Source organism: Hypanus sabinus, unplaced genomic scaffold, assembly GCF_030144855.1.
Source record: "Hypanus sabinus isolate sHypSab1 unplaced genomic scaffold, sHypSab1.hap1 scaffold_870, whole genome shotgun sequence".
Taxonomy (NCBI): domain Eukaryota; kingdom Metazoa; phylum Chordata; class Chondrichthyes; order Myliobatiformes; family Dasyatidae; genus Hypanus; species Hypanus sabinus.
In genome coordinates this window covers 46,066-190,244 of record NW_026781722.1, presented here as the reverse complement: position 1 = coordinate 190,244, position 144,179 = coordinate 46,066, and the positions used below count along the sequence as shown (strand labels likewise).

The 144,179-nt window shown below is 50.4% G+C and overlaps 1 protein-coding gene and 2 long non-coding RNA genes across 4 annotated transcripts; 2 read left to right on the top strand and 1 right to left on the bottom strand.

Annotated features, from left to right (window-relative positions):
• Positions 1-32,423: 32,423 nt before the first annotated feature.
• LOC132390347 (uncharacterized) lies at positions 32,424-68,825 on the bottom strand. Of its 2 annotated transcripts, none has more exons than XR_009510875.1 (4): positions 68,704-68,825; positions 65,153-65,290; positions 62,576-62,713; positions 32,424-35,795 (listed from the first exon to the last, which is right to left on the bottom strand). It is a non-coding gene; the product is annotated as an uncharacterized LOC132390347 (long non-coding RNA). The 2 variants fall into 2 exon arrangements; XR_009510874.1 differs by lacking the exon at positions 32,424-35,795 and adding an exon at positions 35,968-38,783.
• Positions 38,794-70,003, top strand: LOC132390346 (NACHT, LRR and PYD domains-containing protein 3-like). Its single transcript, XM_059962954.1, has 7 exons — positions 38,794-39,632; positions 39,730-39,795; positions 44,150-45,884; positions 67,452-67,538; positions 67,694-67,864; positions 68,020-68,187; positions 68,352-70,003. Exons 1-7 carry the CDS (start codon positions 39,557-39,559, stop codon positions 68,437-68,439), a joined length of 2,391 nt encoding a protein of 796 aa, XP_059818937.1. The 5' UTR covers positions 38,794-39,556; the 3' UTR covers positions 68,440-70,003.
• A 47,368-nt stretch (positions 70,004-117,371) lies between these two features.
• On the top strand, positions 117,372-133,015 carry LOC132390348 (uncharacterized). Its single transcript, XR_009510876.1, has 3 exons — positions 117,372-120,156; positions 125,374-125,502; positions 132,804-133,015. It is a non-coding gene; the product is annotated as an uncharacterized LOC132390348 (long non-coding RNA).
• The last annotated feature ends 11,164 nt before the right edge of the window (positions 133,016-144,179 follow it).

Sequence of the window (144,179 nt, the reverse complement as noted above, 5' to 3'; positions counted from 1 at the left end):
ACCGCCCCTCCCACGTTTCTCCCTCCCGCTCTGTCACGTCCAAAGAAAGGGAATATTAAGTTGCCAGAACTTTCTGCCCCTCCTGCAAGCAACTCTCACTAATCACTGCGTTATTATATTTTAATTCCAGGTGCCTTTAACTCATCTGCCTTTCCTACGACATTTCCGGCATTGGAACATGCGCTGCTATGCACATTTGCCTCACAGACCAAGCCTATGTCTCCGCAGCCACAGTTGAAACGGATAAGACAGGCCAAAGGGGCTCTGGTAAAGCTCTTTACGCCCATTCCCTGCACAGTTGATGGAGCGCTGATGACTTCCAACCAGACGGCCAACCCCAAATGGACGATGGAGATCAGAGATATCGATGGCCTACTCGCCACTTTCGAGCTTGTGAACAATTAAGGGAGAAAGAACATTAGTCGCACATGTTCAAATATTTGATTTATGCTTGAGGTCTCAGCATAATCTGTCTCCACAATCCATTTTTAAATATTTTCTGACAGTCGGATTACCATCCCTTGCACTCTCGTTTAACTCTGTCACTCTGTCCCCTGCAAAGCAGCTCTCCCCAGCAGGATATTTGTCCCCCTCTAGTTCAGTTGCAATCCGTCTCCTAGGTACAGGGCTCACCTTCCCTCGAAGAGACCAAGCCGCTAACACCAGTTTCTTATTCCCGTGTTAAATTGTATATTCTTCGTATTGCATGTCCCTACTGTCATGTGGTAGCAATCCTGAGATCACAACCCTGGACGGCCTGTTCTTCAAAGGTAGTCCCTAACTCTCTGAACCAATGTTGCAGAGCTTCGTCACACTTCATATCTACGTCACCCGTAGCCAAATGTACCACAGCCCGTGACTGTTCACCCTTCAGCTTAAAATTCAGAGGACTCGATCCGGAATACCCCGCAATCTGTCATCTTGGAGTTGAGAAGACATCCGGGATTCTCTCTCTCATTCACAGATCTTCCTTTCAGGGATCATTTACAAAACAGATATCATATCAATGAAGAGGAGGATTAGTAGGCTGGGCATCTAGAAGATACGACAGCGTGGGCATTGCTTAACATTATCGTTTATTCGGGAAATACATTTAATTGCTGAATGCTGTTTTCGATATTAAAGTTAAACATTGTTCATTTCAATATTCTGTTTGCAACCGCTACAATTCCGGTAATCCATTACATTCCATATTTAAGTTTAAAATGAACAAGTATTGAGATGGAGATGGTAAAAATCATTATATGCGGGAAATTTAATAAGTGAGTAGTTGGGAATTCGTCTGGTGCCAGCGAGATGAAAGGCGTCCTTTCCCTCCACTGGCCTGCTGGCCGCTACTGCGATACATGTCGTACCTGCTTGGCAGCCTGATCAAGGTCACGTGAAGCCACGGCAGCGGCTGTTGGACGATTGCATGAGCAGCTGTGTCTCACAAGTCCTTGTTATGTGACTGATGATGCTAGGCAAGCAATCTCTGAAGGTTATTTATCATGGCCGCGTTACCCAAATTTCAAAGACACTGCCCACAATAAAGCAATCATCATCATCACGGATTTCATCACAATGATTGGCGTCAGTGCCAGCAGATGTCACTGACCAAAACCATAAGAAATCAGAGTAGAATTAGACCATTCGGCCCAAGGACTCGGCTCCGCCATTCCACCATTATATCATTTATTGTTCCCTTCACGTCCATTCTCCTGCTTTTACACCGTAACCTTTAACTCGTTAATAATCAGGAAAAAATTTTATTTTTTGTTTCATTTACCGAATGGCATGGCATCAACAGCTGTCTGAGGGATTGAAGTCCAAAGATTCACCACCTCCTGGCTGCAGAATTATCTCCTCGTCTTTCTTCTATAGAAACGTCCTTGTATTCTGAGGCCGTGTAGTCTGTTCCCAAACCCCACAATGTGTGAATTATTCCCCACGCATCCACTCTTTCCTGGTCTTCCAATAGTCTATAATCTCAATTAAATCCATTTGCAATCTCCTGAACTCCCGCGAGTGCGGGCCCAGAGTCATCAAACGCTCCTTGTACGTTAACCCTTTCAATTCGGCATCACTCTTGTGTCAGTCATCTCGGCCATCGCCAATGCGATCGCATCCATTCTCAGATAAATTGCCGACAACAGTCACAGTATTCCGAGTGTTGTCTGACTAAATACTTATGAAGCCTCAGTATTGCATCCTTCCTTTAATATTTTACTTTATACAGAATGAGTGCAAATGTTTCATAGCGCCTGTCTTTATGCCAGTGGGCAGCAGCTTGTGAAATGTTGAACGTGTCTATCTGTGGTCTGGCGCGCACACAGACTGAGCAGTCAGTCTGGGATTTTGACGTAACCAGCAGCCTTACGGGGATTGGCTGTCCGCAGAGTCCTCATATTTGCCGTTGCTGCAGACATTGCCTGGTCACCTGGAGGTGTTCTGTTGACGGGGTCATAGGTCAACCGCTGGTGTCACGTGTGCCCACAGAACCGATAAATGGATAAAAAATCACAAACATTCTGTCGATGGCGAAACATGTTTTGTTTGAGTTTGACGTCCTCTGCTGACACCCTGCTGGATTCACATTACTGCCGATTCCTTTTGCACTCCTATAGCTGCCCGCCCGTTCCCTGTAAACTTACACACTGTGAATTCACTGCGATTGAGGAGTGCTGGCAGAATGATCCGCGCAGCCTTACACACAATTACAGAGATCAAACGATCCTGCTCAACCAACAGCGCGAACTGAAGATCATCGACCGGACTTCAGGTGTGCAAAGGATTCAGCTGTCCAACACGTACAAGGAGACTTGTTATGGCTCCTGTGTGTCGGTAACGGAGGTGGCCCGTGCCTAAAGTTGCAGACTCTGCTGGCACAGTTACATTATTGATCATAGAATGCAAGAGGATAGGAAACTGAAACACCCGGCCACTCAGCCGCCTGAGTTTGCTAAACAATCATTACTAAATCAGGTCTCTGATTCAATGGCAGACTAGGTTTAATCTGACTGTAGGAACAATGAAAGTCTGTTTGCTCATTTTGCATGCGCTGGGGTTGTACGGCATGAAATCAGACCATGCCGTCCATGATGACCGCGGTGCCTTCAAAGCTCGATCTATTTGTCAGCGTTCGGTGCCTAACCTTCCCAAATAATGCATCCCTTGAACTGCTTTTAAATGATGTTATTGTACCTGTTATTGTAAGTGATGGCATTGTAAACGTTATTAACATTTAAGAAAAACTTGGATGTGGATGAGAGGTGTATGGAGGGATATGGGCCACGGGCATGTCTCTGGGACTGGTCAGAAAAATGGTTCGGGACAGCCAGGAAGGGCCAAAAGGCCTGTTTCCGTGCTGTAATGTTCTATGGGTCTGTGGTACTTGGCTACACCCTTTCTGACTGCTCTTTGTCGGCAAATGCCATTTTTAATCGAATTTTACACATCTACGGGAATAAAAGAACACTGAGTGCATTCACCCTGGCAAGACCAGAGAAACTTCCATAAGCTGACACGTCATTCTGCTCAGCTCCAACGAACAATGTTCTTGCTGTCCAGCTTCTCTCAGATCGGATTTCCCTGTGTGCTATTAAAGTATCGATGAATGCCTCCTGTGCTATTCTAGAGTAATACAATTTGCTCTATAACTGGCCGTCTAAAACTGATCAGCTTATTTCAAGTGCAGCCTGACATCCTTCTCACATTTGGTTACCCCTTCCTCTCCACCTACGACCCTCACATCGCCTGGTCATCGGCCTCACTGCCGACACACAAACAAATAACTGAGTGTGTTCCGGAATTCTGCAAGGACCGAACTGTAACGGTTTAACTACATCCCACTTTGATCAGTGATTTGCACTGATGCTACCTTTTCATCATCGCACAGCCCAACTGAAACAACTAAAAACATGTGCATTCATTCACAGCATTCAGCACATTTTCTTCAATAGTTAAGTATCTTAAAAGTATGGTTACATGTACACAGGGTATTTTAACATAAATAATCTCCATTTCATACCTGGCATTAGACTTCAGAGTATCATATAGTTGTAAAGCTGTAAGTGCTGTAGGCTCGGCATTCATATGTTTCCATTATAGACAATAGACAATGGGTGCAGATGTAGAGCATTCGGCCCTTCGAGCCTGCACCGCCATTCTGAGATCATGGCTGATCATCTACTATCAATATCCGGTTCCTGCCTTGTCCCCATATCCCTTGATTCCCCTATCCATAAGATACCTATCTAGCTCCTTCTTGAAAGCATCCAGAGAATAGACCTCCACTACCTTCCGAGGCAGTGCATTCCAGACCCTCACAACTCTCTGGGAGAAGAAGTTTTTCCTTAACTCTGTCCTAAATGACCTACCCCTTATTCTCAAACCATGCCCTCTGGTATTGGACACTCCCAGCATCTGGAACATATTTCCTGCCTCTATCTTGTCCAATCCCTTAATAAACTTAATTATCTGAAACTACTTTTGTCATTGAGGTTCTTTATCCGCGAAGACGCCGTACAACGTCCGGATGTATTTTCATGAGAGTGCCGAAATAAAATAGGGGTAACAGGATTTGCAACAAATATCTCGAATGTCATTTAGAGATACGAAAATAAAACTATGCCCTTGTCTCCAAACATAAACACGTGAAGATAATGAGTGAGCTTTCCTCCTGAGATCAACAGCAAAAGCCGAGGTTCCATGACGTTCTGTCCCACTAATGTTTTCGGTAACTCGTAGGTATGTGGACCTCTGAACTGAATTAGCGATAAAATCACGGCCACAAGGATACGATGAACGGAAGTTGTGTCCAGTACACCCCATCATTGTACCTATGTATAATGACAATAAAGATCATTCAATTCAATTCAATTCATTCAATCCATCTCCTGCTGTGCCTGGTGCTATAAGTATCATTAAATGTTTGCACTTTTGAGGAATTGATTCTGCCGTTTATAATATGTGTATTATCGACAGTTTTACTTGCTAAAAGGGAGTGGATATTATCGAATAAAGACATGAGAAATACGTTCTGCCATTCCGCTGACAATATGGGCACTGATCAGTGGGCATCTTCACTAACGGTGTCACTCTGCTGAAGAATATTTTTATGAAGAGGGAGCTTTTATGGTTTTCTGGTCTTATGGTTTTGCATCTGGCTTGCGCTGCGTCCCTCATGAGGCTGAAAAAAAATCAATGACTTTATCAGTGTAGTGAGTTCTGAATAAGCAGTGATATTCCCCGTGTTAGAGATCGTAGGACGGAATGAGCTGTGAGAGTAACTTTGCAGTATTGAGGAACTCTGAGAAGTAGAGACATTGCCTGGGCCAGGGGTGTCAAACTCATTTTAGGTCCCGGGCCGGATGGAGCAAAATGCTGCTTCATGCGGCCGGATCAGTCGGGCGCGTGTGATAGGACACTGTACACCAGGGGTGTCAAACTCATTTTAGGTCCCGGGCCGGATGGGGCAAAATGCAGCTTCATGCGGCCGGATCAGTCGGGCGCGTGTGATAGGACACTGTACACCAGGGGTGTCAAACTCATTTTAGGTCCCGGGCCGGATGGGGCAAAATGCAGCTTCATGCGGCCGGATCAGTCGGGCGCGTGTGATAGGACGCTGTACACCAGGGGTGTCAAACTCTTTTTAGGTCCCGGGCCGGATGGAGCAAAATGCAGCTTCATGCGGCCGGATCAGTCGGGCGCGTGTGATAGGACGCTGTACACCACGGGTGTCAAACTCTTTTTAGGTCCCGGGCCGGATGGGGCAAAATGCAGCTTCATGCGGCCTGATCAGTCGGGCGTGGGCGAACGCAGCTTTCATTGCCTCCGTTTTTTCAGCCTGTTCTCATGTGTCTCAGTCTCTGCTATAACTACAAAGTGTTTCACTTCACAAATTCAGTTTCTTATGAAGAAGACTGCTGAGCAATCATTACTTTTATGATTGGTATTAACTGACAATCATAGGCTTCATATCGCCGGGCCATTAATTAAAATAACAGATCTATCTAAAATGAACTCGCGGGCCGGATATAATTGTACGCCGGGCCGGATGTGGCCCGCGGGCCGTGAGTTTGACACCTATGGCCTAGGTGGTCCGTAAGATCTCCGAGTAAGCACTGGTAGTGACAGTCTGGTGCCTCGAGGAGTAATGGATGCCCGGGAATGAGGGAAATACCAGTGGGCTCCTCACAGACCAGAAAAGCCTCGTCAATATAATCCTTCTTCATCTACCTTCTACATATCTATCTACTTGTATGTGCACATTGCGATAAACTGAACACCTCTTTCTGTGAAATAGCCGCGGTGCCATCTTCTTTTGAATGTTGACAGAGTTCTCACCAGTAAACAGGTTTATAAAAATGATTGTAAAAATCGTGAAGATTAAAATTCCGCAACAATATGACTGTGTTATATCCTAATAGAATTGGTTTGTTGCTTTATTATTGATGCATTTTCAGTTGTTGCTTGCTGATGTAGATTATTGACCGTCGATGCGACGGTGACGTAAACCTGGGAGGGATAAAGTTCCCAGTGAAACGGCCGTTGTTGCGGAACAGCTGCTGCGCTCCATCGGCCTTAACAGATTCCGTCCAATGGCGGGAAAATGTCGCTAACATTACAGACGTCTGCCGCTGCAGCGGAGAGCCGTGACGCACCATATGCTTTGTTTTGCCCTTCGCTCTCCACGAAGCTTTGCAACAGCGCCTTCTTAGGCTTTGGTTCTCGTAGTTGACCTCATCTGCCCAGTCCGGGAGCTGTTTTCCCATGCTCGGGTAGGCAAATCCCTAACTTATCGGGATTATAGTTTCCCGGTTACCCTCACCTTATTTAGCCCGCCTGTCGAGGTGATGTGCCAGGGTCAGGGTTACTTGGAAACACAAGTTATAGGTGGGTGGCGAGTGGTGACCAAAGGTGGACGAGATGCCCCTGGTGGAGCACGACAAGCTCGCCATCAGAAGTGCCAAACAAATTATTATTTATTACAATTTTTAAATGAAGAGTCTTGGAGGCTTTGTTTTGGCACGAAAGTTAAGCTGCCAAATTTGGGAAATTTTCATATATAGTCATTTTTATGACATGAACAATCAGCACGAAATACGTCATAACTATCAGTTCTTACCTTTGGCGGAGCACAGCGGTTCTCTAAAGAAAGTAAGGCAGTTAAATTGAAGTAAATTTATACAGTACGTTTTCCTGAAAGTGAAAGAGGTACGTTTCCGTGGACCGCTCGTATTTCAATGCTGGTTGTTAGCTGATGATATTCAACATAATAAATAATTATGATATTTAGTTGACAAGTACGAGATCAATATATTGACGCGGACAACGGCAACAATTGCACTCAACACCAATATAGCACCTCAGCGTTTTGTAGAGTATGCAGAGCAACACATTCTTGCAGTAAATTGACAGATCTGCCCGAAGCCCGTGGAAATCTTTCACTGAAGCTCCAGGCGGTATATCCTCAAACGCTTGAAGTTTGGCTCAGTTTCCTGTACTTGCATTTACCTCCGATAGCAATCATGATTATTTTGCAGCTTTCGGTGTTTGATGCTACACACGATTTGCTAGACCTTTAGTTGACTGAACGAGATGATCACCATGAAACCAATAAGTGTTTCTCGATATCTATATCTCACCCTCTGGAGAAATTCCAACCGCAACTTCATCCCTCGTCAGAGCTGAGAATGTCGTTACCGAATACAACACGAGCATCTCGTCCTCCGGAAATTCATCCGTCTCGACCGGGAGCTCAGGAAGTTTCTCATTCCCTACCCAACCCCCCAGTCTCATTCGGCAGGTATCACGTTCCACATCACTGCCGTGTCCACTATCCCTCCCTACTGACATCCTTTCTGGCACTTAACCCTGCAGGCGTTGCAAGTGGCTTACCTGCATCTATACCTTCTCCCTCAACAATCACCTTTCCCGGCAATCTGTCCTTGCAGATCCGGCAGTTAACTAGGAATCTCTTGGAGTGGTGGCCCTCAGACTGGTGACGCCCAATGTACATCCGGTTCAGCATTGCGAAACGCCATCATTTCGCAGACACCCTCTAAAGTCCATGCCTTTTGAATCAGCGAATGTATGTACAAACAATTTACAATACTCCGAGACAAATGGATTTGTGGCCAGTCGATAAGAATGAAGCCCAGTGAATCTCGGGTTAATTGAGAAATTTAATTTCGGTAAAATATCCTGCTTTCTGTCCGCACATGGCATGCCACAAGAATACGATGGAATGTGCACCGCTGACCTTAAAACAAATCCTCAGCAAGTCAGTAGCAGTTTTGATGCTATCCGGAACAGGGAACCTGCTTCATGCTGTTTCATTCGGCGAGTGCAGAGACCGTCCAGGCAGTAGCTCCGGCGTCTGGGGCAACGGTCACAGTGGCAGGGAAACCCCGCAACCTCACAGTTCCCGTGCGAGGTAGAACTTGTTTTGCCGAGATATATATCTCCGACCGTCACTGTCGTTCTCTACCTCATTCCATCCGCTACTTGAAAGACTGCAATCATCGTCACCGGAGGAGTAATTGCATGCAGATAATAATTGATTCCTTGGTAACAACGCAAATATCGCAGAAATGAACTAAGCCACATTAATGATCTGGATGATGGGGTGGTAAATCGGATTAGTAAGTATGCAAATGACACTAAGGTAGGTGGCGTTGTGGATAATGAAGTAGATTTTCAAAGCTTGCGGAGAGATTTAGACCTGTCAGAAGAGCGGGCTGAAAGATGGCAGATGGACTTTAATGCTGATAAGTGTGAGGTGCTACATTCTGGTAGGAATAATCTAAATAGGACATACATGGTAAATGGTAGGACACTGAGGAATTCAGTAGAAAAAAGTGATCTGGGAATAACAGTGCATAGTTCCCTGAAGGTGGAATCTCATGTCAATAGGGTGGTGAAGAAAGTTTGTGGTATGCTGGCCTTTATAAATCAGTACATTGAGTATAGGAGTTGGAATGTAATGTTAAAATTGTACAAGGCATTGGTGAGGCCAAATTTGTAGTGTTGTGTACAGTTCTGGTTACCGAATTTTAGGAAAGATGTCAACAAAATAGAGAGAGTACAGAGGAGATTTACTAGAATGTTACCTGGGTTTCAGCACCTAAGTTAGAGAGAAAGCTTGAACAAGTTAGGTCTTTATTCTTTGGTTTAGGGGGGACTTGATAGAAGTATTTATCAGGGGGATAGATAGAGTTGACGTGGATAGGCAGGTTCGAGTTTGTCATTTTAAAAAAATGGATAGGTGTATGGACAGGATAGGAATGGAGGGTTATGGGCTGAGTGCAGTTCGGTGGGACAAGGTGAGAGTAAGCTTTCGGCATGGACTAGAAGGGCCCAGATGACCTGTTCCCGTGCTGGCATTGTTATATGTTTATATGGTTATATGAATACTGATGTATTAATCAACTAATCGGATGTATTGAATAATGGAGCTGTTGGCAATAAAAATGACGGTATAGGAATTGAAATGATCTGCTGTCGCAACAAAGGACAGATGTTTACGAATTGGGAATAGAATAAAACTATTCTCAAGACGGATGCAGTGAGCCTTGCAAATAGGATTTAAAGTGTAAGAAGGTAAAGCGTGTTATCACGCTGAAATGTTCTCAAACGAGCCGAAGGCCACGCACAGAAACAAGCTCCACAATGGATATCGAATAGTAATTTTAACATTACGTCGATCCCAGTTCCACGAGGGAGACTGGCGTCAGACTTTCTCGAGACAACCAAGGGCTGCACATCGGTCCGAATTCTACGACAGGCAAAGAGGGGTTACTGCAAGAGCAGTAGGAAGTGCGATTGAAATTTGAGTTTGAACGCATACGCAGTTTTGCACAAACTTAGAGTAGTAAGGAAGTGGAAATTGAGAAGAGTGGAGATATTCATGGAGTCATTGATTATCACTAGAGAGAAATAGGGCCTTCTGCCCAACTAGATCCCCACCCTGTCCTGTTTCCGCACTCTCCGTCCTGCTCTCATACATGTGCCTGACAAATTTCACAGAAATGATACAGTTACCAGTTTCGCTGGCAATTTCTTCCACATTTGTTCGACCCACTGAGTTGAATAAGCGTCAGCACATACCCCTTTTGTGTAATTCACCTTTCACCTCAAGCCTATGAACTCTGAGGGGTGTCTCCCAGACCTCACTTTTATCCCTATTCACGGGGTCTCAGGTGTCAATCAGTTTTGAATGGCTTAGCCCATCAAACCAACCCACTCCGGCTGTCCACTGAAGAATTTTAATGAACAGAATAGTACCAAGTAAACAGCCCTCTCCGGAGCCGTGAGTCTTACAGGAGTCATAATATGGTCTCTCTCCCCCGGTGTTATCTCACCCTTGTCTGAAGCAAATGTTCCAGTCCCAGTATGTTTTGTTCCATCTCTTTCTCTCTCATTAACAGCTGGCAACAGTAACGGTTTGTAAGTCTCCCAGGGGAGGGGAACATGGGCAACCTTGCACCATTCTACCTATCACAGCTGTTCATCCTTCGTAACACCCCCATCCTTCTGGGAATTTTCAACAAAGGGGAAAATTAGCGAGTACAGCGTTTTACAGGATTACAGAGTTGAGCAAAAAAATACAGAATGTTTAACTACAAAACAATACAGATATACCTTCAGCTTAGCATCTAGATAAACTGTCAGCGATTATATTGTCACTTCCTTTAATATCTTGTATCATAATAAATTCCTGTAGCATCAGACTCCAATTTAATAACCGCCTATGTTTTCTTTGTTAGCCAACAAATACCAAGGGTTGTGATCTTAGCTTAAGTGTGGTGTATTACAAAATGTGAACTAATACATGTGTGATTATACTGTAGTACATTACAAAAGTTTATGCAAATACTAGCCTCTATTTTACTTCTAAACTTAACATTCAATCTTCCATGTTGTTGTCTTTATTATTTACATGCTTTGTCGAATTCACTCAAAACCAGATCCTGTTATTTAAAGTGGCATTCTGCCAACCTTTGCCTCTTTTCCACTTAACTCTCACGTGGTTAGCTTGCTCACCAGTGTGGAATAGGCTTTCACATACCCCTTTCGTAGGAGTTATTTTATCACCAATGTTTTCCAAACTCAGTCTGAACTCCCACACAATTCTTTATTTTTAAGCAAGTCATTAATTTTATCTTCCGGACCCCGCATTCTATTAGTTTTCAGTTTAACATCTGCAAATAATCCCTCTGTGTCAAAATAACACTTTTGATTCTGTCCCTCCAAATCACGTCCATGAATAACATCAGCGAGTTGTTTACCTTTAATTTCCAAAACAAACTGTAATTGATTCACATGCACCTTGTTAACAAGCCATTGTTCATTCAGCCTGGTTACTGCTTCTAAAACCAATCCAGACTTTAAATTTTCTTTATTCAATTTAGGAACAACACTTTTCCCTTCTCCTTCAATAATATTCGCATTTCCACCTTTCAATTCCTCACTAACTTTTAATATTCCTTTTAACACAAACAACTGAGAATTCTCACTTTCCACTGGTACCAGGGTTAACGCTTTTTTCACTGAAACAAGTCCATCTGCCCCAAAAGGACTGCATTCCTTTTGAACTAAATCAGATACCTCAGACTCTTCCGGAGTTTCAATACTAGGTTCAGTACCCTGTGTATCCACATCCTGAACACATTCAAACGGGACAACTACTTCTTCCATACCAGTCCCTTTTTCAAATTCTAAATACCCCTGATCCTCCCAGTTACTCTCTGGGCAACTCCCATCCGGAGTAAACTCAACTCTGCGGGTTAAAACAACTTCATCTGCTAACCCAGCAGACTCCTTCAAGGTAGCGGCATCCTTTTCATGTGGGAGTGCCCTTATATCATTATCGGGAACACAACTAAAATTTTCACCTTCTTCAAACCGTTCTGTCAAGCCAGACAGATCATCCGTGTCCAACCCTAGACCTTCTGCCTTATCTGTTTCTCATCTTTACTCTGTGTCTCTTTTCATTCTCTCTGGGCTAAGGGTAGGTCTACCTCCTCACCTTTATTCTCTTTCAACTCCTATTCTCCGCTTTACCATTCCCTAACCCCTGTTGGTACAGGGTCGGTAAAAACTTCTCTGCCAAGTCAACACTAGACTCATTTAAACTGTCCACTTTCTCCGCCGCCTCTCTCGACATGCTGCGAGTGATTGCGCATACGGGGTAGATCTTAGAATCTATGGGCGGGAAACAGGCTAAATACTCTGTAAATACAGGTAATCCTGGCATTTACAGACACACCGTAGAATGCGTCAGCGAAGAAAAGGCGCAAATTCTCTGTAACATCTGCGATCCTGCCGTTTACAGAAACTGCATCAGGATGTGATGTCGTCCGTGAGAACGCACTCAGCCAAAGTTCTTTAGAAATTTGCAGCATGTTCGGTGACGAAATAAATCTGCTCAGAATGCTGAACTGCCTCCCTCATAACTGCGTCATCACATTGCCGGGCTCCAATAGGCTCCAATGTTGGCGCTGCTGAAGGTAAAGCTGCTCACTCTTCACTCCTTAGGAACTGGTGTACTCTCTCTCGGTTCCCGGTTCCTGAAGTCCGGAATAAATCCTATTGAGCTTGAGTTAGAGGCTATCGTCGTGACAGTATTCACCCTGTTGACCTATCTCACTCACGTACACATCTTTCACGCTATCTGATGTGTTACTGATGAAGCGACGTCAGAGGCAAATTTCCATACGGTGTTTCAGCTGTGCGTAGACATGCAGTCATGGTGTGCACGGAGAGGGGCAGAGGGCTCAACATACGCGTTAAGGTGCCACGGCGTTGATTCAGATGTCATTACTGAAATGCACTGACGGTAGGATTTCACAAGAACGTCGTGGCTGCAGTTGCAGGTGATGGTACAGCAGCCCGTGATTTGAAACGAATTGATTAGTAGTGATAGTATAATCGTGTTGAACGTCGAACTGTAATCGAGAAACAACAGTCTAACCTATACTTTATTGTTGTCTGTGTGCTCGATAGACTGGAGAGCCTGTATAGCGAAAAACAAACGTCAGCAAATGTAATTGCTCGGGTACAAGTTCTAGCTATTACGAACACTTAGACTACTGGACTTCAGTTTCCCGTCCACGTGCACCCATCATCTCATCGTCGCTGCCTTTCAAAGCACCACTCCTGATGACGTCGTTCATGTGAAACCATGCCTTTTCCTGGTCGTGCATTCCTTTGAAATTTCTCGAATTCACTGAGTAAAGCTCAATTACAGTTAAAATAGATCCTTAAATCAAACGTATGTGGCAAGTTCCTGCTATTAGAATGCGTCAAATAGCCACTATTTGGTGTTGGGAAATGCATGGTCATGCACTTTGGTGGCAGAAATAAATGTGCGGACTATTTTCTAAACGGGGAGAAAATCCACCAATCTGAGATGCAAAGGGACTTAGGATTCCTTGAGCAGTACAGCCTAAAGGTTAACTTGCAGGATGAGCCGGTGGTGAGGAAGGCAAGCGCCGTGTTAGCCCTCTTTTCAAGAGGTCGAGAAGGTAATGATGCTGAGGCCTTATAAGACACACCTTAACACACACGTTTATGAAGTCTCACCTTGCGTATTGTGAACAGAGTTCAGTCTCTCAGCTAAAGAGAGATAGGCTGGCATTGGGATGGATCCAGAGGAGGTTCACAAAGGTGATGGCAGGAATGAGGATTATCATACGAGGAACGTTTGGTGGTTTTGGGTCTGTACTCGCTGGAATTCAGAAGCATGAGGGAAGATACCATAAACCTTTCGAATATTGAAATGCATAGTCAAAGTAGATGTGGAAAAGATGTTTCTTATGGTAGGAGGATCGAGGACCAGAGGGCAGAGTCTCGGTATAGGGGGGCGCACTTTCAAAACAGAGATGTGGAGAAATTCCTTTAGCCAAAGTCTGGTGGATTTTAGGAATTTCTTGTCACGTACAGCTCTGTAGGTCAGGTGATTGAGTGCATGTAAGGAAGAGATTGATAGCTTCTTGATTGGATATGGCATTAAATGTTACGGGAAGAAGGCCGGAAACCGGGGTTAACGCGCAGAGAAAAAAAGGATCAGCCATGGTCGATGAGCCAGATGGCCTAATTCTGCTCCTATGTCTTATGGTCCTATGGTTTTATGTCAGCATCGATAATCCAGCTACTGTGGAGGGAAATAGGCAGCCAAGATGTGGGGCGTAATTTCGTCATTGGGACGAGAGTTAAAGGATCAGTAGAAAGAGGAGGAGCAAGGTCTGGTAGGGGAGAAGCTTTGATGTAGATGGTGGAGCGCCGGGTGTAAGTCGAATCACAGACTTGTGGAGATGTTGTTGAGAGCGACGAAAGGCTGGAATTAATGGGACCTGAATGGCCAGGAATGTAGAACATGGACCTCTGGAAGGAATGTGGGGAGGGTGAAGCAGAACAATGTAGTGAGGGAGGATAGTGGCGGAATGTCATTGTTGCGCAGACGGAGAACAATGGCGTAAGGAACAATGGCATGTGGGGTAGGGTTGCTCCAGTGGTTACTAGATAAGAATGTTGGATCATAGGCAAAAGAGCAGAATTGGGTCATTTAAGTGGAAGTTCAAGACAAGTCACGTTTTATTGCCATTTCTTCCATAACTGCTGCTACAGTACACAGTAAAAAAAAAGAGACAACGTTTTTCAGGACCATGGTGCTAAATGAAACTGTACAAATACTACACTGAACTGGGTAAACACTACACGGTAAACAAACTGCACTGGACTACAGACCTAGGCAGGACTGCATAATGTGTACAAACCAGTACAGGGCATTTCAATAAATAATAATGAAGACAATAGGCGCATTAGAGGGCAGTAATTTGGTGCCAGTCCAGACTCTGGGTATTGAGGAGTCTGATAGCTTGGGGGAAGAAACTGTTACATACTCTGGTCGTGAGAGACTGAATGCTTTCGTGCTATTTCCCGGATGGTAGGATGGAAAAGTGTTTGTATGAGGGGTGCGAGGAGTCCTTCATAATGCTATTTGCTTTGCGGATGCAGCGAGTAGTGTAAATGTCTGCAATGGCGGGAAGAGAGACCCCGATCATATTCTCAGCGGACCTCGCCATCCGCTGCAGTGACTTGCGATCTGAGATCGTGCAATTTCCGAACCAGGCAGTGATGCAGCTGCTCTGGATGATGGCAAAACAATTCATGCAGAATGTGATGAGGATGGGAGAGGAGGTGGTGGGAGACGGACTTTCCTCAGCCTTCGCAGAAAGTAAAGACGACACTTGGCTTCCTTTGCCAAGGAGCTGGTGTAGAGGTACCAGGTGAGATTCCCCGCCATGTGAAGACCAAAACATTTGGTGATATTAAAGATCTCTACGGAGCAGGTGTCGATGTTCAGTGAGAGTGGTCGCTCCGTGCCCTTCTTGAGTCCACAACCATCTCCTTTGTTTTGCTCACTTTCAGAGACAGGTTGTTGGCTCTGCAACAGTCCGTTAGCCTCTGCACCTCCTCTTTGTAAGCTGACTCGCCGTTCTTGCTGATGAGACCCAGCACTGTCGTGTCCTCGACGAACTTGATGATGTGGTTCGAGCTGTGTGTTGTTGCACAGTCGTGGGTCAGCAGAGTGAACAGCAGTGGACGAGGGGCCCCCGTGTTCAGTGTGGTGGTGTTGGAGATGCTGCTTCCAATCCGTACTGACTGAGGTCTCCCTGTTAGGAAATCTGGGATCCAATTGCAGAGGCCCAGTAGGCTCATCTTTCCGATCAGCTTCTGAGGAGTGATTGCGGAACTATGAACAACATTCGAACGTACGTGTCGTTTTTGTCCAGGTGGGTTAGGGCCAGGCGGTGGGTGGTGGCCATGGATTCGTCTGTTGAACGGCGGGGACAGTACGCGAACTGCAGGGCCCAGTGAAGGGGGCAGCCGGATCTTGATTTGCCTCATGACGATCCTCTCGAAACGCTTTATGATGATGATGAATGTGAGTAGAACGGGACGGTATTCTTTGAGGCAGGACACTGAAGACCTCTTCGGCATGGGGAAGATGGTGGCGGCCTTGATGCATGTTCGAACGGTGGCGCTGATCAGGAGGATGTTGAAGATATCAGTGAGAGCATCTGCTAGCTGGTCTGCACATCGTCTGAGCACTGTACAAGGAATGTTGTCTGGACCAGCAACCTTCCGTGGGTTGACCCTGCACAGGGTTTTCCTCACATCGTCCACGGGGAAACACAGTATCCGGTCATTTCCTTTGGCGAGGGGGTCGATTGTCTCGCCACCACGTCATTTTCCGCTTCAAAACCGGCGTAGAAGTTATTCAGCTCATCTAGAAGGGAGGCATCACCCGCACAGTCAGGTGATGTTGTCCTGTAATTGGTGTCTAAAGAAGTGTTTGCCTAAGGGCCTGTTGTCTGCTGTTGGCTTTCCTTTTATTTTGTTTCTATGGTTCGGTCTTAGCGTTATTGACAATATACTTCTCTGTCTGCCTTTTGGAAATCCGAATTTCCCTATTCACTACGGCTCTCAAGTCTACACATGCCCTACGGTTAACATCATTACTATTTTTTTCAGTATTCCTATAGTTGTCTCTTCATCAGTACTTTTATGTATTTCTTTATTCATCCATTTACTGTTCTATAGATTTGCTATGTGTTCCCGCAGAAAATGAATCTCAGGGTTATACGCGGTGTCATGTTTGTATACTCCAATAATAAATTTTACTTTGAACTTTGTCTATTGCTCATCATGCTTCTGCCGACCTTTGAATGAGCCTGACCTACACCATGGGCATTACCTCTTTCAATCCGTTCCACTGCTCCTGAAATGACTCAACATCAAACTCTTCCTTCCATTGCACCTTCTGACGTCTCAGCCACATCTGCACACACTTGGTGTTTCTGAAATTCAATTTATTTCTATTGCCTTTACGGATATACGCTCATTAAATCTTCTTGACTAATAATATTCTGATCAATTCTTCCTAAAGGCTCAAAAACCTCCGTATTCCACATTCTATCCGGATTCTTACAGAATATCAAATCCAGACGAGACTTATCTCTTGTTGGTGCATTAACCTCCTGGGTCAAAAATCAATCCTTTAAACTCTCAATGAACTCACTTTGCTATAATCCATTAGTCTCTGGATTCGTCCACTCAATATGTGTGAAATTAACATTACCCATAGCTTTAACAACACCCTCTGAACTTGTTTTTGTTTAAATATTCTTGTGAGGAAGCAGGTGACGACGAATTGTCCTCAGTTGGAGACGACGGTGTCATGGAGGTATGAAGGAAAATAAAAATGTTTTGACAAAGATTTGGATGATTATCCAGGAGAGGATGAGAGGAAAGCGATTTCAACGAAGCCAGACCAGACGGGTGTTCGTTTCAGGATTGGACAGAATGTCTCGAGGCAACTAAAGTTATTCGGGACTGATTACAAGAAGCAATCAAGCATTCCATGATGTGCTGATCCGTCTTGAAGAGAATATTTCCTCCTTAAGAAAAAGATCGCTTCTTTACGAGGGGGGTGGGTGCGTGGAGCGTTGAGACTAAGCATTTGAATTAGCTTTAGAAACCCTGTAAAACACATGAATAAGTGATACAACGTCAGTTAGCTTGTAACGATGTGGGAGTTGAGCGAAATGTGTGCCAATTGAATCACATTATGATTGTAATCGGGAATTCATTATCAGAAGTGAAACCTAACACTGGAGATCACACCAAGTGTCCAAGCAGATAGAAAAGCTTCAGGGCCAACCTATACATTCAGAGAGTAATAATATGGGATTTTGGATCCGAAATAGACGTTAGTGATAGATTAAGTGACGAAGCTCTGTACGGCTATGAAGATGACAGACATCTAACTTCTAAGCATCTCCGATCAGGATAACTCTTACATAAGCCAGTACTGCCAGTTCCTTCCCCATTTGGGACATGAGGAAAGCCACAATGTAAGGAAACTGGGCAGGAATCTGAAACAATGACGTAACATGCGCAGCTTCATTTGTGCTTCAGCGTCTGAGAGATACCGCTCAGGATATTGGGACATTAGTGCCCGTGGATATGCATAGTGATATGTTACCGGTAACTGATGTCTGAAGAGCCGTACACTGTCTACGTACTGCAGAGGGTAGGAATTTGATTGGACTGTGTTTCCATGCGAAGATATTATACGTCCATAACACATTGCATTATTATAAACCCTCAGAGTAACATCCTGAACACTCCACTTTGCAGAAATACAAGGATAGGAGAAGACGTGAAGAATTCAACAATCCAGTAAGTTATGTTTGGGTATTAAGCGAGATTACCGCTAGAAACCCACCTGCATTTACGAATGGTGTTCCAAGGGCTACAATAAATTAGCATTATATCGTAAGAATTTAGTGCTAGGAGTCACAATATTTGGTGAAGAATTTTAGTTTCTGGCAGCATCGAGATTCAATAAATGTGTTGTTAATAGTATTACCTTTCTTTCTCTTTCAAGTGAACTCACAAATGCCCAGTTCTTGTGCAATATTGTACATTGTCAATGCATCCACACTTTAAACTCTCGCAGAACTCGTCATACGTTTAACTGTTGAATAGTTCACAAATAATCTATAATAAAATCATACACCATTTAAGGAATCGTTTCGAGTCTAAAGCAAAATATCCATGGAAGATACGTATCGGCCGCAAGTTAATATTTTTAACATTTTTGAAACGCGACGTCACTGTCATGAAATATACACCGAATCTTAAATACCGTTTGATCCCTTTGTTCTTACTGACATTCATGGACTCTCAGTAAAATGACTGGATTTATCCTGTGAATAGGAAGCTGCAGGCGTGAGATTTGAAAGGACGTATTGCACGAAAGGAATATACCTTCACTCCATCAAGAAAGACAATAAACCCGGTTGGGGGTGAGTGTGGCAATGGTCCCAGTACAGTGTCCGGATCTGTTGCTTCAACGGTGGTAATGGTGATTACTACAGATGATACTATTAACAACATTTATTTAATCTCAATCCTATCCATGTTTAGTGATTAGAGGTGAAAAAGCGTTGAAGATATGTATATTTTTGGTGACGTGGTGACGTCATTTTTTTTAAAGGTTAAAATATTAAGTTGCGGAGGATGCATAACTTCCGGGGATCTTTTACTTTAGAGTCGAAGTGATTCCTTAAATGCTGTATGATTTTATTGTAGATTATTTGTGAACTATTCAACATTTAAACATATGACGTGTTCTGCGAGAGTTTAGTGTGGATACATTGAGAATAAAAATATTACACCAGCACAAGACATTTGTGAGTTCACTTGAAAGAGAAAGAGCGGTGATGCGTTTGTGAACGAGTGGAAGGCAATCATGCCTTTGTGAGATCGGTATTGACAGAATGTTTAAATTAGTTCCCTTTTTCAAAATAGGTTCTCATCGTCTGCAAATGCCTGTTTCTTTGCGTGAAATAAGTGTGCAGGATCCAATGTTCTTTCCACAGGGGCTTTTCTTTCCGAAATTGTATAAATTTTTATTCTATGGAGTCCGCAACGAAACACATTTGGTTTTCCTTTGCTCTTTAGAATATTTAGCAAGGACTTTCATTCTGGTTATTAACTGTTTTTTCTATACACGGCAGTTACCTGCGACGGGTCTGAAGGAAGAAACGCCCATGCTTAGATGTTTTGTATTACCTGCATATTTATATTGTGATTTCTCTTGTTTGTTTGCTTCGGTATTGATTTCAGAGGGAGAAATGGATTTCACACTGACCATGTGAAATCAAGGTTAGAGGGATCCAGATATGAGAGTATCTATTCCGTTTACGATGAACGCACAGTTCAAAGGCATTTGACATTACATTAACACTAGCACTTGTCCAAAACCTATCTCCCGATCTGTTACTGTATCTGTCTGTTGTTTTCGTTTAGATTATAGGAGCTCTGTACAGAATACTCTCAAACGTATGTTTGTTCCCTTCCGAATTCTGAATTCTACTCACAGTCTACAGACATACAAACCTTCCACAGTGTCCTTCATTTCTGCAGCTATGATACTATCATACGCGCTCTGTTTTCAGTGGCACTGCTTTTACACCAATCCACCTGGCAATGTCCATTTTTCAATCTCTGAACCCCAAAAGTCCAGAAACGATTACTCCCCTTGTGATTGTCAAGTCACTATGATAGTTTGAAATTTATTCACCCAATGTAACAATTACGCCTGATCATTGACCATTTTCCCCGTTCCCTGCACGAACTGTATGAATTGTGCAACCTCCGTGGATTTGGCAGGCACATGATTGTTTGAATTTATGACATATTTACCAAACCTACTGATTTTTTAAAAATAAACTTTTTTATTCGAAAACTCCGCTGAATTGCAATTAAACCTAGGCGTTATCTACACAGATGGCCATTTAAACTAAATACATACTTTATTCCATTCTTCAGTTCCTTTCTGAACTTCCTCTGTGTCAGTGTATAGATACATGTATTGGTGCACATACTCAAAATTTGCAGCATGAACCCAAATTGTTGTAGTATATATACCGGGGAACTGAAATATCTGTCCTGGTAAAAGTAATTTTCCACTTTCCATTTCAGGGAATGAGCTACATAGGGTATCCAAAATAATATGAAATTAGCTGATATTGCAAACATTAAAATCATCGATTTTCTGCGGTTTTCCACCTCGGTATCCTTCTGATTATCACTGTTGTTCCGTAGTGCTTTGCGGACTCTATTTGCCATAATGATGTATCTTACTGTTAACCCATTGAACACGAGCATTAATCCGATCGGTAGCAAAGGTGTTAAAATGCTATCCAGGTATTCGATACCTTTCCACACAGGTGAAATATCGTATGCACGTGAGAGGACGCAACGCCACGGCATGTTGTCAATAATGGCATAAGGTTCAACAACAAAGTAAAACGGGACACATCTCCCGCAGCTCACTATAAGGACGGTTACCATAATCACAGTTGCTGTTCTCTCGGTGCAATATCGTTCCCGCAGCTTTTGACAACATATCGCGATGAAGCGATCGAAGGTAAAGCTGACCGTAAACCAAACAGAACAGTCCGTCGCTACAAACCTAAACACAAGTGTCAGGGCGCAGACAGGAGTGATGAGCAGGGATCTGGAATAAACGTAGATGTTGTTGGTCTGTTCCACTGAAATGAAAAAGACAACCACCATCAGATCCGCTGTCGCCATTCCTACCAGGTAACAGGTGATGCATTTGGAGAGTCCGCATTTTCCCCGAGAGAGGATCACAATCGCCGTTAAATTAACTACAGGACATTTGCAGAGAGAAAAAAAAGATCCCTCGTTAGTTGCAACTGTCTCAACGTCCACCATTCTTCCAAAGGTATGCAGGGTATGATTTCTGTAAGTGGGATTGAGAAATTCAACGTGTGCCGCCCCATCGGTGCACTCCGGCTGGAGGTCCGCAATGGACGAGCGACTTCCCGACAGTTCAGAGCGAGGCATCTGAATTCCCGACTCACGGTCGATCGCTCCAGTGTACATCACCGTGGACGTAGGCCTTTTCCATTTTTAGAGGTGGAAAAGCTGAAGGGATTATTTGTATAGAAATTAATGAGCTTAAATGCATAAGTTATAATTTAGTGAGTAATGGAAGAACTGACCTGCGTGTCGATATTTGACTGGGCGGTCAGTTGGAAAAGCTGCCGATCTGGAAAAGCGATCACTGTCGCATCAGAAAGCCGAGCAAAGTCGAATATGAAATTATAGCAATATCGGCACCAAAGTAAGCATAATCATATCAAAAGAGTATGGAAAATGAAATAAAAACAATCAGATGTTTGAATCGTCCCTGAAACACACTTCGGCACACAGTAGCATCTGTGCTGAGTGAAAGTCCGAATAATGCAGCAGATCAAAAGGGAGACGACAGGACCGTACATATAGTGACCAGCTCCAGTACCTTACCTGGGACACCAATCGCTACAAGGGTGGGGTAGAAAATGCGCGCGATGTGGTAAATAGCTGGATATCCCATATTCCGTCAGAAGCAGCGTTCAGGTGTGTTGTACGTTCCATGTGTTCACATGCCCGGTGATTGTTATTACAGAGTTATATACTATTCGGTGTAATTCTACTGAGGCAATTAGTGTGGTTATCACATTAGTCGTATTAGGAACAACCAGCTACACAAACACTGACATTAAAATGTTTTTCTCACTCTGTCACTGTGCCACAAAAGTTGTCTTCCCGAGGGATGTTACAAGTTTTTAACTTCTAAGCACAAAGAAAATGAGGGCGACAAATCTAAATTACAAGACACCTGGCGGCAGCGGCTGAAATGAGACATCTTTTGATCAGCGTTGTTTCTAACACCGGCAATCATCCTGAACAATCAACGTGGACAGTGACCTTCCAACAGATTTATTTCGTCCCATCAGCGGAGCACATCCGCTTTTGACGTGGGTGGCGGGAGATTAGCTCGGCAGCTGAAATGGGGTACACTTTATTGAAGGCGGAGATAGGATCATATTTTCTTTCGCCTGTTCTAGTCGTTTCGAGTCATTTGAATGAAAGTACAGTGGACCGCGCCAATCTTCAAGAGCGACAGGATGGTTTGTCTGGTCGTCAATGGGAGATGTCCACGGGCTTCGGGCCGACCGGACAATCTATTGCTAGAATATGTTGTTCTGCCAACTCTGCAAAATTTTCAAGTGGTCTATCTGTGTTGAATACAATTACTTTCATTGAAGGCATGAATATATTGATCTCGTACCGGTCAAATAAATATCGTAAACACTGATTATGCTAAATATCATCAACTGCAACCAGCATTGAATTACTACCGGCTCAGAGAAATGCACCCCTTCCACTTTCAGGAACACATATACATTAGCTTCATTTTACCTTCCAAAAGCCTTCCGCCCTTTAATAGAGATCCACTGTGCTCTGCCGAAGATTGGAGATGACTGCTCATGTTATAAAAATTACTATTTATTAAACATTCTAAAATTTGCAGGTTAAGCTTCGTGCCAAAGTAAGACGCCAATGCCCTTCATTTAAAAATGTTATGAGAAATATATTTTCTTGGCACCTCTGGCGGTGGGCTTGTTGTGATCCAGCCAGGGGCAGCTCCCCCACCTTTGGTCTTCACCTGCCACACAGCTCTTACCTGTGGTTCCAAATAACTGTTAGCATGCGACTATGGCAAGACCCCAGTACGCCACTTTGACAGGCGGCCTAAACCAGGTGAGAGGAGCGGGGAAGAGAGGGAATGGTGAGAGAGGGCATTCGTCACCCCGACATGGGTCCCATTGGACCAGGATTTCTGAGGTCGAGAGAATTTGAACTGCCCCAGTGCAACGACGTTTTCCACTTTGAATTCCGTCCCGACTTCATCGTCGGGAACGAAGGACAACCAACAACTAAGAATAATTATAAATGAAATAGAAATAAAATAACAAACCAAATCAGTTTGGACAAAACACAGTGCTAACATTGATATGCTGCCGGGATTTTACCTTGCACAATTTGCAGAATCATTGCTGATATGCCTTGTTTTTCAAGTTATGGTTCTGTATATTCCGAATAAGTTGTTAACCGTGCCTATTTCAGAGAAAGACGTTTTCAGTTTATCGCCAAAACGCGCGTATAAATAAATAGATGTAAAGATGGATATATCACACACACACACACACACACACACACACGCACGCACGCACGCACGCGCACACACACACACACACACACACACACACGCACGCACGCACGCACGCACACACACACTCACACACACACACACACACACGCACGCACACACACACACACACACACACACACACACACACACACACACACACACACACACACACAAGTAGATTGCGAAGGATAACGTTTAACCGTTAAAAAGTTTGATTCCCTTTCTCGGATGTGAGGAGAAAACTGGGATATTTCCCTCCTTCCTGGAGATCCATTCCCGCAATGAACAAGGTTGCATCAGGTCTAGGGGCAGAACACAGACCACACAGGTGTTATCAGCGTTTCGTATGAAATGCCACCGACAACATGGATAATGTCTACGCTTCTCCATTTTGCTCCAACCTGCAATGTTATTATCACAGCTCATTCGGTCCCACGAACTTTCACAAAGAGAATGTCACTGTTTATTCCGAACCCATCTATAGGTATACTAAAAATTCCATTGTTTTTTCCAGCTTTATCATGGACACAACGAAAAAAGGAAGGGCCATAAAATCAGGAACCGGCCCTGTAGCTCAGACTGGGAGGAAAAGGAAGGGGAAGGCACCAATAGGGGAAACGATAGTTAGGGGGTCAGATAAGCGATTCCGTGGAGGCAGTCGCGAGACCCAGATGGTAGTTTGCCTCCCTGGGGCCAGGGTCCGTGATGATAATGATAGCATCTAAGATATCCTGGTGTGGGAGGGTGAGGAGCCGGAGGTCGTGGTACGTATATGTACCAATGACATAGCTAGGAAAAGGGAATAGGTCTTGAAAGGAGAATCTAGTGAGTTAAGAAGGGAATTGAAAAGAATAGCTCAAATGCTCAAATGTAGTAATCCCGGGATTACTGCCTGTTCCACGCGACAGTGAGTGTAGGAATGGAATGAGGTGGAGGATAAATGCGTGGCTGAGGGGTTGGAGTAAAGGGCGGGGATTCAAGTTTCCTGATCATTGGGACCTCTTTTGGGGCAGGAGTGACCTGTACAAAAATGACGGGTTGCACTTGTATCCCAGAGGAACAAATCTCCTGGCTGGGAGATTTTCTGAGGCTTCTGGGGAGACTTTAATCTAAAATGTTTCGGTGTGGGAATCAAATTGAAGGGAGAGAGGAAGTTAGTTAACAAACAGAGAAAGCGTGCAGACAGAGTGTGAGGAAGGATAGGCAGGTGATAGAGAAGGGGAGAGCTCAGATTGAAGATGTGGGAAGAAAGAAGAAAAAAAAGGCAGTAAAGTTGTTTGCACCGTTAGTGATAAACAGAGAGTAATAGGTGGAGAATTTCTTAAATGGATTTAGGAACATTTTATAAAGCAGGATGAACTTAGAGCATAGATTCATACCAGAAAGTATGGTGTTGTAGCTATTAGTGAAACATGGTTGCAGGATGGGTGTGATTGGCAAATAATTATTCCTGGATTTCTTTGCTTCAGTTATGATAGAATCTGACGGGCAAGTGCGGGAGGTGCTGCATTGCCTGACAGAGAAAATATTACAGCGGGGCTTTGGTTGGACAGATTAAAGGGCTCGTCTAGGTAGGCTATTTGGGTGGAGTTCAGGAATGGGAAAGGTGTAGTAACACTTATAGGGGTGTATTATAGACCACCTAATGGAGAGCGAGAACTGTAGGAGCAAATATGTAAGGAAATAGCAGATATTTGTTGTAAGCACATGTTTGTGATTTTGGGAGAATTTATTTTTCTACACATAGATTGGGAAGCCCATTCTATAAAAAGGCCGGATGGTTTGGAGTTTGTAAAATGTATGCAGGACAGTTTTTGCAAAAAGTCATAGAAGTACGAACTAGAGAAGTGGCAGTGTTGGGTCTTCTGTAAGGGAATGCAATAGGTCAGGTGACGGAGGTATGTGTTGGGGAGGACTTCGGGTCCAGTCATCATAATGCCATTAGCTTCAATATAATTATGGAGAAGGAAATTTTTGATTCGAGAAAGGCTAACTTTGAGGAGATGCGTACGGACTTAGCAGAACTGAGTGAGACAATTTGTTTTGTGGGAAGGAGTTAATAAAGAGAGATCTACAATGAATATAGGCAGTATGGAGTAAATGAGGTTCTCGAGGAATATAAAGAACGTAAGGAGAACCTCAAGAAAGTAGTTAGAAAATCTAAAAGAATATTTGAGGCTGGTTTGGCAAGTAAGGTGAAAATGAATCAAAAGCATTTCTACAGATATATTAAAAGCAAAAGGATAATGAGGGATAAAATTAGTCCCTTAGAAAATCAGACATCTATGTGTGGAGCCAAAAGAGATGCGCGAGATTTTGAACAATTTCTTTTCTTCCCTCTCTCTGTCCCTCCCTCTTTCTCCTTCCCTCCCTCCCTCTCCTTTCCTCCCTCCGTCCCTCTCTCTCCAACTCCCTCTCCCTCTCTCTTCTCCCTCACTCCCTCTCTATTCCTCCTCTCTCTCTCTCTCTCTCTCTCTCTCTCTCTCTCTCTCTCTCTCTCTCTCTCTCTCTCTCTCAGATCTACACCAAATTTACACCAAAAGAATTCGCGAAAACAGATTGCTAAGTTAAGACTATGGGTCCTGGGTTGTCCTGTGTCCAATTGTGCACTATTTTAACCATTTCTACCGTAAGGGCATTTAACTGTGCATGCTGATTCCCAGTGGTACACTCTTTGTAGGTGTACCCTCTGGTAGGGAGATCTGTACCTGTGATGGACTGGCGGTAACAAAAGGTATTCCACTAACAAGCGTTGTTATTTCCAAACCTGACCATGAGGCGACCAGTCAGGACGGCATGCCAAATTTGCAGAATATTACATAGATAAGCTGTAAACGCTGGTAAACCTCTCTAGGATACTGAAAACAAATTCTGATCCTTAAAGACTCTACATTAAGTATCTCAGTCAATTTTGGGGAAATTATTGTCACACACCACTCTGCTGCTTTTACAATTTCCATAACCTGCATCATTTCTGTTCCTCTTTCTCCTACTGGCATTTCAAAAACGTTTGAACTTTGAGGCACGATGCATGCCAAGGCTCCCCTTTATCCGTTCTCCGTTACATTTTGAAAAAAATGACCGGTGGGAGGGAAGTTATTGTTAGTGCCCATGAATTGCATTTCAGTGCCAGGGTTAAATAGGTCTCAGTGTTTAGCTTCACCACGGTATGCTGGGCGTGCACAGCTCCATGTGCTCCATGTGTAGTAAACACCTTCATTCTTTCAGCATGGTGCCGACTATTGGAAAGAACTCTGTCCTTAGTCTGGGGTCAGCCATTGTGATTGTGTCCTTACAGTACGTGCTTGGTGTTTTAAAGGCCTGTGCCCATGCAACAGAGTGCTGGTGATATTTATACTTGTGCTCACTGCACTATGTTCAGATTTTTATTGGTCTGAGCCCTGGTAGTGATGGTTGTGATATTGCTAAGGTCCTTGTCCGTGTAGTCAATTGCTGACTGCTATTTTATAGCCTCGTATGCAGGCTATGTTTAAACCATAGGTAAACCCTCTTCTTCCTCAATATGCTGAGGGGCAGCAGTTACAGTGCCGGAGCCGTACTGGGTAGCTATTGTGCTCTTCCAGTTTAGCAGGTGGTTGGTGGCCTCAGCGGCCTGAGTATGGTTTGTGTTGGGCCGTGTCTTCACCGTGCAATGTGGAATTATTCATGTCATTCTGCACACAGCAAGTACTGGGTTTGTTGGAATCGGTGTTTCTCTATCTTGGTGCTATGTTAAGTCAACTCATTGGTCTTGGCTGACTGAGTGAGCATTGTATTTTTTTCATTGCAGGGAATATCCAGGGCTCTGAATGTACAAGACAAAGCCGGATGAGAGTCGGTACAGAATACGAATCTCTGACTTCCAGAACTGTTTCGTGGTTGTGCAGATATTGGAAGGTCTAGCAGATGTAAAGGCCTATCTCCTTACGGCACGCTGCCAAAAGCAGTGTGCTTCTACAGAACGGTGCTAGTTCTTGCCAATGTCTGTGCCCTTGCAGACCGGTACCCGCTGTAGTGAACAACTTCATTCTTACAGCATGGTGCCGACTATTGAAAAGAACCCTGTCCTTAGTCTGGGGCCAGCCATTGTGATTGTGTCCTTGCAGTACGTGTTTGGCGTTATAAAGGCCTGTGCCCTTACAACAGAGTGCTGGTGATATTTATACTTTAATCACAGTGCAAATCTGGAATAGCCCTTTTCTGTTTCATCAGTGTTGGGTTTTGATAAATCTATGTCCTTGTACAGGCTTGCCCATTCATTTTCCAGAGCAATGCTCTGGCATCTCAATGTGCTTGGAATACACTGCCACCGATTTTACAGCTGTGTGTTCTTACTGCACAGACAGACCTTGTACAATATTCACACTGTTCCGTTCCCCACCCTCTTCCCACAAACCGGCTGATTAATTTTCCTTCCAGTTACACTTGAACACTCTGATCGGTTGTTCCCACCATTCCTAGCAGGTACATTATTGCCGATGATCAGCACAGTCAGTGTAGAAACACGAATTTAGGCACATGCCCCTTGAGTTCTTTGCTCTCAGAGCATCAAGTCATTGACCAATAAACAGTGAACATAACAGGAACACTGCTCTCAGGTCACTGTGTGTGTGCTGACCCTACTGACAATCTAAACTGCATGTTTGCCTTTTGTGTTCTGTTTCACCGAAAGACCGGATCCCACAAAGGACTAACTACATGAATGATCTGTGACCCAACAGCACCTCCTCCTCAGTATAAACACGTCTGATCAAAATACCACATTCCTGATCTCTCTCAATTCTCACTCTCACTCTACCTATATTCCCCCCTCTCTCTCTCTCTCTCTCTCTCTCTCTCTCTCTCTCTCTCTCTCTCTCTCTCTCTCTCTCTCTCTCTCTCTCTCCCGCAAAGGAAATATATTTTGTAGTCACCTCAAAACACAATACTCAGAGAGAAGGAGTATCTACAGGAAGAGAAAGAGGAGAGAAAGAGGTTGTTGCAAAGGGCGGGTTATGACGGGAACAGGAGTGGTTCATACAGAGGAAAATATACCGAAATGTCAGGCAGCTTTATCATAACCGGGAACCAAAGGTAACTGGCTCGCCTCAGGATTCAGGGGGGAAGGGAAGCGCAAGGGGGATTTCTATGAATAAAACGTAAAGAAGTGGAGAGAGTGGAGAGCAAGTGAGAATGGTTAGAGTGATGAGCTGGCGAGAGAGCCAGTTAGTTGAAGCGTAGAAATTGGGGAGGTCGAAAAGTGGGATACAACTGAAGAGGAGAGGGGGAAAGAGAATGGGATAGATTGGAGAGAATGCGATCGAAGGGAGAGGCGATGGAGGTGTCAAAAGTCCTGGGACGATGATTGCGTTGATGGAGGGAAGAGATGGAGAAAAAAGAATTTGCAATTTTTTTAGAGGATGAGAATGGTGATAGAGGAGAGAGATGGAGAACGAGAGATGATCAGAGAGAGATGGAAAGAAGTGGAAGAGATATGAAAAAAGCGAAAGCGGAATGATAGAGAGTTAGTGGATTGTCTAGATGGAGGGACAGATATATGGATGAAGGTTTGTGAGTAACGAGGAACGGCGGAGTGGTGGGTTGGATGCAGCGAGAGATGGATAAAGTGATGACGGCTGGAGATAGGGAAAGAGTGAAAATAAAATGAATGGAAAGGAGACAGTCTGATCATTTAGCAGAGAAATTGGAAGAAAAAGGAGAGGGGGCTGCAGAAATGAACGGGATGAAGGAGAGAATGTGGGCAGGAAGAGTGAGGACATGGAGATCCGATAGCGGGAGGAACGTAGAGTGGTTGCAGAGGAGAGATGGAGACAGAAATGCATGTAGGGAAGAGAGGTGAAGGAATGGGAACAGAGAAATAGCTGGAGGGCTGAGCGCGTGGAGAAGGGAATGGTTCATCCAAAAGATCATTATGAGGGGAGAGAGATGGGAGGAACGATAAGCTGCAGGAGAGTATAGATGTTAAGATAGGGAGGAACATGAGAGAGTGAGGAGAGCGGGGGAGATGGAGGCGTGCGTTAGAGAGAGAAAGAGAGAGTTGACTAAGGAGAAGTGGATAGAGCGGAGTGATAGAAAGATGATGGTGAGAGATTGGAAAGAATTGGAGTAGTGGTGGATGGGAGGAGTGGAAGGAGAAAGAGAATGTAGGTGTGTTTAAGTGATGAGAACCGGGAGGGAGCTGCTGCGGCGAGAAGGAAGAGATGACGAGATTGAGAGGTAAACAAAGTTTAAAGTGCGAATGAAGTGAGAATATAAAATATTGCACAATACCAAGTTCACTTGAAAGGGAAAGAGAGGCAATTAGTGCGTGAACGAGCGGAAGGCAGTCATGTGTTTGTGTGGTCTGTACTGACGGAATGTTTAAATTAATCCTCCTTTTCACAATAGGATCTCATTGTCTGCAAATGGCTGCTTCCTTGCATGGAATGAATGTGCAGGAACTCATGTGCATTACAGAAGCTGAATCTCTTTCCGAAATTGTATAAAGTCTTAGTGTTATGGGGTCCGCAGACGCACACATCCATTTTCCATTTGTTCTTTCGTAAGGACTTTCAGTCTGGCAATTAACTGTTCATTCTGAATACGGCAATTACCTGTGGCGGTTCTGAAGGAAGAAACGTCCAAGCTTAGGCTTTTGTTTTGCCTTACCTGCGTATTTAGATTGTGTGATTTGTTGTTAGTTTGTTCGTTTGCTTTGGTATTGATTTCAGAGTGAGACACGGATTCCACACCGGCCATGGGAAATCAAGGTTAGAATGATGGAGATATTAGTGTATCTATTCTGTGAACCCACTGTTCCGAAATTCCGAAATTACGAATTCCGCTCTATCGTTCTTAAATGCTGACCTGCCGAGAGATCTGTTACCTGACCCGTTTCACTTTCTGGAACTAAATCCAGGATGGACTGTTCGCTAGTCCGCCTGTCCTCTTATTGTGCCAGGACTCCTTCCTGGACATTTAAACATTTAACCATAGGAACTGCCACTGAATATTAGTGAACTTTAAATTGCCCGCTACAACATCCGTGTTAATATCGCACCTGTCCAAGATCTATCTCACGATTCGCCACTGTCCCTGTATGTTATTTTCGTTTTGGTGATGGGAGCTCTGTCCAGAATACTCTCAAACGAGTGCTTGCTCCCTTCCTACTTCCGAATTTAACATAAAATCCCTCGACAGTGTCCTCGCTTTCTGCAGCGGTGATACTATCATACTCTCCCTGTTTTTCAAAGACACTCCATTTACGCTATTCAGCAGGCAATGTCCATTTTGAAACATATATATCCGAAATATCCAGAAGCGATTCCTCCCCTTGTGATTGTCAATTCTCTCTGATAGTTCGGAATTGATTCACCACTGTAACAATTACTCCAGCTCATTGACCATTTGCCCAATTTCCTACTTGAACTTTATGAAGTGTGCAATCTTACACGGATGTAAAGATCGCCAGGCACATGATTGTTTGGATTTATTAGATATTTGCCAAATCTACTGATTTTTTGAACTGTTTTATTCGAAAATGCCTCTGATTTGCAGTTAAACCCGGGCTTTATCTGCACAGATGGCCATTTAATGTAAACACATACTTTATTCCATTGTCCAGTTCTTTTCTGAATTTCCTCTGCGTCAGTGTATAGATACATGTATTGGTGCACATACTCAGAATTTGCAACATGAACCCAAATTGTTGTAGAATATACACAGGGGAACTGAAATATCTGTCCAGATAAAAATAGTTCTTCGTTTGCCATTTCACGGAACGAACTACATAGGGCATCCAAAATAATATGAAATTAGCTGATATTGCAAACAACAAAATCATCGATTTTCTGCGTTTTTCCACCTCGGTATCTTTCTGATTGTCACCGTTGTTCCGAAACCCTCTGCGAACTCCATTGGCCGCAATGATATCTCTTACTGTTAACCCATTGAAGACGAGCATTAAGCCGATTGGTAGCAACGGTGTTAAAATGCTATCGAATAATTCGATTCCCTTCCACAGGGGAGAAGTAGCATATTCATGTGTGACGGTGCAACGCCACGGCGTGTTGTCAATGATGACGTAAGGTTCAACGGCAAAGTAAAACGGGACACTTCTACCGCAGCTCACTATAACCACGGTCACCATGACGACTCTTGCGGTCCTCTCGGTGCAGTATCGTTCCCGCAGCTTTCGACAACATATCGCGATGAAGCGATCGAAGGTAAAGCTGACCGTAAACCAAACAGAACAGTCCGTCGCTACAAACCTAAACACAAGTGTCAGGGCGCAGACAGGAGTGATGAGCAGGGATCTGGAATAAACGTAGATGTTGTTGGTCTGTTCCACTAAAGCAAAAACTATAACCACCATCAGATCCGCTGTTGCCATTCCTACCAGGTAACGGGTGATGCATTTGGAGAGTCCGCATTTTCCCCGAGATAGGATCACAATCGCTATTAAATTAACTACAAGAAATTTAGAACAGAGAAAAAAATAAAGAAAAAAATTTAGAGAGAGAGAAAAAAAAAACAGAATTACCGTCAATTACAACTATCTGAATGATCACTATTCTTCCAATGTTTTGCAAGGTTGATTTTTTTTTTTTGGAAGTGAAAAGGAGAAATTCAATGCTTTCTGTTCTCCGGCTGGAGGACCAGTATGAACTGGCTACTTTCCGACAGTTTCAAGGGAGGTATCCGATTTCCTGCCGGAAGCTGTGGATCTATCCAGTAAACATCACCATGAGCAATGCCATTTAAATTATTAGAGTAGAAACAGCTGAAGAGTTTACTGAAATTGTAATCACAAAAGAGCATTAATACATACATTATAATGTAGTGATTATGAAAACAAAAACAGTCCTGCGTGTCGATATTTGACTGGCCCCTCATTTGAAAAAACAGCCAATCAGGAAAAGTGACCACTGTCGTTTCATAAAACCGATCAAGGTCATATATCTAAGTGTGGCAGATACGACGCCAATATAACTGACAAAAGGAAAACAAAAATCACATCGAAAAAGTATGGGAAATAAAAAAGAAAGCATATCAGATGCTTGAATCCTCAATTCTTGAATCACATTTCAGGCGATGGTAGCATTTGTGCTCATTAAAAGTCAAACAATGCAGCGGAACAAAAACAAGTCGACGGCGCTATACAAATAGCGAGCAGCTCCATATATTACCTGGGATACCGATCGCTATAAGTGTAGGGTAGAAAACAGCTGCGATGTAGTAAATCGCTGGATATCGCATATTCAGTCAGAAGCTGAGTTCAGGTTTACAGAAAGTTTCAAATGTTCATATAGACCGGTGATCGATTTTACAGAATTATGTACAATTCAGTGTAATTCCACAGAGACAATTAGTGTGGTTATCGTGTCAGTCGGATTAGGAACAACGAGCTACACAAACAATTACATTAAAATGTTTTTCTCACTCTGTCACTGGGTGATAAAGTCATCTCCCCCCAACGGAAATTACAAGTATTAACTTTTAAACAAAAAAATAATATGAGGCTTGCCAATTTAATTTCCAAGACACCTGGCTCCAGCTGCTGAAATGGGACATTTTTTGATCAGTGGTCTTTCTAACACAGGCAATCAACATGAACAATCACCTTCCAACACATTTATATTGGATAAATGTGAAGTTATCCACTTTGGAAGCAGGAACAAGAGGGCAGAATATTGTCTGAACAGGGGAGAGTTAGGTAAGGGAGAAATGCAAAGAGACCTAGGAGTCCTAGTTCACCAGTCAATGAAGGTGAATGAGCAAGTGCAACAGGCAGTGAAGAGGGCAAATGGAATGTTCGCTTTTGTTACAAGGGGAATTGAGTACAAGAGCAAGGATGTCCTTTTGCATTTGTACAGGGCCCTGGTGAGACCACACCTGGAATATTGTGTACAGTTTTGGTCTCCAGGTTTAAGGAAGGACATTCTGGCAATTGAGGAAGTGCAGCGTAGATTCACTAGGTTGATTCCTGGGATGGCAGTGCTGTCTTACACAGAGAGATTGGAGAGATTGGGCTGGTACACGCTGGAATTGAGGAGATTGAGAGGGGATCGGATTGAAACGTTTAAGATAATTAAAGGATTTGATAGGATTGAGGCAGGAAATATGTTCCAGATGTTGGGAGAGTCCAGTACCAGAGGGCATGGATTGATAATAAGAGGTCAGTTATTTAAAACAGAGCTGAGGAAAAACTTCTTCTCCCAGAGGGTTGTGGAGGTGTGGAATGCACTGCCTCGGAAGACGGTGGAGGCCAATTCTCCGGATGCGTTCAAGAAGGAGCTAGATAGATATCTGATGGATAGGGGAATCAAGGGATATGGGGACAAGGCAGGGACTGGGTATTGATAGTGAATGATCAGCCATGATCTCAGAATGGCGGTGCAGACTCGAGGGGCCGAATGGTCTACTTCTGCACCTATTGTCAACAGATTTATTTTGTCACATCGGCAATCACTTTTCGCATGGAGGGGGAGATTAGCTCCGCAGTTGAAATTGGATACACTTTATTGAAGGAGGGGTGTATAGAATAATGTTTTTTTTTCGCTTCCTCTAGTCATTTCGAGTCATTTGAGTGAAAGTACAGTAGACCGCGCCAAACTTCAAGCGTGAGAGGATAGTTTGTCTGGTCCTCAGTGGGAGATGTCCACGGGCTTCTGGCCGACCGGACAATTTTTGCTGGAATGTGTTGTTCTGCCAGTTCTGCAAAATATTCAGGTGGTGTATCTGCGTCGAATACAATTACTTTCATTGATGGTGTGAATATATTGATCGCGTACTGATGAAATAAATACCATAAATATTCATTATGCAAATTATCATCAACTACAACAAGCATTGAATTACTAACGGCTTCCAATTTCAGGAACAGGGATACAATTACTTTATCTTATCTTCCAAAAGCCTTCCTTCTTTTAATAGGGAATCATTGTGTTCTGCCGAAGATAAGAACTGTTGATTATTTGGTGCTGATTGATCACATTATGAAAATGGTTATTTATTAAAATTTCTCAGATTTGGCACGTTAACTTCGTGCCAAAATAAAACAGCCAATATTCTTCCTTTTAAAAAAAAAGTTATAAGCAAAATTTTGTTTGGCACTTCTGGTCGTGGGCTTGTCGTGACCCACCTAAGGGCAGCTCCCCCACATCTGGTCTCACCCTGCCACCCAGCTTTCACTGGTGGTTCCAAGTATCTGTGTGCATGCAACTTTGGAAACGCGCCGGTGCACAGCTTCGGCAGGCGGGCTAAACCAGGTGAGAGGAGCGGGGATCATTCGAACCTGGTGAGAGAGAGAGAACTCTTTACGCCAACAAGGGAATCTGATCCCGGACGGGACAGAGAAGATCCACTACAAGATATAATAGCTCGGAATGCTGTGTTGCAGCGATTAATGGAGAGCGAAGGGTAAAACAAGGCGCAGGGTGCTATCCGCTGCAGCCAAGATGGTCTCCAATCTCGCCGATTTCCCCTGCCATGGGATCAGGATATGTGTGACGTAGAGAGTGGAACTGTCCCAGTGCAACGGCTTTTCCACTAGGAAATTCTTCATTTCAAATAGCACGCCATCGGCGGAAACGATGGACAGTCAAAACCAATAAACAAAAATTAAATAGGAAATGTGAATAAAACAAACAAATCAAGTAGGACATTCCGCATTGATATTCTTGCAGGATTTTACCTTTCGCGGTTTTCACAATCATTTCAAGTATACATCAGTTTTCTAGATATTATTCTGCACATTCCACAGAAATTGCCACCACGGCTATTTCAAAGAAAGATGTTTTCAGTTTATCGCCAGTGTGTGCACACAAATAGATAGATAGCCGTATTAGTAGACATATATATACATAACTGATTGAAAAGGATTACATTTACGAGACAGATAATTTGACTCCGTTCCTGGGCTGTGAGGAGACAAAGTGGTGTTATTTCCGTCCTTTCAGGTCGACAGGCACATCACTGACAACACTGGTGTTATTTTGCTTACTCTGACATGCCACCGACAACACAGATAATGTCTCCGCTTGTCCAGTTCCATCAATACGGTAATGTTTTTATTACAGCTGATTCAGTCCCACGATCTCTCTCACAGAGAATGTCACTGCTTATTCAGACCATCTCGAAGTATACTGGTAATTTCCTTGCTTGTCCAACCTTATGATGTCCATCCCTAAAACAGGAAGTATAACTATAAAATCATATCAATACCCCTCTTTACAAAAAATACTCTTCGGCCCAATCATACCGTTGGTGACGTTGACCTGTAATCAATGATCACACTGTCGCTGGATATCAGAGCATGTTCTTCGTGTCTTTATTTGTCAATGGCCGTGCTCCTGCAGCATATACAATGCAGACAGATCCGAAAATTACAAACTGCACAATCTAAACCTCAAATGTGAAATCACATAAGGTGTATAGGATGATGAGAGGAATTGATCTTGTGGATAGTCAGATGGCATTTGTCAAGTCTGAAAGGGCACAGATTTGAGGTGCTTAGAAGTAGGTACACGGGAGAGGTCAGGGGTATTTTTTTTAGCAGAGAGTCGTGAGTTCACGGAATGGGCTGCCGTCGAAGGTGGTGGAGGCGGATACGATAGGGTCTTCAAAGGGTCTCCTGAATAAGTACACAGAGCTCAGAAGAATAGAGGGCTATGGGTAACACCAGGGAATTTCTAAAGTAAGGACCCATTCTGCACGCCTTAATTTTTCTATGTTTCTATGTTTTTAGTCAATAGTGCCATTTATAGTGCCATGTGGAGTAGGAGATGGTTATGTAATGTGGACAGAATTTTCGTACAGCTTATAATTCTGAACTTGATATGTAGCGTTTGTACAGCGCAGAGAGATATCGTACGGTCAATGTACCAGAGTGCCGCAGTATCAGTGGACATAAAGACATTTAACCTTGGCTTTTGATGGCACTTTATTTTTCATACGTATCTGGTGCGACCCAGCGTATAAGAATAAATAATCACCCTATGTTTCTATCATCAGATTTGGCCGTGATTATATGTCGAGGAAACGGCACATTTTTATTTTCGTAATTCTAAATGAAATTCGGTGTTATTTATATGCAAGTCCCGTTACACTCTTTTATTTAGTCAGTCTGCACGAAATAAAAATCCGGACAATATTCAGTGGGTTCGCGGATAAAGAACCGCAGTAACGAAAATAGGTGCAGCATTTGTTCATAGTTCCAGATAATGGAAACCACCGGGGAACATGAGAATGGCAAGCTTTCATTTACTTTACACAACCGATAAGATTTCCTCTCATATCTCGTACCAGGGATAAGATAGTGAGTATAACTATTAAAATACCTTGTACACATGTAAACATATGTTACATAAACTTAGCCTTTAAAAATGTGCTGTTTCCAGCGAATAAATGTGTATGATTTTGTTGTTTCAAGCAAGTTGTGTATAACAACAGGAGAGAATTATTGGACATCACCAGTCAGATTGATGACAGTCATTGCGAGATACAGTTAACCCATTATGAATCGACACTTGCAGAATAACGAGACACGCTCAGTTGTATGCCTGTACACCATGAAATTGAGATAGCTTTTTAAAGACTGAAATAATTTGTAAAAATTGCTCGGATGAGATAGAACATTGCAAAAAACAGAATAAAGTGGTCTCTGCAGGATGAGCTGTAGCCTGAAACACAACCGGATGAGTATGCACACGCTCCGGAAGGTGAGAGATGAAAACAGGTGGAGGAGATACACTTCTTCTTCAACACTCTGCCGTTTCCTCCTGACATTTCCCAGCTTCGGACACATATTTTCATTTGTAAGACTAAAAGAAGTCCTGACAGAGCAGACACTGAATTACTTTCACATTCATTATTATGACCTATCGATTCTAATTTAAATCTGGACTCATCTGCGTGTCAGTGGAATCAGAACCGGGAGTTGCATAAACATGTGCCATTTGTATTCAGTGGCTAGAGGCAATGGTCCTGATCTGGCAATTGAATAGTATTGTCACTGAATGACTTACTGTGCAATGATGGGTAGAGTGTTATATTGTACAACCGAACTTTACCGTGGTTTCCCATCATGACGAACACTTTTATTGTTTTTTTTTTCTTTTTTGTTTTCAGAACAATTACTGCACATACACTGGCAATCTCTTTGCTGACCATGATGATGGTGACATTGGCTAGCCTGGCCCACCACTGACCAGACCAAATACAAGATGGAAAATACCCGAGATGTAGTCAATCACTGGAAATACCGTATTTTGTCAGAAGCAGAGTTTGATTTTACCGAAGTTGTAAATGTACATATGGACTGGTGCCAGGTTTTACAGATTTATATGCAATTCAGAATAATTCCCCTGAGACAATTAGTGTGATTATTACATCACTCACATTAGGAGCAAGCAGTTACACAAACGCTTACATTGAAGTGTTTTCTCGCTCTGTCACCATGCAAGAAAGTCGTTTCGCCAAGGCACGAAACAAGTTACCAACTTAAAAACAAATGATAATATGGACATTGCCAATTTAAGTTCCAAGATATCTGGCGTCAGCTGCTGAAATGGGACGTTTTCTGATCAGTGGTGTTTCCAACATAGACAATAATGCTGAACAACTTTAAACAGATTTTTTCACATGCGGCGGAGCACATTCACTTCTGACATTGAGGGCGGGACATTAGCTTAGCTGGTGTAATAGAGTACGCTTCATTGAAGTGGAAGATGGGATCTTTCTCTCGTTCCAGTCATTTCGAGTCTTTTGAATGACGGAACACGCTGTACGTATGTTCTTCTGATCATTTAAACGAGATCGAGAGCATTATTCCAGGGACATTTCATAATAAACATTTACGCGCCCGCACGACTTTAGCTGCGGTTTGTGGACGGAGTGATGAACGTTCGTTTCTGGATGTGCAGAGCGTGGATGGTTGATTCTTTAACTCTGACAAGTGAACTGCAGTGATTTGTGTTAGGTCTGTTGTTATTTATCATCTATGTTAATGACATAAATGTCGATGTAGAAAGCTGAATCAGAAAACAGTTCGGACGAGGTTGACGTCGTTGCTGCAGCCCGGTACTCTATCCAAGCTTGTAGCTTGACGTTGTCTGGCAGGAAAATGTGTTGAGACATGGCCGATGGGATTTAATACAGGCAACTGTGAGGTGGTCTGTTTTGTGAGGAAAGATACAAACAGTTAAGTAGCACATATTGAATAGTTGCACTTTCGTGTTCAGTATTTAAAAATGAACTGTGAATACAGACCGTTAACTCCAGGAAAGCGGCTTCTATTGAGCACTAATTACATTGACCTTCACAATCAGTTCACTGAGTACAGGAGTTGGTCTGCTATATTGAAGCTGTGCAACACTTTGGTGAGGCCGTAGGTAGGATATCGTGTGCTGTTCTGGTCAGCTACCCGCAGTTTTAAAATGTCCATAAGCTTCAAAGTGTGCAGCGATAATTTGAAATGAAGAGTTCGAGGACTGTGGACAATAGTTAGAGGGGCAAGTTGAACAGGTCAACACGTGCTGCTATTGGAGCTCCCGTCTTGCCATTCCCCCAACACCACTCTGCAATCCCGTCTCGCTCAGATCCCATTGAGTGCAGGTCGGCACGGACTGTGTTACTGTGCTGTAATCGTCATATTGTTCTATGACATAATTGCAAGGTCTGCATATCTGTACTGTTGAACAGGCATTCAGTCTAAAATTAATTTTGCATCTTATCAGGACCGTCGGTCAAATTCACCTCAGCTCATTAATCCAGCATGAATATTAAACTGTGAGATTCGCCATGTCTGTCCATCTACTCCACAATAAATAAATTAATTGTTTGCTTTTATAGAAAGTCACTGAACTGACGGAGAAGGGAAACCGGACAGAGAGTTCCAGACTCTTCCTCAGTTTGGTGAATGGCAAAGGCTCCCGGGCCCGACGGGCAATGTGGGAATCCTTTGTGATGTGGAGGACTGAGTTACCGAAGCTGGGCAGGATACTGAGGGAGATACAGGAGCTCGGTATGTTAAAACCACACACTGAACACAAAGGCACATTGAACTAAATAGTTGTAATTATTTTAGTTCGGTTTTCATGAATTATTTCTTTTTATTTAAGGTCCTGACCCAGAGGACTACATGAACATCGCACAAGGGTTGTCTGAGTTACCCACTGAACTGACAGGTGAGTGATGAAATGCTCCGTTCAAACCACATCTCAAATGTTATACTGTGACTTGTCAGAATCTGGGAACGAAAATCCACCAACAATCATTTGCCGATCTCTGGTTTCAGGTTACAATTCAGATCATCTCTCGTTGTAGCCTGAACATTGTAAAATGTATTTTTCCAGCTGTTCCAGCTGTTACTGTATTAATCCAGCCCTTGTGTCTCTGAACCCTCCACTCCAGGTCCCAACGCTCTGGGAATCCCCACTCACCCCAGACATGCTCCTGACACACAGTATGACCCAGTCCAGGTGACCTTTCAGATTCCGAAGCACCTTCTCCTTCGTAATAGCAGCTACACTCAGTCCAAGTTTCTCAAACCTCTACTTGCCTCACATGCCACCGAATCCAAGCAACATCCTGGTGAACCTGTTCTACAACCTCTCCAATCATCCCCAATCAGAAATGAACACAATACTCTAGATGCTCCCTAAAACCATCAGACTTAGGCAGATAATTAAGCCATCCAGCTCAGTGAATTTGCACCGCAATTCCTCTCAACCCCATTATCCTGCCTTCTGTAAATGTTGACGCTCTTCGGAATCAGCAACATATACATAGACCTGCATTTTAGTATACCCATTGACTTGTCTTCCTCTGCCAACTATGACAATAATTTCACAGATTGACCACCCGTCAGCGAAAGCAATTTCTCGCAATATGGTTCCCCGCCAGCCAGGGCAATTCACCACAGTTCCCAGGCATGTTAACCTTGTGTATGAGCCTCCACTGTGGGAACCTTGTCAACGATTCTGCCAATATCCAATATGGTTCCCCGTCAGCCAGGACAATTCATCACAGTTCCCAGGCATGTTAACATTGTGTATGAGCCTCCCATGTGGGGACCTTGTCAAAGATTCTACCAATATCCAATATGGTTCCCCGCCAGCCAGGGCAATTCACCACAGTTCCCAGGCATGTTAACCTTGTGTATGAGCCTCCCCTGTGGGGACCTTGTCAAAGATTCTGCCAATATCCAATATGGTTCCCCGCCAGCCAGGGCAATTCATCACAGTTCCCAGGCATGTTAACCTTGTGTATGAGCCTCCCCTGTGGGGACCTTGTCAAAGATTCTACCAATATCCAATATGGTTCCCCGCCAGCCAGGGCAATTCATCACAGTTCCCAGGCATGTTAACATTGTGTATGAGCCTCCCCTGTGGGAACCTTGTCAAAGATTCTACCAATATCCAATATGGTTCCCCGCCAGCCAGGACAATTCACCACAGTTCCCAGGCATGTTAACCTTGTGTATGAGCCTCCCCTGTGGGAACCTTGTCAAAGATTCTACCAATATCCAATATGGTTCCACGCCAGCCAGGGCAATTCATCACAGTTCCCAGGCATGTTAACCTTGTGTATGAGCCTCCCCTGTGGGGACCTTGTCAAAGATTCTGCCAATATCCAATATGGTTCCCCGCCAGCCAGGACAATTCATCACAGTTCCCAGGCATGTTAACCTTGTGTATGAGCCTCCCCTGTGGGGACCTTGTCAAAGATTCTGCCAATATCCAATATGGTTCCCCGCCAGCCAGGACAATTCACCACAGTTCCCAGGCATGTTAACCTTGTGTATGAGCCTCCCCTGTGGGAACCTTGTCAAAGATTCTGCCAATATCCAATATGGTTCCACGCCAGCCAGGACAATTCATCACAGTTCCCAGGCATGTTAACATTGTGTATGAGCCTCCCCTGTGGGAACCTTGTCAAAGATTCTGCCAATATCCAATATGGTTCCCCGCCAGCCAGGGCAATTCATCACAGTTCCCAGGCATGTTAACATTGTGTATGAGCCTCCCCTGTGGGAACCTTGTCAAAGATTCTGCCAATATCCAATATGGTTCCCTGCCAGCCAGGGCAATTCATCACAGTTCCCAGGCATGTTAACATTGTGTATCAGCCTCCCCTGTGGGAACCTTGTCAAAGATTCTGCCAATATCCAATATGGTTCCCCGCCAGCCAGGGCAATTCATCACAGTTCCCAGGCATGTTAACCTTGTGTATGAGCCTCCCCTGTGGGAACCTTGTCAAAGATTCTGCCAATATCCAAGTAGATAACATCCATCTGTGACTTCATCCATCACCTTTGTCACCTCCTGGAGGAACTCAATTAAGTTAGCCAGACACAAGCCCCACCCAAAGCCTTGCTGATGAACCCTCAAACATTCTCCCTTTCATACCCCCATGTGGCAGAAAATATAAAAAGCTGAAGGTATGTCCCACCAGCCTCAAGGACAGCTTTAATTCTGCATTTATGACTGTTGATTGGTCACCTACTATGTTATTACTGGCTCCTAAAAATAAGAACATTTTATATATAAAATTGTAACATTATGTATCTCATAAACGATAACCACTTATTTAGATAACCATAATACATACAGAAAAGCAGAAAGAATACCTGTAGCTTATGAATGAATTTAAGGAACAACTGATAATCAATTATGTAATTCTATGTCAAACACTGGGGAAAGAAGACATCTTTCAATGTTATACTGTATCAAAAAACATTTGATTCTCTCCCTTGGTTGGTTAACAGAAGTTCCAAGTTCCATAAGAACAGTAGTGTGTGTGTGTGTGTGTGTGTGTGTGTGTGTGTGTGTGTGTGTGTGTGTGTGTGTGTGTGTGTGTGTGTGTGTGTGTGTGTGTGAGAGAGAGGGGGAGAGGGGGAGGGAGGGGGAGAGAGAGAAGAGAGAGAGGAAAACGGGCAGCTGGGATGCAGGTGTCTGGCTCAGCCACTATGCCCGGTGGAAGCTTTTCTTCCGACAGGAGAAGGGGTAAAGGCGGGTTACTGGTTCCTTACAACTGGTCCCTTTGGGCAGATGGGTCTGGTCGGCCGAGATTGGCAGCTCACCCAGCAACAGGAAAGCTCTGACCTCAAACATCCACTGCTCTGTAACTGTACCCCTCATGGGGAAGAGTTTGGGAGTAAACCCAGTGGATCTAGAGCCCCTGAGGCAGTCTTAAATGGTGTTCAACGCAGACTGGCATCTCCTGAAACACCTCTGGTGCCAAGCTGTGTCAGTCTCTGCCGTTCCTTTGTGTACATCAGATGCAGGGAGAGAGGGAGCTTGCAACATCGGCAGAAGCTTCCTCTCCAGATCGGAGTGTCCCGGCTTGCAGGGACAGGACATCCTCGGTCGACTCTGACAGACGGAGGCCTCATTAGACAGAGCCCCACACCCCCACAGCAAGACTGATGAGTAGCAGTTGTCAAGACTTCACCACCCTCTCCCTCAGACACGATGTACACCACTGAGACAGACGGAGGCCTCATTAGACAGAGCCCCACACCCCCACAGTAAGGCTGATGAGTAGCAGTTGTCAAGACTTCACCACCCTCTCCCACAGACACGACGTACATCACTGAGACAGACGGAGGCCTCATTAGACAGAGCCCCACACCCCCACAGCAAGACTGATGAGTAGCAGTTGTCAAGACCTCACCACCCTCTCCCACAGACACGACGTACACCACTGAGACAGATGGAGGCCTCATTAGACAGAGCCCCACACCCCCACAGCAAGACTGATGAGAAGCAGTTGTCAAGACTTCACCAGCCTCTCCCACAGACACGACGTACACCACTGAGACAGACGGAGGCCTCATTAGACAGAGCCCCACACCCCCACAGCAAGACTGATGAGTAGCAGTTGTCAAGACTTCACCACCCTCTCCCACAGACACGACGTACATCACTGAGACAGACGCTTGTGGTTTCTTCCATTAACAGAGATTCCATCTTCCCACCAATCCTCCATCACTGTGACTGCAAACTAGCCAGTTTCTTTCTTGCCATTCCGAAGGGTTATCGACCCACAAGTTCACTGCGATTGTCCCCCAGGCACTGCCAGACTTGAGCATTTCCGGCATATTCTGCTCTTGTTTTGATGCAAGAGCAGTGGACACCCGTGACACCCCAGTGTGTAGCTTTGCCAAAATGCACGTTGTCCTGCTCTCCATATTTCCACACCAGATCAACATTAACATCATCTGTAATGACGCAACAATGCTTTAAACAGAGTGAAACTTTGTAACGGGAGTGCAGTCAGGATTGCAATAGGATATCAGGGGAATGTTCACCTTCATCAGTAATTAGTGTCAGAATATGAGGATTAGATATTTTTCTGAGACAATCATCGCTGTCAGTTCCTATGTCTGTGGACAGAATTTTATTTTCTGTCCTAATATCCATGGAAGCATTGAATCAATTCATGTAATCTCAAACACAGAATATTGGACTGCAGTTATAAAGTTCTTTGTCAGTTGAGCTAGTTAACATTTTGACCATGTTATCTGTTCCCATGAAGATGTTCAACAGAAACACAAGGAGACTCTGCGGGCACAAACTGAAACACTGAGAGTGAACACGATCCTGATGAGGGAGAAGGTGAAGGTTTTCCAGCTGGTTGATCGATACACAAAGCTCACGGTCATTTCTACTCTTCGAGATCGGAGACTGGTGGAACACGAGCTGCTGGCAAGAGGCAGAGCCCACGAGGATTATAGAGAGAAACATCTCCGTGGATCGTTAGAAAAAATAGAGACTGCTCAGTTATTCCACAGCAGTTTTTCCCGGAGAAAATCCAAATCTGGCAGTTCTGCAGCAGTAGCCGGAGTGCCAGGAATCGGGAAAACAACAATGGTACAGAAGATTGTTTATGACTGGGCCGCGGGGAATATATTCCAACAATTCCAGTTTGTCTTCAGTTTCAAATTCCGGGATTTAAACTCAATTAACTGCAGAATAAACCTGAGGGAACTGATTCTGGATCAGTATCCTTACTTTGGGAATATCCTGAGAGAGGTCTGGAAGAACCCAGAGGCATTGCTGTTTATATTCGATGGTTTGGATGAATTCAAGCACACAATTGATTTTGCGGACAGTCGGAGATACACAGAACCCAAGCACCAGTGCCCAGATCCCGAGTGGTGGTGTGAAGTGTCGGACATTGTGTACAGTTTAATCCAGGGCAAGCTGCTCCCAGGGTGTTCAGTGCTGGTGACCACCCGCCCCACTGCGTTACATTTATTGGAAAAGGCGGAGATCGGTGTCCGGGCTGAAATCCTGGGATTTGTTGGTGAGGAACGGAAGGAATATTTCATCAAGCATTTTGAAGATCAGACGGTGGCAGCAGCTCTTTTCAAACACGTGCAGGAGAACGAGATCCTGTACACCATGAGCTACAACCCCTCCTACTGCTGGATCCTCGCTCTGACACTGGGCCCCTTCTTCACACAAAGAGTCAGGGACCCGCAGAGAGTTCCCAAGACCATCACCCAACTGTACTCCTACTATATTTACAATATCCTAAAAAATCACGGTCGTGAGATTGAGAGAGCCCATGATGTGTTTCTCAGGGTGGGTCAGATGGCCTACAGAGGAGTGTCCGAGAAGAAGATTGTGTTTGCAGACGGAGATTTGATCAAGTTCAATCTGCAGCCTTCCCAGTTCCTGTCCGGGTTCCTGATGGAGCTTTTGGAGAGAGAGGATTCTGCCCACAGCGTGGTGTACACATTCCCACACCTCACCATCCAAGAGTTTGTAGCTGCAGTCGCACAATTCCTGACAGTACATCCTGAGGATATCCTGAAATTCCTCACTGAAACCCACAAGACACAAGATGGGCGATTTGAGGTATTTCTCCGTTTTGTTGCTGGTCTCTCCAACCCAATGACAGCTCGGGGCCTGGAGGAGTTTCTGGGTCCATTTCCTCATCAAACAACCTGCCGGGTGATTGACTGGGTGAAGGAGGAGGTTAAACGCCAGAGTGGAAACACGGATGACACTGGGAGAAGGAGACTCCTGAACACATTGCACTACCTGTTTGAGTCTCAGAATCGTGGACTGGCTCAGGCCGCACTGGGATCTCTGAAAACACTTTCATTCCATGGAATGACACTGACCCCGGTTGACTGCGCGGTCCTGTCTCATGCAATCGGACTCTGTGATACTATAAAAGAACTCGACCTGGAGAACTGCCACATTCAGTGTGAAGGAATCCAGCGGCTGGGACCCGGGCTGAACAAGTGCCAGGAGTTGAGGTAACTTGGTTTATCTCTCACTCAGAACTCTAAAACTGTTCCATTGTGCTGTTTCCAAGTAAATGGATTTGGGTAAAAGTGCAGTAAATCAGATTGAGATGTATTGTGACAAATGCCACCCCCTTCATCCTGTGCGATCACTCTTCCCCATCCCGATTATTCCTGTTGGATTTCTCTTAGCCATTACCCTTCCTCTAGTCAGATTTCTCTTCCACACACCCGTTCCTGCTGTGGGATCTCTCTTCCCTATCCACTTCCTCCTGTTGGATCTCTCTTCCCTATCTCCTGCCTCCTGTCGGATCACTTTCCCCATTCCCATTCTCCTGTAGGATCTCTCATCCCCATCACTCTTCTTCATGAGGGATCTCTCTTCCCCATCCCCTTCCTCCTCTTGGATCTCGATAAACCATCCCCTTCCTCCTGTGGGATCTCTTCCCCATCCCCCTTCCTCGTGTGGGATCTCTCTTTCCAATCCCTATCCTCCTATGGGATATCTCTTCCCGATCCCTTTCCTCCTGTGGAATCTCTCATCCCCATCCCCTTCCCCCTTTCGGATCACTTTCCCCATCACCCTTCCTCCTATAGGATCTCTCTTCCCCATTCCCCTTCCTCCTGTGTGATCTCACTTCCGGATCCCTTTCCTCCTGTGGTATCTCTCTTCCCCATCCCGTTCCTCCTGACGGATAACTTTGCTCATCCCCCTTACTGTGGGATCTCTCTTCCCCATTCCCATCCGCCTGTGGGATTTCTCATCCCCATCACTCTTCTTCATGAGGGATCTCTCTTCCCCATCCCCTTTCTCCTCTTGGATCTCGATAACCCATCCCCTTCCTCCTGTGAGATCTCTCTTCCTCATTCCCATCCGTCTGTGGGATTTCCCATCCCCATCACTCTTCATGAGGGATCTCTCTTCCCCATCCCCTTTCTCCTCTTGGATCTCAATAACCCATCCCCTTCCTCCTGTGGGATATCTCTTCCCCATCCCCCTTTCTCCTGTGGGATCTCCTTTACCCATCCCCCTTCCTCCCATTGGATCTCCCTTCACCATCCGCCTTCCTCCTGTGGGGTCACTCCTTCCCATCCCCTTTCTCCCGTAGGATCTCTCTTTTCTATCCCCCTTCGATGTGTGGGAACTCTGTTCCCCATCCCACTTCCTCCTGTGGGAACTGTCTTCCCAATCCCCCTTCCTTCTGTGGGATTTCTCTTCCCCAGCCCCTTCCTCCTGTGGGATCTTCCATCCCCATCCGCCTTCCTCCTGTGGGAACTCTCCTTCCCATTCCCATTCCACCCGTAGGATCACTCTTTCCTATCCCCCTTCCTTGAGTGTGATCTCTCTTCCCCAAACCCTCAACACCTATGGGAGCTCTTCCCCATCCTCCTTCCTGCTGTGAGATATGTCTTCCCAGTCCCCCTTCCTCCTGTGGGATCACTTTTACAGATCCCCTTTCCTCCTGCAGGGTGTCTCTTTCCTATCCCCCTTCCACCTGTGGGATCTCTCTTCCCCATCCCCTTCATCCTGTGGGATATCTCTTCCCCATCCCTCTTCCTCCTGTTGGATCTCACTTCACCATTTACCTTCCTCCTGAGGGATCTCTTTTCGCGATCTCCATCCTCCTGTGGGATCTCTCTTCCCCATCCCCTTCATCCTGTGGGATATCTCTTCCCCATCCCCCTTCTTCCTGTGGGATATTTCTTCCCCATCCCCTACATCCTGTGGGATATCTCTTCCCCATCCCCCTTCTTCCTGTGGGATATCTCTTCCCCATCCACCTTCTTCCTGTGGGATATCTCTTCCCCATCCTCCTTCCTCGTGTAGAATCTCCTTTACCCATCCCCCTTCCTCCCAAGCGATTATTTTCCCTATACCCCTCCTCCTATAGGAAAACTCTTCCCCATCCCTCTTCCTCCTGTTGGATCTCACTTCACCATTCACCTTCCTCCTGAGGGATCTCTTTTCGCGATCTCCATCCTCCTGTGGGATATCTCTTCCCCTTTCTCCTTCTGCCTGTGGGATCTTTCATCCCCATCTCTTTCGTCCTGCGGAAGCTCTCTTTCCCATCCCCCTACCTCCAGTGGGATCTCACTGTCCCATTCTCCTTCCTCTTGTGGGATCTCTCTTCCCCATTACACTTCCTTCTGTGGGAATTCTCTTCCGGATCCCCTTCCTCCTGTGGTACCTCTCTTGCCCATCCCCCTACCTCCTGTTGGATCTCTCTTCCTGATTCTGCTTCCTACTGTGGGATCCATATTCCCCATCCACTTCCTCCTGCCGGAAATTTCTTCCCCCTCCCCCGTCCTCCTGTGCGATCTCTCTTCCACATCCCCCATCCTCCTGCGGGATCTCTGTTCCCCATCCCCCTTCCTCCTGTTGTATCTCCCTTCACCATACGCCTCCCTCCTGTGGGATCTCTCCTTCCCATTCCCTTTCTCCCATAGGATCTCTCTTTTCTATCCCCCTTCGACGTGTGGGAACTCTGTTCCCCATCCCTCTTCCTCCTGTGGGAACTGTCTTCCCCATCCCCCTTCCTTCTGTGGGATTTCTCTTCCCCAGTCCCTTCCACCTGTGGGATCTCGCATCCCGATCCGCCTTCCTCCTGTGGGATCTCTCCTTCCCATTCCCATTCCACCCGTAGGATCACTTTTTCCTATCCCCCTTCCTCGAGTGTGATCGCTCTTTCCCAAACCCCCAACACCTATGGGAGCTCTTCCCAATCCTCCTTCCAGCTGAGAGATACGTCTTCCCAGTCCCCCTTCCTCCTATGGGATCACTTTTCCAAATCCCCTTTCCTCCTGCAGGGTGTCTCTTTCCTATCCCCCTTCTTCCTGTGGGATCTCTCTTCCCCATCCCCTTCATCCTGTGGGATATCTCTTCCCCATCCTCCTTCCTCGTGTCGGATCTCCTTTACCCATCCCCCTTCCTCCCAAGCGATCATTTTCCCTACCCGCTTCCTCCTATAGGATCTCTCTTCCCCATTGCTCTTCCTCCAGTTGGATCTCACTTCACAATCCCGCTTCCTCCTGTGGGATCTCTCTTCCCCATCCCCCTTCCTCCTGAGGGATCTCTTTTCGCGATCTCCTTCCTCCTGTGGGATATCTCTTCCCCTTTCTCCTTCTGCCTGTGGGATCTCTCATCCCCATCTCTTTCGTCCTGTGGAATCTCTCTTTCCCATCCCCCAACCGCCAGTGGAATCTCATTTTCCCATTCTCCTTCCTCTTGTGGGATCTCTCTTCCCCATCTCACTTCCTTCTGTGGGAATTCTCTTCCGGATCCCCTTCCTCCTGTGGTACCTCTCTTTCTCATCCCCCTACCTCCTGTTGGATCTCTCTTCCTGAATCTGCTACCTACTGTGGGATCCATATTCCCCATCCACTTCCTCCTGCCGGAAATTTCTTCCCCATCCCCCGTCCTCCTGTGCGATCTCTCTTCCACATCCCCCATCCTCCTGCGGGATCTCTGTTCCCCATCCCCTTCCTCCTATGGGATAGCTCTTCCTTATCCCTTTACTCCTGTGGTATCTTTCTTCCGCATCCCCTTCCTCCGGTCGGATCACTTTCCCCATCACCCTTCCTCCTGTGTGACGTCTCTTCCCGATCCCTTTCCTCCTGTGGTATCTCTCTTCCCTATCCCCTTCCTCCTGTCGGATCATTTTCCTCATCCCCCTTACTGTGGGATCTCTCTTCCCCATTCCCATCCGCCTGTGGGATCTCTCATCCCCATCACTCTTCTTCATGAGGGATCTCTCTTCCCCATCCCTTTTCTCCTCTTGGATCTCAATAACCCATCCCCTTCCTCCTGTAGGATCTCTATTCTCATTCCCCTTCATCCTGTGGGATCTCTCTTCCCTGTCCCCCTTTCTCCTGCGGGATCTCTCTTCCCCATCCCCCTTCCTCCTGTTGGATCTCTCTTCCCCATTCCCCTTCCTCCTGTAGTATCTCTCTTCCCCATCCCCTTCCTCCTGTCAGATCTCTTTCCTCAGCCCACTTACTGTGGGATCTCTCTTCCCCATCCCCCTTCCTCCTGTGGGATCTCTCTTCCCCATCCCCCTTCCTCCTGTGTGATCTCTCTTCCGGATCCCTTTCACCTGTGCTATCTCTCTTCCCCATCCCCTTCCTCCTGTCGGATCTCTTTCCTCATCCCACTTACTGTGTGATCTCTCTTCCGGATCCCTTTCCTCCTGTGGTATCTCTCTTCCCCATCCCCTTCCTCCTGTAGGATCTCTTTCCTCATCCCCCTTACTGTGGGATCTCTCATCCCCATCACTCTTCTTCATGAGGGATCTCTCTTCCCCACCCCCTTTCTCCTCTTGGATCTCGATAACCCATCAACTTCCTCCTGTGGGATCTCTCTTCCCCATTCCCCTTCCTCGTGTGGGATCTCATTTCCCCATCCCCCATTCTCCTGTGGGATCTCTCTTCCCCAGCCCTCTTCCTCCTGTTGGATCTCCCTTCACCATCCGCCTTCCTCCTGTGGGGTCACTCCTTCCCATCCCCTTGTTCCCGTTGGATCTCTCTTCCTATCCCCCTTCAACCTGTGGGAACTCTGTTCCCCATCCCCCTTCCTCCTATAGGATCTCTCTTCCCCATCACTCTTCCTCCTGTTGTATCTCTCCTTCCCATTCCCATTCCTCCCGTAGGATCACTCTTTCCTAACCCCCTTCCTCGAGTGTGATCTCTCTTCCCCAAACCCCCAACACGTATGGGAGCTCTTCCCCATCCTCCTTCCTGCTGTGAGATAGGTCTTCCCAGTCCCCCTTGCTCCTATGAGATCACTTTTCCAAATCCCCTTTCCTCCTGCAGGATCTCTCTTTCCTATCCCCCTTCTTCCTGTGGGAACTCGGTTCCCCATCCCACTTCCTCCTGTGGGATCTCTCTTCCCCATAACCCCAAGCGCTGTGGCATCTCTTTTCCCCATCCCCCTTCCTCCTGTGGGATCTCTCTTCCCCATCCCCCTTCCTCCTGTGGGATACCTCTTCCCCATCCCCCTTTTTCCTGTGGGATATCTCTTCCCCATCCGCCTTCCTCCTATAGGATCTCTCTTCCCCATCCCTCTTCCTCCTGTTGCATCTCACTTCACCATCTGCCTTCCTCCTGTGGGATCTCACTTCCCCATTCACCTTCCTCCTGAGGGATCTCTTTTCGCAATCTCCTTCGACCTGTGGGATATCTCATCCCCTTTCTCCTTCTGCCTGTGGGATCTCTCATCCCCATCTCTTTCGTCCTGTGGAATCTCTCTTTCCCATCCCCCTACCTCCAGTGGCATCTCTCTTTCCCATTCTCCTTCCTCTTGTGGGATCTCTCATCCGCATCTCACTTCCTTCTGTGGGAATTCTCTTCCGGATCCCCTTCCTCCTGTGGTACCTCTCTTGCCCATCCCCCTACCTCCTGTTGGATCTCTCTTCCTGATTCTGCTTCCTACTGTGGGATCCATATTCCCCATCCACTTCCTCCTGCCGGAAATTTCTTCCCCAACCCACTTCCTCCTGTCGGATCACTTTCCACATCACCCGTTCTCCTATAGGATCTCTCTTTCCCATCCCCCTTCCTCCTGTGTGATATACCTTCCCGATCCCTTTCCTCCTGTGGTATCTCTCTACCCCATCCCCTTTCTCCTCTTGGATCTCATTCACCCATCCCCTTCCTCCTGTGGGATCTCCCTTTCCCATCCCCCATCCTCCTGTGGGATCTCTCATCCCCATCACTCTTCTTCATGAGGGATCGCCCCATCCCATTTCTCCTATTGGATCTCGATAACCCATCCCCTTCCTGCTGTGGGATCTCTCTTCCCCATCCCCCTTCCTCGTGTGGGATCTCCTTTACCCATCCCCCGTCCTCCTGTGGGATCTCTCTTCCCATTCCCCTTCCTCCTGTGGGATCTCTCTTCCCAATCTCCTGCCTCCTGTCGGATCACTTTCCCCATTCCCATTCTCCTGTGGGATCTCTCTTCCCCATCCCCTTCATCCTGTGGGATATCTCTTCCCCATCCTCCTTCCTCGTGTCGGATCTCCTTTACCCATCCCCCTTCCTCCCAAGCGATCATTTTCCCTACCCCCTTCCTCCTATAGGATCTCTCTTCCCCATTGCTCTTCCTCCAGTTGGATCTCACTTCACAATCCCGCTTCCTCCTGTGGGATCTCACTGCCCCATTCACCTTCCTCCTGAGGGATCTCTTTTCGCGATCTCCTTCCTCCTGTGGGATATCTCTTCCCCTTTCTCCTTCTGCCTGTGGGATCTCTCATCCCCATCTCTTTCGTCCTGTGGAATCTCTCTTTCCCATCCCCCAACCGCCAGTGGAATCTCATTTTCCCATTCTCCTTCCTCTTGTGGGATCTCTCTTCCCCATCTCACTTTCTTCTGTGGGAATTCTCTTCCGGATCCCCTTCCTCCTGTGGTACCTCTCTTTCTCATCCCCCTACCTCCTGTTGGATCTCTCTTCCTGAATCTGCTACCTACTGTGGGATCCATATTCCCCATCCACTTCCTCCTGCCGGAAATTTCTTCCCCATCCCCCGTCCTCCTGTGCGATCTCTCTTCCACATCCCCCATCCTCCTGCGGGATCTCTGTTCCCCATCCCCTTCCTCCTATGGGATAGCTCTTCCTTATCCCTTTACTCCTGTGGTATCTTTCTTCCGCATCCCCTTCCTCCGGTCGGATCACTTTCCCCATCACCCTTCCTCCTGTGTGACGTCTCTTCCCGATCCCTTTCCTCCTGTGGTATCCCTCTTCCCTATCCCCTTCCTCCTGTCGGATCATTTTCCTCATCCCCCTTACTGTGGGATCTCTCTTCCCCATTCACATCCGCCTGTGGGATCTCTCATCCCCATCACTCTTCTTCATGAGGGATCTCTCTTCCCCATCACTCTTCTTCATGAGGGATCTCTCTTCCCCATCACTCTTCTTCATGAGGGATCTCTCTTCCCCATCCCTTTTCTCCTCTTGGATCTCGATAACCCATCCCCTTCCTCCTGTGGGATCTCTATTCTCATTCCCCTTCATCCTGTGGGATCTCTCTTCCCCATCCCCCTTCTTCCTGTTGGATCTCTCTTCCCCATTCCCCTTCCTACTGAAGGATCTCTCTTCCCCATCCCCCTTCCTCCTGTGTGATCTCTCTTCCGGATCCCTTTCCTCCTGTGGGATCTCTCTTCCCCATCCCCCTTCCTCCTGTGTGATCTCTCTTCCGGATCCCTTTCACCTGTGGTATCTCTCTTCCCCATCCCCTTCCTCCTGTCGGATCTCTTTCCTCATCCCACTTACTGTGTGATCTCTCTTCCGGATCCCTTTCCTCCTGTGGTATCTCTCTTCCCCATCCCCTTCCTCCTGTAGGATCTCTTTCCTCATCCCCCTTACTGTGGGATCTCTCATCCCCATCACTCTTCTTCATGAGGGATCTCTCTTCCCCACCCCCTTTCTCCTCTTGGATCTCGATAACCCATCAACTTCCTCCTGTGGGATCTCTCTTCCCATTCCCCTTCCTCGTGTGGGATCTCATTTCCCCATCCCCCTTTCTCCTGTGGGATCTCTCTTCCCCATCTCTTTCGTCCTGTGGGATATCTCCTCCCCATCCCCCTTCTTCCTGTGGGATATCTCTTCCCCATCCTCCTTCCTCGTGTAGAATCTCCTTTACCCATCCCCCTTCCTCCCAAGTGATTATTTTCCCTATACCCCTCCTCCTATAGGAAAACTCTTCCCCATCCCTCTTCCTCCTGTTGGATCTCACTTCACCATTCACCTTCCTCCTGAGGGATCTCTTTTCGCGATCTCCATCCTCCTGTGGGATATCTCTTCCCCTTTCTCCTTCTGCCTGTGGGATCTCTCATCCCCATCTCTTTCGTCCTGCGGAAGCTCTCTTGCCCATCCCCCTACCTCCAGTGGGATCTCTTTTTCCCATTCTCCTTCCTCTTGTGGGATCTCTCTTCCCCATTTCACTTCCTTTTGTGGGAATTCTCTTCCGGATCCCCTTCCTCCTGTGGTACCTCTCTTACCCATCCCCCTACCTCCTGTTGGATCTCTCTTCCTGATTCTGCTTCCTACTGTGGGATCCATATTCCCCATCCACTTCCTCCTGCCGGAAATTTCTTCCCCATCCCCCGTCCTCCTGTGCGATCTCTCTTCCACATCCCCCATCCTCCTGCGGGAACTCTGTTCCCCATCCCCCTTCCTCCTTTGGGATATCTCTTCCCTATCCCTTTACTCCTGTGGTATCTTTCTTCCGCATCCCCTTCCTCCGGTCGGATCTCTTCCCCATCACCGTTCCTCCTATAGGATCTCTCTTTCCCATCCCCCTTTCTTCCTGTGGTATCTCTCTTCCCGATCCCCTCCCTCCTGTCGGATCATTTTCCTCATCCCCCTTACTGTGGGATCTCTCTTCCCCATTCCCATCCGCCTGTGGGATCTCTCATCCCCATCACTCTTCTTCATGAGGGATCTCTTCCCCATCCCCTTTCTCCTCTTGCATCTCGATAACCCATCCCCTTCCTCCTGTGGGATTTCGCCTCCCCATCCCCCTTCCTCCTGTGGGATCTCTCTTCCCCATCCCCCTTCCTCCTGTGGGATCTCTCTTCCCCATCCCCCTACCTCCTGTGGGATATCTCTTCCACATCCCCTTTCTTCCTGTGGGATCTCTCTTCACCATCCCCCTTCCTCCTGTGTGATCTCACTTCCGGATCCCTTTCCTCCTGTGGTATCTCTCTTCCCCATCCCGTTCCTCCTGACGGATAACTTTGCTCATCCCCCTTACTGTGGGATCTCTCTTACCCATTCCCATCCGCCTGTGGGATTTCTCATCCCCATCACTCTTCTTCATGAGGGATCTCTCTTCCCCATCCCCTTTCTCCTCTTGGATCTCGATAACCCATCCCCTTCCTCCTGTGGGATATCTCTTCCCCATCCCCCTTCCTCCTGTGGGATCTCCTTTACCCATTCCCGTTCCTCCCATTGGATCTCCCTTCACCATCCGCCTTCCTCCTGTGGGGTCACTCCTTCCCATCCCCTTTCTCCCGTAGGATCTCTCTTTTCTATCCCCCTTCGATGTGTGGGAACTCTGTTCCCCATCCCACTTCCTCCTGTGGGAACTGTCTTCCCAATCCCTCTTCCTTCTGTGGGATTTCTCTTCCCCAGCCCCTTCCTCCTGTGGGATCTTCCATCCCCATCCGCCTTCCTCCTGTGGGAACTCTCCTTCCTATTCCCATTCCTCCCGTAGGATCACTCTTTCCTATCCCCCTTCCTCGAGTGTGATCTCTATTCCCCAAACCCTCAACACCTATGGGAGCTCTTCCCCATCCTCCTTCCTGCTGTGAGATATGTCTTCCCAGTCCCCCTTCCTCCTGTGGGATCACTTTTACAAATCCACTTTCCTCCTGCAGGATGTCTCTTTCCTATCCCCCTTCCACCTGTGGGATATCTCTTCCACATCCCCCTTCTTCCTGTGGGATATCTCTTCCCCATCCCCCTTCTTCCTGTGGGATCTCTCTTCCCCATCCACCTTCGTCCTGTGGGATCTCTCTTCCCCATCCTCCTTCCTCGTGTTGAATCTCCTTTACCCATCCCCCTTCCTCCCAAGCGATTATTTTCCCTATAACCCTCCTCCTATAGGAAAACTCTTCCCCATCCCTCTTCCTCCTGTTGGATCTCACTTCACCATTTACCTTCCTCCTGAGGGATCTCTTTTCGTGATCTCCATCCTCCTGTGGGATCTCTCTTCCCCATCCCCTTCATCCTGTGGGATATCTCTTCCCCATCCCCCTTCTTCCTGTGGGATATTTCTTCCCCATCCCCTTCATCCTGTGGGATATCTCTTCCCCATCCCCCTTCTTCCTGTGGGATATTTCTTCCCCATCCCCTTCATCCTGTGGGATATCTCTTCCCCATCCCCCTTCTTCCTGTGGGATATCTCTTCCCCATCCACCTTCTTCCTGTGGGATATCTCTTCCCCATCCTCCTTCCTCGTGTAGAATCTCCTTTACCCATCCCCCTTCCTCCCAAGCGATTATTTTCCCTATACCCCTCCTCCTATAGGAAAACTCTTCCCCATCCCTCTTCCTCCTGTTGGATCTCACTTCACCATTCACCTTCCTCCTGAGGGATCTCTTTTCGCGATCTCCATCCTCCTGTGGGATCTCTCATCCCCATCTCTTTCGTCCTGCGGAAGCTCTCTTTCCCATCCCCCTACCTCCAGTGGGATCTCTTTTTCCCATTCTCCTTCCTCTTGTGGGATCTCTCTTCCCCATTTCACTTCCTTTTGTGGGAATTCTCTTCCGGATCCCCTTCCTCCTGTGGTACCACTCTTACCCATCCCCCTACCTCCTGTTGGATCTCTCTTCCTGATTCTGCTTCCTACTGTGGGATCCATATTCCCCATCCACTTCCTCCTGCCGGAAATTTCTTCCCCATCCCCCGTCCTCCTGTGCGATCTCTCTTCCACATCCCCCATCCTCCTGCGGGATCTCTGTTCCCCATCCCCCTTCCTCCTTTGGGATATCTCTTCCCTATCCCTTTACTCCTGTGGTATCTTTCTTCCGCATCCCCTTCCTCCGGTCGGATCACTTCCCCCATCACCCTTCCTCCTATAGGATCTCTCTTTCCCATCCCCCTTCCTCCTGTGTGATCTCTCTTCCCGATCCCTTTCCACCTGTGGTATCTCTCTTCCCTATCCCCTCCCTCCTGTCGGATCATTTTCCTCATCCCCCTTACTGTGGGATCTCTCTTCCCCATTCCCATCCGCCTGTGGGATCTCTCATCCCCATCACTCTTCTTCATGAGGGATCTCCTCCCCATCCCCTTTCTCCTCTTGCATCTCGATAACCCATCCCCTTCCTCCTGTGGGATTTCGCCTCCCCATCCCCCTTCCTCCTGTGGGATCTCTCTTCCCCATCCCCCTTCCTCCTGTGGGATATCTCTTCCACATCCCCTTTCTTCCTGTGGGATCTCTCTTCCCCATCCCCCTTTTTCTGGTGGGATATCTCTTCCCCATCCCTCTTCTTCCTGTGGGATATCTCTTCCCCATCCCCCTTCCTCGTGTCGGATCTCCTTTACCCATCCCCCTTCCTCCCAAGCGATCATTCTCCCTATCCCCCTTCCTCCTATAGGATCTCTCTTCCCCATCCCACTTCCTCCTGTTGTATCTCCCTTCACCATACGCCTCCCTCCTGTGGGATCTCTCCTTCCCATTCCCTTTCTCCCGTAGAATCTCTCTTTTCTATTCCCCTTCGACGTGTGGGAACTCTGTTCCCCATCCCTCTTCCTCCTGTGGGAACTGTCTTCCCCATCCCCCTTCCTTCTGTGGGATTTCTCTTCCCCAGTCCCTTCCACCTGTGGGATCTCGCATCCCGGTCCCCCTTCCTCCTATGGGATCACTTTTCCAAATCCCCTTTCCTCCTGCAGGGTGTCTCTTTCCTATCCCCCTTCCACCTGTGGGATCTCTCTTCCCCATCCCCTTCATCCTGTGGGATATCTCTTCCCCATCCTCCTTCCTCGTGTCGGATCTCCTTTACCCATCCCCCTTCCTCCCAAGCGATCATTTTCCCTACCCGCTTCCTCCTATAGGATCTCTCTTCCCCATTGCTCTTCCTCCAGTTGGATCTCACTTCACAATCCCGCTTCCTCCTGTGGGATCTCACTTCCCCATTCACCTTCCTCCTGAGGGATCTCTTTTCGCGATCTCCTTCCTCCTGTGGGATATCTCTTCCCCTTTCTCCTTCTGCCTGTGGGATCTCTCATCCCCATCTCTTTCGTCCTGTGGAATCTCTCTTTCCCATCCCCCAACCGCCAGTGGAATCTCATTTTCCCATTCTCCTTCCTCTTGTGGGATCTCTCTTCCCCATCTCACTTCCTTCTGTGGGAATTCTCTTCCGGATCCCCTTCCTCCAGTGGTACCTCTCTTTCTCATCCCCCTACCTCCTGTTGGATCTCTCTTCCTGAATCTGCTACCTACTGTGGGATCCATATTCCCCATCCACTTCCTCCTGCCGGAAATTTCTTCCCCATCCCCCGTCCTCCTGTGCGATCTCTCTTCCACATCCCCCATCCTCCTGCGGGATCTCTGTTCCCCATCCCCTTCCTCCTATGGGATAGCTCTTCCTTATCCCTTTACTCCTGTGGTATCTTTCTTCCGCATCCCTTCCTCCGGTCGGATCACTTTCCCCATCACCCTTCCTCCTGTGTGACCTCTCTTCCCGATCCCTTTCCTCCTGTGGTATCTCTCTTCCCTATCCCCTTCCTCCTGTCGGATCATTTTCCTCATCCCCCTTACTGTGGGATCTCTCTTCCCCATTCCCATCCGCCTGTGGGATCTCTCATCCCCATCACTCTTCTTCATGAGGGATCTCTCTTCCCCATCCCTTTTCTCCTCTTGGATCTCGATAACCCATCCCCTTCCTCCTGTGGGATCTCTATTCTCATTCCCCTTCATCCTGTGGGATCTCTCTTCCCTGTCCCCCTTTCTCCTGCGGGATCTCTCTTCCCCATCCCCCTTCCTCCTGTTGGATCTCTCTTCCCCATTCCCCTTCCTACTGAAGGATCTCTCTTCCCCATCCCCCTTCCTCCTGTGTGATCTCTCTTCCAGATCCCTTTCCTCCTGTAGTATCTCTCTTCCCCATCCCCTTCCTCCTGTCAGATCTCTTTCCTCATCCCACTTACTGTGGGATCTCTCATCCCCATCACTCTTCTTCATGAGGGATCTCTTCCCCATCCCCTTTCTCCTCTTGGATCTCGATAACCCATCAACTTCCTCCTGTGGGATCTCTCTTCCCCATTCCCCTTCCTCGTGTGGGATCTCATTTATCCACCCCCCTTCCTCCTGTGGGATCTCTCATCCCCATCCCCCTTCCTCATTTAGGAATTCTTTTCCCCATCCCCCTTTCTCCTGTGGGATCTCTCTTCCCCATCCCTCTTCCTCCTGTTGGATCTCCCTTCACCATCCGCCTTCCTCCTGTGGGGTCACTCCTTCCCATCCCCTTGTTCCCGTTGGATCTCTCTTTCTATCCCCCTTCAACCTGTGGGAACTCTGTTCCCCATCCCCCTTCCTCCTATAGGATCTCTCTTCCCCATCACTCTTCCTCCTGTTGTATCTCTCCTTCCCATTCCCATTCCTCCCGTAGGATCACTCTTTCCTAACCCCCTTCCTCGAGTGTGATCTCTCTTCCCCAAACCCCCAACACGTATGGGAGCTCTTCCCCATCCTCCTTCCTGCTGTGAGATAGGTCTTCCCAGTCCCCCTTGCTCCTATGAGATCACTTTTCCAAATCCCCTTTCCTCCTGCAGGATCTCTCTTTTCTATCCCCCTTCTTCCTGTGGAACTCGGTTCCCCATCCCACTTCCTCCTGTGGGATCTCTCTTCCCCATAACCCCAAGCGCAGTGGCATCTCTTTTCCCCATCCCCCTTCCTCCTGTGGGATCTCTCTTTCGTCCATCCACCTATGGGATCTCTCTTCCTGATTCAGCTTCCTACTCCAGGATCTCTCTTCTATATGCAAATCGTGCTCTAGAACCTCTCTTCCCCATCCCACTTCCTCCTGTGGGATCTCTCTACCCCATTCACCTTCCTCGTGTGGGATCTCTCTTCCCTATCCCCCTTCCACCTATGTGATCTCTCTACCCCATTCACCTTCCTCGTGTGGGATCTCTCTTCCCTATCCCCATTCCTCCTGTGGGATCTCTTTTCCCCAGCCCCTTTACTTCTGTGGGATCTCTCTTCCACATTGTCCTACCTCCTGTGGGATACCTCTTGCCTATCTCTTTTGTCCTGTGGGATACCTCTTGCCCATCTCTTTTGTCCTGTGGGATCTCTTCCCCATCCCCTTCCTCCTGTGGAATCCTATTTCCCCATTCTCTTCCTCCTGTGCCATCTCTCTTCCCCATCCCCTTCCTCCTGTGGGATCCCACGTCCCCATTCTTTTCCCCCTGTGGGATCTCTCTTCCCCATCCCCCTTCACCATGAGGTATCTCCCTTGCCCAGCCACGTTCCTCATTTGGGATCTCTCTTCCCTTTTCTCCTTCCTCCTGTGGGATCTCCCTTCCCCATCCGCCTTCCTCCTGTGGGATCTCTCCTTCCCATTCCCCTTCCTCCCGTAGGATCTCTCTTTCCTATCCCCATTCCTCATGTGGGATCTCTCTTCCCCATACCCCCAACTGCGGTGGGATCTAATTTCCCCATCCCACTTATTCCTGCGGGATCTCATTTCCTCATCCCCTCCTTCCTGCGGGATGTTTCTTCCACATACCCCTTCCTGCTGTGGGATCTCACTTCCCCATCCCCCTGTGGGATCTCTCTTCTCCCGCCCCTTTCTTCCTGTGGGTTCTCTCTTTCCCATTCTCCTTCTGTAGGATCTCTCTTTCCCATCCCCCTACCTCCGGTGGGATCTCTCTTCCCCATCTCCCTTCCTTCTGTGGGAATTCTCTTCCGGATCCCCTTCCTCCTGTGGTATCTCTCTTTCCCATCGCCCTAACTCCTGTTGGATCTCTCTTCCTGATTCTGCTTCCTACTGTGGGATCAATCATCCCCCCATTTCCTCCAGCCGGAAATTTCTTCCCCATCCCACTTACTCCTGAGGGATCTCTCTTCCTGTGGGATTTCTCTTCTCCAGCACCCTTCCTCCTGTGGGACAATAGATGCACAAGTAGACCATTCGGCCCTTCGAGCCTGCACCGTCATTTTGAGATCATGGCTGAGCATCTACTATCAATAACCGGTTCCTGCCTTGTCCCCGTATTCCTTGATTCCCCTATCCATAAGATACCTATCTAGCTCCTTCTTGAAAGCATCCAGAGAATTGGCCTCCACTACCATCCGAGGCAGTGCATTCCAGACCCCCACGACTCTCTGGGATAAGTTTTTCCTTAACTCTGTCCTAAATGACCTACCCCTTATTCTCAAACCATGCCCTCTGATACTGGACTCTCCCAACATCAGGAACATATTTCCTCCCTCTCTCTTGTCCAATCCATTAATAATCTTATATGTTTCAATGAGATCCCCTCTCAATCTCCTTAATTCCAGTGTGTACAAGCGCAGTCTCTCTAAACTCTCTGCGTAAGACAGTCCAGACATCCCAGGAATTAACCTCATGAATCTACGCTGCACTTCCTCTACAGCCAGGATGTCCTTCCTTAACCCTGGAGACCAAAACTGTACACTATACTCCAGGTGTGGTCTCACCAGGGCTCTGGACAAATGCAAGAGGATTTCCCTGCTCTTGCACTCAATTCCCTTTGTAATAAAGGCCAACATTCCATTAGCCTTCTTCACTGCCTGCTGTACTTGCCCATTCACCTTCAGTGATTGATGAACAAGGACTCCTAGATCTCTTTGTATTTCTCCCTTACCTAACTCTACACCGTTCAGATAATAATCTGCCTTCGTTCTTACTGTCAAAGTTGATAACCTCACACTTATTCAAATTAAACGTCATCTGCCAAGTATCTGCCCAATCACCCAGCCTATCCAAGTCACCCTGAATTCTCCTAACATCCTCATCACATGTCACACTGCCACCCAGCTTACTATCATCAGCAAAGTTGCTGATGTTATTCTCAATGCCTTCATCTAAATCGTTGATGTAAATTGTAAACAGCTGTGGTCCCAATACTGAGACCTGTGGCACCCCGCAAGTCACCACCTGCCATTCCGAGAAACACCCATTCACCACTACCCTTTGCTTTCTATCTGCCAACTAGTTTTCTATCCATGTCAATGTCTTCCCCCCGATGCCCTGAGCTTTGATTTTACCCACCAATCTCCTATGTGGGACCTTATCAAATGCCTTCTGAAAATCGAGGTACACTACATCCACTGGATCTCAGCCATCTAACTTCCTGGTTACATCCTCGAAAAACTCTCAACAGATTAGACAAGCATGATTTACCCTTGGTAAATCCATGCTGGCTCGGCCCAATCCTATCACTGCTATCTAGGTATGCCACTATTTTATCCTTAATAATCAACACTAGCATCTTCCCCACCACCGATGTCAGGCTGACAGGTTGATAGTTCTCTGTTTTCTCCCTCCCTTCTTTCTTAAAAAGTGGGATAACATTAGCCATTCTCCAATCCTCAGGAACTGATCCTGAATCTAAGGAACATTGGAAAATGATTACCAATCCATCCACAGTTTCCAGGGCCACCTCCTCTAGTCCCCTAGGATGCAGACCATCTGGACCTGGGGATTTGTCAGCCTTCAGTCCCATTAGTCTACTCATCACCGTTTCCTTCCTAATGTCAATCTGTTTCATTTCCCCTGTTACCCTATGTCCTTGGCCCAACCATACATCTGGGAGATTGCTTGTGTCTTCCTTAGTGAAAACAGATCTAAAGTACTCATTAAATTCTTCTGCCATTTCTCTGTTTCCCATAACAATTTCACCCAATTCATTATTCAAAGGCCCAAAATTGTTCTTAACTATCTTCTTTCTCTTCACATACCTAAAAAAGCTTTTGCTATCTTCCTTTATATTCCTGGCCAGCTTGTGTTCGTACCTCATTTTTTCTCCCCATATTGCCTTGTTAGTTAAGTTCTGTTGTTCCTTAAAAACTTTCCAATCATCTGTCCTCCCACTCACAGCTCTGTCATACTTCCTTTTTTTTAATGCTATGCAGTCACTGACTTCCTTTGTCAACCACTGTGGCCCCTTTCCCCCTTTGAATCCTTCCTTCTCTGGGGATGAACTGATTTTGCACCTTGTGCATTATTCCTGAGAATACCTGCCATTGCTGTTCCACTGTCTTTTCTGCTGGGCTATCCATCCAGTCAACTTTGGCCAGCTCCTCCCTCATGGCTCCATAGTTTCCCCTGTTCAACGGCAACACTGACACCTCCGAGCTGCCCTTCTCCTTCTCAAACTGCAGATAAAAACAGATCATGTTATGGTCTCTACCTCCCAATGGCTCCTTTACTTCAAGATCATTTATCAAATCCTGTTCAATACACAAGACTAAATCCAGAATAGCCTTGTCCCTGGTCGGCTCTCTTACAAGCTGTTCCAAGAATGCATCCCATAGGCACTCTACAAACTCCCTATCTTGGGGTCCAGCACCAACCTGTTTCTCCCAGTTCACCTGCATGTTGAATTTCCCCATCCCCCTTCTTCCTGTGGGATCTCCTTTTCCCCATCCATTTCCTCCTCTGGGATCTCTCTTCCCAATCCCCTTCCTCCTGTGGGATCGCTCTTCCCCTTTCTCCTTCTTAATGTGAGATCTCTCTTCCCCATTGCCTTCCTCCTATGGGACCTCTTCCCCATCCCCCTTCCTCCTGTGAGATCTCCCTTCCCCATCCCCCTTCCTCCAGTGGTATCTCCCTTCCCCATCCGCCTTCCTCCTGTGGGATCTCTCCTTCCCATTCCACTTCCTCCCGTACGATCTCTCTTTCATATCCCCTCCCTTCTGAGGGTTGTTTCTTCTGCATCCCCCTTCCTGCTGTGGGATCAGTCTCCTCAGTTCCCCCCTCCTCTTTTGGGATCTCTTTTCCCCATCCGCTTTCCGCCTGTCGGATCTCTCTTCCCGGTTCTCCTGTCAGATCTCTCTTCCGCATCCCCTTCCTCCTGTTGGATCTCACTTCCCCATTCCCCTGTCTTCAGAGGGATCTCTCTTCCCCATCCCGTTTCTCCTGTTGGATCTCTCTTCCCCATCCCCCTCCTCCTGTTGGGTCTCTCTTCTCCATCCCCTTCCTCCTGTTGGATCTCCCTTCCCCATCCCCCTCCTCCTGTGGGATCTCTCTTCCCCATTCCCCTGTCTTCAGTGGGATCTCTCTTTCCCATTCTCCTTCCTCTTGTGGGATCTCTCTTCCCCAGCTCCCTTCCTTCTGTGGGATATGTCTTCCAGATCCCTTTCCTCCTGTGATATCTGTCTATCACATCGCCCTGCCTCCTGTTGGATCTCTCTTCCTGATTCTGCTTCCTACTGTGGGATCACTCTTCCCCATCCACTTCCTCCAGCCGGAAATGTCTTCCCAATCCCACTTACTCCTGTGGGATCTCACTTCCCCATCACTTTTCCACGTGTGGGTCAACAGACAATAGGTGCAGAAGTAGACCATTCGGCCCTTCGAGCCTGCACCGCCATTTTGAGATCACGGAAGAGCATCTACTATCAATACCCGGTTCCTGCCTTGTCCCCGTATTCCTTGATTCCCCTATCCATAAGATACCTATCTAGCTCCTTCTTGAAAGCATCCAGAGAATTGGCCTCCAGTGCCTTCCGAGGCAGTGCATTCCAGACCCCCACAACTCTCTGGGAGAAGTTTTTCCTTAACTCTGTCCTAAATGACCTACCCCTTATTCTCAAACCATGCCCTCTGGTACTGGACTCTCCCAACATCAGGAACATATTTCCTGCCTCTATCTTGTCCATCCCTTAATAATCTTATATATTTCAATCAGATCCCCTCTTAATCTTCTTAATTCCAGTGTGTACAAGCGCAGTCTCTCTAAACTCTCTGCGTAAGACAGTCCAGACATCCCGGGAATTAACCTCGTGAATCTACGCTGCACTTCCTCTACAGCCAGGATGTCCTTCCTTAACCCTGGAGACCAAAACTGTACACAATACTCCAGCCTTCTTCACTGCCTGCTGCACTTGCTCATTCACCTTCAGTGACTGATGAACAAGGACTCCTAGATCTCTTTGTATTTCTCCAATACCCAACTCTACACCGTTCAGATAATAATCTGCCTTCCTGTTCTTACTCCCAAAGTGGATAACCTCACACTTATTCACATTAAACGTCATCTGCCAAGTATCTGCCCACTCACCCAGCCTATCCAAGTCACCCTGAATTCTCCTAACATCCTCATCACATGTCACACTGCCACCCAGCTTAGTATCATCAGCAAATTTGCTGATGTTATTCTCAATGCCTTCATCTAAATCGTTGATGTAATTTGTAAACAGCTGTGGTCCCAATACCGAGCCCTGTGGCACCTCACTAGTCACAACCTGCCATTCCGAGAAACACCCATTCACTGTTACCCTTTGCTTTCTATCTGCCAACCAGTTTTCTATCCATGTCAATGTCTTCCCCCCGATGCCCTGAGCTTTGATATGACCCACCAATCACCTATGTGGGTCCTTATCAAATCACTTCTGAAAAGTTCTGTTGTTCCTTAAAAACTTCCCAATCATCTGTCCTCCCACTCACCTTAGCTCTGTCATACTTCCTTTTTTTTAATGCTATGCAGTCTCAGACTTCCTTTGTCAACCACTGTGGCCCCTTTCCCCCGTTTGAATCCTTCCTTCTCTGGGGACGAACTGATTTTGCACCTTGTGCATTATTCCCAAGAATACCTGCCATTGCTGTTCCACGGTCTTTTCTGCTGGGATATCCGTCCAGTCAACTTTGGCCAGCTCCTCCCTCATGGCTCCATAGTTTCCCCTGTTCAACGGCAACACTGACACCTCCGAGCTGCCCTTATCCTTCTCAAACTGCAGATAAAAACAGATCATGTTATGGTCACTACCTCCTAATGGCTCCTTTACTTCAAGATCATTTATCAAATCCTGTTCATTACACAAGACTAAATCCAGAATAGCCTTGACCCTGGTCGGCTCTTGTACAAGCTGTTCCAAGAATGCATCCGGTAGGCACTCTACAAACTCCCTATCCTGGGGTCCAGCACCAAACTGTTTCTCCCAGTTCACCTACATGTTGAAATTCCACATCCCCCTTCTTCCTGTGGGATCTCTCTTCCCCAGCCCCCATCTTCCTGAGGGATCTCACTTCCCCATACCCCTTCCTCCTGTGGGATCTCTTTTTCCCATCCCCTTTCTCCTGTTGGATCTCTCTTCTTCATCCCCTTCCTTTGTGGGATTTCTCTTCCACATTCCCCTTCCTCCTGTGGGATCTCTTTTCCCCATTCTCATCCCTCCTGTGAGATCTCCCTTCCCCATCCGCCTTCCTCATGTGGGATCTCTCCTTCCCATTCCTCCCGCAGGATCTCTCTTTCCTTTTCCCCTCCCTCCTGTGGGATGTTTCTTCCTCATCCTCCTTCCAACTGTGGGATGTTCCCAATTCTCCTTCCTTCTGTCGGATCTCTCATCCCCATCCCCCTCCACCTGTGGGATCTCTCTCCCCCATCCCCCAGTGAGATCTCTCTTCCCCATCCCCTTCCTCCTGAGGGATCTCTCTACCGCATCCTCCTCTTGTGGTATCTCCCTTTCCCATCCCCTACCTCCCGTGGTATCTCCCTTTCCCATCCCCTACCTCCCGTGGTATCTCTCTTTCCCATCCCCTACCTCCCGTGGTATCTCCCTTTCCCATCCCCCTACCTCCCGTGGTATCTCCCTTTCCCATCCCCCTACCTCCCGTGGTATCTCCCTTTCCCATCCCCCTACCTCCCGTGGTATCTCCCTTTCCCATCCCCCTACCTCCCGTGGTATCTCCCTTTCCCATCCCCTACCTCCCGTGGTATCTCCCTTTCCCATCCCCCTACCTCCCGTGGTATCTCCCTTTCCCATCCCCCTACCTCCCGTGGTATCTCCCTTTCCCATCCCCCTACCTCCCGTGGTATCTCCCTTTCCCATCCCCTACCTCCCGTGGTATCTCCCTTTCCCATCCCCCTACCTCCCGTGGTATCTCTCTTTCCCATCCCCCTACCTCCTGTTGGATTTGTCTTCCTGGTTCTGCTTCCTATTGTGGGATCTCTCTTCCTCATCCAATTCCTCCTTCTGGAAATTTCTTCCCCATCCCTCTTCCCCCCGTGGAATCTCTCTTCCCCATCCCCTTTCCTCCTGTGGGATCTCTCTTTCCCATCCCCTTCCTCCTATGGGATCTCTCTTCCCCATTCTCTTCCTCCCGTGGAATCTCTTCCCCATCCCCTTCCTCCTGTGTGATCTCTGTTCCCGATCCCTTTCCTCCTGCGGTATCTCTCTTCCCCATCCCCCTTACTGTGGGATCTCTCTTCCCCATTCTCCTGTGGGATCTCTCATCCCCATCACTCTTCTTCCTGTGGGATCTCTTTTCCCCAACCCCTTCCTCCTCTGGGATCTCAATAATGCATCCCCTTCCTACTGTGTGATCTCTCTTTCCCATCGCCTTCCTCCTGCGGGACCTCTGCACCATCCCCCTTCCTCCTGTGGGATCTCTCTTCCCCATCCCCCTTCCTCCTGTGGGATCTCTCTTCCCCATCCACCTTCTTCCTGTGGGATCTCTCTTCCCCATCCCCCTTCCTCCTGTGGGATTTCTCTTCCCCATCCTTTTCCTCTTGTGTCTTTCCATCCATTCCCTCAGATGGGGCATCTTCCTCCATCTCCCATCGACATTTCCCGATTCACAAAGCTTCCTCACTGTGGGGCTATATCACCTTCATCCCTGCCCCTTCTGACACTCTGTGGTCAGTAACCCTTCTCTAGCCAACGGAGAACGAGACAGAATATGTGGAGTTCACAGGGTCACAGCAACAGACTAAATGACTGACATTGGGTGAATACCCTGGAACTGGGCAGTGAGGGACATTGACAGTGATGGGAACTCCGATCAGTGATTTACGGAAGGGTTCAATGTTTCCTGAAATATCCGTGTGAGAGAAATTCCCTCCGACACACGGTTTGTATCACTTTGTTCACCAATTTCTCTGTTTGTGTTTAGACTCGGGGGGAATGATCTGGGAAATTCAGGAGTGAAACTGGTGTCTGCGGCTCTGAGGAACCCGGAGTGTAAAATACAGAGACTGTGGTAAGTACCAGACTGTGGGAGATTGTGTTTACAGTCACTGGGTGTCTGACACTGAACATTAATGTGATCAGTAATTGTGTTACTGATAAACACTGGGGATTTGTACCGTCTCCTGTCTCTCTGTGTCCTTCACCCTCACTCTCTCTCATCTCCAGGCTGAACCAAGTCGGTCTCACAGATTCTGGGGCCGAGGATCTCGTCTCCGCTCTCAGTACAAACCCATCACTGACGGAGCTGGAGCTGAGTGATAATAAACTGGGAGATTCAGGAGTGAAACTGGTGTCTGCGGCTCTGAGGAACCCGGAGTGTAAAATACAGAAACTGTGGTAAGTACCAGACTGTGGGAGATTGTGTTTACAGTCACTGGGTGTCTGACACTGAACATTAATGTGATCAGTAATAGTGTTACTGATAAACACTGGGGATTTGTGCCGTCTCCTGTCTCTCTGTGTCCTTCACCCTCACTCTCTCTCATCTCCAGGCTGAGGGGTGTCGGTCTCACAGATTCTGGTGCCGAGGATCTCGTCTCCACTCTCAGTACAAACCCATCACTGACGGAGCTGAACCTGGGATACAACTCTCTGACAGACCGATCTGTCCCCGCTCTCCGCCGCCTCATACTGACCCTCCGGAGTCTGGAGTGGATCGGGTGAGTGTTTGTGTTAATGTTCAATGTGATAAAATGTCAGCGGATCCGCGGGTTTTCTGGTGATATTTGTCTGTGAGTGTTGTTGAAACATTAACCCCGGTCCCCTGTTACTGACACTGTTGTGTGATCTGTTTATTCCATCTTCATTCTCCCATCTGTTTCAGGCTGGGGTTGAATCGGTTCAGTGAGACCGGGGAGAAGGAACTGAGATCTCTGCAGGGAGTCAGACCCGGACTGAGAGTGTGGACCTGAATGTGTGAACATCCCCGCCCGCGGAATGGAGCCGATTCCCCCCTCCCCTTTAACTACCCCTCCCCTTTAACTACCCCTCCCCCACCCCTTTAACTACCCCTCCCCCTCCCCTTTAACTACCCCTCCCCCACCCCTTTAACTACCCCTCCCCCTCCCCTTTAACACTCCGCCCTCCCCTTTAACTACCCCTCCCCCTCCCCTTTAACTACCCCTCACCCTCTCCTTTAACTCCCCCTCCCCCTCCCCTTTAACTCCCGCCCTTACCTTTAATGGCCGCGCGCCGGGGCTGATTCCCAACGGTTTTAACGGAACTGGCTCCGGTCTCGAGCTCGGTGATCTCGGAAGCGCTCCCGCCGTGACGTATTTCCGCCCGCTGTCCGGCGGCGCCACTTCCGCCGGATGTGCGGGTCCGAGACTCTCCCGCGTGCCACCCCGGGGAATTCCCCGGACGGGAGGAGCCCGGGGGGCCGGGGCTCAGTCTGGGACACCGGTGTCCCGGGAGAGAATCCTTTTGCCCCCTCTGCTGAGGACGGGGCATTCGGCTGTCCGGCCGATAGAATGGTGTTAAATTGACAAATACCTCGGCAATGACCCTGGATCCGCAGCGATCCCGGACACGGCCCCGGAGTGTGATTGGATGCAGAGTGACGGTGAGGAACGGGACTGATTAATCTACCGGTCACCCGTTGTCGCCGGTCAGTTAACTGTGAGTGACTGTGAGCGAGGACGGGGCATTCGGCTGTCTGGCCGATATAATGGTGTTAAATTGACAAATCCCTCGGTAATGACCCTGGATCCGCAGCGATCCCGGACACGGCCCCGGAGTGTGATTGGATGCAGAGTGACGGGGAGGAACGGGACTGATTAATCTACCGGTCACCCGTTGTCGCCGGTCAGTTAATTCTGTGTGACTGTGAGCGAGGACGGTGCATTCGGCTGTCCGGCCGATATAATGGTGTTAAATTGACAAATACCTCGGCAATGACCTTGGATCCGCAGCGATCCCGGACACGGCCCCGGAGTGTGATTGGATGCAGAGTGACGGGGAGGAACGGGACTGATTAATCTACCGGTCACCGGTTGTCGCCGGTCAGTTAATTCTGTGTGACTGTGAGCGAGGACGGGGCATTCGGCTGTCCGGCCGATATAATGGTGTTAAATTGACAAATACCTCGGCAATGGCCTTGGATCCGCAGCGATCCCGGACACGGCCCCGGAGTGTGATTGGATGCAGAGTGACGGGGAGGAACGGGACTGATTAATCTACCGGTCACCCGTTGTCGCCGGTCAGTTAATTCTGTGTGACTGTGAGTGAGTCGGGAACAGTGTGGCACCCACTTTCTGCGCAGGCGCGCCGGCTCACAAATACCCAGGGAGTAAATGCCAGCACCAGGAAGTTTGAATAAACTAGTCTGGAACAGATTTACCGACTGAGTGTCGTTGTCTCTAACTCTGTATGTAGTACATCGCTACAGCAGCTTATTTACTCTCGCAAGACAGCAGCTCACATACTGTTTAATTTGCATTTATCATGATGAAATCAATAAACCGCTGTAACTTCCTGCCTTGGTGTCTGACTTGAGTTTGTTTGAGGTTTCTGCTGCCCCCCGCACCCTGTGCACTGCAACAGTGGGACGGAGCTCCTCACACTGACACAGTAGTGTCTCAGCTCCAGGCTGAGGGAGGTCAGACTGGCAGAGTCTGGGTGCCCAGGATCTCGTCTAAAATTAACCCCGTTCATGGCTAACTATACCCCTCCTGTACCACGCAGACAGTTATTATCCTCCAGAATATCAGACGTGAGTCACTGAGGTCCCGAATACCAGACGGATGGAGGATGGAATACCGGCGTGAAACACAGAGTGAATCTCCATCCACTCCGTCCCATCACACACTCCCGGGGTCAGACACAGAGGGAATCTCCCTCCACACCGTCCCATCACACACTCCCGGGGTCAGGCACAGAGTGAATCTCCCACCACACCATCCCATCACACTCTCCCGGGTTCAGACACAGAGTGAATCTCCCTCCTCACCGTCCCATCACACACTCCCGGAGTCAGACACAGAGTGAATCTCCCACCACACCGTCCCATCACACACTCCAGGGTTCAGACACAGAGTGAAGCTCCATCCACTTCGTCCCATCACACACTCCCGGGGTCAGACACAGAGTGAATCTCCCTCCACACCGTCCCATCACACACTCCCGGGTTCAGACACAGAGTGAATCTCCCTCCACACCGTCCCATCACACACTCCCGGAGTCAGACACAGAGTGAATCTCCCACCACACCGTCCCATCACACACTCCAGGGTTCAGACACAGAGTGAAGCTCCATCCACTTCGTCCCATCACACACTCCCGGGGTCAGACACAGAGTGAATCTCCCTCCACACCGTCCCATCACACACTCCCGGGGTCAGACACAGTGTGAATCTCCCTCCACACCGTCCCATCACACACTCCCGGGGTCAGACACAGAGTGAATCTCCATCCACACCGTCCCATCACACACTCCCGCGGTCAGACACAGAGTGAAGCTCCATCCACTCCTTCCCATCACACACTCTCGGGGTCAGACACAGAGTGAATCTCCCTCCACACCGTCCCATCACACACTCCCGGGGTCAGACACAGAGTGAATCTCCCTCCACACCGTCCCATCACACACTCCCGGGGTCAGACACAGAGTGAATCTCCCTCCACACCGTCCCATCACACACTCCCGGGGACAGAACAAAGTGAAGCTCCATCCACACCGTCCCATCACACACTCCCGGGGTCAGACACAGAGTGAATCTCACTCCACACCGTCCCATCACACACTCCCGGGGTCAGACACAGAGTGAAGCTCCATCCACACCGTCCCATCACACACTCCCGGGGTCACACACAGAGTGAATCTCCCTCCACACTGTCCCATCACACACTCCCGGGGTCAGACACAGAGTGAATCTCCCTCCACACCGTCCCATCACACACTCCCGGGGTCAGACACAGAGTGAATCTCCCTCCACACCGTCCCATCACACACTCCCGGAGTCAGACACAGAGTGAATCTCCCACCACACCGTCCCATCACACACTCCCGGGTTCAGACACAGAGTGAAGCTCCATCCACTTCGTCCCATCACACACTCCCGGGGTCAGACACAGAGTGAATCTCCCTCCACACCGTCCCATCACACACTCCCGGGGTCAGACACAGAGTGAATCTCCATCCACACCGTCCCATCACACACTCCCGGGGTCAGACACAGAGTGAAGCTCCATCCACTCCGTCCCATCACACACTCTCGGGGTCAGACACGTGAATCTCCCTCCACACCGTCCCATCACACACTCAAGGGGTCAGACACAGAGTGAATCTCCCTCCTCACCGTCCCATCACACACTCCCGGGGTCAGACACAGAGTGAATCTCCCTCCACACCATCCCATCACACACTCCCGGGGACAGAACACAGTAAGCTCCATCCACACCGTCCCATCACACACTCCCGGGGTCAGACACAGAGTGAATCTCCCTCCACATCGTCCCATCACACACTCCCGGGGAAAGAACAGAGTGAATCTCCCTCTGCACCGTCCCATCACACACTCCTGGGGTCAGACATAGAGTGAATCTCCCTCCACACCGTCCCATCACACACTCCCACGGTCAGACACAGAGTGAATCTCCCTCCACACCGTCCCATCACACACTCCAGGGGTCAGACACAGAGTGAATCTCCCTCCGCACCGTACCATCACGCACACCCGGTGTCAGACACAGAGTGTATCTCCCTCCACAGCGTCCCCTCACACACTCCCGGGGTCAGACACAGAGTGAATCTCGCTCCACACCGTCCCATCACACACTCCCGGGACCAGCCACAGAGTGAATCTCCCTGCACACCGTCCCATCACACACTCCCGGGACCAGACACAGAGTGAATCTCCCTCCACACCGTCCCATCACACACTCCTGGGGTCAGACACAGAGGGAATCTCACTCCACACCGTCCCATCACACACTCCCGGGGTCAGACACAGAGTGAATCTCCCTCCACACCGTCCCATCACACACTCCCGGGGTCACACACAGAGTGAATCTCCCTCCACACTGTCCCATCACACACTCCCGGGGTCAGACACAGAGTGAATCTCCCTCCACACGGTCCCATCACACACTCCCGGGGTCAGACACAGAGTGAATCTCCCTCCACACCGTCCCATCACACACTCCCCGGGTCAGACACAGAGTGAATCTCCCTACACACCGTCCCATCACACAGTCCCGGGGTCAGACACAGTGGGAATCTCCCTCCACTCCATCCCACCACACACTCCCGGGGTCAGACACAGAGGGAATCTCCCTCCACACCGTCCCATCACACACTCCCGGGGTCAGACACAGAGGGAATCTCCCTCCACACCGTCCCATCACACAGTCCCGGGGCAGACACAGAAGGAATCTCCCTCCACTCCGTCCCATCACACACTCCCGGGGTCAGACACAGAGGGAATCTCCCTCCACACCGTCCCATCACACACTACCGGGGTCAGACACAGAGTGAATCTCCCTCCACACCGTCCCATCACACACTCCCGGGGTCAGACACAGAGTGAATCTCCCTCCACTCCGTCCCCTCACACACTCCCGGGGTCAGACACAGAGTGAATCTCCCTCCACACCGTCCCATCACACACTCCCGGAGTCAGACACAGAGTGAATCTCCCACCAGACCGTCCCATCACACACTCCCGGGTTCAGACACAGAGTGAAGCTCCATCCACTTCGTCCCATCACACACTCCCGGGGTCAGACACAGAGTGAATCTCCCTCCACACCGTCCCATCACACACTCCCGGGGTCAGAGTGAATCTCCCTCCACACCGTCCCATCACACACTCCCGGGTCAGACACAGAGTGAATCTCCCTCCACACCGTCCCATCACACACTCCCGGGGTCAGACACAGAGTGAATCTCCCTCCACACCGTCCCATCACACAGTCCCGGGGACAGAACAGAGTGAAGCTCCATCCACACCGTCCCATCACACACTCCCGGGGTCAGTCACAGAGTGAATCTCCCTCCACACCGTCGCATCACACACTCCCGGGGACAGAACAGAGTGAATCTCCCTCTGCACCGTCCCATCACACACTCCTGGGGTCAGACACAGAGTGAATCTCCCTCCACACCGTCCCATCACACACACCCGGTGTCAGACACAGAGTGAATCTCCCTCCACACCGTCCCATCACACACACCCGGTGTCAGACACAGACTGAATCTCCCTCCACACCGTCCCATCACACACGCCCGGGGTCAGACACAGTGAGAATCTCCCTCCACACCGTCCCATCACACTCTCGGGGTCAGACACAGAGTGAATCTCCCTCCTCACCGTCCCATCACACCCGGGGTCAGACACAGACTGAATCTCCCTCCACACCGTCCCATCACACACTCCCGGGGTCAGACACAGTGAGAATCTCCCTCCACACCGTCCCATCACACACTCCCGGGGTCAGACACAGAGTGAATCTCCCTCCAGACCATCCCATCACACACTCCCGGGGACAGAACAGAGTGAAGCTCCATCCACACCGTCCCATCACACACTCCCGGGGTCAGACACAGAGTGAATCTCCCTCCACACCGTCCCATCACACACTCCCGGGGTCAGACACAGAGTGAAGCTCCATCCACACCGTCCCATCACACACTCCCGGGGTTACACACAGAGTGGATCTCCCTCCACACTGTCCCATCACACACTCCCGGGGTCAGACACAGAGTGAATCTCCCTCCACACCGTCCCATCACACACTCCCGGGGTCAGACACTGAGTGAATCTCCCACCACACCGTCCCATCACACACTCCCGGGTTCAGACACAGAGTGAAGCTCCATCCACTTCGTCCCATCACACACTCCCGGGGTCAGACACAGAGTGAATCTCCCTCCACAACGTCCCATCACACACTCCCGGGGTCAGACACAGAGTGAATCTCCATCCACACCGTCCCATCACACACTCGCGCGGTCAGACACAGAGTGAAGCTCCATCCACTCCGTCCCATCACACACTCTCGGGGTCAGACACAGAGTGAATCTCCCTCCACACCGTCCCATCACACACTCCCGGGGTCAGACACAGAGTGAATCTCCCTCCACACCGTCCCATCACACACTCCCGGGGTCAGACACAGAGTGAATCTCCCTCCACACCATCCCATCACACACTCCCGGGGACAGAACAGAGTGAAGCTCCATCCACACCGTCCCATCACACACTCCCGGGGTCAGACACAGAGTGAATCTCCCTCCACACCGTCCCATCACACACTCCCGGGTTCAGACACAGAGTGAAGCTCCATCCACTTCGTCCCATCACACACTCCCGGGGTCAGACACAGAGTGAATCTCCCTCCACACCGTCCCATCACACACTCCCGGGGACAGAACAGAGTGAAGCTCCATCCACACCGTCCCATCACACACTCCAGGGGTCAGACACAGAGTGAATCTCCCTCCGCACCGTACCATCACGCACACCCGGTGTCAGACACAGAGTGAATCTCGCTCCACACCGTCCCATCACACACTCCCGGGACCAGACACAGAGTGAATCTCCCTGCACACCGTCCCATCACACACTCCCGGGACCAGACACAGAGTGAATCTCCCTCCACACCGTCCCATCACACACTCCCGGGGTCAGACACAGAGGGAATCTCACTCCACACCGTCCCATCACACACTCCCGGGGTCAGACACAGAGTGAATCTCCCTCCACACCGTCCCATCACACACTCCCGGGGTCAGACACAGAGTGAATCTCCCTCCACACCGTCCCATCACACACTCCCGGGGTCACACACAGAGTGAATCTCCCTCCACACTGTCCCATCACACACTCCCGGGGTCAGACACAGAGTGAATCTCCCTCCACACGGTCCCATCACACACTCCCGGGGTCAGACACAGAGTGAATCTCCCTCCACACCGTCCCATCACACACTCCCCGGGTCAGACACAGAGTGAATCTCCCTCCACACCGTCCCATCACACAGTCCCGGGGTCAGACACAGTGGGAATCTCCCTCCACTCCATCCCACCACACACTCCCGGGGTCAGACACAGAGGGAATCTCCCTCCACACCGTCCCATCACACACTCCCGGGGTCAGACACAGAGGGAATCTCCCTCCACACCGTCCCATCACACAGTCCCGGGGCAGACACAGAAGGAATCTCCCTCCACTCCGTCCCATCACACACTCCCGGGGTCAGACACAGAGGGAATCTCCCTCCACACCGTCCCATCACACACTACCGGGGTCAGACACAGTGTGAATCTCCCTCCACACCGTCCCATCACACACTCCCGGGGTCAGACACAGAGTGAATCTCCCTCCACTCCGTCCCCTCACACACTCCCGGGGTCAGACACAGAGTGAATCTCCCTCCACACCGTCCCATCACACACTCCCGGAGTCAGACACAGAGTGAATCTCCCACCAGACCGTCCCATCACACACTCCCGGGTTCAGACACAGAGTGAAGCTCCATCCACTTCGTCCCATCACACACTCCCGGGGTCAGACACAGAGTGAATCTCCCTCCACACCGTCCCATCACACACTCCCGGGGTCAGAGTGAATCTCCCTCCACACCGTCCCATCACACACTCCCGGGTCAGACACAGAGTGAATCTCCCTCCACACCGTCCCATCACACACTCCCGGGGTCAGACACAGAGTGAATCTCCCTCCACACCGTCCCATCACACAGTCCCGGGGACAGAACAGAGTGAAGCTCCATCCACACCGTCCCATCACACACTCCCGGGGTCAGTCACAGAGTGAATCTCCCTCCACACCGTCGCATCACACACTCCCGGGGACAGAACAGAGTGAATCTCCCTCTGCACCGTCCCATCACACACTCCTGGGGTCAGACACAGAGTGAATCTCCCTCCACACCGTCCCATCACACACACCCGGTGTCAGACACAGAGTGAATCTCCCTCCACACCGTCCCATCACACACTCCCGGGGTCAGACACAGAGTGAATCTCGCTCCACACCGTCCCATCACACACTCCCGGGACCAGACACAGAGTGAATCTCCCTCCTCACCGTCCCATCACACACTCCCGGGGTCAGACACAGACTGAATCTCCCTCCACACCGTCCGATCACACACGCCCGGGGTCAGACACAGTGAGAATCTCCCTCCACACCGTCCCATCACACTCTCGGGGTCAGACACAGAGTGAATCTCCCTCCTCACCGTCCCATCACACACTCCCGGGGTCAGACACAGACTGAATCTCCCTCCACACCGTCCCATCACACACTCCCGGGGTCAGACACAGTGAGAATCTCCCTCCACACCGTCCCATCACACACTCCCGGGGTCAGACACAGAGTGAATCTCCCTCCACACCATCCCATCACACACTCCCGGGGACAGAACAGAGTGAAGCTCCATCCACACCGTCCCATCACACACTCCCGGGGTCAGACACAGAGTGAATCTCCCTCCACACCGTCCCATCACACACTCCCGGGGTCAGACACAGAGTGGATCTCCCTCCACACTGTCCCATCACACACTCCCGGGGTCAGACACACTCCCGGGGTCAGACACAGAGTGAATCTCCCTCCACACCGTCCCATCACACACTCCCGGGGTCAGACACTGAGTGAATCTCCCACCACACCGTCCCATCACACACTCCCGGGTTCAGACACAGAGTGAAGCTCCATCCACTTCGTCCCATCACACACTCCCGGGGTCAGACACAGAGTGAATCTCCCTCCACAACGTCCCATCACACACTCCCGGGGTCAGACACAGAGTGAATCTCCATCCACACCGTCCCATCACACACTCGCGCGGTCAGACACAGAGTGAAGCTCCATCCACACCATCCCATCACACACTCCCGGGGACAGAACAGAGTGAAGCTCCATCCACACCGTCCCATCACACACTCCCGGGGTCAGACACAGAGTGAATCTCCCTCCACACCGTCCCATCACACACTCCCGGGTTCAGACACAGAGTGAAGCTCCATCCACTTCGTCCCATCACACACTCCCGGGGTCAGACACAGAGTGAATCTCCCTCCACACCGTCCCATCACACACTCCCGGGGACAGAACAGAGTGAAGCTCCATCCACACCGTCCCATCACACACTCCAGGGGTCAGACACAGAGTGAATCTCCCTCCGCACCGTACCATCACGCACACCCGGTGTCAGACACAGAGTGAATCTCGCTCCACACCGTCCCATCACACACTCCCGGGACCAGACACAGAGTGAATCTCCCTGCACACCGTCCCATCACACACTCCCGGGACCAGACACAGAGTGAATCTCCCTCCACACCGTCCCATCACACACTCCCGGGGTCAGACACAGAGGGAATCTCACTCCACACCGTCCCATCACACACTCCCGGGGTCAGACACAGAGTGAATCTCCCTCCACACCGTCCCATCACACACTCCCGGGGTCAGACACAGAGTGAATCTCCCTCCACACCGTCCCATCACACACTCCCGGGGTCACACACAGAGTGAATCTCCCTCCACACTGTCCCATCACACACTCCCGGGGTCAGACACAGAGTGAATCTCCCTCCACACGGTCCCATCACACACTCCCGGGGTCAGACACAGAGTGAATCTCCCTCCACACCGTCCCATCACACACACCGCTCCACACCGTCCCATCACACACTCCCGGGACCAGACACAGAGTGAATCTCCCTCCACACCGTCCCATCACACACTCCCGGGACCAGACACAGAGTGAATCTCCCTCCACACCGTCCCATCACAGCCTCCCGGGGTCAGACACAGAGTGATTCTCCCTCTACACCGTCCCATCACACACTCCCGGTGTCAGACACAGAGTGAATCTCCCTCCACACCGTCCCATCACACACTCCCGGGGTCAGACACAGAGTGAATCTCCCTCCACACCGTCCCATCACAGCCTCCCGGGGTCAGACACAGAGTGAAGCTCCATCCACAACGTCCCATCACACACTCCCGGGGTCAGACACAGAGTGAATCTCCCTCCACACCGTCCCATCACACACTCCCGGGGTCAGACACAGAGTGAAGCTCCATCCACTCCGTCCCATCACACACTCTCGGGGTCAGACACAGAGTGAATCTCCCTCCACACCGTCCCATCACACACTCCCGGGGTCAGACACAGAGTGAATCTCCCTCCACACCGTCCCATCACGCACTCCCGGGGTCAGACACAGAGTGATTCTCCCTCCACACCGTCCCATCACACACTCCCGGGGTCAGACACAGAGTGAAGCTCCATCCACACCGTCCCATCACACTCTCGGGGTCAGACACAGAGTGAATCTCTCTCCTCACCGTCCCATCACACACTCCCGGGGTCAGACACAGACTGAATCTCCCTCCACACCGTCCCATCACACACTCCCGGGGTCAGACACAGTGAGAATCTCCCTCCACACCGTCCCATCACACACTCCCGGGGTCAGACACGGAGTGAATCTCCCTCCACACCATCCCATCAGACACTCCCGGGGACAGAACAGAGTGAAGCTCCATCCACACCGTCCCATCACACACTCCCGGGGTCAGACACAGAGTGAATCTCCCTCCACACCGTCCCATCACACACTCCCGGGGTCAGACACAGAGTGAAGGTCCATCCACACCGTCCCATCACACACTCCCGGGGTCACACACAGAGTGAATCTCCCTCCACACCGTCCCATCACACACTCCCGGGGTCAGACACAGAGTGAATCTCCCTCCACACCGTCCCATCACACACTCCCGGGGTCAGACACAGAGTGAATCTCCCTCCACACCGTCCCATCACACACTCCCGGAGTCAGACACAGAGTGAATCTCCCACCACACCTTCCCATCACACACTCCCGGGTTCAGACACAGAGTGAAGCTCCATCCACTTCGTCCCATCACACACTCCCGGGGTCAGACACAGAGTGAATCTCCCTCCACACCGTCCCATCACACACTCCCGGGTTCAGACACAGAGTGAATCTCCATCCACACCGTCCCATCACACACTCGCGCGGTCAGACACAGAGTGAAGCTCCATCCACTCCGTCCCATCACACACTCTCGGGGTCAGACACAGAGTGAATCTCCCTCCACACCGTCCCATCACTCACTCCCGGGGTCAGACACAAGGTGAATCTCCCTCCACAACGTCCCATCACACACTCCCGGGGTCAGACACAGAGTGAATCTCCCTCCACACCATCCCATCACACACTCCCGGGGACAGAACAGAGTGAAGCTCCATCCACACCGTCCCATCACACACTCCCGGGGTCAGACACAGAGTGAATCTCCCTCCACACCGTCCCATCACACACTCCCGGGTTCAGACACAGAGTGAAGCTCCATCCACTTCGTCCCATCACACACTCCCGGGGTCAGACACAGAGTGAATCTCCCTCCACACCGTCCCATCACACACTCCCGGGGACAGAACAGAGTGAAGCTCCATCCACACCGTCCCATCACTCACTCCAGGGGTCAGACACAGAGTGAATCTCCCTCCGCACCGTACCATCAAGCACACCCGGTGTCAGACACAGAGTGAATCTCGCTCCACACCGTCCCATCACACACTCCCGGGGTCAGACACAGAGTGAATCTCCCTCCACACCGTCCCATCACACACTCCCGGGGACAGAACAGAGTGAAGCTCCATCCACACCGTCCCATCACACACTCCAGGGGTCAGACACAGAGTGAATCTCACTCCGCACCGTACCATCACGCACACCCGGTGTCAGACACAGAGTGAATCTCCCTCCACAGCGTCCCCTCACACACTCCCGGGGTCAGACACAGAGTGAATCTCGCTCCACACCTTCCCATCACACACTCCCGGGACCAGACACAGAGTGAATCTCCCTGCACACCGTCCCATCACACACTCCCGGGACCAGACACAGAGTGAATCTCCCTCCACACCGTCCCATCACAAACTCCCGGGGTCAGACACAGAGGGAATCTCACTCCACACCGTCCCATCACACACTCCCGGGGTCAGACACAGAGTGAATCTCCCTCCACAGCGTCCCATCACACACTCCCGGGTCACACACAGAGTGAATCTCCCTCCACACTGTCCCATCACACACTCCCGGGGTCAGACACAGAGTGAATCTCCCTCCACACCGTCCCATCACACACTCCCGGGGTCAGACACAGAGTGAATCTCCCTCCACACCGTCCCATCACACACTCCCGGGGTCACACACAGAGTGAATCTCCCTCCACACTGTCCCATCACACACTCCCGGGGTCAGACACAGAGTGAATCTCCCTCCACACGGTCCCATCACACACTCCCGGGGTCAGACACAGAGTGAATCTCCCTCCACACCGTCCCATCACACACACCGCTCCACACCGTCCCATCACACACTCCCGGGACCAGACACAGAGTGAATCTCCCTCCACACCGTCCCATCACACACTCCCGGGACCAGACACAGAGTGAATCTCCCTCCACACCGTCCCATCACAGCCTCCCGGGGTCAGACACAGAGTGAATCTCCCTCCACACCGTCCCATCACAGCCTCCCGGGGTCAGACACAGAGTGAAGCTCCATCCACAACGTCCCATCACACTCTCGGGGTCAGACACAGAGTGAATCTCCCTCCTCACCGTCCCATCAAACACTCCCGGGGTCAGACACAGAGTGAATCTCCCTCCACACCGTCCCATCACACACTCCCGGGGTCAGACACAGAGTGAATCTCCCTCCACACCGTCCCATCACACACTCCCGGGGTCAGACACAGAGTGAATCTCCCTCCACACCGTCCCATCACACACTCCCGGGGTCAGACACAGAGTGAATCTCCCTCCACACCGTCCCATCACACACTCTCGGGGTCAGACACAGAGTGAAGCTCCATCCACAACGTCCCATCACACACTCTCGGGGTCAGACACAGAGTGAATCTCCCTCCTCACCGTCCCATCACACAGTCCCGGGGTCAGACACAGAGTGAATCTCCCTCCACACCGTCCCATCACACACTCCCGGGGTCAGACACAGAGTGAATCTCCCTCCACACCGTCCCATCACACACTCCCGGGGTCAGACACAGAGTGAATCTCCCTCCACACCGTCCCATCACACACTCCCGGGGTCAGACACAGAGTGAATCTCCCTCCACACCGTCCCATCACACACTCCCGGGGTCAGACACAGAGTGAACCTCCCTCCACACCGTCCCATCACACACTCCCGGGGTCAGACACAGAGTGAATCTCCCTTCACACCGTCCCATCACACACTCCCGGGGTCAGACACAGAGTGAAGCTCCATCCACTCCGTCCCATCACACTCTCGGGGTCAGACACAGAGTGAATCTCTCTCCTCACCGTCCCATCACACACTCCCGGGGTCAGACACAGACTGAATCTCCCTCCACACCGTCCCATCACACACTCCCGGGGTCAGACACAGAGTGAATCTCCCTCCACACCGTCCCATCACACACTCCCGGGGTCAGACACAGAGTGAATCTCCATCCACACCGTCCCATCACACACTCCCGGGGTCAGACACAGTGAGAATCTCCCTCCACACCGTCCCATCACACACTCCCGGGGTCAGACACAGAGTGAATCTCCCTCCACACCATCCCATCAGACACTCCCGGGGACAGAACAGAGTGAAGCTCCATCCACACCGTCCCATCACACACTCCCGGGGTCAGACACAGAGTGAATCTCCCTCCACACCGTCCCATCACACACTCCCGGGGTCAGACACAGAGTGAAGCTCCATCCACACCGTCCCATCACACACTCCCGGGGTCACACACAGAGTGAATCTCCCTCCACACTGTCCCATCACACACTCCCGGGGTCAGACACAGAGTGAATCTCCCTCCAGACCGTCCCATCACACACTCCCGGGGTCAGACACAGAGTGAATCTCCCTCCACACCGTCCCATCACACACTCCCGGAGTCAGACACAGAGTGAATCTCCCACCACACCGTCCCATCACACACTCCCGGGTTCAGACACAGAGTGAAGCTCCATCCACTTCGTCCCATCACACACTCCCGGGGTCAGACACAGAGTGAATCTCCCTCCACACCGTCCCATCACACACTCCCGGGTTCAGACACAGAGTGAATCTCCAACCACACCGTCCCATCACACACTCGCGCGGTCAGACACAGAGTGAAGCTCCATCCACTCCGTCCCATCACACACTCTCGGGGTCAGACACAGAGTGAATCTCCCTCCACACCGTCCCATCACACACTCCCGGGGTCAGACACAGAGTGAATCTCCCTCCACACCGTCCCATCACACACTCCCGGGGTCAGACACAGAGTGAATCTCCCTCCACACCATCCCATCACACACTCCCGGGGACAGAACAGAGTGAAGCTCCATCCACACCGTCCCATCACACACTCCCGGGGTCAGACACAGAGTGAATCTCCCTCCACACCGTCCCATCACACACTCCCGGGTTCAGACACAGAGTGAAGCTCCATCCACTTCGTCCCATCACACACTCCCGGGGTCAGACACAGAGTGAATCTCCCTCCAGACCGTCCCATCACACACTCCCGGGGACAGAACAGAGTGAAGCTCCATCCACACCGTCCCATCACACACTCCAGGGGTCAGACACAGAGTGAATCTCCCTCCGCACCGTACCATCACGCACACCCGGTGTCAGACACAGAGTGAATCTCGCTCCACAGCGTCCCATCACACACTCCCGGGGTCAGACACAGAGTGAATCTCCCTCCACACCGTCCCATCACACACTCCCGGGGACAGAACAGAGTGAAGCTCCATCCACACCGTCCCATCACACACTCCAGGGGTCAGACACAGAGTGAATCTCCCTCCGCACCGTACCATCACGCACACCCGGTGTCAGACACAGAGTGAATCTCCCTCCACAGCGTCCCCTCACACACTCCCGGGGTCAGACACAGAGTGAATCCCCCTCCACACCGTCCCATCACACACTCCCGGGGACAGAACAGAGTGAAGCTCCATCCACACCGTCCCATCACACACTCCAGGGGTCAGACACAGAGTGAATCTCCCTCCGCACCGTACCATCACGCACACCCGGTGTCAGACACAGAGTGAATCTCCCTCCACAGCGTCCCCTCACACACTCCCGGGGTCAGACACAGAGTGAATCTCGCTCCACACCTTCCCATCACACACTCCCGGGACCAGACACAGAGTGAATCTCCCTGCACACCGTCCCATCACACACTCCCGGGACCAGACACAGAGTGAATCTCCCTCCACACCGTCCCATCACACACTCCCGGGGTCAGACACAGAGGGAATCTCACTCCACACCGTCCCATCACACACTCCCGGGGACAGACACAGAGTGAATCTCCCTCCACAGCGTCCCATCACACACTCCCGGGGTCACACACAGAGTGAATCTCCCTCCACACTGTCCCATCACACACTCCCGGGGTCAGACACAGAGTGAATCTCCCTCCACACGGTCCCATCACACACTCCCCGGGTCAGACACAGAGTGAATCTCCCTCCACACCGTCCCATCACACAGTCCCGGGGTCAGACACAGTGGGAATCTCCCTCCACTCCATCACACCACACACTCCCGGGGTCAGACACAGAGGGAATCTCCCTCCACACCCTCCCATCACACACTCCCGGGGTCATACACAGAGGGAATCTCCCTCCACACCGTCCCATCACACAGTCCCGGGGCAGACACAGAAGGAATCTCCCTCCACTCCGTCCCATCACACACTCCCGGGGTCAGACACAGAGGGAATCTCCCTCCACACCGTCCCCTCACACACTCCCGGGGTCAGACACAGAGTGAATCTCCCTCCACACCGTCCCATCACACACTCCCGGGTTCAGACACAGAGTGAAGCTCCATCCACACCATCCCATCACACACTCCCGGGGACAGAACAGAGTGAAGCTCCATCCACACCGTCCCATCACACACTCCCGGGGTCAGACACAGAGTGAATCTCCCTCCACACCGTCCCATCACACACTCCCGGGTTCAGACACAGAGTGAAGCTCCATCCACTTCGTCCCATCACACACTCCCGGGGTCAGACACAGTGTGAATCTCCCTCCACACCGTCCCATCACACACTCCCGGGGACAGAACAGAGTGAAGCTCCATCCACACCGTCCCATCACACACTCCAGGGGTCAGACACAGAGTGAATCTCCCTCCGCACCGTACCATCACGCACACCCGGTGTCAGACACAGAGTGAATCTCCCTCCACAGCGTCCCCTCACACACTCCCGGGGTCAGACACAGAGTGAATCTCGCTCCACACCTTCCCATCACACACTCCCGGGGTCAGACACAGAGTGAATCTCCCTCCACACCGTCCCATCACACACTCCCGGGGTCAGACACAGAGTGAATCTCCCTCCACACCGTCCCATCACACACTCCCGGGGTCAGACACAGAGTGAATCTCCATCCACACCGTCCCATCACACACTCGCGCGGTCAGACACAGAGTGAAGCTCCATCCACTCCGTCCCATCACACACTCTCGGGGTCAGACACAGAGTGAATCTCCCTCCACACCGTCCCATCACACACTCCCGGGGTCAGACACAGAGTGAATCTCCCTCCACACCGTCCCATCACACACTCCCGGGGTCAGACACAGAGTGAATCTCCCTCCACACCATCCCATCACACACTCCCGGGGACAGAACAGAGTGAAGCTCCATCCACACCGTCCCATCACACACTCCCGGGGTCAGACACAGAGTGAATCTCCCTCCACACCGTCCCATCACACACTCCCGGGTTCAGACACAGAGTGAAGCTCCATCCACACCGTCCCATCACACACTCCAGGGGTCAGACACAGAGTGAATCTCCCTCCGCACCGTACCATCACGCACACCCGGTGTCAGACACAGAGTGAATCTCGCTCCACACCGTCCCATCACACATTCCGGGACCAGACACAGAGTGAATCTCCCTGCACACCGTCCCATCACACACTCCCGGGACCAGACACAGAGTGAATCTCCCTCCACACCGTCCCATCACACACTCCCGGGGTCAGACACAGAGGGAATCTCACTCCACACCGTCCCATCACACACTCCCGGGGTCAGACACAGAGTGAATCTCCCTCCACACCGTCCCATCACACACTCCCGGGGTCACACACAGAGTGAATCTCCCTCCACACTGTCCCATCACACACTCCCGGGGTCAGACACAGAGTGAATCTCCCTCCACACGGTCCCATCACACACTCCCGGGGTCAGACACAGAGTGAATCTCCCTCCACACCGTCCCATCACACACACCGCTCCACACCGTCCCATCACACACTCCCGGGACCAGACACAGAGTGAATCTCCCTCCACACCGTCCCATCACACACTCCCGGGACCAGACACAGAGTGAATCTCCCTCCACACCGTCCCATCACAGCCTCCCGGGGTCAGACACAGAGTGATTCTCCCTCTACACCGTCCCATCACACACTCCCGGGGTCAGACACAGAGTAAATCTCCCTCCACACCGTCCCATCACACACTCCCGGGGTCACACACAGAGTGAATCTCCCTCCACACTGTCCCATCACACACTCCCGGGGTCAGACACAGAGTGAATCTCCCTCCACACGGTCCCATCACACACTCCCGGGGTCAGACACAGAGTGAATCTCCCTCCACACTGTCCCATCACACACACCGCTCCACACCGTCCCATCACACACTCCCTGGACCAGACACAGAGTGAATCTCCCTCCACACCGTCCCATCACACACTCCCGGGACCAGACACAGAGTGAATCTCCCTCCACACCGTCCCATCACAGCCTCCCGGGGTCAGACACAGAGTGATTCTCCCTCTACACCGTCCCATCACACACTCCCGGTGTCAGACACAGAGTGAATCTCCCTCCACACCGTCCCATCACACACTCTCGGGGTCAGACACAGAGTGAATCTCCCTCCGTACCGTCCCATCACACACTCCCGAGGGCAGACACAGAGTGAATCTCCCTCCACACCGTCCCATCACACACTCCCGTGGTCAGACACAGAGTGAAGCTCCATCCACTCCGTCCCATCACACACTCTCGGGGTCAGACACAGAGTGAATCTCCCTCCACACCGTCCCATCACACACTCCCGGGGTTAGACACAAGGTGAATCTCCCTCCACAACGTCCCATCACACACTCCCGGGGTCAGACACAGAGTGAAGCTCCATCCACACCGTCCCATCACACACTCCCGGGGTCAGACACAGAGTGAATCTCCCTCCACACCGTCCCATCACACACTCCCGGGTTCAGACACAGAGTGAAGCTCCATCCACTTCGTCCCATCACACACTCCCGGGGTAAGACACAGAGTGAATCTCCCTCCACACCGTCCCATCACACACTCCCGGGGAGAGAACAGAGTGAAGCTCCATCCACACCGTCCCATCACACACTCCAGGGATCAGACACAGAGTGAATCTCCCTCCGCACCGTACCATCAAGCACACCCGGTGTCAGACACAGAGTGAATCTCGCTCCACACCGTCCCATCACACACTCCCGGGGTCAGACACAGAGTGAATCTCCCTCCACACCGTCCCATCACACACTCCCGGGGACATAACAGAGTGAAGCTCCATCCACACCGTCCCATCACACACTCCAGGGGTCAGACACAGAGTGAATCTCACTCCGCACCGTACCATCACGCACACCCGGTGTCAGACACAGAGTGAATCTCCCTCCACAGCGTCCCCTCACACACTCCCGGGGTCAGACACAGAGTGAATCTCGCTCCACACCTTCCCATCACACACTCCCGGGACCAGACACAGAGTGAATCTCCCTGCACACCGTCCCATCACACACTCCCGGGACCAGACACAGAGTGAATCTCCCTCCACACCGTCCCATCACACACTCCCGGGGTCAGACACAGAGGGAATCTCACTCCACACCGTCCCATCACACACTCCCGGGGTCAGACACAGAGTGAATCTCCCTCCACAGCGTCCCATCACACACTCCCGGGGTCACACACAGAGTGAATCTCCCTCCACACTGTCCCATCACACACTCCCGGGGTCAGACACAGAGTGAATCTCCCTCCACACCGTCCCATCACACACTCCCGGGATCAGACACAGAGTGAATCTCCCTCCACACCGTCCCATCACACACTCCCGGGGTCACACACAGAGTGAATCTCCCTCCACACTGTCCCATCACACACTCCCGGGGTCAGACACAGAGTGAATCTCCCTCCACACGGTCCCATCACACACTCCCGGGGTCAGACACAGAGTGAATCTCCCTCCACACCGTCCCATCACACACACCGCTCCACACCGTCCCACCACACACTCCCGGGACCAGACACAGAGTGAATCTCCCTCCACACCGTCCCATCACACACTCCCGGGACCAGACACAGAGTGAATCTCCCTCCACACCGTCCCATCACAGCCTCCCGGGGTCAGACACAGAGTGATTCTCCCTCCACACCGTCCCATCACACACTCCCGGTGTCAGACACAGAGTGAATCTCCCTCCACACCGTCCCATCACACACTCCCGGGGTCAGACACAGAGTGAATCTCCCTCCACACCGTCCCATCACACTCTCGGGGTCAGACACAGAGTGAATCTCCCTCCTCACCGTCCCATCACACACTCCCGGGGTCAGACAAAGAGTGAATCTCCCTCCACACCGTCCCATCACACACTCCCGGGGTCAGACACAGAGTGAAGCTCCATCCACTCCGTCCCATCACACACTCTCGGGGTCAGACACAGAGTGAATCTCCCTCCACACCGTCCCATCACACACTCCCGGGGTCAGACACAGAGTGAATCTCCCTCCACACCGTCCCATCACGCACTCCCGGGGTCAGACACAGAGTGAATCTCCCTCCACACCGTCCCATCACACACTCCCGGAGTCAGACACAGAGTGAATCTCCCACCACACCGTCCCATCACACACTCCCGGGTTCAGACACAGAGTGAAGCTCCATCCACTTCGTCCCATCACACACTCCCGGGGTCAGACACAGAGTGAATCTCCCTCCACACCGTCCCATCACACACTCCCGGGTTCAGACACAGAGTGAATCTCCATCCACACCGTCCCATCACACACTCGCGCGGTCAGACACAGAGTGAAGCTCCATCCACTCCGTCCCATCACACACTCTCGGGGTCAGACACAGAGTGAATCTCCCTCCACACCGTCCCATCACACACTCCCGGGGTCAGACACAGAGTGAATCTCCCTCCACACCGTCCCATCACACACTCCCGGGGTCAGACACAGAGTGAATCTCCCTCCACACCATCCCATCACACACTCCCGGGGACAGAACAGAGTGAAGCTCCATCCACACCGTCCCATCACACACTCCCGGGGTAAGACACAGAGTGAATCTCCCTCCACACTGTCCCATCACACACTCCCGGGTTCAGACACAGAGTGAAGCTCCATCCACTTCGTCCCATCACACACTCCCGGGGTCAGACACAGAGTGAATCTCCCTCCACACCGTCCCATCACACACTCCCGGGGACAGAACAGAGTGAAGCTCCATCCACACCGTCCCATCACACACTCCAGGGGTCAGACACAGAGTGAATCTCCCTCCGCACCGTACCATCACGCACACCCGGTGTCAGACACAGAGTGAATCTCGCTCCACACCGTCCCATCACACACTCCCGGGGTCAGACACAGAGTGAATCTCCCTCCACACCGTCCCATCACACACTCCCGGGGACAGAACAGAGTGAAGCTCCATCCACACCGTCCCATCACACACTCCAGGGGTCAGACACAGAGTGAATCTCCCTCCGCACCGTACCATCACGCACACCCGGTGTCAGACACAGAGTGAATCTCCCTCCAAAGCGTCCCCTCACACACTCCCGGGGTCAGACACAGAGTGAATCTCGCTCCACACCTTCCCATCTCACACTCCCGGGACCAGACACAGAGTGAATCTCCCTGCACACCGTCCCATCACACACTCCCGGGACCAGACACTGAGTGAATCTCCCTCCACACCGTCCCATCACACACTCCCGGGGTCAGACACAGAGGGAATCTCACTCCACACCGTCCCATCACACACTCCCGGGGTCAGACACAGAGTGAATCTCCCTCCACACCGTCCCATCACACACTCCCGGGGACATAACAGAGTGAAGCTCCATCCACACCGTCCCATCACACACTCCAGGGGTCAGACACAGAGTGAATCTCACTCCGCACCGTACCATCACGCACACCCGGTGTCAGACACAGAGTGAATCTCCCTCCACAGCGTCCCCTCACACACTCCCGGGGTCAGACACAGAGTGAATCTCGCTCCACACCTTCCCATCACACACTCCCGGGACCAGACACAGAGTGAATCTCCCTGCACACCGTCCCATCACACACTCCCGGGACCAGACACAGAGTGAATCTCCCTCCACACCGTCCCATCACACACTCCCGGGGTCAGACACAGAGGGAATCTCACTCCACACCGTCCCATCACACACTCCCGGGGTCAGACACCGAGTGAATCTCCCTCCACAGCGTCCCATCACACACTCCCGGGGTCACACACAGTGTGAATCTCCCTCCACACTGTCCCATCACACACTCCCGGGGTCAGACACAGAGTGAATCTCCCTCCACACCGTCCCATCACACACTCCCGGGATCAGACACAGAGTGAATCTCCCTCCACACCGTCCCATCACACACTCCCGGGGTCACACACAGAGTGAATCTCCCTCCACACTGTCCCATCACACACTCCCGGGGTCAGACACAGAGTGAATCTCCCTCCACACGGTCCCATCACACACTCCCGGGGTCAGACACAGAGTGAATCTCCCTCCACACCGTCCCATCACACACACCGCTCCACACCGTCCCACCACACACTCCCGGGACCAGACACAGAGTGAATCTCCCTCCACACCGTCCCATCACACACTCCCGGGACCAGACACAGAGTGAATCTCCCTCCACACCGTCCCATCACAGCCTCCCGGGGTCAGACACAGAGTGATTCTCCCTCCACACCGTCCCATCACACACTCCCGGTGTCAGACACAGAGTGAATCTCCCTCCACACCGTCCCATCACACACTCCCGGGGTCAGACACAGAGTGAATCTCCCTCCACACCGTCCCATCACAGCCTCCCGGGGTCAGACACAGAGTGAAGCTCCATCCACACCGTCCCATCACACTCTCGGGGTCAGACACAGAGTGAATCTCCCTCCTCACCGTCCCATCACACACTCCCGGGGTCAGACAAAGAGTGAATCTCCCTCCACACCGTCCCATCACACACTCCCGGGGTCAGACACAGAGTGAAGCTCCATCCACTCCGTCCCATCACACACTCTCGGGGTCAGACACAGAGTGAATCTCCCTCCACACCGTCCCATCACACACTCCCGGGGTCAGACACAGAGTGAATCTCCCTCCACACCGTCCCATCACGCACTCCCGGGGTCAGACACAGAGTGAATCTCCCTCCACACCGTCCCATCACACACTCCCGGGGTCAGACACAGAGTGAATCTCCCTCCACACCGTCCCATCACACACTCCTGTGGTCAGACACAGAGTGAAGCTCCATCCACACCGTCCCATCACACTCTCGGGGTCAGACACAGAGTGAATCTCTCTCCTCACCGTCCCATCACACACTCCCGGGGTCAGACACAGACTGAATCTCCCTCCACACCGTCCCATCACACACTCCCGGGGTCAGACACAGTGAGAATCTCCCTCCACACCGTCCCATCACACACTCCCGGGGTCAGACACAGAGTGAATCTCCCTCCACACCATCCCATCAGACACTCCCGGGGACAGAACAGAGTGAAGCTCCATCCACACCGTCCCATCACACACTCCCGGGGTCAGACACAGAGTGAATCTCCCTCCACACCATCCCATCACACACTCCCGGGGTCAGACACAGAGTGAAGCTCCATCCACACCGTCCCATCACACACTCCCGGGGTCACACACAGAGTGAATCTCCCTCCACACTGTCCCATCACACACTCCCGGGGTCAGACACAGAGTGAATCTCCCTCCACACCGTCCCATCACACACTCCCGGGGTCAGACACAGAGTGAATCTCCCTCCACACCGTCCCATCACACACTCCCGGAGTCAGACACAGAGTGAATCTCCCACCACACCGTCCCATCACACACTCCCGGGTTCAGACACAGAGTGAAGCTCCATCCACTTCGTCCCATCACACACTCCCGGGGTCAGACACAGAGTGAATCTCCCTCCACACCGTCCCATCACACACTCCCGGGTTCAGACACAGAGTGAATCTCCATCCACACCGTCCCATCACACACTCGCGCGGTCAGACACAGAGTGAAGCTCCATCCACTCCGTCCCATCACACACTCTCGGGGTCAGACACAGAGTGAATCTCCCTCCACACCGTCCCATCACACACTCCCGGGGTCAGACACAGAGTGAATCTCCCTCCACACCGTCCCATCACACACTCCCGGGGTCAGACACAGAGTGAATCTCCCTCCACACCATCCCATCACACACTCCCGGGGACAGAACAGAGTGAAGCTCCATCCACACCGTCCCATCACACACTCCCGGGGTCAGACACAGAGTGAATCTCCCTCCACACCGTCCCATCACACACTCCCGGGTTCAGACACAGAGTGAAGCTCCATCCACTTCGTCCCATCACACACTCCCGGGGTCAGACACAGAGTGAATCTCCCTCCACACCGTCCCATCACACACTCCCGGGGACAGAACAGAGTGAAGCTCCATCCACACCGTCCCATGACACACTCCAGGGGTCAGACACAGAGTGAATCTCCCTCCGCACCGTACCATCACGCACACCCGGTGTCAGACACAGAGTGAATCTCGCTCCACACCGTCCCATCACACACTCCCGGGGTCAGACACAGAGTGAATCTCCCTCCACACCGTCCCATCACACACTCCCGGGGACAGAACAGAGTGAAGCTCCATCCACACCGTCCCATCACACACTCCAGGGGTCAGACACAGAGTGAATCTCCCTCCGCACCGTACCATCACGCACACCCGGTGTCAGACACAGAGTGAATCTCCCTCCACAGCGTCCCCTCACACACTCCCGGGGTCAGACACAGAGTGAATCTCGCTCCACACCTTCCCATCTCACACTCCCGGGACCAGACACAGAGTGAATCTCCCTGCACACCGTCCCATCACACACTCCCGGGACCAGACACTGAGTGAATCTCCCTCCACACCGTCCCATCACACACTCCCGGGGTCAGACACAGAGGGAATCTCACTCCACACCGTCCCATCACACACTCCCGGGGTCAGACACAGAGTGAATCTCCCTCCACAGCGTCCCATCACACACTCCCGGGGTCACACACAGAGTGAATCTCCCTCCACACTGTCCCATCACACACTCCCGGGGTCAGACACTGAGTGAATCTCCCTCCAAACGGTCCCATCACACACTCCCCGGGTCAGACACAGAGTGAATCTCCCTCCACACCGTCCCATCACACAGTCCCGGGGTCTGACACAGTGGGAATCTCCCTCCACTCCATCACACCACACACTCCCGGGGTCAGACACAGAGGGAATCTCCCTCCACACCCTCCCATCACACACTCCCGGGGTCATACACAGAGGGAATCTCCCTACACACCGTCCCATCACACAGTCCCGGGGCAGACACAGAAGGAATCTCCCTCCACTCCGTCCCATCACACACTCCCGGGGTCAGACACAGAGGGAATCTCCCTCCACACCGTCCCCTCACACACTCCCGGGGTCAGACACAGAGTGAATCTCCCTCCACACCGTCCCATCACACACTCCCGGGTTCAGACACAGAGTGAAGCTCCATCCACTCCGTCCCATCACACACTCCCGGGGTCAGACACAGAGTGAATCTCCCTCCACACCGTCCCATCACACACTCCCGGGGTCAGACACAGAGTGAATCTCCCTCCACACCGTCCCATCACACACTCCCGGGGTCAGACACAGAGTGAATCTCCCTCCACACCGTCCCATCACACACTCCCGGGGTCAGACACAGAGTGAATCTCCCTCCACACCATCCCATCACACACTCCCGGGGACAGAACAGAGTGAAGCTCCATCCACACCGTCCCATCACACACTCCCGGGGTCAGACACAGAGTGAATCTCCCTCCACACCGTCCCATCACACACTCCCGGGTTCAGACACAGAGTGAAGCTCCATCCACTTCGTCCCATCACACACTCCCGGGGTCAGACACAGAGTGAATCTCCCTCCACACCGTCCCATCACACACTCCCGGGGACAGAACAGAGTGAAGCTCCATCCACACCGTCCCATGACACACTCCAGGGGTCAGACACAGAGTGAATCTCCCTCCGCACCGTACCATCACGCACACCCGGTGTCAGACACAGAGTGAATCTCGCTCCACACCGTCCCATCACACACTCCCGGGGTCAGACACAGAGTGAATCTCCCTCCACACCGTCCCATCACACACTCCCGGGGACAGAACAGAGTGAAGCTCCATCCACACCGTCCCATCACACACTCCAGGGGTCAGACACAGAGTGAATCTCCCTCCGCACCGTACCATCACGCACACCCGGTGTCAGACACAGAGTGAATCTCCCTCCACAGCGTCCCCTCACACACTCCCGGGGTCAGACACAGAGTGAATCTCGCTCCACACCTTCCCATCTCACACTCCCGGGACCAGACACAGAGTGAATCTCCCTGCACACCGTCCCATCACACACTCCCGGGACCAGACACTGAGTGAATCTCCCTCCACACCGTCCCATCACACACTCCCGGGGTCAGACACAGAGGGAATCTCACTCCACACCGTCCCATCACACACTCCCGGGGTCAGACACAGAGTGAATCTCCCTCCACAGCGTCCCATCACACACTCCCGGGGTCACACACAGAGTGAATCTCCCTCCACACTGTCCCATCACACACTCCCGGGGTCAGACACTGAGTGAATCTCCCTCCAAACGGTCCCATCACACACTCCCCGGGTCAGACACAGAGTGAATCTCCCTCCACACCGTCCCATCACACAGTCCCGGGGTCTGACACAGTGGGAATCTCCCTCCACTCCATCACACCACACACTCCCGGGGTCAGACACAGAGGGAATCTCCCTCCACACCCTCCCATCACACACTCCCGGGGTCATACACAGAGGGAATCTCCCTACACACCGTCCCATCACACAGTCCCGGGGCAGACACAGAAGGAATCTCCCTCCACTCCGTCCCATCACACACTCCCGGGGTCAGACACAGAGGGAATCTCCCTCCACACCGTCCCCTCACACACTCCCGGGGTCAGACACAGAGTGAATCTCCCTCCACACCGTCCCATCACACACTCCCGGGTTCAGACACAGAGTGAAGCTCCATCCACTCCGTCCCATCACACACTCCCGGGGTCAGACACAGAGTGAATCTCCCTCCACACCGTCCCATCACACACTCCCGGGGTCAGACACAGAGTGAATCTCCCTCCACACCGTCCCATCACACACTCCCGGGGTCAGACACAGAGTGAATCTCCCTCCACACCGTCCCATCACACACTCCCGGGGTCAGACACAGAGTGAATCTCCCTCCACACCGTCCCATCACACAGTCCCGGGGACAGAACAGAGTGAAGCTCCATCCACACCGTCCCATCACACACTCCCGGGGTCAGACACAGAGTGAATCTCCCTCCACACCGTCGCATCACACACTCCCGGGGACAGAACAGAGTGAATCTCCCTCTGCACCGTCCCATCACACACTCCTGGGGTCAGACACAGTGTGAATCTCCCTCCACACCGTCCCATCACACACACCCGGTGTCAGACACAGAGTGAATCTCCCTCCACACCGTCCCATCACACACTCCCGGGGTCAGACACAGAGTGAATCTCGCTCCACACCGTCCCATCACACACTCCCGGGACCAGACACAGAGTGAATCTCCCTCCACACCGTCCCATCACACACTCCCGGGACCAGACACAGAGTGAATCTCCCTCCACACCGTCCCATCACAGCCTCCCGGGGTCAGACACAGAGTGATTCTCCCTCCACACCGTCCCATCACACACTCCCGGGGTCAGACACAGAGTGAATCTCCCTCCACACCATCCCATCACACACTCCCGGGGTCAGACACAGAGTGAATCTCCCTCCACACCGTCCCATCACAGCCTCCCGGGGTCAGACACAGAGTGAAGCTCCATCCACACCGTCCCATCACACTCTCGGGGTCAGACACAGAGTGAATCTCCCTCCTCACCGTCCCATCACACACTCCCGGGGTCAGACACAGAGTGAATCTCCCTCCACACCGTCCCATCACGCACTCCCGGGGTCAGACACAGAGTGAATCTCCCTCCACACCGTCCCATCACACACTCCCGGGGACAGAACAGAGTGAATCTCCCTCGGCACCGTCCCATCACACACTCCTGGGGTCAGACACAGAGTGAATCTCCCTCCGCACCGTCCCATCACACACTCCCAGGGTCAGACACAGAGTGAATCTCCCTCCACACCGTCCCATCACACACTCCCGGGGTCAGACACAGAGTGAAGCTCCATCCACACCGTCCCATCACACACTCCCGGAGTCACACACAGAGTGAATCTCCCTCCACACTGTCCCATCACACACTCCCGGGGTCAGACACAGAGTGAATCTCCCTCCACACCGTCCCATCACACACTCCCGGGGTCAGACACAGAGTGAATCTCCCTCCACACCGTCCCATCACACACTCCCGGAGTCAGACACAGAGTGAATCTCCCACCACACCGTCCCATCACACACTCCCGGGTTCAGACACAGAGTGAAGCTCCATCCACTTCGTCCCATCACACACTCCCGGGGTCAGACACAGAGTGAATCTCCCTCCACACCGTCCCATCACACACTCCCAGGGTCAGACACAGAGTGAATCTCCATCCACACCGTCCCATCACACACTCGCACGGTCAGACACAGAGTGAAGCTCCATCCACTCCGTCCCATCACACACTCTCGGGGTCAGACACAAAGTGAATCTCAATCCACACCGTCCCATCACACACTCCCGGGGTCAGACACAGAGTGAATCTCCCTCCACACCGTCCCATCACACACTCCCGGGGTCAGACACAGAGTGAAGCTCCATCCACACCGTCCCATCACACACTCCCGGAGTCACACACAGAGTGAATCTCCCTCCACACTGTCCCATCACACACTCCCGGGGTCAGACACAGAGTGAATCTCCCTCCACACCGTCCCATCACACACTCCCGGGGTCAGACACAGAGTGAATCTCCCTCCACACCGTCCCATCACACACTCCCGGGGTCAGACACAGAGTGAATCTCCCTCCACACCGTCCCATCACGCACTCCCGGGGTCAGACACAGAGTGAATCTCCCTCCACACCGTCCCATCACACACTCCCGGGGACAGAACAGAGTGAAGCTCCATCCACACCGTCCCATCACACGCTCCCGGGGTCAGACACAGAGTGAATCTCCCTCCACACCGTCCCATCACACACTCCCGGGACCAGACACAGAGTGAATCTCCCTGCACACCGTCCCATCACACACACCCGGTGTCAGACACAGAGTGAATCTCCCTCCACACCGTCCCATCACACACTCCCGGGGTCAGACACAGAGTGAATCTCGCTCCACACCGTCCCATCACACACTCCCGGGACCAGACACAGAGTGAATCTCCCTCCACACCGTCCCATCACACACTCCCGGGACCAGACACAGAGTGAATCTCCCTCCACACCGTCCCATCACAGCCTCCCGGGGTCAGACACAGAGTGATTCTCCCTCCACACCGTCCCATCACACACTCCCGGGGTCAGACACAGAGTGAATCTCCCTCCACACCATCCCATCACACACTCCCGGGGTCAGACACAGAGTGAATCTCCCTCCACACCGTCCCATCACAGCCTCCCGGGGTCAGACACAGAGTGAAGCTCCATCCACACCGTCCCATCACACTCTCGGGGTCAGACACAGAGTGAATCTCCCTCCTCACCGTCCCATCACACACTCCCGGGGTCAGACACAGAGTGAATCTCCCTCCACACCGTCCCATCACGCACTCCCGGGGTCAGACACAGAGTGAATCTCCCTCCACACCGTCCCATCACACACTCCCGGGGACAGAACAGAGTGAATCTCCCTCGGCACCGTCCCATCACACACTCCTGGGGTCAGACACAGAGTGAATCTCCCTCCGCACCGTCCCATCACACACTCCCAGGGTCAGACACAGAGTGAATCTCCCTCCACACCGTCCCATCACACACTCCCGGGGTCAGACACAGAGTGAAGCTCCATCCACACCGTCCCATCACACACTCCCGGAGTCACACACAGAGTGAATCTCCCTCCACACTGTCCCATCACACACTCCCGGGGTCAGACACAGAGTGAATCTCCCTCCACACCGTCCCATCACACACTCCCGGGGTCAGACACAGAGTGAATCTCCCTCCACACCGTCCCATCACACACTCCCGGAGTCAGACACAGAGTGAATCTCCCACCACACCGTCCCATCACACACTCCCGGGTTCAGACACAGAGTGAAGCTCCATCCACTTCGTCCCATCACACACTCCCGGGGTCAGACACAGAGTGAATCTCCCTCCACACCGTCCCATCACACACTCCCAGGGTCAGACACAGAGTGAATCTCCATCCACACCGTCCCATCACACACTCGCACGGTCAGACACAGAGTGAAGCTCCATCCACTCCGTCCCATCACACACTCTCGGGGTCAGACACAAAGTGAATCTCAATCCACACCGTCCCATCACACACTCCCGGGGTCAGACACAGAGTGAATCTCCCTCCACACCGTCCCATCACACACTCCCGGGGTCAGACACAGAGTGAAGCTCCATCCACACCGTCCCATCACACACTCCCGGAGTCACACACAGAGTGAATCTCCCTCCACACTGTCCCATCACACACTCCCGGGGTCAGACACAGAGTGAATCTCCCTCCACACCGTCCCATCACACACTCCCGGGGTCAGACACAGAGTGAATCTCCCTCCACACCGTCCCATCACACACTCCCGGGGTCAGACACAGAGTGAATCTCCCTCCACACCGTCCCATCACGCACTCCCGGGGTCAGACACAGAGTGAATCTCCCTCCACACCGTCCCATCACACACTCCCGGGGACAGAACAGAGTGAAGCTCCATCCACACCGTCCCATCACACGCTCCCGGGGTCAGACACAGAGTGAATCTCCCTCCACACCGTCCCATCACACACTCCCGGGACCAGACACAGAGTGAATCTCCCTGCACACCGTCCCATCACACACTCCCGGGACCAGACACTGAGTGAATCTCCCTCCACACCGTCCCATCACACACTCCCGGGGTCAGACACAGAGGGAATCTCACTCCACACCGTCCCATCACACATTCCCGGGACCAGACACAGAGTGAATCTCCCTCCACACCGTCCCATCACACACTCTCGGGGTCAGACACAGAGGGAATCTCACTCCACACCGTCCCATCACACACTCCCGGGGTCAGACACAGAGTGAATCTCCCTCCACAGCGTCCCATCACACACTCCCGGGGTCACACACAGAGTGAATCTCCCTCCACACTGTCCCATCACACACTCCCGGGGTCAGACACAGAGTGAATCTCCCTCCACACGGTCCCATCACACACTCCCCGGGTCAGACACAGAGTGAATCTCCCTCCACACCGTCCCATCACACAGTCCCGGGGTCAGACACAGTGGGAATCTCCCTCCACTCCATCACACCACACACTCCCGGGGTCAGACACAGAGGGAATCTCCCTCCACACCCTCCCATCACACACTCCCGGGGTCATACACAGAGGGAATCTCCCTCCACACCGTCCCATCACACAGTCCCGGGGCAGACACAGAAGGAATCTCCCTCCACTCCGTCCCATCACACACTCCCGGGGTCAGACACAGAGGGAATCTCCCTCCACACCGTCCCCTCACACACTCCCGGGGTCAGACACAGAGTGAATCTCCCTCCACACCGTCCCATCACACACTCCCGGGTTCAGACACAGAGTGAAGCTCCATCCACTTCGTCCCATCACACACTCCCGGGGTCAGACACAGAGTGAATCTCCCTCCACACCGTCCCATCACACACTCCCGGGGTCAGACACAGAGTGAATCTCCCTCCACACCGTCCCATCACACACTCCCGGGGTCAGACACAGAGTGAATCTCCCTCCACACCGTCCCATCACACAGTCCCGGGGACAGAACAGAGTGAAGCTCCATCCACACCGTCCCATCACACACTCCCGGGGTCAGACACAGAGTGAATCTCCCTCCACACCGTCGCATCACACACTCCCGGGGACAGAACAGAGTGAATCTCCCTCTGCACCGTCCCATCACACACTCCTGGGGTCAGACACAGAGTGAATCTCCCTCCACACCGTCCCATCACACACACCCGGTGTCAGACACAGAGTGAATCTCCCTCCACACCGTCCCATCACACACTCCCGGGGTCAGACACAGAGTGAATCTCGCTCCACACCGTCCCATCACACACTCCCGGGACCAGACACAGAGTGAATCTCCCTCCACACCGTCCCATCACACACTCCCGGGACCAGACACAGAGTGAATCTCCCTCCACACCGTCCCATCACAGCCTCCCGGGGTCAGACACAGAGTGATTCTCCCTCCACACCGTCCCATCACACACTCCCGGGGTCAGACACAGAGTGAATCTCCCTCCACACCGTCCCATCACACACTCCCGGGGTCAGACACAGAGTGAATCTCCCTCCACACCGTCCCATCACAGCCTCCCGGGGTCAGACACAGAGTGAAGCTCCATCCACACCGTCCCATCACACTCTCGGGGTCAGACACAGAGTGAATCTCCCTCCTCACCGTCCCATCACACACTCCCGGGGTCAGACACAGAGTGAATCTCCCTCCACACCGTCCCATTACACACTCCCGGGGTCAGACACAGAGTGAAGCTCCATCCACTCCGTCCCATCACACACTCTCGGGGTCAGACACAGAGTGAATCTCCCTCCACACCGTCCCATCACACACTCCCGGGGTCAGACACAGAGTGAATCTCCCTCCACACCGTCCCATCACGCACTCCCGGGGTCAGACACAGAGTGAATCTCCCTCCACACCGTCCCATCACACACTCCCGGGGACAGAACAGAGTGAAGCTCCATCCACACCGTCCCATCACACGCTCCCGGGGTCAGACACAGAGTGAATCTCCCTCCACACCGTCCCATCACACACTCCCGGGGACAGAACAGAGTGCATCTCCCTCTGCACCGTCCCATCACACACTCCTGGGGTCAGACACAGAGTGAATCTCCCTCCGCACCGTCCCATCACACACTCCCAGGATCAGACACAGAGTGAATCTCCCTCCACACCGTCCCATCACACACTCCCGGGGTCAGACACAGAGTGAAGCTCCATCCACACCGTCCCATCACACACTCCCGGGGTCACACACAGAGTGAATCTCCCTCCACACTGTCCCATCACACACTCCCGGGGTCAGACACAGAGTGAATCTCCCTCCACACCGTCCCATCACACACTCCCGGGGTCAGACACAGAGTGAATCTCCCTCCACACCGTCCCATCACACACTCCCGGAGTCAGACACAGAGTGAATCTCCCACCACACCGTCCCATCACACACTCCCGGGTTCAGACACAGAGTGAAGCTCCATCCACTTCGTCCCATCACACACTCCCGGGGTCAGACACAGAGTGAATCTCCCTCCACACTGTCCCATCACACCCTCCCGGGGTCAGACACAGAGTGAATCTCAATCCACACCGTCCCATCACACACTCCCGGGGTCAGACACAGAGTGAATCTCCCTCCACACCGTCCCATCACACACTCCCGGGGTCAGACACAGAGTGAATCTCCCTCCACACCATCCCATCACACACTCCCGGGGACAGAACAGAGTGAAGCTCCATCCACTCCGTCCCATCACACACTCCCGGGGTCAGACACAGAGTGAATCTCCCTCCACACCGTCCCATCACACACTCCCGGGTTCAGACACAGAGTGAAGCTCCATCCACTTCGTCCCATCACACACTCCCGGGGTCAGACACAGAGTGAATCTCCCTGCACACCGTCCCATCACACACTCCCGGGGACAGAACAGAGTGAAGCTCCATCCACACCGTCCCATCACACACTCCAGGGGTCAGACACAGAGTGAATCTCCCTCCGCACCGTACCATCACGCACACCCGGTGTCAGACACAGAGTGAATCTCGCTCCACACCGTCCCATCACACACTCCCGGGGTCAGACACAGAGTGAATCTCCCTCCACACCGTCCCATCACACACTCCCGGGGACAGAACAGAGTGAAGCTCCATCCACACTGTCCCATCACACACTCCCGGGGTCAGACACAGAGTGAATCTCCCTCCACACCGTCGCATCACACACTCCCGGGGACAGAACAGAGTGAATCTCCCTCTGCACCGTCCCATCACACACTCCTGGGGTCAAACACAGAGTGAATCTCCCTCCACACCGTCCCATCACACACACCCGGTGTCAGACACAGAGTGAATCTCCCTCCACACCGTCCCATCACACACTCCCGGGGTCAGACACAGAGTGAATCTCGCTCCACACCGTCCCATCACACATTCCCGGGACCAGACACAGAGTGAATCTCCCTCCACACCGTCCCATCACACACTCCCGGGACCAGACACATAGTGAATCTCCCTCCACACCGTCCCATCACAGCCTCCCGGGGTCAGACACAGAGTGATTCTCCCTCCACACCGTCCCATCACACACTCCCGGGGTCAGACACAGAGTGAATCTCCCTCCACACCGTCCCATCACACACTCCCGGGGTCAGACACAGAGTGCATCTCCCTCCACACCGTCCCATCACAGCCTCCCGGGGTCAGACACAGAGTGAAGCTCGATCCACACCGTCCCATCACACTCTCGGGGTCAGACACAGAGTGAATCTCCCTCCTCACCGTCCCATCACACACTCCCGGAGTCAGACACAGAGTGAATCTCCCACCACACCGTCCCATCACACACTCCCGGGTTCAGACACAGAGTGAAGCTCCATCCACTTCGTCCCATCACACACTCCCGGGGTCAGACACAGAGTGAATCTCCCTCCACACCGTCCCATCACACACTCCCGGGGTCAGACACAGAGTGAATCTCCATCCACACCGTCCCATCACACACTCGCACGGTCAGACACAGAGTGAAGCTCCATCCACTCCGTCCCATCACACACTCTCGGGGTCAGACACAAAGTGAATCTCAATCCACACCGTCCCATCACACACTCCCGGGGTCAGACACAGAGTGAATCTCCCTCCACACCGTCCCATCACACACTCCCGGGGTCAGACACAGAGTGAAGCTCCATCCACACCGTCCCATCACACACTCCCGGAGTCACACACAGAGTGAATCTCCCTCCACACTGTCCCATCACACACTCCCGGGGTCAGACACAGAGTGAATCTCCCTCCACACCGTCCCATCACACACTCCCGGGGTCAGACACAGAGTGAATCTCCCTCCACACCGTCCCATCACACACTCCCGGGGTCAGACACAGAGTGAATCTCCCTCCACACCGTCCCATCACGCACTCCCGGGGTCAGACACAGAGTGAATCTCCCTCCACACCGTCCCATCACACACTCCCGGGGACAGAACAGAGTGAAGCTCCATCCACACCGTCCCATCACACGCTCCCGGGGTCAGACACAGAGTGAATCTCCCTCCACACCGTCCCATCACACACTCCCGGGACCAGACACAGAGTGAATCTCCCTGCACACCGTCCCATCACACACTCCCGGGACCAGACACTGAGTGAATCTCCCTCCACACCGTCCCATCACACACTCCCGGGGTCAGACACAGAGGGAATCTCACTCCACACCGTCCCATCACACATTCCCGGGACCAGACACAGAGTGAATCTCCCTCCACACCGTCCCATCACACACTCTCGGGGTCAGACACAGAGGGAATCTCACTCCACACCGTCCCATCACACACTCCCGGGGTCAGACACAGAGTGAATCTCCCTCCACAGCGTCCCATCACACACTCCCGGGGTCACACACAGAGTGAATCTCCCTCCACACTGTCCCATCACACACTCCCGGGGTCAGACACAGAGTGAATCTCCCTCCACACGGTCCCATCACACACTCCCCGGGTCAGACACAGAGTGAATCTCCCTCCACACCGTCCCATCACACAGTCCCGGGGTCAGACACAGTGGGAATCTCCCTCCACTCCATCACACCACACACTCCCGGGGTCAGACACAGAGGGAATCTCCCTCCACACCCTCCCATCACACACTCCCGGGGTCATACACAGAGGGAATCTCCCTCCACACCGTCCCATCACACAGTCCCGGGGCAGACACAGAAGGAATCTCCCTCCACTCCGTCCCATCACACACTCCCGGGGTCAGACACAGAGGGAATCTCCCTCCACACCGTCCCCTCACACACTCCCGGGGTCAGACACAGAGTGAATCTCCCTCCACACCGTCCCATCACACACTCCCGGGTTCAGACACAGAGTGAAGCTCCATCCACTTCGTCCCATCACACACTCCCGGGGTCAGACACAGAGTGAATCTCCCTCCACACCGTCCCATCACACACTCCCGGGGTCAGACACAGAGTGAATCTCCCTCCACACCGTCCCATCACACACTCCCGGGGTCAGACACAGAGTGAATCTCCCTCCACACCGTCCCATCACACAGTCCCGGGGACAGAACAGAGTGAAGCTCCATCCACACCGTCCCATCACACACTCCCGGGGTCAGACACAGAGTGAATCTCCCTCCACACCGTCGCATCACACACTCCCGGGGACAGAACAGAGTGAATCTCCCTCTGCACCGTCCCATCACACACTCCTGGGGTCAGACACAGAGTGAATCTCCCTCCACACCGTCCCATCACACACACCCGGTGTCAGACACAGAGTGAATCTCCCTCCACACCGTCCCATCACACACTCCCGGGGTCAGACACAGAGTGAATCTCGCTCCACACCGTCCCATCACACACTCCCGGGACCAGACACAGAGTGAATCTCCCTCCACACCGTCCCATCACACACTCCCGGGACCAGACACAGAGTGAATCTCCCTCCACACCGTCCCATCACAGCCTCCCGGGGTCAGACACAGAGTGATTCTCCCTCCACACCGTCCCATCACACACTCCCGGGGTCAGACACAGAGTGAATCTCCCTCCACACCGTCCCATCACACACTCCCGGGGTCAGACACAGAGTGAATCTCCCTCCACACCGTCCCATCACAGCCTCCCGGGGTCAGACACAGAGTGAAGCTCCATCCACACCGTCCCATCACACTCTCGGGGTCAGACACAGAGTGAATCTCCCTCCTCACCGTCCCATCACACACTCCCGGGGTCAGACACAGAGTGAATCTCCCTCCACACCGTCCCATTACACACTCCCGGGGTCAGACACAGAGTGAAGCTCCATCCACTCCGTCCCATCACACACTCTCGGGGTCAGACACAGAGTGAATCTCCCTCCACACCGTCCCATCACACACTCCCGGGGTCAGACACAGAGTGAATCTCCCTCCACACCGTCCCATCACGCACTCCCGGGGTCAGACACAGAGTGAATCTCCCTCCACACCGTCCCATCACACACTCCCGGGGACAGAACAGAGTGAAGCTCCATCCACACCGTCCCATCACACGCTCCCGGGGTCAGACACAGAGTGAATCTCCCTCCACACCGTCCCATCACACACTCCCGGGGACAGAACAGAGTGCATCTCCCTCTGCACCGTCCCATCACACACTCCTGGGGTCAGACACAGAGTGAATCTCCCTCCGCACCGTCCCATCACACACTCCCAGGATCAGACACAGAGTGAATCTCCCTCCACACCGTCCCATCACACACTCCCGGGGTCAGACACAGAGTGAAGCTCCATCCACACCGTCCCATCACACACTCCCGGGGTCACACACAGAGTGAATCTCCCTCCACACTGTCCCATCACACACTCCCGGGGTCAGACACAGAGTGAATCTCCCTCCACACCGTCCCATCACACACTCCCGGGGTCAGACACAGAGTGAATCTCCCTCCACACCGTCCCATCACACACTCCCGGAGTCAGACACAGAGTGAATCTCCCACCACACCGTCCCATCACACACTCCCGGGTTCAGACACAGAGTGAAGCTCCATCCACTTCGTCCCATCACACACTCCCGGGGTCAGACACAGAGTGAATCTCCCTCCACACTGTCCCATCACACCCTCCCGGGGTCAGACACAGAGTGAATCTCAATCCACACCGTCCCATCACACACTCCCGGGGTCAGACACAGAGTGAATCTCCCTCCACACCGTCCCATCACACACTCCCGGGGTCAGACACAGAGTGAATCTCCCTCCACACCATCCCATCACACACTCCCGGGGACAGAACAGAGTGAAGCTCCATCCACTCCGTCCCATCACACACTCCCGGGGTCAGACACAGAGTGAATCTCCCTCCACACCGTCCCATCACACACTCCCGGGTTCAGACACAGAGTGAAGCTCCATCCACTTCGTCCCATCACACACTCCCGGGGTCAGACACAGAGTGAATCTCCCTGCACACCGTCCCATCACACACTCCCGGGGACAGAACAGAGTGAAGCTCCATCCACACCGTCCCATCACACACTCCAGGGGTCAGACACAGAGTGAATCTCCCTCCGCACCGTACCATCACGCACACCCGGTGTCAGACACAGAGTGAATCTCGCTCCACACCGTCCCATCACACACTCCCGGGGTCAGACACAGAGTGAATCTCCCTCCACACCGTCCCATCACACACTCCCGGGGACAGAACAGAGTGAAGCTCCATCCACACTGTCCCATCACACACTCCCGGGGTCAGACACAGAGTGAATCTCCCTCCACACCGTCGCATCACACACTCCCGGGGACAGAACAGAGTGAATCTCCCTCTGCACCGTCCCATCACACACTCCTGGGGTCAGACACAGAGTGAATCTCCCTCCACACCGTCCCATCACACACACCCGGTGTCAGACACAGAGTGAATCTCCCTCCACACCGTCCCATCACACACTCCCGGGGTCAGACACAGAGTGAATCTCGCTCCACACCGTCCCATCACACATTCCCGGGACCAGACACAGAGTGAATCTCCCTCCACACCGTCCCATCACACACTCCCGGGACCAGACACATAGTGAATCTCCCTCCACACCGTCCCATCACAGCCTCCCGGGGTCAGACACAGAGTGATTCTCCCTCCACACCGTCCCATCACACACTCCCGGGGTCAGACACAGAGTGAATCTCCCTCCACACCGTCCCATCACACACTCCCGGGGTCAGACACAGAGTGCATCTCCCTCCACACCGTCCCATCACAGCCTCCCGGGGTCAGACACAGAGTGAAGCTCGATCCACACCGTCCCATCACACTCTCGGGGTCAGACACAGAGTGAATCTCCCTCCTCACCGTCCCATCACACACTCCCGGGGTCAGACACAGAGTGAATCTCTCTCCACACCGTCCCAACACACACTCCCGGGGTCAGACACAGAGTGAAGCTCCATCCACTCCGTCGCATCACACACTCTCGGGGTCAGACACAGAGTGAATCTCCCTCCACACCGTCCCATCACACACTCCCGGGGTCAGACACAGAGTGAATCTCCCTCCACACCGTCCCATCACGCACTCCCGGGGTCAGACACAGAGTGAATCTCCCTCCACACCGTCCCATCACACACTCCCGGGGACAGAACAGAGTGAAGCTCCATCCACACCGTCCCATCACACGCTCCCGGGGTCAGACACAGAGTGAATCTCCCTCCACACCGTCCCATCACACACTCCCGGGGACAGAACAGAGTGAATCTCCCTCTGCACCGTCCCATCACACACTCCTGGGGTCAGACACAGAGTGAATCTCCCTCCGCACCGTCCCATCACACACTCCCAGGGTCAGACACAGAGTGAATCTCCCTCCACACCGTCCCATCACACACTCCCGGGGTCAGACACAGAGTGAAGCTCCATCCACACTGTCCCATCACACACTCCCGGGGTCACACACAGAGTGAATCTCCCTCCACACCGTCCCATCACACACTCCCGGGGTCAGACACAGAGTGAATCTCCCTCCACACCGTCCCATCACGCACTCCCGGGGTCAGACACAGAGTGAATCTCCCTCCACACCGTCCCATCACACACTCCCGGGGACAGAACAGAGTGAAGCTCCATCCACACCGTCCCATCACACGCTCCCGGGGTCAGACACAGAGTGAATCTCCCTCCACACCGTCCCATCACACACTCCCGGGGACAGAACAGAGTGCATCTCCCTCTGCACCGTCCCATCACACACTCCTGGGGTCAGACACAGAGTGAATCTCCCTCCGCACCGTCCCATCACACACTCCCAGGATCAGACACAGAGTGAATCTCCCTCCACACCGTCCCATCACACACTCCCGGGGTCAGACACAGAGTGAAGCTCCATCCACACCGTCCCATCACACACTCCCGGGGTCACACACAGAGTGAATCTCCCTCCACACTGTCCCATCACACACTCCCGGGGTCAGACACAGAGTGAATCTCCCTCCACACCGTCCCATCACACACTCCCGGGGTCAGACACAGAGTGAATCTCCCTCCACACCGTCCCATCACACACTCCCGGAGTCAGACACAGAGTGAATCTCCCACCACACCGTCCCATCACACACTCCCGGGTTCAGACACAGAGTGAAGCTCCATCCACTTCGTCCCATCACACACTCCCGGGGTCAGACACAGAGTGAATCTCCCTCCACACTGTCCCATCACACCCTCCCGGGGTCAGACACAGAGTGAATCTCAATCCACACCGTCCCATCACACACTCCCGGGGTCAGACACAGAGTGAATCTCCCTCCACACCGTCCCATCACACACTCCCGGGGTCAGACACAGAGTGAATCTCCCTCCACACCATCCCATCACACACTCCCGGGGACAGAACAGAGTGAAGCTCCATCCACTCCGTCCCATCACACACTCCCGGGGTCAGACACAGAGTGAATCTCCCTCCACACCGTCCCATCACACACTCCCGGGTTCAGACACAGAGTGAAGCTCCATCCACTTCGTCCCATCACACACTCCCGGGGTCAGACACAGAGTGAATCTCCCTGCACACCGTCCCATCACACACTCCCGGGGACAGAACAGAGTGAAGCTCCATCCACACCGTCCCATCACACACTCCAGGGGTCAGACACAGAGTGAATCTCCCTCCGCACCGTACCATCACGCACACCCGGTGTCAGACACAGAGTGAATCTCGCTCCACACCGTCCCATCACACACTCCCGGGGTCAGACACAGAGTGAATCTCCCTCCACACCGTCCCATCACACACTCCCGGGGACAGAACAGAGTGAAGCTCCATCCACACTGTCCCATCACACACTCCCGGGGTCAGACACAGAGTGAATCTCCCTCCACACCGTCGCATCACACACTCCCGGGGACAGAACAGAGTGAATCTCCCTCTGCACCGTCCCATCACACACTCCTGGGGTCAGACACAGAGTGAATCTCCCTCCACACCGTCCCATCACACACACCCGGTGTCAGACACAGAGTGAATCTCCCTCCACACCGTCCCATCACACACTCCCGGGGTCAGACACAGAGTGAATCTCGCTCCACACCGTCCCATCACACATTCCCGGGACCAGACACAGAGTGAATCTCCCTCCACACCGTCCCATCACACACTCCCGGGACCAGACACATAGTGAATCTCCCTCCACACCGTCCCATCACAGCCTCCCGGGGTCAGACACAGAGTGAATCTCCCTCCACACCGTCCCATCACACACTCCCGGGGACAGAACAGAGTGAAGCTCCATCCACACCGTCCCATCACACGCTCCCGGGGTCAGACACAGAGTGAATTTCCCTCCACACCGTCCCATCACACACTCCCGGGGACAGAACAGAGTGAATCTCCCTCTGCACCGTCCCATCACACACTCCTGGGGTCAGACACAGAGTGAATCTCCCTCCGCACCGTCCCATCACACACTCCCAGGGTCAGACACAGAGTGAATCTCCCTCCACACCGTCCCATCACACACTCCCGGGGTCAGACACAGAGTGAAGCTCCATCCACACCGTCCCATCACACACTCCCGGGGTCACACACAGAGTGAATCTCCCTCCACACTGTCCCATCACACACTCCCGGGGTCAGACACAGAGTGAATCTCCCTCCACACCGTCCCATCACAGACTCCCGGGGTCAGACACAGAGTGAATCTCCCTCCACACCGTCCCATCACACACTCCCGGAGTCAGACACAGATTGAATCTCCCACCACACCGTCCCATCACACACTCCCGGGTTCAGACACAGAGTGAAGCTCCATCCACTTCGTCCCATCACACACTCCCGGGGTCAGACACAGAGTGAATCTCCCTCCACACCGTCCCATCACACACTCCCGGGGTCAGACACAGAGTGAATCTCCATCCACACCGTCCCATCACACACTCGCGCGGTCAGACACAGAGTGAAGCTCCATCCACTCCGTCCCAACACACACTCTCGGGGTCAGACACAGAGTGAATCTCCCTCCACACCGTCCCATCACACACTCCCGGGGTCAGACACAGAGTGAATCTCCCTCCACACCGTCCCATCACACACTCCCGGGGTCAGACACAGAGTGAATCTCCCTCCACACCATCCCATCACACACTCCCGGGGACAGAACAGAGTGAAGCTCCATCCACACCGTCCCATCACACACTCCCGGGGTCAGACACAGAGTGAATCTCCCACCACACCGTCCCATCACACACTCCCGGGTTCGGACACAGAGTGAAGCTCCATCCACTTCGTCCCATCACACACTCCCGGGGTCAGACACAGAGTGAATCTCCCTCCACACCGTCCCATCACACACTCCCGGGGACAGAACAGAGTGAAGCTCCATCCACACCGTCCCATCACACACTCCAGGGGTCAGACACAGAGTGAATCTCCCTCCGCACCGTACCATCACGCACACCCGGTGTCAGACACAGAGTGAATCTCGCTCCACACCATCCCATCACACACTCCCGGGGTCAGACACAGAGTGAATCTCCCTCCACACCATCCCATCACACACTCCCGGGGACAGAACAGAGTGAAGCTCCATCCACACCGTCCCATCACACACTCCCGGGGTCAGACACAGAGTGAATCTCCCACCACACCGTCCCATCACACACTCCCGGGTTCAGACACAGAGTGAAGCTACATCCACTTCGTCCCATCACACACTCCCGGGGTCAGACACAGAGTGAATCTCCCTCCACACCGTCCCATCACACACTCCCGGGGACAGAACAGAGTGAAGCTCCATCCACACCGTCCCATCACACACTCCCGGGGTCAGACACAGAGTGAATCTCCCTCCACACCGTCCCATCACGCACTCCCGGGGTCAGACACAGAGTGAATCTCCCTCCACACCGTCCCATCACACACTCCCGGGGACAGAACAGAGTGAAGCTCCATCCACACCGTCCCATCACACGCTCCCGGGGTCAGACACAGAGTGAATCTCCCTCCACACCGTCCCATCACACACTCCCGGGGACAGAACAGAGTGAATCTCCCTCTGCACCGTCCCATCACACACTCCTGGGGTCAGACACAGAGTGAATCTCCCTCCGCACCGTCCCATCACACACTCCCAGGGTCAGACACAGAGTGAATCTCCCTCCACACCGTCCCATCACACACTCCCGGGGTCAGACACAGAGTGAAGCTCCATCCACACCGTCCCATCACACACTCCCGGGGTCACACACAGAGTGAATCTCCCTCCACACTGTCCCATCACACACTCCCGGGGTCAGACACAGAGTGAATCTCCCTCCACACCGTCCCATCACACACTCCCGGGGTCAGACACAGAGTGAATCTCCCTCCACACCGTCCCATCACACACTCCCGGAGTCAGACACAGATTGAATCTCCCACCACACCGTCCCATCACACACTCCCGGGTTCAGACACAGAGTGAAGCTCCATCCACTTCGTCCCATCACACACTCCCGGGGTCAGACACAGAGTGAATCTCCCTCCACACCGTCCCATCACACACTCCCGGGGTCAGACACAGAGTGAATCTCCATCCACACCGTCCCATCACACACTCGCGCGGTCAGACACAGAGTGAAGCTCCATCCACTCCGTCCCATCACACACTCTCGGGGTCAGACACAGAGTGAATCTCCCTCCACACCGTCCCATCACACACTCCCGGGGTCAGACACAGAGTGAATCTCCCTCCACACCGTCCCATCACACACTCCCGGGGTCAGACACAGAGTGAATCTCCCTCCACACCATCCCATCACACACACCCGGGGACAGAACAGAGTGAAGCTCCATCCACACCGTCCCATCACACACTCCCGGGGTCAGACACAGAGTGAATCTCCCACCACACCGTCCCATCACACACTCCCGGGTTCAGACACAGAGTGAAGCTCCATCCACTTCGTCCCATCACACACTCCCGGGGTCAGACACAGAGTGAATCTCCCTCCACACCGTCCCATCACACACTCCCGGGGACAGAACAGAGTGAAGCTCCATCCACACCGTCCCATCACACACTCCAGGGGTCAGACACAGAGTGAATCTCCCTGCACACCGTACCATCACGCACACCCGGTGTCAGACACAGAGTGAATCTCGCTCCACACCATCCCATCACACACTCCCGGGGTCAGACACAGAGTGAATCTCCCTCCACACCGTCCCATCACACACTCCCGGGGACAGAACAGAGTGAAGCTCCATCCACACCGTCCCATCACACACTCCAGGGGTCAGACACAGAGTGAATCTCCCTCCGCACCGTACCATCACGCACACCCGGTGTCAGACACAGAGTGAATCTCCCTCCACAGCGTCCCCTCACACACTCCCGGGGTCAGACACAGAGTGAATCTCGCTCCACACCTTCCCATCACACACTCCCGGGACCAGACACAGAGTGAATCTCCCTGCACACCGTCCCATCACACACTCCCGGGACCAGACACAGAGTGAATCTCCCTCCACACCGTCCCATCACACACTCCCGGGGTCAGACACAGAGGGAATCTCACTCCACACCGTCCCATCACACACTCCCGGGGTCAGACACAGAGTGAATCTCCCTCTACACCGTCCCATCACACACTCCCGGGGTCACACACAGAGTGAATCTGCCTCCACACTGTCCCATCACACACTCCCGGGGTCAGACACAGAGTGAATCTCCCTCCACACGGTCCCATCACACACTCCCGGGGTCAGACACAGAGTGAATCTCCCTCCACACCGTCCCATCACACACTCCCCGGGTCAGACACAGAGTGAATCTCCCTCCACACCGTCCCATCACACAGTCCCGGGGTCAGACACAGTGGGAATCTCCCTCCACTCCATCCCACCACACACTCCCGGGGTCAGACACAGAGGGAATCTCCCTCCACACCCTCCCATCACACACTCCCGGGGTCAGACACAGAGGGAATCTCCCTCCACACCGTCCCATCACACAGTCCCGGGGCAGACACAGAAGGAATCTCCCTCCACTCCGTCCCATCACACACTCCCGGGGTCAGACACAGAGGGAATATCCCTCCACACCGTCCCCTCACACACTCCCGGGGTCAGACACAGAGTGAATCTCCCTCCACACCGTCCCATCACACACTCCCGTGTTCAGACACAAAGTGAAGCTCCATCCACTTCGTCCCATCACACACTCCCGGGGTCAGACACAGAGTGAATCTCCCTCCACACCGTCCCATCACACACTCCCGGGGTCAGACACAGAGTGAATCTCCCTCCACACCGTCCCATCACACACTCCCGGGGTCAGACACAGAGTGAATCTCCCTCCACACCGTCCCATCACACACTCCCGGGGTCAGACACAGAGTGAATCTCCCTCCACACCGTCCCATCACACAGTCCCGGGGACAGAACAGAGTGAAGCTCCATCCACACCGTCCCATCACACACTCCCGGGGTCAGACACAGAGTGAATCTCCCTCCACACCGTCGCATCACACACTCCCGGGGACAGAACAGAGTGAATCTCCCTCTGCACCGTCCCATCACACACTCTTGGGGTCAGACACAGAGTGAATCTCCCTCCACACCGTCCCATCACACACACCCGGTGTCAGACACAGAGTGAATCTCCCTCCACACCGTCCCATCACACACTCCCGGGGTCAGACACAGAGTGAATCTCGCTCCACACCGTCCCATCACACACTCCCGGGACCAGACACAGAGTGAATCTCCCTCCACACCGTCCCATCACACACTCCCGGGACCAGACACAGAGTGAATCTCCCTCCACACCGTCCCATCACAGCCTCCCGGGGTCAGACACAGAGTGATTCTCCCTCCACACCGTCCCATCACACACTCCCGGGGTCAGACACAGAGTGAATCTCCCTCCTCACCGTCCCATCACACACTCCCGGGACCAGACACAGAGTGAATCTCCCTCCACACCGTCCCATCACACACTCCCGGGACCAGACACAGAGTGAATCTCCCTCCACACCGTCCCATCACAGCCTCCCGGGGTCAGACACAGAGTGATTCTCCCTCCACACCGTCCCATCACACACTCCCGGGGTCAGACACAGAGTGAATCTCCCTCCTCACCGTCCCATCACACACTCCCGGGGACAGAACAGAGTGAAGCTCCATCCACACCGTCCCATCACACGCTCCCGGGGTCAGACACAGAGTGAATCTCCCTCCGCACCGTCCCATCACACACTCCCGGGGACAGAACAGAGTGAATCTCCCTCTGCACCGTCCCATCACACACTCCTGGGTTCAGACATAGAGTGAATCTCCCTCCGCACCGTCCCATCACACACTCCCAGGGTCAGACACAGAGTGAATCTCCCTCCACACCTTCCCATCACACACTCCAGGAGTCAGACACAGAGTGAATCTCCCTCCGCACCGTACCATCACACACACCCGGTGTCAGACACAGAGTGAATCTCCCTCCACACCGTCCCATCACACACTCCCGGGGTCAGACACAGAGTGAATCTCGCTCCACACCGTCCCATCACACACTCCCGGGACCAGACACAGAGTGAATCTCCCTCCACACCGTCCCATCACACACTCCCGGGACCAGACACAGAGTGAATCTCCCTCCACACCGTCCCATCACACACTCCCGGGGTCAGACACAGAGGGAATCTCCCTCCACACCATCCCATCACACACTCCCGGGGTCAGACACAGAGTGAATCTCCCTCCACACCGTCCCATCACACACTCCCGGGGTCAGACACAGAGTGAATCTCCCTCCACACCGTCCCATCACACACTCCCGGGGTCACACACAGAGTGAATCTCCCTCCACACTGTCCCATCACACACTCCCGGGGTCAGACACAGAGTGAATCTCCCTCCACACGGTCCCATCACACACTACCGGGGTCAGACACAGAGTGAATCTCCCTCCACACCGTCCCATCACAGCCTCCCGGGGTCAGACACAGAGTGATTCTCCCTCCACACCGTCCCATCACACACTCCCGGGGTCAGACACAGAGTGAATCTCCCTCCTCACCGTCCCATCACACACTCCCGGGGACAGAACAGAGTGAAGCTCCATCCACACCGTCCCATCACACGCTCCCGGGGTCAGACACAGAGTGAATCTCCCTCCACACCGTCCCATCACACACTCCCGGGGACAGAACAGAGTGAATCTCCCTCTGCACCGTCCCATCACACACTCCTGGGGTCAGACACAGAGTGAATCTCCCTCCACACCGTCCCATCACACACTCCCGGGACCAGACACAGAGTGAATCTCCCTCCACACCGTCCCATCACACACTCCCGGGACCAGACACAGAGTGAATCTCCCTCCACACCGTCCCATCACACACTCCCGTGGTCAGACACAGAGTGAATCTCCCTCCACACGGTCCCATCACACTCTACCGGGGTCAGACACAGAGTGAATCTCCCTCCACACCGTCCCATCACGCACTCCCCGGGTCAGACACAGAGTGAATCTCCCTCCACACCGTCCCATCACACAGTCCCGGGGTCAGACACAGAGGGAATCTCCCTCCACTCCATCCCATCACACACTCCCGGGGTCAGACACAGAGTGAATCTCCCTCCACACCGTCCCATCACACACTCCCGGGGTCAGACACAGAGGGAATCACCCTCCACACCGTCCCCTCACACACTCCTGGGGTCAGACACAGAGGGAATCTCCCTCCACTCCGTCCCATCACACACTCCCGGGGTCAGACACAGAGGGAATCTCCCTCCACACCGTCCCATCACACACTCCCGGGGTCAGACACAGAGTGAATCTCCCTCCACACCGTCCCATCACAGACTCCCGGGGTCAGACACAGAGTGAAGCTCCATCCACTCCGTCCCATCACACACTCCCGGGACCAGACACAGAGTGAATCTCCCTCCACACCGTCCCATCACACACTCCCGGGGTCAGACACAGAGGGAATCTCCCTCCACACCATCCCATCACACACTCCCGGGGTCAGACACAGAGTGAATCTCCCTCCACACCGTCCCATCACACACTCCCGGGGTCAGACACAGAGTGAATCTCCCTCCACACCGTCCCATCACACACTCCCGGGGTCACACACAGAGTGAATCTCCCTCCACACTGTCCCATCACACACTCCCGGGGTCAGACACAGAGTGAATCTCCCTCCACACGGTCCCATCACACACTACCGGGGTCAGACACAGAGTGAATCTCCCTCCACACCGTCCCATCACGCACTCCCCGGGTCAGACACAGAGTGAATCTCCCTCCACACCGTCCCATCACACAGTCCCGGGGTCAGACACAGAGGGAATCTCCCTCCACTCCATCCCATCACACACTCCCGGGGTCAGACACAGAGTGAATCTCCCTCCACACCGTCCCATCACACACTCCCGGGGTCAGACACAGAGGGAATCACCCTCCACACCGTCCCCTCACACACTCCTGGGGTCAGACACAGAGGGAATCTCCCTCCACACCGTCCCATCACTCACTCACGGGGTCAGACACAGAGGGAATCTCCCTCCACACCGTCCCATCACACACTCCCGGGGTCAGACACAGAGGGAATCTTCCTCCACACCGTCCCATCACACACTCCTGGGGTCAGACACAGAGTGAATCTCCCTCCACACCGTCCCATCACACACTCCCGGGGTCAGACACAGAGTGAATCTCCCTTCACACCGCCCCATCACACACTCCCGGGGTCAGACACAGAGTGAATCTCCCTCCACTCCGTTCCATCACACTCTCCCGGAGTCAGACACAGAGTGAATCTCCCTACACACGGTCCCATCACACACTCCCGGGGTCAGACACAGAGTGATTATTCCTCTACACCGTCCCATCACACACTCCCGGGGTCAGACACAGGGGGAATCTCCCTCTACACCGTCCCATCACACACTCCCGGTGTCAGACACAGAGTGAATCACCCTCCACACCGTCCCATCACACACTCCCGGGGTCAGACACAGAGTGAATCACCCTCCACACCGTCCCATCACACACTCCCGGGGTCAGAATGTGACTGACGTCATAATCAGAATAATTGCCTCAGTGGAATTGCTCTCTGTTGCTTATAACTCTGTAAAACCGATCACCGGTCAATATGAGCAGTTGGAGCGTTCCTGACAACTGAACGCTGCTTCTGACAGAATATAGAATAGGCAGCGATTTACTACAACCCGAGCATTTTCTATCCTGCAATTGTAGCGATCGGTGTCCCTGGTTAGATACTGGAGTTGGTCACTAAATATATGGTGCCGTCGTCCTGCTTTTTGTTTCGCCGCGCTGTTCGGAATTTTATCAGCACGAATGCTACCCTCAGTTTCGGTGTCCTTATTTTTCCGATACGGTGATTTTTTTTCTCTTTTGTCAAATACGTTGTTGCCGATATGGCCATAGCTTCATAGACTGATCTTGCTCGGCTTTCTGAAGCGACAGTGGTCGCTTTTTCCAGATCGGCAGCTTTTTTCAAATGACCTTCCAGTCGAAAATCGACACGCAGGTCAGTTCTTGCATTAGCACTAAATTGTAACGTGTGCTTTGGACCTCATTAATTTCACTTCAATTTAACCCTTCCGCTGTTCCATCTCTGATAATTGAAATGGTGTTAATTATGAAGTGATCTACCGTTCAGCGGTACGTGGGTCGTGGTAATCAGATGCCCCGCACCAAACTGTCGGAAGGTCGGCAACTCCGGTACGTTGCTGTCCCTCCAGCCGGGGTGCACCGATGAAGCCGGGACATTATGGATTTCAGTTTTTATTTATTTCCAAAATGAAACTCCACCCTGCTATATCGAGAGATACCGGCCACATGACAGATGCACTGCCACCTGGCTGTTCGGAGGACACACCACATGCCAATCAACATTTGGTGCACTGCCACCTGGCGGATCGGAGGACACATCACATGCCAATCAACATTTGGTGCACTGCCACCTGGCGGGTCGGAGGACACACCACATGCCAATCACCATTTGGTGCACTGCCACCTGGCGTTCGGAGGACACACCACATGCCAATCACCATTTTGTGCACTGCCACCTGGCGGGTGGGAGGACACACCACATGCCAATCACCATTTGGTGCACTGCCACCTGGCGGGTCGGAGGACACACCACATGCCCATCAACATTTGGTGCACTGCCACCTGGCGGGTCGGAGGACTCACCACATGCCAATCAACATTTGGTGCACTGCCACCTGGCTGTTCGGAGGACACACCACATGCCAATCAACATTTGCTGCACTGCCACCTGGCTGTTCGGAGGACACACCACATGCCAATCAACATTTGTTGCACTGCCACCTGGCTGTTCGGAGGACACACCACATGCCAATCAACATTTGGTGCACTGCCAGCTGGCTGGTCGGAGGACACAGCACATGCCCATGAACATTTGGACCCTCCCAACTAATCAATGCACACCTAAATTATTGTTCACCTTAATTGGATTATCTCGCCCAGCCCCATGCTATACAAGGTGAGACTTGTCCTTGGCTCGCTCTCTCTTACAGACCACCTCATTGCAGGTAAGAGCATTGATTTATGTTTGGGAAGGTCTATCGTTTGTCCTGGTAAGGGAGCCGCGGCTATCCAAGGTCAAGGGGGATAGCTATCGTAGTGTTTTTCCCTTGTTCTTTGTGTAACCGTACCCTGTCCCCACACCGCTTCCTGTGTATTGTAGTTGCTTGTCTTGACCCGACTTCCCCTTGTAAATAAATCCCTTATTATTAAAACTGTGTGTGTCCAGGCCTCTACTGTTGAGACTCAAAGAACCAGTTATTTTCCATCACAACCCCTGCATAGCGTTGGAAGAATGGTGGGTATTCAGATAGTTGCAACTGAAGATAATTCTGTGTTGATGCTTTTTTTTTCCTGAAAACTTCTTACAGTCAATTTAACGGCGATCGTGATCCTATCTCGGGGGAAAATGCGGACTCTCCAAATGCATCACCCGTTACCATGCTGGAATGGCGACAGCGGATCTGATGGTGGTTCTCCGTTTCGCTTTGGTGGATCAGACTAACAAAATCTGCATTTATTCCAGATCCCTGCTCCTCACTCCTGTATGCCCTCTGGCTCTTGTATTTCACGTTGTCACCGGGGACTGTTCTGTTTGGTTTACAGTCAGTTTTACTTTCGATCGTTTCATCGCGATAAACCGGAATCCTCGGGAACGATACTGCACTGAGAGAACAGCAAGAGTCGTCATGGTGACTGTTGTTATAGTGAGCTGCGGGAGATGTGTCCCGTTTAACTTTGCTGTTGAACCTTACGTCATCACTGACAACACGTCGTGGCGGTGCGCCCCCGTGTTGAGAGGATACGAAGTGTTGGACCGCATTTTAACACTGTTGCTACCTATCGGCTTAATTCTGGTGTTCAATGCGTTAACAGTGAGACCTATCATTGTGGCAAATAGAGTCCGCAGAGGTCTTCGGAACAGCAGTGAAAATCAGCAGGATACCGAGAGAGAAAACCGCAGAAAATCGATGATTTTGTTGTTTGCTGTATCAGCTAAATTCATTTTATTTTGGATACCCTATGCAGGTCATTCCTTGAAATAGCAAACGGAAAACTATTTGTATCAGGACAGATATTTGAATTCCCCGGTATATACACTACAACAACTTGGGTTCATGTTGCAAATTCTGAATATGTGCACCAATACTAGTATCTACACACTGACACAGAGGAAATTCGGAAAGGAACTGAAGAATGGAATGAAGTAAGTGTTTACATTAAATGACCATCTATGTAGATAACGCCCGCTACAATTGCAATTCAGCGGAAATTTCTAATCAAACAGTTTTACAAAATGAGTAGGTCATGAATTCAGACTACTATCAGCCTGGTAACCCTGAAATTGCAAAATTAAGGAAGGTAACATACTTTATACAGTTTAGGTAGGAAATTCGGGAAACGCTCAATAAACTGGCGTGATTGTTACTTTGTGTGAATCACTCCAAACTATCACAGAGACTTGACAAACAGAAGGGCGGGAATAGCTTCTGTACTTACCCGGGTCCAGATGTTTCAAAACTGACAGAGTCGGGTAAAAGAGAGTAAAGGGAGTGTCGTTGAAACACACGGAGAGAGTGATAGTAAAACAGCTGCAGAAAGGGAAGAAACAGCGGAGAGATTGTCTATCGGTAGACTGTGATTAGAGTATCACACGGAGAGTGTGATAGTAACACAGCTGCTGAAAGGGAAGAAACAGCGGAGAGATTGTCTATCGGGAGACTGTGATTAGATTATCACACGGAGAGAGTGATAGTAAAACAGCTGCAGAAAGGGACGAAACAGCGGAGAGGTTGTCTATCGGTAGACTGTGAGTAGAGTATCACACGGAGAGAGTGATAGTAACACAGCTGCAGAAAGGGAAGAAACAGCGGAGAGGTTGTCTATCGGTAGACTGTGAGTAGAGTATCACACGGAGAGAGTGATAGTAACACAGCTGCAGAAAGGGAAGAAACAGCGGAGAGATTGTCTATCGGTAGACTGTGAGTAGAGTATCACACGGGGAGAGTGATAGTCAGACAGCTGCAGAAAGGGAAGAAACAGTGGAGAGATTGTCTATCGGGAGACTGTGAGTAGAGTATCACACGGAGAGAGTGATAGTAACACAGCTGCAGAAAGGGAAGAAACAGCGGAGAGATGGTCTATCGGGAGACTGTGATTAGATTATCACACGGAGAGAGTGATAGTAACACAGCTGCAGAAAGGGAAGGAACAGCGGAGAGGTTGTCTATCGGTAGACTGTGATTAGAGTATCACACGGAGAGAGTGATAGTAACACAGCTGCAGAAAGGGAAGAAATAGCGGAGAGATTGTCTATCGGGAGACTGTGATTAGATTATCACACGGAGAGAGTGATAGTAAAACAGCTGCAGAAAGGGACGAAACAGCGGAGAGGTTGTCTATCGGTAGACTGTGAGTAGAGTATCACACGGGGAGAGTGATAGTAACACAGCTGCAGAAAGGGAAGAAACAGCGGAGAGGTTGTCTATCGGTAGACTGTGAGTAGAGTATCACACGGAGAGAGTGATAGTAACACAGCTGCAGAAAGGGAAGAAACAGCGGAGAGATTGTCTATCGGTAGACTGTGAGTAGAGTATCACACGGGGAGAGTGATAGTCAGACAGCTGCAGAAAGGGAAGAAACAGCGGAGAGGTTGTCTATCGGTAGACTGTGAGTAGAGTATCACACGGAGAGAGTGATAGTAACACAGCTGCAGAAAGGGAAGAAACAGCGGAGAGATGGTCTATCGGGAGACTGTGATTAGAGTATCACACGGAGAGAGTGATAGTCAGACAGCTGCAGAAAGGGAAGAAACAGCGGAGAGGTTGTCTATCGGTAGACTGTGAGTAGAGTATCACACGGAGAGAGTGATAGTAACACAGCTGCAGAAAGGGAAGAAACAGCGGAGAGATTGTCTATCGGGAGACTGTGATTAGAGTATCACACAGAGAGTGTGATAGTAACACAGCTGCTGAAAGGGAAGAAACAGCGGAGAGATTGTCTACCGGTGGACTGCGAGTAGAACTCAGAGGCAGAAACTGACCAATCACTCGCTTGGGAGACCGCACACCCCGCAGACTATCTCAAAAGAACAAAAAGTCCGGAGACAGCGAGGTCCTGATCAGGAGATAGATTTTGGCCAGTGTGTCATATTAACGTGGTTCCTGTCGCAGGCAACTTAAACTTTCCAAATATTCATTGGCACTTCCTGAGGTTAAAAGGTTCAGATGTGATAGAAATTTCTCCATAAGTCTGCAGGCGAACGACAGAACAGTCCATTCAGAGTCTAGTATCAGAAACTTTAACAGTCCTCTCGCGGGTCAACTATTCGATATGTAATATAACCTTACACTGGATAGTGGATGATACTATGGAATGTAGTTAATTGGTGCTATCAGGTAGGCACATGGAGTCCAATTTGTAAAATTGTTTGCTGCCTGAAATGCACAACGAATGGCTGCTGATGGAAAAGTTAATTGCGGTTCAGTGTCGGCTTGTTTCATCGTGGCTAGGAACGGAAGCGAGTCTGAAGTAACCCCTGGTTGACAAGAGATATGGATCACATCGTCAAGAAGAAGAAGAGAGAAAGATACTTCAGCTTCAGGAAGAAATAATCAGACAAGGCTCTGGAAAGTCACAATGTAGCTAGAAAGGAAAGTAGTAAGAATTAGAAGAATTAGAAAGGGACATGAGAATGCCTTGGAGAGTCGCATTAAGGTACATGAAGAACAGAAGGGTAACGAGAGAAAGGGTGGGACATATCTCTGGATTGCAAGGAGGCTTTGAAGGTCTTTAATGATACTTTGTTTCGGTATTCACCAGCAAGCGAGACCTTGATGAACGTGCATCCAGCGAAAAAAGGCGGATATAGTGGGACATACTTACGTAAAGATTTATGCGTTGGAAATTTGTTAAACACTAAAATAAACCTTTCACCAGTGATAGAAGGTATATACCCCCATGTAATTAGAGAAAGCGGACAAAGATATTACTGCCCTTTTGGACATGATATGTGCGTCATCACTGGACGCCAGGGAATTGAAGGACAGCGAATGATATTGTAACGTTCTCCTTCGCGTGTAACTGATAACTTCGAATTCAACGTCGAGATAAACCACAGTCAATGAGAACCAGATCGCAGTAAGATTAACCATTGACTGTTCACTCTTCACATTAACATATGGTGAAAACTGTTGATAAAACAATACAAGATTGATACAGTATTTGTTCCTTCCTTAATATCACATTTCAATTGTAAATACTTGCAAAGGTGACTATAACTACATTACACTAAGGTGCAGTATACAGGCAGAGTTTACCTACTCCATTGACTACTTTAAATACACTTCCATGCAAACTATCCGCAACTCTTTAACTAACGAAAGCATAAACATTATCGACCGTCGTTACTTCTAACAGGATCGGCATTAACATCTTAGTTCAATATATCGATTATCTATTAACTTACAGCGTTGCTCTCACTGTGATTTCTCATGCCTGCAAAACAACTTCTGCTCAGTTGTGCCTCGTGGTGAGCCCCCACCCTCGCGCTTATTTCAAACCGGTACTTTCCCACAAGACGCGGCGAAACCGGATGTGATGTCATCGCAAGCCGATATATTTTACATGCAATGAATATACTTCAAACACTTCTAATTCTAACTAGAAAATACTATCGAATGAATTACTAAGCGAAAATATTATAAACTAAATAACTGTCGTAAAGACAGCACAGCTATATTTTTGTTCAAGAAATGCAATAGGGATAGTCCTGTGAATTACAAGCCAGTGAGTCTTCAATCAGTAGTGGGTAAGCAAATGGAGAAGAATCTTAGAGAGCGAATTTATGAATATCTGGAGAAACGTATTCTGGATGGGAACAGCCAGCGCGCGCGCGCGCACACACACACACACACACAAACACACACACACACACACACACACACACACACACACACACACACACACACACACACACACACACATACACACACACACACACACACACACACACACACACACACACACACACACACACACACACACACACTCACTCACTCACTCACTCACTCACTCACACATCTCTGCACTTGAGCCCCTGGGTACTTTGCATGCCACTGCAATCTAGAATTGTTCACAACTGAGCTTTCTTCTGCCGAGTGAACAATAGGGGGCAGCACAGACTCCTGCGGTGGCCGCGCCTGACCGCCTCTACCTTGCTCAGCTGCTTCATTTCGTCTCCCCTGAGCAATCATTTAAGTTTACACCTGAACTAGATTGGAACTAATATCCCAGGGGTAAGTTCGCCATTAAAAGGGGAGAGTGGTGGTATAAACTAAAGTTGCAGGGGGATGTAAACAAGAACGCTATGACAGATAGTTGGGTGATCGTTAGGACAGATGTTTTCAGAACACCGACAAATTCAAGGAAATAAAAAAAATATTGTGCCTGCAGGGACACATGTTCAGAGCTGCCTTCAGTTCAATGCAGGAATTTTTGTACGAGAGACCAATGAGCTCAGGATAGGGGTCAACGGCTGGAATTGTGATATTGTAAACATTAGTGAGACGCCGTTGCAGGGCGGCCAGGAGCGTCAGCTCAACGTTCCCGGTTTCGGGTGCATTATTCGTGATGAAGCGGGAAGTATTCCAAGTTGAGGGGCGGCTTTACTGGTCACATGAAGTTCATTGACAAACTCAGGGAGAGAGGTGTTTATGTGCCTCTTTGACAGGGATGTTAACGTGCAGGGAATGTAGGGGGATGGTTGTTGTGCAGTGAGAAGAGATTTAGGCCAGTTGGTATATCACAACATTGTGGGCCGAAGGGTTTGTTCTGTTCGGTGATTTACATTCACTGCTCTGAAAGAGGGGCAAAAAAGACAGACTTAAACTCACCGAGTGGGCAGAGAAGGGCCGTGGGGTAGATCAAGGACTTTGGCGATAGATTGCGAAACACCGAGAACAACCACTTCCCAGACAGCATTGGTAGTGAGCGAGACAGACAGCTGCCACTGTGATACCTACACACCCCTCACCATGACATGGACACAACACCGACCGGACTCTAAACGACCCCATACCGTGACACCCACACGCATCTCGCCATGACACTCTGCGGAACAGCGCTGGAACTCGAACTGGATGAACTCGGGATCATTCGGGAAACTGAGGTAAGATAGTGAAGACATATAGAGAGGTATTTACACCCAAAGGTGTAGGGTACTGGAATCTGGGTGACAGACAGGAAGGTGAAAGGGAATAAACAGCCAGAAACAATGCAGAGACACCTTGAGGCCAACCCGCTCAATAACAGGTAGACCACTTTGGATACTTCTGGATGGGAGGAGGGAGGGGCCAATGACCAAGCAGGGGAAAGTCTCACAGGTCAGGTCTCTGGCACTGACTATGGTTCTGTGGCTCTGCAGGGAATAAGTGGTGAAATTTGACGAGCTGTGTCGATAGGATTGTCTTTGTTCGGGGAACGGAAAAGCGGTACTGTGGACGATACCGAGATTCCTCGATGGTGTGCGGTCGTTATCGTCACCAGGATATCGGTAGGAAAAGGGAGCCGGTTCTCCAAACTTATTTATCTGCATGTGGGACCAAAATTAGAAATAACATTCAGTTTAAAATGTAGCTGAAGAGTTCAGGTTGAAACGCACATAATATATATATATATATAAAATATAAAGATAACAAACTTATATAAGTACAATCACGCATTATGTACACACAGACACACACACACACACACACATTTATGCAGCTTGAAGCACACCGGGCATTTTGAATGCCATTGCAATCGACAATTATTCACAAAGCAGATTGCATTCTGCCGAGCGAACACTAGGGGGCAGCACAGACGCCTGCCTGGAGGACGCGCCTCTCCCGTGAGCAACTCTCTGAATTTACACCTGAACTGGAATCGAACTAATATCCCAGCGGTAAGGTTTGCCATTAGAAGGGGTGAGGGCTGGTATAAACTAGAGTTGCAGGCACATGTAAATAAGAACGCCATTTCAGTTAGTTGAATGGATGTTGGCACAGATGTTGTGAGGACTTCTGAAAAAGTCAAGAAGGAAAAAATAGAGCCTGTCGGGACTCATGTTCTGAGCTGCGTACGTTTCAATGCAGGAAGTATTGTTTGAAGGGCCGTTGCGCTCAGGTCAGGGGTCAACGCCTCTCAGCCTGACACAGCAGATAGTAGTGAGACGAGATTAATAATAGTTGGGTAATAATAATCAGAGTAATAGTTGGGCCGCACAGCTATGAAGAGAGATGAGGCGATGTTGTTGGGCAATATCGTGGTTTCACAATCCGGCCTTGCATTCGAATACAAACCGGGGCTTTTGAAACGTAGCGCAGATGGGCGATCCCGGGTTGAAGAGAAGGACATTCTGACAAATCATTAAAACTCTCTGGCACTTAATACTGATACCATCTTTGTATAGATTTCCGTCCACGCATTAATCACACTACCCCCGTCTTTGGATATAATGCACTGCGCAGTTTTGGTGGCCTCGTTTAGCAAGGGCTGAAAAGAGTGCAGCCAATACTGACAAAGATGCTGCAAGGTCTCTAAAGGCTTATGTAGAGAGAGAGGTCCGGCTGTATTTTGTTCCTTACATAGAGTGTTTTATTCCTAAAGGTCGGAGAAAGAAGGGTAACTTTACAGAGTGGTGTAAAACAAGGCGCAGAGTCACTTGTATCGCCATAAGTTTGCGGAACCGAACTAAGCGGGGGGTGGGGGGTATGTCGATGTCCAGAGGGCCAAGATGTAGTTAGATTCCAAGAGAAATTTTATCACACAGAAGGCGGTGTGTATATGGAACTACCTGGCAATGGAATGGGTGATACAGGATGGTTATCGATGTTTTAAAACCAATATTGATTGCGAAAGATTTAACAAGATGATGTCCAAATGTAGACAAATGGAAACAGCTCAGCTGGCCGTGTAGATCGGCAAGGAGATATTGGGCCGAAGGAGCTGTTCCCGTTGTTACGAAGGATGAACAGCTCTGATGGGCAGAATGGTGCAGAGTTGCCCATGTCCTCCCCCCCCCCCGGCCGGGAGAATCATAAACCGTTACTGTTGCTTTGCTGCTAATGAGAGAGAGATACATAAGGGAAAACATGCTGGAACTGGGACATCTGCTACAGATAAGAGAGAGATATAGCTGGGTAGTCAGACTTGTTGATTCACCATATTATGACTTCTGAAAGACTTATGGCTTCTGAGAGGGTTATTTATCTTAAACAATTCTGTTCATTAAAATTCTTCAGTGTACAGCCGGAGTGGGCTGGTTTGATGGACACAGCCATTAAAAATTGATTGACATCTGAGACCCCGTGAGTAGGGATAAAAGTTAGGTCTGGGGAGTCACCCCTCAGATACACCAGGAGACACACTATTGAGCACTGACTGAGTGTTGGGACCCACGGGAAGGTGTGGGGCATCGGAGACCGAACAAAGAAATCGGTCAGTTTAAATCACACTGTTATAGCAGGGCCGGTGGGGGCTTGTGTGTGTGTCCACTCATGCCAGAGTGACGAGTCTACCACAGAAGAACGGTCTAGCTGAAGGACAGAGGGGGCATACCTGAATGGCCACAACGAAACGACGGATCAAGAACGTAAAGGGTTTACCTGCCTGTAGCTGTTACAGCTCTCTCTCTCTCTCTCTCTCTCTCTCTCTCTCTCTCTCTCTCTCTCTCTCTCTCTCTCTCTCACGATTACAACACAACAACCAACATCGACTTCAGCACATATGAACTGAACTGAACTTTATATTTTCCCATGATAATTCATTATCCCCTAGACAACGATAGAGCTTGTTTATTATCGATTATTATTATTCCCACACGTTTAGGTTTATTATTGCTAACGTGTATTATCTATATATTTGCATTATTGATATTGATTTGCTTATTTTACTAATAAACACTTGAAAATAGTAACCACCAAATACCAACGGATTCTTCTATCTCTGCTGGTTAGACACCCAGTTTCGGGGTACTTAACACTGTGCTCTATCATTCTTGGACTCTGCTCAGAACTGCTGTAGGCCGCAAACGTGTGGAGACCTTGTGAACTTTTGCGACCATTAATCGCTTTGTGCCGTGTTCAGGTGTCCACATAAACAAAGGTGTGTATTTACTCCCAGTGACAAAGTTCATCCGAAATAAACCATGGCTGTTATTTCCGGCGGAGAAGGTCGAATATCTACATAAAAAGCGGTTAAATCTTGTCTTCGGTCTTTGTTTCACCGCAGTTGACCTTGTGGCAATTACTATTCTCTGCCGAGGAAATTGCAACGACGGTCTGGAGAGGCAACTGGGTGTGTTACGGTAAACTCCTATTACCTTTTTCGGTAACGTTTGAGGGATTTTATTAGGCAAACCGCCTGCTGAATCCGCTACTTCCTTTCTTCCTCATTTTGACCCTCAATGCTCTGACGGTCGGACAGATACTGGCGGCGAGCGGAGTTCGCAGGGGACTGAAGGGACGGGGAAATTGCGGTAAACAGCGAGATCCGTAGATGGAGAGTCGGAGAGTATCTTTCTCTGTTGGGCGACAACCACTCTGGTCTTCATCCTCATGCGGTACCTTTCCACCGACCTGGCAACGTCTATCCGGCTTTTTTCAGGCTCACAATTGAGGCTCTGTGATTCAGAATTTCAGCAGCTGCACAAATACATTTATTTACGGAGTGACCCAGACCAGATTCAGACAGCAGATGAAAGTTCTTCTGCAATCCCCCCGCTAATTTAGTTTTGAAGCTTCTTAGATGTTTGTACCGCTCAGATGAAAGAAAAAAGTAATTTTCTAATTTTTGGAAATAAAGACACATCTGCGCTGCGAACATATTGAAAAGTTTAACTCCCTGAAAACGTTGCAGTTCTCAATCAATCCGTTTGCTCCCAGCAAGTCTGTCTTTCCTTTCCTTTAACTTAAAGACTACTTTACTCTGTTGTAGATTAAATTGTCTGCTTAATTCCCTTCTGTAAGATGTGTTTTACCTTCCACGTTAAATCACCATAATATCCAGTACTGAAAACTCATCGATCCATTCTCGAAGATTGCATTTCATAAATCTTTGGAGTGAACTGTCCGTGTCTACTGATCCGGACATCAATTATCTTTCAGTGGTGTTTCATTGTTTAATGTTTCAGTTTGCCTTCTGTACCGGCTGCTGTTTGATCTATTGCCCTTATTTTGCCTGGCTATTAATTTCTAGCTTCAGCACATGTTGAAAATCACGGAACAAATGAGATATAACTTTGCCTTGGTCCAGTTTCTCTCGAATTCTACAACACCTCGGTACAGTTTCCCTACTGGCCGAACAGTATTTTCCACAGTAAATACAAGTGGATCTTGCTACAGCGGATTTACACACAGTTCTTTTAGAGTTAGGATGTCGAATAAGATGAACTCAAGCAAATTAAAATACCTTACGCTTTATACGTTAAACTTATTTTAAAATGCTTATCTTCAAAATTCTTACTCAAGTGCGAGTTATTATTATCCCAGTCATTCAATCTATATTCCAATATTAAGCAATCCGGGATTCCTTTCTTTTTTTTACCCCAGGGCTGTTTTGCTTTAATGACATTGAACTGTGACCTGGTTTGTCATGTCGTGTGTCGCAAGGAGTTGGATCGTAATGTATGACGATAATTTAATAGCTCTGGGTCTGTGCTTGCTGGAGTTTGGAAGAATTGGGGAAGAACACATTGCAACCTATCGGACAGTGGAAAGTCCAGATTAAGAATATGGGGAGACAATATTTCCTATTGTGACTGAGGCTAGGACCAAGGTGCTGAATCTCAGTATTGAGAACATCCAATTAAAACACAGAGGACGAAGTTATTTCTTTAACCAGAGAGCGGTGAATCTGTGGAATGCATTGGTGTAGGCAGCTATGCAGGCTAATACATCTGAAAAGTTGAATCTTTTGGAATCTGCTGCGTCTCCCGCTGCGCATTTTAAAATTCTGCTTCCAAGATACGCGGGGACTCGTTCTATTATGGCGCTGCATCATGGGAAAATTAGGCTAAAGGCCATCTAGTGAAACATGCTCATTGTAAACTAAACAGTTTGGGCAAAAGATCCTCCAGTGGAAATATAGACCCCTACAATAATTTTATACAATTTTGTAATTTTATTTAATTTTGTAATTAGGGAGACTCAGTGAGGAGCAATATATAGAAACACATTCCATCAGACTGTTTTCCGAGATCAAAACTGACAAGTAAAGCTGGACAATGTGTGAGATTCATAATTACCAATGGAATTCTGAGCTGACAGGCGGCATTGAAAACAGTTAAATTGAACTCAATCCAGGTGTTCCGGAGTTGTTCGCTGTCGAGCACTTACGTTTCCCGTTCCTTGCTCTCCAGTGACGTTGTTCAGCCTCTCAGTGAATTCTCTCCAGTTACGGGGGAGTAATCGCTAACACGCTCTGCAATGATCTCAAATCCCAATGGGAAACGAACTGAATAATCTGCTTGTATACAGCAGGCAGTGAAAGTCGTCACGTTGACTTTGGCCTGGAACAGGTTCCACGGCTGTTCTTTCCTAGTGAACCAAATGAAATGAACAACTTCTTGTCCTTATGTAACTAACTTTCTAAGAAAGTGGGCGGATTGTTTTGTTGTATTCATTTGTTTAATTGAATACAAATTTTCCGAAATTTTGTTCGGTTGTGAACTCATTCCCCAATATTCAACGATGCAAGCTGAATGTTGGAAAATGTCATAGGAATGTCAACAGTGGCATGTAAAAGTTTGGGCACCCCTAGTCAAAATTTCTGTTACTGAGAATAGCTAAGTAACCAGAAGATGACCTGATCTCCAAAAGTCTTAAAGTTAAAGATAAAACATTTTTTCAACATTTTAAGCGATAGCAGTGTATTATGTTTGTTTTCTACATTTTTAGAGTGTAAATAAGGAAAGGAACACCATGCAGAGGTTTGGGCACTCCAAGAGATTTGAGCTCTCAGATAACTTTTACCAAAGGCTCAGACATTGATTAGCTTGTTAGGCTAGGGCTTGTTCAAAGCAATCGTTAGGAACGGCCAGGTAATACAAATTTCAAAGTTGAATGAATACCCTGACTTGTCAAACCTTGTCCCAACAATCATCAGCCATGGGCTCCTCTACGCAGCCGCCTAGCACTCTGAAAATTAAAGTAAATAATGCCCCCAAAGCAGGAGAAGGCTATAAGAAGACAGCAAAGCGTTTTCAGGTAGCCGTTTCTTGAGTTCGTAATGTAATTAAGAAATGGTAGTTAACAACAATGGCGAAGGTCAAGTTGAGGTCTAGAAGACCAAGAAAACTTTCCGACAGAACGGCTCGTAGGATTTCTAAAAATGCAAATCAATCCCTTCAGGAAGATTTAGCAGACTGTGGTGCGTTGGCGCACTGTTCTACTGTGCGGCAGCAACACCTGCACAGGTATGACCTTCATGGAAGAGTCATCAGAAGAAAACTTTTAGTGCGTCCACAAAATTCAGAGTCGGAAGTTTGTGAAGCAGCATCTAAACAAGTCTGATGCATTTTGGCAAGTCCTGTGGACTGCAGAAGTTAAAATATAAGTTTTTGGCCGCAATGAGAAATGGTATATTTGGAGAAAAACGAGTACAGAATTTCATGAAAAGAACACCTCTCCAACTGTTAAGCACCGGGGTGGATCGATCATGCTTTGGGCTTGTGTTGCAGCCAGTGGCACGGTGAACGCTTTCCTGGCAGAGGGAAGAATGAATTCAATTTAATCCCAGCAAATTCTGGAAATAAATATCACACTGCCAGTTAAAAAAGAAAAAAAGCTGAAGTTGAGACGAAGATGGCTTCTACAACAGGATAATGATCCGAAGCACACGTCAAAATCCACCATGGACTACCTCACGGGGTACAAGCTGAAGGTTTGGCCATGGCCCTCACAGTCTCCCGACCTATCGTCGAAAATTTGTGCATATACCTCAAAAAAACAGTGCATGCAAGACGACCCGAGAATCTTACAGAACTAGAAGCCTTTTGAAAGGAAAAATAGGCGAAATCCCCCAAACAAGAATTGAAAGACATTTAGCTGGCGACAGAAAGAGTTTGCAAGTTGTGATACTTGCCAAAGGGCGTGGTTCTAAGTACTGACCATGCAGGATGCACAAATTTTGCTTTGGGCCTTTTCCGTTATTTGTTATTTTGAAACCCGTCAAAGTTGGAAACAAAAATAAATAATAATCTTGCTTAAAAAATTAAAGAAATATCACATCTTTAACTATACACCTTTTGAAAATCAGGTCATCTTTTACTCGCTTAGCTATTCACATCAACAGAAATTTAAACCAGAGATGCCCAAACTTCTGCATACCAATGTAGTTTTCTTGTGAGGCACACCTGAGAACATCTATTGAAACGTAACTCTGAACAGGATTAATGAACAACAAACTGTGCAAATAAATATATAAACAGATAGCAGTGTGTGAGGATCTCAGTAAATGTATGGAAAGTTAAATGCGCCTACTCTAGCAACTTTATGTTGCTTGCTGCAGTCTATCTGCGAGTGTGTTCCTCTGAATCCCGAGGACTGATACGTGATTTGTAATAGGGTCCCATTATAGTGGCCATCTCCACTTTCTTCCCCAGTTCCACCGTTAGCGCCTCACTAGACGAATTTTCCAATCTGTGCTGACTGAGCAGTGAGATGACATTTTCCGTGACTAACAACACCGCCCCTCCCACGTTTCTCCCTCCCGCTCTGTCACGTCCAAAGAAAGGGAATATTAAGTTGCCAGAACTTTCTGCCCCTCCTGCAAGCAGCTCTCACTAATCACTGCGTTATTATATTTTAATTCCAGGTGCCTTTAACTCATCTGCCTTTCCTACGACATTTCCGGCATTGGAACATGCGCTGCTATGCACATTTGCCTCACAGACCAAGCCTATGTCTCCGCAGTCACAGATGAAACGGATAAGACAGGCCAAAGGGGCTCTGGTAAAGCTCTTTACGCCCATTCCCTGCACAGTTGATGGAGCGCTGATGACTTCCAACCAGACGGCCAACCCCAAATGGACGATGGAGATCAGAGATATCGATGGCCTACAAGCCACTTTCGAGCCTGTGAACAATTAAGGGAGAAAGAACATTAGTCGCACATGTTCAAATATTTGATTTATGCTTGAGGTCTCAGCATCTGTCTCCACAATCCATTTTTAAATATTTTCTGACAGTCGGATTACCATCCCTTGCACTCTCGTTTAACTCTGTCACTCTGTCCCCTGCAAAGCAGGTCTCCCCAGCAGGATATTTGTCCCCCTCTAGTTCAGTTGCAATCCGTCTCCTAGGTACAGGGCTCACCTTCCCTCGAAGAGACCAAGCCGCTTACACCAGTTTCTTATTCCCGTGTTAAAGTGTATATTCTTCGTATTGCATGCCCTACTATCATGTGGTAGCAATCCTGAGATCACAACCCTGGACGGCCTGTTCTTCAAAGGTAGTCCCTAACTCTCTGAACCAATGTTGCAGAACTTCGTCACACTTCATATCTACGTCACTCGCAGCCAAATGTACCACAGCCTATGACTGTTCACCCTTCAGCTTAAAATTCAGAGGACTCGATCCGGAATACCCCGCAATCTGTCATCTTGGAGTTGAGAAGACATCCGGGATTCTCTCTCTCATTCACAGATCTTCCTTTCAGGGATCATTTACAAAACAGATATCATATCAATGAAGAAGAGGATTAGTAGACTGGGCACATAGAAGATACGACTGCGTGGGCATTGCTTAACATTATCGTTTATACGGGAAATACATTTAATTGCTGAATGCTGTTTTCGATATTAAAGTTAAACATTGTTCATTTCAATATTCTGTTTGCAACCGCTACAGTTCCTGTAATCCATTACATTCCATATTTAAGTTTAAAATGAACAAGTATTGAGATGGAGATGGTAAAAATCATTATATGCGGGAAATTTAATAAGTGAGTAGTTGGGAATTCGTCTGGAGCCAGCGAGATGAAAGGCGTCCTTTCCCTCCACTGGCCTGCTGGCCGCTGCTCCGATACATGTCGAACCTGCTTGGCAGCCTGATCAAGGTCACGTGAAGCCACGGCAGCGGCTGTTGGACGATTGCATGAGCAGCTGTGTCTCACAAGTCCTAGTTATGTGACTGATGATGCTAGGCAAGCAATCTCTGAAGGTTATTTATCATGGCCGCGTTACCCAAATTTCAAAGACACTGCCCACAATAAAGCAATCATCATCATCACGGATTTCATCACAATGATTGGCGTCAGTGCCAGCAGATGTCACTGACCAAAACCATAAGAAATCAGAGCAGAATTAGACCATTCGGCCCAAGGACTCAGCTCCGCCATTCCACCATTCCATCATTTATTGTTCCCTTCACGTCCATTCTCCTGCCTTTACTCCGTAACCTTTAACTCGTTAATAATCAGGAAAAAAATGTTATTTTTTTGTTTCATATACCGAATGGCATGGCATCAACAGCTGTCTGAGGGATTGAAGTCCAAAGATTCACCACCTCCTGGCTGCAGAATTATCTCCTCGTCTTTCTTCTATAGAAACGTCCTTGTATTCTGAGGCCGTGCAGTCTGTTCCCAAACCCCACAATGTGTGAATTATTCCCCACGCATCCACTCTTTCCTGGTCTTCCAATAGTCTATATAAGGCTATTATATATAAGGCTGTGCCTGGTGCTATAAGTATCTTTAAACGTTTGCACTTTTGAGAAATTGATTCTGCCGTTTATAATATGTGTATTATCGACATTTTTACTTGCTAAAAGGGAGTGGATATTATCGAATAAAGACATGAGAAATACGTTCTGCCATTCCGCTGACAATGTGGGCACTGATCACTGGGCATCTTCACTAACGGTGTCACTCTGCTGAAGAATATTTTTATGAAGAGAGAGCTTTTATGGTTTTCTGGTCTTATGGTTTTGCATCTGGCTTGCGCTGCGTCCCTCAAGAGGCTGAAAAAAAAAAATCAATGACTTTATCAGTGTAGTGAGTTCTGAATAAGCAGTGATATTCCCCGTGTTAGAGATCGTAGGACGGAATGAGCTGTGAGAGTAACTTTGCAGGATTGAGGAACTCTGACAAGTAGAAACATTGCCTAGGCCAGGGGTGTCAAACTCATTTTAGGTACCGGGCCGGATTGGGCAAAATGCAGCTTCATGCGGCCGGATCAGTCGGGCGCGTGTGATAGGGCACTGTACACCAGGGGTGTCAAACTCATTTTAGGTCCCGGGCCGGATGGGGCAAAATGCAGCTTCATGCGGCCGGATCAGTCGGGCGCGTGTGATAGGACACTGTACACCAGGGGTGTCAAACTCATTTTAGGTCCCGGGCCGGATGGGGCAAAATGCAGCTTCATGCGGGCCGGATCAGTCGGGCAGCTTTCAGTGCAGTGAGTTCAGTATTGAGGAACTCTGACAAGTAGAGACATTGCCTAGGCCAGGGGTGTCAAACTCATTTTAGGTCCCGGGCCGGATTGGGCAAAATGCAGCTTCATGCGGGCCGGATCAGTCGGGCGCGTGTGATAGGACACTGTACACCAGGGGTGTCAAACTCATTTTAGGTCCCGGGCCGGATTGGGCAAAATGCAGCTTCATGCGGCCGGATCAGTCGGGCGCGTGTGATAGGACACTGTACACCAGGGGTGTCAAACTCATTTTAGGTCCCGGGCCGGATGGGGCAAAATGCTGCTTCATGCGGGCCGGATCAGTCGGGCAGCTTTCAGTGCAGTGAGTTCAGTATTGAGGAACTCTGACAAGTAGAGACATTGCCTAGGCCAGGGGTGTCAAACTCATTTTAGGTCCCGGACCGGATTGGGCAAAATGCAGTTTCATGCGGGCCGGATCAGTCCGGCGCGGGCGAACGCAGCTTTCATTGCCTCCGTTTTTTCAGCCTGTTCTCATGTGTCTCAGTCTCTGCTATAACTACAAAGTGTTTCACTTCACAAATTCCGTTTCTTATGAAGAAGACTGCTGAGCAAGCATTATTTTTATGATTGGTATTAACTGACAATCATAGGCTTCATATCGCCGGGCCATTAATTAAAATAACAGATCTATCTAAAATGAACTCGCGGGCCGGATATAATTGTACGCCGGGCCGGATGTGGCCCGCGGGCAGTGAGTTTGACACCTATGGCCTAGGTGGTCCGTAAGATCTCCGAGTAAGCACTGGTAGTGACAGTCTGGTGCCTCGAGGAGTAATGGATGCCCGGGAATGAGGAAAATACCAGTGGGCTCCTCACAGACCAGAAAAGCCTCGTCAATATAATCCTTCTCCATCTACCTCTCTACATATCTATCTACTTGTATGTGCACATTGCGATAAACTGAACACCTCTTTCTGTGAAATAGCCGCGGTGCCATCTTCTTTTGAATGTTGACAGAGTTCTCACCAGTAAACAGGTTTATAAAAATGATTGTAAAAATCGTGAAGATTAAAATTCCGCAACAATATGACTGTGTTATATCCTAATAGAATTGGTTTGTTGCTTTATTATTGATGCATTTTCAATTGTTGCTTGCTGATGTAGATTATTGACCGTCGATGCGACGGTGACGTAAACCTGGGAGGGATAAAGTTCACAGTGAAACGGCCGTTGCTGCGGGACAGCTGCTGCGCTCCATCGGCCTTAACAGATTCCGTCCAATGGCGGGAAAATGTCGCTAACATTACAGACGTCTGCCGCTGCAGCGGAGAGCCGTGACGCACCATATGCTTTGTTTTGCCCTTCGCTCTCCACGAAGCTTTGCAACAGCGCCTTCTTAGGCTTTGGTTCTCGTAGTTGACCTCATCTGCCCAGTCCGGGAGCTGTTTTCCCATGCTCGGGTAGGCAAATCCCTAACTTATCGGGATTATAGTTTCCCGGTTACCCTCACCTTATTTAGCCCGCCTGTCGAGGTGATGTGCCAGCGTCAGGGTTACTTGGAAACACAAGTTATAGGTGGGTGGCGAGTGGTGACCAAAGGTGGACGAGATGCCCCTGGTGGAGCACGACAAACTCGCCACCAGAAGTGCCAACCAAATTATTATTTATAACAATTTTTAAATGAAGAGTCTTGGAGGCTTTGTTTTGGCACGAAAGTTAAGCTGCCAAATTTGGGAAATTTTCATATATAGTCATTTTTATGACATGAACAATCAGCACGAAATACGTCATAACTATCAGTTCTTACCTTTGGCGGAGCACAGCGGATCTCTAAAGAAAGTAAGGCAGTTAAATTGAAGTAAATTTATACAGTATGTTTTCCTGAAAGTGAAAGAGGTACGTTTCCGTGGACCGCTCGTATTTCAATGCTGGTTGTTAGCTGATGATATTCAACATAATAAATAATTATGATATTTAGTTGACAAGTACGAGATCAATATATTGACGCGGACAACGGTAACAATTGCACTCAACGCCGATACAGCACCTGAGCGTTTTGTAGAGTATGCAGAACAACACATTCTTGCAGTAAATTGACAGATCTGCCCGAAGCCCGTGGAGATCTCTCACTGAAGGTCCAGACGGTCCATCCTCAAACGCTTGAAGTTTGGCTCAGTTTCCTGTACTTGCATTTACCTCCGATAGCAATCATGATTATTTTGCAGGTTTCGGTGTTTGATGCTACACAGGATTTTCCAGAACTTCAGTTGACTGAACGAGATGATCACCCTGAAACCAATAAGTATTTCTCGATATCTATACCTCACCCTCTGGAGAAATTCCAACCACAACTTCATCCCTCGTCAGAGCTGAGAACAGAATCTTCATGTCGTTACCGAACACAACACGAGCATCTCGTCCTCCGGAAATTCATCCGTCTCGAACGGGAGCTCAGGAAGTTTCTCATTCCCTACCCCACCCCCCAATTTCTTTCGGCAGGTATCACTTTCCACATCACTGCCGTGTCCAATATCCCTCCCTACTGACATCCTTTCTGGCACTGATCCTTGCAGGCGTTACAAGTGGCTCAACCTTCTCGCTCAACAACTACCTTTAACGGCAATCTGTCCTTGCAGATCCAGCAGTTAAATCGCAATCCCTGGGAGTGGTGGCCCTCAGACTGGTGACGCCCAATGTACATCCGGTTCAGCATTGCGAAGCACCATCATTTCGCAGACACCCTCTAAAGCCCATGCCTTCTGAATCAGCGAATGTATGTACAAACAATTTCCAATACTCCTAGACAAATGGATTTGTGTCCAGTCGATAAGAATGAAGCCCAGTGAATTTCGGGTTAATTGAGAAATTTAATTTCGGTAAAATATCCTGCTTTCTGTCCGCACATGGCATGCCACAAGAATACGATGGAATGTGCACCGCTGACCTTAAAAACAAATCCTCAGCAAGTCAGTAGGAGTTTTGATGCTATTCGGAACAGGAAACCTGCTTCATGCTGTTTCATTCGGCGAGCGCAGAGACTCCGGCGTCTGGGGCAACGGTCACAGTGGCAGCGAAACCCCGCCACCTCACAGTTCCCGTGCGAGTTAGAACTTGTTTTGCCGAGATATATATCTCCGACCGTCACTGTCGTTCTCTACCTCATTCCATTCGCTACTTGAAAGACTGCAAATCATCGCCACCGGAGGAGTAATTGCATACAGATAATAATTGATACCTAGGTAACAACGCAAATATCGCAGAAATGAACAAAACCACATTAATGATCTGGATGATGGGGTGGTAAATCGGATTAGTATGTATGTAGATGATACTAAGATAGGTGGCGTTGTGGATAATGAAGTAGATTTTCAAAGCTTGCGGAGAGATTTAGACCTGTCAGAAGAGCGGGCTGAAAGATGGCAGATTGACTTTAATGCTGATAAGTGTGAGGTGCTACATTCTGGTAGTAATAATCTAAATAGGACATACATGGTAAATGGTAGGACACTGAGTAATTCAGTAGAACAAAGTGATCTGGGAATAACAGTGCATAGTTCCCTGAAGGTGGAATCTCATGTCAATAGGGTGGTGAAGAAGGTTTGTGGTATGCTGGCCTTTATAAATCAGTACATTGAGTATAGGAGTTGGAATGTAATGTTAAAATTGTACAAGGCATTGGTGAGGCCAAATTTGTAGTGTTGTGTACAGTTCTGGTTACCGAATTTTAGGAAAGATGTCAACAAAATAGAGAGAGTACAGAGGAGATTTACTAGAATGTTACCTGGGTTTCAGCACCTAAGTTAGAGAGAAAGCTTGAACAAGTTAGGTCTTTATTCTTTGGAGCGCAGAAGGTTTAGGGGGGACTTGATAGAAGTATTTATCAGGGGGATAGATAGAGTTGACGTGGATAGGCAGGTTCGAGTTTGTCATTTAAAAAAATGGATAGGTATATGGACAGGATAGGAATGGAGGGTTATGGGCTGAGTGCAGTTCGGTGGGACAAGGTGAGAGTAAGCGTTCGGCATGGACTAGAAGGGCCCAGGTGACCTGTTCCCGTGCTGGAATTGCTATATGGTTATATGGTTATATGAATACTGATGTATTAATCAACTAATCGGATGTATTGAATAATGGAGCTGTTGGCAATAAAAAATGACGGTACAGGAATTGAAATGATCTGCTGTCGCAACAAAGGACAGATGTTTACGAATTGGGAATAGAATAAAACTATTCTCAAGACGGATGCAGTGAGCCTTGCAAATAGGATTCAAAGTGTAAGAAGGTAAAGCGTGTTATCACGCTGAAATGTTCTGAAACGAGCCGAGGGCCACGCAGAGAAACAAGCTCCACAATGGATATCGAATAGTAAGCCGAGGGCCACACGTCGATCCCAGTTCCACGAGGGATGTTGGCGTCAGACTTTCTCGAGACAACCAAGGGCTGCACATCGGTACGAATTCTACGACAGGCAAAGAGGGGGTACTGCAAGAGCAGGAGGAAGTGCGATTGAAATTTGAGTTTGAACGCATACGCAGTTTTGCACAAACTTAGAGCAGTGAGGAAGTGGAAATTGAGAAGAGTGGAGATATTCATGGAGTCATTGATTATCACTAGAGAGAAATAGGGCCTTCTGCCCAACTAGATCCCCACCCTGTCCTGTTCCCGCACTCTCCGTCCTGCTCTCATACATGTGCCTGACAAATTTCACAGAAATGATACAGTTACCAGTTTCGCTGGCAATTTCTTCCACATTTGTTCGACCCACTGAGTTGAATAAGCGTCAGCACATACCCCTTTTGTGTAATTCACCTTTCAGCTCAAGCCTATGAACTCTGAGGGGTGTCTCCCAGACCTCACTTTTATCCCTATTCACGGGGTATCAGGTGTCAATCAGTTTTGAATGGCTTAGCCCATCAAACCAACCCACTCCGGCTGTCCACTGAAGAATTTTAATGAACAGAATAGTACCAAGTAAACAGCCCTCTCCGGAGCCGTGAGTCTTACAGGAGTCATAATATGGTCTCTCTCCCCCGGTGTTATCTCACCCTTGTCTGAAGCAAATGTTCCAGTCCCAGTATGTTTTGTTCCATCTCCTTCTCTCTCATTAACAGCCTGGCAACAGTAACGGTTTGTAAGTCTCCCAGGGGAGGGGGACATGGGCAACCTTGCACCATTCTACCTATCACAGCTGTTCATCCTTCGTAACACCCCCATCCTTCTGGGAATTTTCAACAAAGGGGAAAATTAGCGAGTACAGCGTTTTACAGGATTACAGAGTTTAGCAAAAAAATACAGAATGTTTAACTACAAAACAATACAGATATACCTTCAGCTTAGCATCTAGATAAACTGTCAACGATTACATTGTCACTTCCTTTAATATCTTCTATCATAATAAATTCCTGTAGCATCAGACTCCAATTTAATAACCGCCTATTTTTCTTTGTTAGCCAACAAATACCAAGGGTTGTGATCTTAGCTTGTGTGTATTACAAAATGTGAACTAATACATGTGTGATTATACTGTAGTACATTACAAAAGTTTATGCAAATACTAACCTCTATTTTACTTCTAATCTTAACATTCAATCTTCCATGTTGTTGTCTTTATTATTTACATGCTTTGTCGAATTCACTCAAAACCAGATCCTGTTATTTAAAGTGGCATTCTGTCAACCTTTGCCTCTTTTCCACTTAACTCTCACGTGGTTAGCTTGCTCACCAGTGTGGAAAAGGCTTTCACATACTCCTTTCGTAGGAGTTATTTTATCACCAATGTTTTCCAAACTCAGTCTATTTTCTGAACTTCCACACAATTCTTTATTTTTAAGCAAGTCATTAATTTTATCTTCAGGACCCTGCATTCTATTAGTTTTCAGTTTAACATCTGCAAGTAATCCCTCTGTGTCAAAATAACACTTTTGATTCTGTCCCTCCAAATCACGTCCTTGAATAACATCAGCGAGTTGTTTACATTTAAATTCCAAAACAAACTGGAATTGATTCACATGCACCTTGTTAACAAGCCATTGTTCATTCAGCCTGGTTAATGCTTCTAAAACCAATCCAGACTTTAAATTTTCTTTATTCAATTTAGGAACAACACTTTTCCCTTCTCCTTCAATAATATTCATCTCCTCACTAACTTTTAATATACCCTTTAACACAAACAACTGAGAATTCTCACTTTCCACTGGTACCAAGGTTAATGCTTTCTTCACTGAACCAAGTCCATCTGCCCCAAAAGGACTGCATTTCTTTTGAACTAAATCAGATACCTCAGACTCTTCCTGAGTTTCAATACTAGGTTCAGTACCCTGTGCATCCACATCCTGAACACACTCAAACGGGACATCTACTTCTTCCAGGCTTTCCATACCAGTCCCTTTTTCAAATTCTAAGTACCCCTGATCCTCCCAGTTACTCTCTGGGCAACTCCCATCCGGAGTAATCGCAACTCTGCGGGTTAAACAACTTCATCTGCTAACCCAGCAGACTCCTTCAAGGTAGCGGCATCCTTTTCATGTGGGAGACTCAGAAACGAAGTAAACAAAACGGCACCAAGCCAACCGAAGCCAAAATCTCAAGCAGTCGGACTGGAGACGGGACTCTTACGATTGAGCACTGAGTGTTCTGCAACAGTGCTTTAACTATAGACTGTCCATAAGGAATTGTGACATTGCACAATTATATCTCTGAATCTTTAGAAGAAAATTGACAGTTAACTATACTCTGGGAAATGGACGTGCGGAAACATGACACCTTCTTTGTGTTTGCGTGGAACGTGTTGGGCCACAATAGACCCTCTGAGTTGCTGATACACAGTAACCTAGGAACTTCAATTAAACCCATACGACGCAGGAGGAGAATTAGGATATCGAGTCTACTGGTCGTTTCATAACTGATCCATAGTCCTCTTGGTTCCAAACTCACGCCTCCGTTCCTTCAATAATGTAGAATTTTTCAAACTTTCTCTTAAATATACAGAATGGCTGGTAGTCCACGCCTGCCTGCGGCGTTGGATTCGGCGGATTCAGCACGCTCTGGCGAAGGAAGTTCCTCATTATCCCCTTTTTAAAAGATATCTCTATATTCTCAAGCTGTTTCGTCTGATCCTAGATCCATTCACTTCATACCAACTCTGTCATGATCCTTCACAATCTGAAATCTTTCAATATGCACCCTTCATTATTCATTATTCTGAATTCCCGCGAGTAGAGGCCCACAACCATCAAACGTTCTTCATACGACAGGCAATTTATTTCGGGGACCTTCTTTGAAACCTTTCAAATATAACCACATGCTTTGTTCGATAAGGGATATCAACGTGCTCACAGTTCTCCAAATGTGGCCTCACAGTTCCTTATTTAGCCTTAGAATTATTGGCATTTTTGCTTGGAAGCTGAGGTGTGATGAGGTGGTTATACTGGGAGGAGGTTAGACACAATGTGCAGTTCACAGGAGACTGGGGGACAGTCAGAAGGACTAAGTTTAACAGACAGGCCCAGGTTAGAGTGCCCCCTGTAGCCCACCCCTTCAATAGCAGGTCTACCGCTTTGTATACTTTTGGGTGGGGGACGGGTCAAATGACCAAGTAGAGGGAAGTATCTCAGGTCAGGTCTCCGGCACTGATTTTGTCACTGTGGTTCAGAATGGAAGGGGGAGGGCGAGATGAGGCGAGGTGTGGGATAGGGGATTATTCGTTAGGGAATTAGAAAAGGGGTTCTGTGTGCGACAGTGGGATTAGTGGATGGTATTTCGTCTCCCGAGTGTCAGGGACACTACCACTCTGAGCGGGTCCTCAGCAACCTTACGTGGCAGGGTGAGCAGTCGAAGTTCGATACGCGCTGGTGTGGCCAGAAATAGGAAGATAACACTGCTTAACACGTGGCTCAGGTGTCCTGGGATGAGTGAGGGCTTCTGATAGCGGGATCATTGGATCTCTTCGAAGGAAGCTACAATAGACCTTATATGCATAAGGTTTAAAATAAGCCACATCGCAGCTTGAGTCCCGGGGTCCACAGAATGCAACCGGAATCTGGATTCGACACCGACAGAAGTTGTCTTCTGCAGAGTGAACAATAGGGGGCGGCACATACACCTGCCTGGAGGCCATGCTACACATCCCCTTCCTTTACACTGCCAAGAGCAAATCTCACCGTTTACATCTGGACTGGTCTGGAACTGATATTCCAACGGGAATTTCTGTCAATAAAGATGAGGAGGAGTGGGGATAGAACCAGCGATGCAGGGTATGAAAAACAGAATGTCAAAACAGATGTTGGAGTGGTTGTTGGAGCAGATGTTGTTGAGACCACAGACAAAGTGAGGAAGCAAAAGGATGAGCCTACTGGAACTCATGTTCTGAGCTGCCTCCGTTTCAATGCGAGAAGTATTGTCCGAAAGACCACCGGGCTCAGGGAAGGGGTCATCCGCTGGCATTATGATATTGTAGACATTAGTGAGACGCCTTTGCAGGGCGGGCAGGAGCGTCAGCTCAACATTCCCGGTTTCGGTTGTATTAGTCGTGATGAACAGGGAAGTATTCAAAATTGAGTGGTGGCTTTACTAGTCACGTGAGATTCATTGACAAGCACGGAGAGAGGAGTTCAGGTGCCTCTTTATCAGGGACGTTAATATGCAGGGAGTTGATTGCTGTGCAGTCAGAAGTGATTCAAATCGAGGTATATCACAACATTGAGGGTCAAATGGTCTGTTCTGTTCCGTGATGTACGCTCTCTGCTCTGCAGGAGGGGTAAAAGAGAAATTTAAACTCATCGAGTGGACAGATAAGAAGGTGGGTTAGATCAAGGATTTTG

Excerpts from the sequence above, each read along its gene's own strand:
- LOC132390346 (XM_059962954.1), top strand. The coding sequence starts at position 39,557 with ATGTGGGAATCCTTTGTGATGTGGAGGACTGAGTTACCGAAGCTGGGC. Across the intron at positions 67,539-67,693 it reads TGTAAAATACAGAGACTGTG|GCTGAACCAAGTCGGTCTCA; the intron begins GTAAGTACCAGA and ends TCTCATCTCCAG. Across the intron at positions 67,865-68,019 it reads TGTAAAATACAGAAACTGTG|GCTGAGGGGTGTCGGTCTCA; the intron begins GTAAGTACCAGA and ends TCTCATCTCCAG.